Below are 112,957 nucleotides of genomic sequence, written 5' to 3'. Positions count from 1 at the left end.
CAGGAGCCCCTTGTGGCTTTGAGAGTCCTCTATAGCGTTCTTCGTTCCCCCACATCTGTCACCAAGGCCAGCCTTCTCTACATCCTGACATTGTCCTCTTCTGCCCATCACCACAGCTTCTCCAGCCAGGCTACCACCATCTCTTCCTGTGGCCTCCTCACTCATCTCCAGGCTCCTGTCTGCCCTGCCTGCCTCACCACCCCATAGCCATAGTGGTGCCCACACACTGCCCGTGTTCCCTGCCCCCCCCCCTCTAAGCCAGCCCCTGCATCTCTCTCTGAAGGCCCATACTGCAGCCTACTCTGTCTGCCCCATTGGAAGATCACGGCTTTGGGGAAGTGCCCATGCCCTGCCCAGCCCAGAACAGTGCTCACTGGCCCATGCAGGTGGTCTATTCGTACCCCAGCTCCCTCCCCTGACGGGGAATAACTCTGAAGGAAGAGTCTGTGCTGGCTCCCAGAGTTCCCAGCAGGATTAAGCTCCAGTACCCACAGAGATGACTTGCTTGGCCACACATGCTCTCTTGGCTGACTCCCTTCCCAGTCTCAATTCCCCACTCCCCTACTGGTATTTCCTGGAATCACCTCCCACATAAACTACCCAGTCCCTGTCTCAGGGTCTGCCTCTGGGGAAACCAGCTGAGAAGCACATCTTACCACATCATTGCCTTGCTTAAAATCCTTCAATGGTTCCTTGTGGCTCTTGGGATGAAACTCAAACCTCTTAATATGACACACATGCCGACCCCACTCTCCACTCTGTTCTCCCCTCGCTAAGCCCCGCCTCCCTGAGCATATTGGTTCCTCTGTGGGCCATGCGCTCTCTGGCCCTTCACACATGCTGCCTCCTCTTTCTGGAACTTGTCTCCTCTGTCCTAAATCATCCACAGCCTTCAGGCTTCAGCTTCAAATGTGGCTTCCTCCAGGAAGCCTTCTCTGACTGCCAGGTCTAGGTCACGGCCCCTACTACTCTGCTCCTATAGTTCCCATTCTTTCCCAAGGGCCAAAGGCCATTTCTATCTTATTCATAGTTGAATCAATTAATCCAGCATCTGGTATAAGTTTGATGCTTGAAAAATATTGATGGATGATTGAATGGGTGAACGAATGAATGAATGAAATCCACCAAGGAGCCTTCTAGTCTCTGCTCAAACTCTCCCAGAGTCAGAGAGCTCAGTGCCTCTGGAGGCAGCTGTTCTGCATGTGGAAGAAATGAGCCATTGTGTTACACTGCCTCCTTGTGACGTCCAGCCCTGGTCGTGGTTAGGGATTCTGTGTACATAAATCTCTGGCCCCACCTCAGACTTGGTTGGGCAGAAGAACCACTGGGCTGATTCCAGTCCAGGCCACCACAGAGGGGACACCCAGAAAGAGTCACAGAGGGGACACACACTGCCCAGGTAGAGGTGGCATGGGGCTGGGCTGGACCACAGAAACGAGAACCTCTCGCAGGGCTGAGGGAAGCCTCTTCGGTGTTACCCACCTGACCTCTCATTTCTCGGTGGACGTGGTTCCAGCTGGGAAGCTGCTTCTCTGGCCACAGCTGGTGCTCACTTGGCCTAGGAAGGTTGTGACCCAGAAGGGCCAGGCCCACCACCTTCACCTGCTCATGGATTCTTCTCCCCCTCACGCCCCTGCTGCCTGATGAGGTCCTTTCCAGCCAAGACCTCCATGGCCCAGGTGGCCACACACCGGCCAGGGCAGACTGTCTGCCTGGCTTTCCACTGCTTGGGATGGGGGTATGTCTGGTGCGGCTGAGACCGGGGCACAGGTGAGATTCTCACAGGTGGTTAGGGTTAGTGTCACCCAGAAAGAGACCCACCCCCTCACAGACAGGACCCTCATGAGCAGCCAAAGACTGAAGCCCAGCCCACAGATAACATGACCCGGTCACACACACACCCCAGACTAGCCATAGAGAGCTTTATGTGAGCCTGGATTTTGATAGGAGACTGAGCCCCAACTCCATCCATTCCTTAGCACATTGTAATCACATAAAACTCCCCCTGAAGACCCCAGCTGTAAAACAAGGGGCTAGAACAGAGACTTCTGCACCGCTGCACTCAGAGGGGCCAGGCCCCGATTCTATACGCATCTAGGCCTGGCCCTTAGCAGCCGTGGCTGAATGGACCAACAGCGTGAATCTGCTCAGCAGGCAGGCACCGCTGTCCTGATGCTTGAAGAAGCCCATTTGCCTTTCTCTTCTCAAAGGCCAGGGTACATGACCCTGGGGCCAGAACCAGCACAGCTGTTGTTTTGCAGGTATAATCAGAATTTGTTTACTGTGGGGCTCCAAGTGCACATCTGGGCTCACAGTCAATCTCCACAACAGCTGGTTCCTGGTTTCATCTTAAAAAGGCAGTGACATCAGTTCCAGGCAGGACAATGGCTTTTCCCCTGGAAACCCGAATTCCCCTCAGCACTCACCCGCTGTGCAGTGAAGTGGCCTCCAGGCAAATGTCTGGGTCTCCCGTTCCTCTCTACTCACAGGCAGCATCACCTTTCGGACTGGTTCCTCCGTCAAGGCCCTCCACCATCGGAAGGTGGTCATTAAGGGAGGACATTGGTACCACCCAGGCCTCTCCCTCTCCGTGGTAATGTGGCACTTCGAGGGTTTTTATTTTGTAAAGCGTTTTCCTAAGTGGGAGTGGTTGAGAGAGACCTCGCTCCCTTGCCTTGCCTCTTCACTTCCATTATTTCTCTCTCACTGACACCACCAACGAAATACTAAGAAATCACGTCTATTTCCCGGCGGTGATGACCAGTGGTTGAGCATTGTCCCATGCACCAAGAGGTCACCAGTTTGATTCCCAGTCAGGGCACATGCCCAGGTCACAGGCTCCATCCCCTGTGGGAGGGGCATGCAAGAGGCAGCCAATCGATGTTTCTATCTCTCTCTCTTCTCCCTCTTCCTTCCTCTCTCTCTAAAAATCAATAAAAACATTTTTACAAAAGAAGAAAAAAAAGAAATAACATTTCTTGAACGGTTAATGTAGTGCTTTAAGGACTGTTCGTGTATCCGGTCATTTAATCCTCCCAACGAGTCTACGCGTGGAGGGACTCGGGCCGCTGTGGACATGAGAGATACAGAAAACTGAGCATCTTCCCCTCCCCTTTGTCTGCACCTTCTCCACCAGACCGCACTGACTCCTGAATGTGGGGAGTGTACTGCGCCCTGTCTCTCCTCCATCGTCCTCACCACCACCTTCAACACAAGGCCTTCACCTGGCTGACAGGGACCCGTTTTAGGGGATGCTCTCAAGAGGAGCCGTCTTCCCATGCCACCCTGCCACTCACTTTTTAAAAACGTGATAAAATATACAGAGTGCAGTATTTATCATTGTAACCATTTGTAAGTGTGAGTTCATTAAATACATTCACAGTACTGTGTAAGTATCACTCCTGTATACTCCTGACACGTTTTCATCATCTCCAGCCGTTAAACAAGTACTAACACACACCCCCACCAGCCTCCGGTAAGCTCTATTCTGTTTTTCATCCTTAAGAATTTGCCTATTACAGGCACCTCCTATATGTGGAATCAGACCACACAAGGGTGGGCAAAAATAGGGTACGGTTATGAGTATGCTAAACAGAGTTCATTCTTGTATTGCTGTTTATTAATTGTTGTATCGTTTTCCATACAATTTAGAACAACTGTAAAGCTACTTTTGCCCCACCCTGCATTTGTCTTCCGGGCCTGGCTTCTTTCACTTAGCATAATGTTTCCAAGTCCATCCGTACTGGAGCATGTGTCGGCCTTCGTTGCTTTTCATGGGTGTGTAATAGTCTGTTGTGTGGCAATATCATTTTGCTTATCCACTCATCTATTGACGGACACTTAGGTGGTTTCCAAATTTGGGCTATGGCAAATAATGTTGCTATGAACACTGAGGCACCAGGAAACATTTGAGTCCCTGCTTTCACTCCCTTCAGACATACTCCTAGGACTGGGAGTGCTGGGTCATATGGCAGTTCTGTTTAACCTTTTGAGAAACCACCTGTTTCCACAGCCTACTCTTACCTTCTTAGATACCCTCTCTGCCTTGGCCTTCCTGTCCCTACCTTTCCACCTGTCAAATCAGGACTTGATCATGGATCCATGGTCACCAGCCAGTGAGGTTAGGGAGCAAGAAGAAAGCTGAATGGGTGGGCACCTGTTATTGGGCCTTGGGGTCCTCTTGCCTGGTGGACTATCTCATTTTGTCTTATTCATCACTGTCCCCATCGGCCCTAACAGGGGCCAGGCCTGGCACAGAGTAAGTGCTCAATAAACATTGTTGAATAAATGAATGAATGAATGAATGAATGAATGAATGTTTACATGTATACACTGCCCCCCCCCCCCCACACACACACACACATACACAGAGGACTATGAGCCCATTCACGGTAGGAGCCATGGCCTTTTTATCTCAGAATTCCCACCAAGCCTGATCTGAAAAGAGAAATCACAAACAGGAAAACATTTGTGGGACCAAAGCTAATTAACAGGACTGAGAACTGATTGTTTGGCCTGGGGTGGGGGTGGAGGGACAATGGGACTGGAGAGGAAAGGAGGAGGGAGATGCGGGGTGGCGGTATGTGGGCACTGGAGTCCTGCTCCTGAGAAGAGGCTGGGCTGGAAGGAAAGCTCCTGGCTCCTCCCCTCCTCACCTACCCCTTCCCCGGGAGCAGCCCCCCACCACTACCTGTCCCCCATACAGAAAAGCCAACTGCACCCCAACTATTGCCCCTTTGACCTCAAAACAGTTTAGGACCCACAGCATGAAGAGCCCCTGTGTCTGAAGGAAGGGACTTCGGATCAGAGCCGGCCCAGGTGCCCCGCCCTCAGACTTGTGCCAAAGAGGCACAAACTCATACGTGTCAAAGTGAGAATGGGACTTGAGGGCTTCTTGTTGGTTCTCACCTTTATCTGCCGTTTCTTCAGTGCCCACCGTGGGACAGGCCCTGGAAAAATGCATTATTTCATTTAATTGTCCTAAGAGCCCCATTTTACAGATAAGGAAACTGAAGCAAAGAAAGGTTTGATAGCTTACTTACCAAGTTGCCCAGTTGCTTAGTGCTGGGAAGGTGAGATTCACACCAGGGGTTCTGCGGCCAGTGAACCAGCAGAGGGTGGGGAGGCTGGACTGGCAATTGCCAGGAGCTTGCGGGGAAAGTAAGAGCGCGCGCTCACAGAGCAGCACGCGCTGCGGACCCCGAGCTGGCATGCAGACCCTCCTCTCTGCCTCTCTGACACCTCAGCTGGCAGGTGAGGCCCCACAGGCAGGAAGGAGAGGGGCTTTCTCAAGGCATGCAGACCCGCCCAGAAGGCCCCACTCCTTAGCAAGGGCCCCACTCCCTTCCGTTCCCAGGGCCCTCCCTCCCTGGAAGCCCGGGCTGAGGGGGCAGCAGATGCTAGAGGCAGCTCAGGGGAGGGGCCCCTCCTGCCCCTTAAACAGGGAGCTGGGCAGAAGAGAAATAGAAAAGCCTGTGTTTAAGCTGGAGCCACAGTCTAAACATAAACATCTGTTTGTGATTTTAAAAGCAAAACAAAACTCCGGTTGTTGCACAAACCCACAGGGCAAACGAGATGGCAGGGATCCTATACCTCTGTGAAGAACCCAATCTGCCCGCAAGTCCTTTGGAAACCATTGAAACCGTGCAGGTGTGCTTATTAAGCCAACCGTGCAAATTGGCTTATAAACCGTACGTGATCCCTCGTGATTCTTATCTCAGCAGGTGCCGCAGGGACCCCAGCTGGGTGGTACAGTAGTTTGTTCTCGGCTATCATCTGTAGTGTATAGGAAAATACCACTAGGGTTTTCCTTTAGGAGGTTCAATGACTTAGAAGTTCTGGTCATTTCTTCCCTAATTATGTCCCCCAACAAGCATTTGTTTGTTTCTTGTCTTTGTTGCATCAACGACACTGGGCAGGAGCCCTGATTGGTACCATCTGGAGTGCACACACGTCCAAGGCTTTCCCACACCAGATGTGTGCGGTGGGCCACACCCTCACTTGCCAAGTGACCTTCCTTGCTAAGGCTTCCCTTGAGTCCCCCGTTCCTCAGGTATCGCCTAGACGCACTAACAGCTAAGCCAGGGGTTCGGATCACACGTGCGCCCAGGTGTGGGAGAGGATCTAATGTGGAAATGCCACAATCAGGAAGGCACAGCAGCATTGAAAAGGGCCCTGCTCACGGGGTGACACCTGTCCTGCCTCAGATCCCAGAGACAGCTGGGGAGGCCTGCGCATGCTCCAGGGTGTCCAGGGCGGGGGAGCATTGTACACTCCACTTTACAAAGAAACTGAGGCTGGAGGAATGAATCAATCTGTCAGGCACATTCAGGGGTCCTCAAACTACGGCCCACGGGCCACATGCAGCCCGCCAAGGACATTTATCCGGCCCGCCGGGTGCCGCTGCCTGTCCTGCTTAGCAGCCGACTCGTCCCGGGCCCGCAGTGCACATAGGAATTTGTTCATAGTTGTTGTTTTTTTAACTATAGTCCGGCCCTCCAACGGTCTGAGGGACAGTGAACTGGCCCCCTGTTTAAAAAGTTTGAGGACCCCTGTTAGATGCTCAGTAGTATCTGTTCATTCAAGAAACACCCACAGAGACGGTGCTGTGCGTGGAGCCGCGGGGACAGAACAGCCCACCACAGCCCGTGCGCTGGCCTTCCACGTCCCTCTCCCCACCAACGTCCTGCTGGGACCGACTTTCCTCCTCAGCAACCCGTCCCTGGAAAATGTCTGTATGAAGCCATGATCCTGCTATCCTCAGCCAGGGAGAGAGTGGACCCGGCAGAGAGAATGCCAGCCAGTACACTGATGAGGATCCAAGGCAGGTGGGACAAGGGCCAGTCAGAATGGACCAGCCGGGCACAGAAGGGAGAGATGGAGAGACCCAGGCAACCTCGGGGAGTGGGTCATCTCACACGGCCACAGCCCCCTCCACCCAATGCTTTCATAGACCCCCTGGCCCACCCTCCTCTAAGGGCTTCCACAGAAACACACACACACCGCACCCCCCCCAGTGCATCCCTTCCAGGGGAGGAGGGGGCAGCAGGTGGCTTTGACCACTCAGCTTGCATTCTTCAGATTCTCTCCAAAACCCTTGGGAGAAACTTAGCCCAGCTGACAAGGACATAACCTCCCCTCGGGAGACACAAGTCAGATATGGTCCCCGGAATTGAGTGGATGTTGGGCAATGACAACCACATGTCTATTCTACGGACCCATGTGTGCACAGGGATCTAATGATGAGGCTGTAGTTCAAGGAATTCAGTAAATAATGTGGGGCCAACTGGATACCCATTTGGAAAAAAACTGTATTCTCCACCTCATGTCATTCACACATAAAAATGTATCCCAGATGAATTAAAGCACTCACATAAAAGACAACACTGTGCAAGTAGTCAAAGAAAACATAGGAAATGGATATCTAACCTCGGGTGGGGAAGATCTGCTTACACAAGACATAAAATACAAAATGCATTCATTTGATTGCAAAATAACATAACTTCTCTCTGACAAAGTGCACTCTAAAAAAGTTACAAGACAGCCCTAGCTGGTTTGGCTCAGTGGATAGAGCGTTGGCCTGCGGACTGAAGGGCCCCGGGTTCAATTCCGGTCAAGAACATGTACCTTGGTTGCTGGCTTGATCCCGGATCCTGGTTGGGGCACATATGGGAGTCAACCAATTGATGTGTCTCTCTCACATCAATGTTTCTCTCTCTGTGTCTCTCCCTCTCCCTTCCACTCTCTAAAAACCAATGGAAAAATATCCTTGAGTGAGGATTAACAACAACAAAAAAGTTACAAGACAAACTGGTAGAAAGACTTGGCTGTATATCTATATCTATATATGAAACAAATTGTACAAAAATTTATGCCTATTAATTTAAAAAGGCAACCCAGTAGAAAAACAAGCAAGTATATAGAGATTAGATCCAAGTGGCCAATAAAAATATGAAAAGCTGTCCCATTTCATGAGTAATTGAGAAAGTCACATTAAGTTAAAAATAAAAGATGGGTTTTTTTATCAGATTGGCAAAAATTTAGAAGACTGGTGACCTCAAACATCGGGGTGGGAATGGGGAAATGGGTATTTTCATAAACTATTGGTGTTTCGTTCAGCCCAGAAGATGGCCTCGTTTAGTTCAAAGAAAGAATGAAAATTGCTTTTGGGCTGCGTAGACACGCTGTCACGCAGGGTTTGTTGATGGGTGAGGTGGGTGGATGGTAGGAAAAGGAAAGAATAAGCCAAGAAGAAGTACAAAGTGAAACTTAAAAGGCCCACGTCATAGATAATCTATCCGTGTGACTCAGAGGAAACGGCCTTTCTTGTGGGTGTTGAGGGCAACCTCTTGAAAGCACACGGGGGTTTGAACAGCATCGAGTCCGAGAACCACAAGACCTTGAGGGAGGGTTTTCAAAGTAGTCATGCTTTCCCCTCGCGCCCCCCTCCCCAACCCGCCACAGCAAGGACACTCTTCCCGAAGCAGACATTTCTGTCCCCCATCATGGAAACTCAGAGGATTCCAGCACCCAGAGCTGGCTCCGACATCCACCTCTGGAATGAGCTACAGCTTGCAATCAGACACTCGCTGGGCCTCAGTATCCCACCTGCAAATGGGGACCATGATACTCACCTGTGTGTTGTTGGCATGCTGAATGGGTGGATGAGTGTCTGACAAGGCAAGTGCTCTAATAGAGAACGTAGTAAAACAAGCAAAGGTTATTACTGGTCTGGCAGCAGGGCCACTGCGGGGCACACTGGGGCACAGAGGCTCAGAGAGGACAGACTCTGAGGGAGCACACGTGTCTGGTGATATTTTAAAGCTAATGATAATGCAACGTAGATAAGAAATAAAGTGTCCCCATCTTTACAAGTCAATAAAAAAAAAAGTCAGCCAAGGACACAGACAACCTATAAAAGAAAAATATATATGGCCAATAAACACGAAAGAAGTTCAGCCTCACTACTCATTTAAAAGAAATATAAAATTAAGTAAGTATGAGATTCTATTTTGAACCACAAAATTGGCAAGAACTTTTTTAAAAATGTAAGAGGCAGTGCGGGCAGGCGTTGGAAAGCAGTGTGTTCAATAACTGCTATTTGAACAGACATTTCAGGACAAATAAAGGTGCATCTCAAAAACCTCTCAACAGGGCGATCCCTTTACTTAGGAAATAACCAGGTTGGCACCACCATAGGCAGATGTGGGGGTATTGACCCCGCTCCCTACAACACCCTCTGTCCTCTCTTCCCACCCCTCCACCACAGGGTCACAGTACACAGGATCGGTGGCCCCACCCTTGAGATGGGGGACAGGGTGAGAGGGAGAAAGGTGACTTCATCTGGGGAGAATGACAACGTATGAAATTGGAAACAGGGCGGTCACTTTCCCTAAGCAGTGACAGAGGCAGCTGACCTTCATCAGAGAGGGCACAGCAGCCGCCCAGCGAGGTCCAGGCAAGAGTGAGGGTGTGCTGTTCAGGTCCTCAGAGCCGCAGACACCAGGGTGGGATTCGATGTGCAGGAGATGCATTTGGGGAGCCTTCTGGGAAGGGTGAAGGAGGGAACAGACGGTGGCAGGAGGGCTTCAGAAGAGCCCCACACTGCCCGTGGCTCTAGGACCTCGAGGCAGACCGACGGGAGGCTCCACACGAGCTGAGCTGCCGCCTGCAGGAGCACAGGGCTGGGCAGGAATCACTGAGCTCAGTCCTCGTCTGAAGTGGTGACTGAGGAGAGAGCACGCTGGCGGAAAGCACGGTCTGAGATCCCAAGGTGCAGTAGCTGGCGGTTGTGTCAACCATTCTCTGTGGCGGGTTCTCCTGGGGGTCAGAGCGGTGCACACTCGTGGATGTCACCGAGGGCTTCCAGGCCAATTCCCGAGTCCAGCCGTCCCAGCCCTGTTGCCTCCCTCCCAAGGGCTCCCATGAGACCTTCCACTGACCATGTTTACTGTCCCTTCATTTGCTGGGGCCACTTTCAGTAGCACGCAGTCCCAGGAGCGCTAACCACACCTACACAAAGATGTGTGTTTGACGATGTCCTTTGAGGGACTGTTTACAAATCTTAACATGAAACATAACCCACGTCAGGTTGTAGATCTTGAGAGGGGGTTGGGTTACACAGGAATACACATTTGTTAAGAGTTGTGTGGTTTTTAGACAAGACGTGTGGGTGAGCAGTGGGGGACTATGGCTGAGCAAGGGCAGAGACTGACTAGGTGCTCACGGTGGGTCAGGCGCCGTCCTAACGCCACTCGTGTGTCAGAGCTGTGGATGCCATTGGCCAGAGGAGCCCTGCAATGTGAGCCAGCGCTGTCCCTGTCACTGCCACACGCCCTCCACAGGCTGGAGCAGGCAGGGAGCTTGGGGGACACACCCATGAACAAACCACCCACTCCTGTGCATCCCCACGAAGACCCCGATTCCAGGCAGAGAAGTGAGAACTGACACACACACACGCACACACGCACACGCCCTGGTGCTCACACCTCTACACTTGCATTCAGAAACCACACGAAGCATCATCATAGGAAATAACGACGTGCTATGAAATAAGCCCCGAAGACCCCCTCCCAGCCTGGAAAGACGATCAACTCCAGCTCCACGGGGCCTCTGAGTTCCATTCTGACCACCCCCAGCGGACCTCAGAACTGCATCCCACAGAGCCTTGTTCCCCTAATCCTGGAAGAGCCTGGGTGGGAGCCAGGGTCAGTGCTCTCTCTGCCTCACTCCCCCCACTGCCTCTTTACACACCCATTGCCCAGTGCAAATGGTCACGCATCCAGGCCCTGCAGGGCCCAGCAGAACCTGGTAGGGGGAGAAAATGGAGGCTGAGGTCCACCCTCCTTCATAGCCCCTGAAATTCCACCTTGTTTCATTTCCCTGGATATAGCAGTCCTTCACACTTTAGTGTGAATTCGCCTGTGATGATGCTTTCTTCAAGGAAGGGCTCAGCATGACAGCTCTGGGCATCCTGAGTGACGTGGGAAGGCACACTTGGAAATGTGAAAGAAGGAAAGGGATGTCTAGAAAAAAAGCCACCTTTCTGAGATTGGGGACCCCTCGGGGTAGATGCTCTCCACTCACCCACCCACTTGCCCTTACTCTGGAGGAGCAGGGACCCCAACGTGCATCAGTTCTATAACACCCGCTCCACACTAAAGACAAGTCAGCAGCCAGGCGCACTTCACATTTAGCTGTTTTTAATGCTCAAAAGCTCTGTACAAAAAAGTCACAAATGAATCCTCACAACACCCCTGTGAGGTAGGTAGGCAAGTATTATTCTCCCATTTGCAGATGGGAATACTGAGGCAGAGCGGTGACGTGACCGGCAAGTGGTCCCAGCACAGCTGAAAGTCAGGGCCAACCATAAGAACACAAAGGCTCCCTCCCAGTTCAGTCCTGATCTCTGACCCCTCAACTAGACCGTATCTGCAAAGAAACTAAAACTTTTTAATACATGCAAAAATAATAAAAACAAAAACAACAAATCTGGAAAGGTAGTGAACAGACATACAGTAGTTTTGCAAAAAGAAATCAGCCCAGATGGTCAAATATTTTCCAATACTAGGTGGATATGAACCACTTCAGCCTCTTCTCCCCTTTTCAAATACCATGGCCAGGGACACAACCACCTGTTCTTCCAGAGAAGTGCAAGTACGCAACCACAGAGAGGCCCCGCGGGCCACAACAAGCAGGCCAGGTGCACAGCCTCCCCACGGGTCAGCCCCTGGGTATCCACAGGCCCCCGGCCCCAGAGGAAGAGCTGCAAGGCTCAGCTCAACACCCCTGCCTCCCCTGCTTCTTCTGAGCAGCTTCCTGCTGTCTGGACACAGCAGAGCCACTAAGTCAGCAGTGCTTGGCCCCTTCTGCTCCCACTGGAAGGCAGCTCAGTCGTCCTCGGCAAGAACGGTCTGCAATCCAGGGGACCCCTCAGGCCACCCTTAGCCCACGCTCACGCTCCACTGCTCACTCAAGTCGCCGCACCCCTGAGGGTCCCTGCTGCAGCAGGCGGGGCACGGACCACCCTGGGCTGGCGGGCGGGAGGAGGCGCAGAGGGACCAAGGCTGGGTGCTTTGGCTTACTCAGCACCTCCCACCCGGGCTCCCAGGCAAATGGAGCTAGCTCATTCCATGGGGCTGCTCCACCTTCTGGAAGCTCTTTCTTCCCCTGAGAGGGACTCCCTGGTGTTTCCGGCTGCTTAGAAAACTCCACGGTCCTGCCAGCCCCCGGAGGTTGCGGGGGGAGGGGGGGCGGGCAGGAGAGGCCGAGGCCTCTGCAGCACCCACCACACCATGGGGTTGTACTTCTTGAAGTCTCCAGGTTGGAGACGGGCACGAGAGGCAAGAAAACTAAGTAAAGCTGCCTTTAAAGTCACAAAGTCACCCAGAGCGCTGTCCACTCCCCAGGGAGCCAGGGGCCCCAAGGGCAGTGTCAAGCAGCTGAAGGGGGGAAGCCAAGAGGGAGAGCAATGAAGGAATGAAAGGAAACCAACACTGGCCGCTGCTCTGCTGCTCTGTGCAGGGGCCGCCAGACCTGCTCTGGGAGGGGAGGGGAGGGGAGGGCAGTGGGCGTGGCAAGTGGCTTTGTTTGGCAACTTGGGGAGTGAGCTGCTAGGAGGGCTGCAAGGGTCCACACTGGGCCCTCCTGAGGCTGTTCTCACGCCTGTCATTCACGCCTATGACTGCGTGCTACCGGTCCTATAAAAAGCCCTTTCACAAAACGGGGTCCCAACCCAGCCCCATCTCTCTGGGAAGCTGGGGAACTGTCAGCTCAGGGCCACTTCAGTGAAGGGCACCCCCAGCCTTCATGGGGCCCTGCGGGAGGGGACGGGGCAGGGGAATCAGTCCTACAGGAAGTCCCCGGCGGCGAAGGGCTCCAAGCTGTGGCTCTGCTCCTGCCACCGGCAGCGCAGCCTTGAGAAGGGCTGGTCCTCCGTGCCCTGGAGCTCGGGGAAGCCCAGCTGATTGAGGATCTCATAGACGCCAGCCTTCGAAGCCACCTGGAGAGGACAGAAGAGATGGGGCTGCATTCCAGGGTAGGGAGGGTGTCATTCGGGTCCCCTACCCCCTTCTTGGCTTCCTTCCCTCTCTGGAGGCAGAGTTGCCACCTCGTTACAAAACACAAACTTGTGCAGTTCGCTGGGACCCCAGCCAGAGTGCTGAGCTGGTAGGAGGCAGCCCTGGGCCCCAGACTCGGCTGTGTGCTCCTCGCAGAGGGGAGAGCAACAGTCGCCATGTGAGTCACCTGCTAGCACAGCGCCTGGCAGAGGGAGCCCTCACCACCCCCTTCTGAGGTGGCGCCAACAGTAGCAACGTGTGTCCATTTTAATGTTGAGGCAGCAGATTAACGGGGTTAACTAACTTGCCCAGGGTCGTACTGCAAGGTGGCAGGGGCTGGGCCACCATGCATCTTGCCCTTTGCAGAGTGGGTGAGGGCGGAGCACATAATGGGCATGAAGAGGCCAGGCAAGGCTGGCCTTGGGGACACACAGAGCAGGGGCCCGCCTGACCCACACACCTGGTCTCCTCCCGCCTCCTCATGCATTCAGCCATCCATTCGTTCACTCGTCAAACTTACTGACTGCCTGCCAAGCGCAGACACCATGCTGCAACCCCAGGTCAAAGAGACAAAATCTCAGCCAAATAGAAGAAAGAGAGATAAGAAGGCTTTCCGCCCACAGGGGCCTCTCGAGGCAGCCTCACCTCCTGCCTCTCTCACCTCCCGTCTCTCTTGCCTCCCACCTCTCTCACCTCCCGCATCCAGGTGCTGAAAGGCCTCGTCCAGGAGTCCGCCTTCTCCAGGTGGAGGTAAGCGTTGAAGAGCACCAGGTAGACATAGCGCTCCAGGTACTGCAGGCTCCGCAGCTGCAGCCTCCGGGCCTCCTGCTCCGATTTGGCTGCCTTCACCTGCAGAGGGCACCAGGCAGGAGTCAGCAGGGGTCCTCCCCACCCAACACACGTGCACCCACACACACTCACACCACACTCATACCACACACACACCACACACTCATACCACACACTCACACCACACACTCACACACCACACACTCATACCACACACTCACACCACACACACCACACACACACCACACACTCATACCACACACTCACACCACACACTCACACACACCACACACACACCAGTCACTCACACCACACACACACCACACACACATACCACACACACCACACACTTACACCACTCACTCACACCAGTCACTCACACCACACACTCACTCACCACACACTCACACCACACACACCACACACTCACACCACACACACACCACACACTCACTCACACCACACTCACACACTCACACCACACACACCAGTCACTCACACCACACACACACCACACACATACCACACACACCACACACTTACACCACTCACTCACACCAGTCACTCACACCACACACTCACTCACCACACACTCACACCACACACACCAGTCACTCACACCACACACACACCACACACATACCACACACACCACACACTTACACCACTCACTCACACCAGTCACTCACACCACACACTCACTCACCACACACTCACACCACACACACCACACACTCACACCACACACACACCACACACTCACTCACACCACACTCACACACTCACACCACACACACCAGTCACTCACACCACACACACACCACACACATACCACACACACCACACACTCATACCACACACTCACAGCACACTCACACCACACACTCACACATACCACACACACCACATACTCACACCCCACACCCCACACTTACTCACCACACACTCACACCACACACACCACACACTCACATCACACATACCCCACACACTCACCACACATACACACACCACACACACCACACATACACACCACACATATACACACTCACACCACACATACACACACTCACACCACACACTCACACCATACACACCATACTCACACCACACATAAACTTCACTCACACCACATACACCGCTCACACCACACACACCACTCATTCACACCACACACTCACACCACACACACTACATACTCACACCACACATATATACCCCACACACACCACACACATATACACACCCCACACATATCATATCACATACACACCTCACACATTCACACCACACACATACACACCCCACACACACCAACACACTCACACCCCACACATATCATACTACACACACCATGCAGATACACATACACACATACCACATACACCCCCACACAGCCACTCATACCCTCTCACACACACCATGTACACTCACACCATACAGACAGATACTCACATACACGCACACACACACACATTCACATCCTCAACTGCCCTCAGCACCCGGGTGGAGATGGGAGGGAGGGATTCAGACAGCAAGGCCAAGGGCGTCTGAAACCCACTTCCTCCCTGGGAGGTGTGGACAGGTCACCTGGCCTCGCTCCACCCACACTTCCTCACTGAAGTTATGACCACTGTCCTGTACTGAGGGCGACCAGACAAGGATAGGCTGCCATGGGGATGCTCCGTTCAGGCCCCCTCCCTCACCAGGTCTCTGATCAGTGGCCCGGACAGTGGTCAGCAAGGCTAAACTCTCGGGGCCCTGACTGCAGACACAGCCTGGACCCCTCCCCTCCCTCGGGGGCTCAGAGAGAGCACCATGGCTGTGGCTCTGGGCGCATGAAGGTTTCGGGGTGGGACCTGTTAACAGAAGACGCCTGGGGATGAATGCAGGAGGCAGGGGGCCTCTCAAGGTTCTTCTCCGTGCAGGGGTCAGCAGCAGGCCTGGGCCAGGCCCAGCTCTCGTTCAGGGTCTCTCTGCCCACTCCTGCTGTGTCCTCCCCCACCACAGGTGTGCTGCCCACCCTGAAGACACCACCATGCCTCTCTGCACCCGGCCCCCCGTCTCACCCAGGGCCCACAGCAGCTGTCTCCACTCCAGGGGCCGTTCCCTCGGGCTCCTGGGACACGGGCAGGAGGGCACAGCCAGCCCAGGCCTCCGGGACCAGGAAAGACGGTCCCAGCCACTGGGCCACAGCCGGAAGCCTTTCCTAGCTCACGTGCGCGCGCGCGCACAAACACACACACACCAGACAGTCATTGGGAAGAGGAGGAAAAGGGAGGTTACAGCTTCTTCAGGGATAGAATGGGATTGTTGGTGGGAGGTTCTGACCCAACTTGGTGGTTCCATCTCATCTGCACAATGGAATCATCTAGGGCAGTGGTCGGCAAACTCATTAGTCTACAGAGCCAAATATCAACAGTACAACGATTGAAATTTCTTTTGAGAGCCAAATTTTTTAAACTTAAACTTCTTCTAATGCCACTTCTTCAAAATAGACTCGCCCAGGCCGTGGTATTTTGTGGAAGAGCCACACTCAAGGGGCCAAAGAGCCGCATGTGGCTCGCGAGCCGCAGTTTGCCGACCACGGTCCTAGGAGACATGAGCTGGGTTCCGGGCCTGGTTCTGCCATTTAAACTCTCATCGCCCCAGAAGCTGGGGTTGCTCAGTCACGTAAGGTACGAGGAAGCACCTGGAAACCATGGAGAGCCCCACAGGTCCATTCGTTCGTGGAACAGGAGGCAGGGCAATGGCACACGCCCAGGCCCTGCCCACAGAGACGCGGGTGGTGGTGTTTGGGGGGAGGGGGAGGGGGGACAGGAGACAGATACAAAGCACCCAGAGGGGCCAGGTCATGGGATGAAGGCAGGGCAGGCAGCTAGACTCGGGAGGGCATCCAAGAGGAGGTGATGCTTGAGGTGGGTTAGGAGAAAGGGGGCAGGAAGGTGCCCTGTGAGGGGGAGAAAAGGTGTTAAAGAGCAAGGTATCTCCAGGCAGACAGAGGAGGAGCTCAAAGCAGTGGGGGAGGGGGAGGATGGAGGCAGCACCCAGGGCCAGGCCGACCCTCAGACGAAGGGGCAGGGAAGGCTTCTGGCGGATCTGAGGTTGGGAATGGCCCCGGGTTGCTGCTGGGGTGGGGCTGGGAGGCAGATCAGGGTACCTATTGCTTTAAACAATCAACCAACTTTGTTTAGAACTAGGCCGTGGACAAAAAAACAAAAGGATTTGACCTAAATACAAGCTGTGGCCAGCACAGTGCAGCTCTGGCTCCGCCACGGACGGGTACCACCGGCTGCGCGCACAGGGCTTCACCCCGTCCCTGATGCTGCTTCCCAAACTCCATCCAGAGGCCGGGGGCCCATGTAAAACCATTTCCTTAGAAGGAAAGGAAGTCACCAGTGGTCCCACCAGGCAAAAGCCACTGTAAACTCCTTCCAATGAAACAGCGAGAAGAAATGTCCCAGCTCGGCGTGGCTCCCGGACAGGCCACACCAGCCGTCCTCTCGGCGCCCCCGCTCCCATGGCGACGCGGCCTGTGGCCAAGACCCCACCGAGGGTCGGGTCTGCACAGTAGTCATGGTGGAGAGGCCGAGCGATTCCTTCTGAGCCCCCTGGCAAGGCAGGGTAGAATTATCTCTAAATTCAGACCACTGGCTATAGGTGACGCCTGACACTCCCCGGAAGGTTCCGTGGGCACATCCTGCCCCAACGAAGTCTGTGATTTGAGGAATGACCCGTCTTCCTATCAAGGTCCTGGTTTCCTTAAAATCACCAGTGTTGGCACTGCCTGGGGAGGAGGCCAGGCCAGCCACCTCCTGCCGATAAAAATAGTGGAGCTGTTTTTAAATGGCCTGGCAGGCCAGGCTGTCATTAGGTGTGGTGCAGTGGGCAAGACCTCCTTGTCCACTGGGACTGAACCCTGAAATAGAAGGGGCCCGGGAATGGTGGCCAGGGCACTGGCATTTCCGGCCTCTCCAACCTACAGTCTGCCGGCACCCACGTGGGCCGACCTGTCCAGGGCCCACTACATATTACACGCTGGGTGAGCATGTTCCATCCAGATCTGATCATCAGATTCTAACCCGCTCTCTGGGGAGGCAGTGTGGCAGGTGAAGAGGGCCTCTCTGGGGGTCGGGGTCTGGCGGCTCACTCTCCTCCTGCCACCCACTAGCTGTGTGGTCTTGGGCAAGCACAAGGGTCTCCCTTCCTCAAATGCAAAAATGGAGGGCACAGGCCTGGCCAGTGTGGCTCAGTGGTTGAGCATCAACCCATGAACACAGAGATCACGGGTTTGATTCCCGGGTTTCGGGCTCCATCCCCAGTGGCAAGTGTGCAGGAGGCAGCCAATCAATGGTTCTCTCTCATTGATGTTGCTATCTCTCCCTCTCCCTTCCTCTCTGAAATCAATAAGAATATATTTTAAAACATAAAGGAAGAGATCCCAGAGAGCCCCACCCTCATCCACACGCGCGCCTAGGAAAGGCCACGTGAGGGCATAGCGAGAAGGCAGCGGCCCTCGAGCCAGGAGGGGTCCTCACTAGAAACTGAATCAGCCGGGACCTCAGTCTTGGACTTTTCAGCCTCCTGAACCGTGAGAAAATAGAATTCTGTTGTTTCGGCCACGCAGCCTGTGGTACTTCGTTATGCCAGCCCAAGCTAACTACATGCTTATGATGACCTCACATCCTCTCTATGCTTCAGTCCCCGACCTGGGAAAGTGAGAGAGTAACATGCTATGGGGCCAGTACCGTCCTAACACCAACCAAACAAAGACATCGTAAGAAAAAACAACAACAAAACTACAGGTCAATATCTCTCATGAGTCCAATGCAAAAACTCCGCAACAAACCAAATGCAGAAAATATATAAAGATCACTTACCATGACCAAGTAGGATTTATCCCAGGAATGCTAGGTTTGTTTAAAATCCAAAAATCAACTAACATAATACACTATAGCAATAGAATAAAGGGCAAAAACCATATAATTATCTCAAGAGACAGAGAAAAGTATTTTTAAAATATTTTACATCTACTCATGAAAAAAAGCACACTCACGCCCTGGCCAGGTGGTTCAGTTGGAGTACCATCCACGCACCAAAAGGTCGTGGGTTCAATTCCTGGTCAGGGAGCATAAGAGAGGCAGTCAACTGATGTTTCTCTCACATCGATGTTTCCCTCTCTCCCTCTCTCGCTAAAAATCAATAAAACATATCCTCCGGTGAGGACTAAAAAGACAAAAACACTCAAACTAAGAATGGGTGTCTAAGAGAAACCCACAGTTAGCATCATACTTAAGAATGAAAGACTAAAAGCTTTCTCCCGAAGATCAGGAACAAAAAGAGGATGTCTGCTCTCACTACTTCTGCTCAACATTGTACTGGAAGGCCTTGCCAGGGCAGTGAGACAAGAAAATTAAGTAAAAAGGCACCCAGCCCTGGCCAATGTGGCTCAGTTAAGTGAGCATCAACCCATGTACTAAAAGGTCACCGCTGGATTCCCAGTCAGGGCACATGCCCGGGTTGTGGGCTTGACCCCCAGTAGGGGTTGTGTAGGAGGCAGTCAACAGATGTTTTTCTCTCACATTGATGTTTTGTTCTCTCTCTCTCCCTCTCCCTTCCTCTCTCTCTAAAATCAAGAAAAACATATTTTAAAAATAAATAAATAAATGGCACCCATATTGGAAAGAAAGTAGTAAAACCACATTTGTAGATGACATGATCTTGTATATAGAAAATTCTAAGGAACTCACTAAAACAAACAAGAATTAGAACTAATAAACAAGTTTAGCAAGGTTGCAAGATAGATCAATATACAGATACTAACACATGAAATAAGGAAGTCAATTCTATTTGCAATAGCATAAGTACAATAAAGTAAGAATAAATTTAACAAAAGAAGTGTAAAACTTACACTCTGGGAGCTATAAAACATGTCGGCAATTAAAGGAGACCTAAATAAATGGGGGAAATCTCATGTTCATGAATCAGAAAAGTGACTGTTGTTCAGATGGCAACACTCCCCAAACTGATTTACACATTCAACCCAGTAACAATCCCAGCTGCTTCCCTGCAGAGGTGGACAAGGACCGTGCCTGACCAGGAGCACCAGCATCATCTAGGACAGTGGTCAGCAAACTCATTAGTCAACAGAGCCAAATATTAACAGTACAACGATTGAAATTTCTTTTGAGAGCCAAATTTTTTAAACTTAAACTTCTTCTAACACCACTTCTTCAAAATAGACTCGCCCAGGCCGTGGTATTTTGTGGAAGAGCCACACTCAAGGGGCCAAAGAGCCGCATGTGGCTCGCGAGCTGCAGTTTGCCGACCACTGTCCTAGATGGTGATTCTAGGAGCCTGCTGGACACCCAGCCCTGCAGAACCAAAGACCCAGGTGGGGTACAGCAACATGCTTTTTAACACGCCTCCAGGAGACCCTGGCGTTCACTGAAGCAGGGGACCCCTGCTTAGAGGATCTGGTGTCCTCGACCTTGCCCATACACTGGAATACACAAGGGAAATTTTTTGTAAAAGATCCATCCTCTGGCCCCCAAGCAGACCAACTAAATCAGACTGGGGATGGAGTTCAGTGATGGGTATTTTTTAAAGCTCCCAGGTGAATCTATTACGCAGCCAGGTGAGAAGGACTGCATTAGGTGTCTGCGGTGCTTCAGCCCCTTGAGTTTGGCGCAAATTCAGCTCGCTGGGGCCACCTGGTGGCTGCACTGAGAAATAACGCTACATCTTGCTTCTGCACCACCACCCACAGCCACTACCACCACCATCCTCCCATTGCAAAGGTCAGCACCATCCTGGCCTTTGGAATAGGGGGCTGGTGGGCGTGGTGGGGAGGGGGAGGGCCCTCCACTGGCTCTTCTTCCTGCCTCCTCCCTGAAACACTCCACAATCCAAAGGCAGCAGGGGCGTCCACTGCTAAACATAGCCCCAACCACACCACCCTTCCCTCTCTATTGCCAGAGTTAGAGCCACCTTACCCATCCAACATCATCTCTGAGAGCTTCCAACACAACGGTGTTCACAGGCTCCAAAGCACCTCCACTGCCTCCACATTTACTTTGCGCCGTTCAGCCTCCTGGCTTCTGCCCATGAGCCCCTCCTGCCAGAAGGGCCTTCCCCAGCTCTCCTGACGCTGGGATTGTTCCAGGTCAACTCTGTGGGACCTCTCCTCTCTCCCCTTAGTGCTCCTGCTCCACCTTCTGTGCCTCCCAATGGACATCCATGGCTGCAGAGCTCAGAGGAAGGGAGGGTGATCCCCTTTGGAGGTGGGGTGGGGTGAGATACCTAGAATGCCTAAGGAAGAGGTGTAGGGAGGGGACCTCTGATGCTTTGAAGCAAGGCTAGGCTTCCCTTTCAACTCGTTGAGCTTCCAGCTACAGAGAGAACTGGAGGCTCCGGTGCTCTGCCCTCTCTGTGTCCTTTGAAAGCCAGAGGAGCTCAGTCTCTTAGCGCATGGCTGCCACCCAGTGGCCGCATCCATTCCACTATCTGGCTGGGGCCTTGGGGAAAACTAGTCCACCTTCCAAAGGTCAGGAAAGTCCATTTTCTGAAACTCCTTAGCCACATTCTCCACCCACATCTGGCAGCTCTTCCAACTGACTTCTGACCTTGAGCATCGCCTGCCCCAGCCAAGCACCCACCCATGACCCTGAGCAAAGGTTGGCATGGATCAGCCATTTCACCAAGGTGTGCCCGGTGCAGGCAGAGCATGACGCTGGCTTGGAGCAGCCCCCTTCCCACAGGGGCCACAGGCAGACGCTGTCCTTGGGGACTGCTGGCCAGCAGCAGACAGCACAAGGCTGGCACCCAAGGAGATGCCCACTCACTTCAGGCACAGTCTTCTTGAAGCCCCCGGTGCCCCCACAGCTGCCCCTTCCTGACCCAGCACCCTCCTCTGCCCCAGCAGCCAACCAAACTGATGGGACCGGAGGAGCACAGAATTAGGCCACTCCGTGTGCTCCACACAGAGTCCAGAGGCCACGAAGTCCAATGCCCAGGGCTGCCCGGGGCGTCACATGACTGGGCCGGGAAGGCCATGTGTGACAGCGCACGGGGGACCATGGCCACCAAGGGGACACAATTTTTCTAAATAGGCTGAAAATCTGAATTTTTATAAGATATCTGGACCTTTATAGAAACCTTCTGATTAATGCCCAGTCCCTCCACAGTGTCAGCTGTTAACTGCTGCCCTGCCGGTTATCAAACAGCCACCCCCAGGACCACAGAATGGCCCCGTCTGCCCCCGGGGCCCCAAGACAGAAGCGGAAGGGCTGATGTCTGGCACCACAGGGAACCTGGACAGGGTTCCGTTCTGGTTGGCCACATACCTGCCGGGCCCAGGGCTGCAGCAGCTGTTGAACCCCTGACCTGCTCCCCTGCACACACTCCACCAGGTGCTCCAGAATCAAACGGGGGGCTGTTGGGGCCGGGCGTGTTTCCATTTCAGGGGTCACCTCCGTTTCCAGCAGGTGGTGGTGTGACCCAGAGCCCACGAGGGTCCCCAGGGACGCCTAGCCGCCTCACGCCCACAGCGGCCACATCCTGGGCCGCACGGGGTTAAGGTGGGCTCACCTGGCGGTAGGTGCAGATGATGATTTCCCGCAGGTGGTAGTGCATGGGCGTCATGGTCTCGCTGACTATGTCCAGCGCTGCGTCCACCTCCTTCTTCACACGGTGCCCGTCGGGCAGCAGCTGCACCACCTTCATCACCACCTGCGCCAGAGGAGGGGGCTGAGCAGAGAGAAGATCAAGGGGCCGGGGGGGCCTCACCCTCAACAACAGGCTCACCCCACACCAGGGCCACCTGGCCTCCAGGCCCAGGCCCGGACCCCAGTTCTCAGGTGGGACTGGGGACAAGGGCTCCTGATACCTCTGAGGCCAGGGCTCCCAAGGTGCTTGCTTTCCTAAGTGGTAGAAACCTTGCTTCAAAAAAACCTTCTCCAGACTCTTATCTACAAACAGAAAGCTGTGTGCACAGGCTGGTGGGGTGAGTAGAGCAGGCAATGCAGGCGATGAGCCTAGGTTGGGGCCCAGCTGGCTCTGGTCACCACCATCAGAAGAGGCCACAGGCATTTCAGGGACACCCAACTATGGGGAACCCAGCATGAATACCACTCATCTGATGGAAGCCCCCCTTTACTCCTAGGGAAACTGAGGCCTCTGAAGGCCCCTCTGTAGGGCAGGGCTCTTCCCCCTAGTCATCCCCCCTGCAACTCTGTCGATCAGGCACCCCCACAGCCAGCACCAATCCAGGTCTCCATCACCTCTCATCCCACGGTGGCAGCCCCGCCTCCTCTCTGGGAGCCAGAGAGGGCCTGTGAGAATGTAAGTGGGAGAAAGCTACAGTTTTTTCAAACTCAATGAAGGGAACTCCTAGCCTCTCCCCTAAATTGTTCCTTCCCAGGAACTCTTCATCTCCTTGGCTGTCACCACTACCAGCCAGAAACCCACGCTCATCCTGGGTGCCTTCCTTGCCCCAAGACCTACCAATGAGAACTGAGCTTCTCCTGCTGGTCCCACAGCCCCTCCTCTCCTCACTCAGGCCCCGCCTCTCCTCTCCACTCCCTCCTCAACACAATTAAGCCCCCCCCCCGCCCCCTCCCTATGATCATGACCTCCTCTGCCTCCCTGCTAGCCTCAAGGTCAAGGTCAAGGTCAAGCACTTAGTGTAGCCCTTCAGAGTCTTCACAATCTAGGTCCTCCCTCAGCCCCAGTTCCTTCATTCTTGCCAATCGCAGCCTTACACAGCCCTTGTCCTTTCCAGACTCCCTCTTTTGCACACTTGATCTCCTCTGCACACTAATCCTCCTCACCCACAAACTCACTCATCTTTCTAAAATGTACTGTCACCTCCTCCACGAAGCCCTCCTGGGCTCCCCCAGTTGCACCCTCAGCCTCAGAACCAATGCCTATTCCAGCCCTCTTCACATTATATGTGATGCTCCCTACCAGACTGTGGGCTCAATAAGCCCAAACTAATTGCAAAGAAAGCTGGTCTACACAGGGGAATGTCTTGGGATGGGTGAGGACAGGGGGCTAGGGGCATTTTCAGGTCAAATAACTTTGGAACACAGGCTCTGAGGTCCACTCCCTGGCTTGTGCCCCAGCCCTATCACCTCTCTGATATGGCCTAGGGCAGTGGTCAACAAACTCATTAGTCAACAGAGCCAAATATCAACAGTACAACGATTGAAATTTCTTTTGAGAGCCGAAAACCGACTTCTGCACATGGGCCACGAAGTTTCAATCGCACTTTACGTCCACACCCGCACGTGGTATTTTGTGGAAGAGCCACACTCAAGGGGCCAAAGAGCCACATGTGGCTCGCGAGCCGCAGTTTGCCGACCACTGGCCTAGGGTGATGAGCTTAGCTCCCTGTGCCTCAGTTTTCTCACCTGTCAATTGAGAGTAGCAAGGGCACTAACTCTTGGGGGCTGTAAGGGGGGAATAAGAAAGTGACACAGCTCCTAGCAAAATGCTGGGGGTGAGTAAAAAAAGGTTTAAGTATCACATCTGACTGACATGAAGACTAAGGATTCGACTTGGAAATAAACTCTCACAGATATGATCAAGAGATTTTTGACCAGGATGCAAGACCATTCGGTGGGGAAAGGACATTCTTTTCAACAAATGGTGCTGGGAAAACTGAATGTCCACATTCCAAGGAATGAACTTGAACCCCCACCTTCACCATATGCAAACATTAACTCGGAATGGATCAAAGACCCAAATATAAGAGCTAAAACTATAAAACTCTCAGAAGAAAACAGAGGAAAATCTTTATGACACTGCATTTGACAATGACTTCCTGAATATGACAACATAAGCATGAGGCAACAAAAGAAAAGACAGACAAACTGAACATTAAATTTTAAAACATTTGCAAAAAGGGACACTATCAGCAGTGTAAAAGGCAATCCACAGAATGGAAGAAAACACTTACAAATCACATAGCTGATAAGGGATTGATATCGAGAACATAAAAAGAATTCCTACATCTCAACAGCAAAACAACTCAAATCAAAAACAGGCAAAGAACTTGACAGACATTACCCCACAAAGATATACAAATAGCCAAATAGCACATGAAAGATGCTCAACATCAGTAATTATTAGAGAAATGCTAATCAAAATGACAATGCAATGCCACTTCAGACTCGCTAGGATGGATATAATTAAAAAAAAAAAAAAACACACAGAAAATGAAGTGTTAGCAAGGGTGTGGAGAAACTGGAACCCTTGCGTCCTGCAGGTGGAAATGTAGAATGGTGTAGCCACTGTGGAAAACAGTATGGCAGTTCCTCAAAAGTTAAACGTACAGTTACCATATGGCCCAGCAATTCCACTTATGGAACTGACAGCAGACTCAGATATCGGTGCACCCATGCTCATGGAAGCATTATCCACAGCAGCCAAAAGGTGGGTGGGTAAACAAAATACGGTATATGCATCCAACGGAATATCTGTCAGCCTTTAAAAGGAAGGAAATTCTAATACATGCTCAACATTATGAACCTTGAAGACATTATCCTAAGTGGAATACACAGACACAAAATGACAAGTACTTACTATTAAGTGCTGTATTATAAATGATTCTACTCATATGCAGCACGTTGACCAGTCAAATTCAGAGATAGAAAATACAACAGTGGTTACCAGGGACTAGGGGGAGGGAGGAATGGGGAGTGACTGTTGAATGGTTAGTCAGTGTGGAATGATGAAAAAGCTCTGGATGGTGGTGATAGCTGTGCAACAAGGAGAACATACTTAATGCCACAGAATTGTGCACTTAAAAGTGGTTAAAATGGTAAATTTTATGCTGTGTATATTTTACCACAATAAAAAAATAAAAAGAAGAGTATCAGTGAAAATAAAGAGAGAAGAGGGCCAGGGTGAGGGAACAGCATATGCAAAGGCCCGGAAGCTGAAAGAGCTTGGCGAGTTTGAGGACCCGTGAGGAAGCCAGGGTGGCAGGGCAGCAGGGAGGCCGGCCTGTGCGTGACTAGGCTGGCCAGGTAGGCAGGAGCCAACCACAATGCAGACACCAGGCAGCCATGTGCCAACTCTGAACGCCACATTCCCCACCTGTAAGAGGGAGACACTGCCACCTACTTGCCAGGTGTCTAGGAAGACGGCACGCTTGTGGTAGGTGTACAATACATGGGAAATGTCAGTGGCTGTCCACCCAGTGTCTTGAACTGAAATGGGGTTGGGGTTGGGCAGGCCAGAGCCCCGCACCAAGGTCGCCAACCACAGCCGTGTCCCAGATGCCTATGAGGGGGTTGTCAACGCTACCCAGACAAGAAGGTGGCCAGTGGACTCCCTCAGGGCATACAGTCGCCCAGCAATAGGGTTAGGCAGGATGAGGGGGGTCCAGGCCCCTTATCCCCAGTGGTCATTTGCCAGGGCCCCAGAGCCAAGCTGCCCCATACCTTGGTCTGCTTATCTGTGACATGGGAACAGAGAAGCACTGACGTGATGAAGTGGACGAGGAAACAGCATAAAGAGCTCTGAAAATTCCTCCTGACCTGCCAGCAAAACGTGCCCTCTCCCTCCCCCAGGTGTCCCCTGGGGACCGTACAGGGCGTGCTCACCTCAAACTCCCCCTTGGTGAACTTGGCATCGGGCACACTCACGAGTTCCTCCTCTGCCACCTCGGGGAAGCCCTGAGGGAGGACAGCTGCTGGGATGGGATTACTCCTTCCCAGGCTGCACTTCTCCCTCAGGCCACGAGCCCCTTGCCAGGGGTCTGCCCGCCCCACTGCCCTCTTCCCAGGATGCGTGGACACGCCAGGCGTCAACTCTACCCCCACACCCTGCTGGCATAGCCAGTGTCCCCAGGCACCCAGTGCCCATGCTGCCTGGGCGGACCGCTGCCCTCACGCGAGGCCTCACATACGCGGATGTGCCAGAAGGCGAGCACAGCCACCACCATGGCCGTCGTGGTCCGGCCCTGGCCGCTGAGGCAGCTGAACACGAAGCCGGTGCCCAAGTCCTTGGTGAGGGCGCCCCGCAGGACCTCAAACAGCCGGTCAAAATCCTGCATGGGGAGACCCAGGTCTGAGTCAGTGGGTGTTTCTGGCTGCACAAACTCCCGGGGTGCCACCCCCCTCAAAAAGGGAGTGCTCACCCTATGCCAGGCTCTGGGTCAGGCTCACAACCTGTATACACACACTCGACTCACTGCAGTACACACAAGACCACATGCATGTCAACAGCACCGTGTACAGCATAATCCCCCCCCAGGATCGGGACGGACATTTGAGCCGACAGACACATGCACAGATCTGGGTTTCTGTTGCCCACCGTCCACCAGGCAGAATACGCACATGTGCACACAGTCCGATGTGCTGCGCCCCAGGCCACGCATGGACCCCCTGTTCTGCTGCCCACCGGAGATGCACCCAACAACCCAGGACCCAACCTCAGCGGATCATTGCAGAGCACGGCCACCAGGGGGCGATAAACTACAGGCAACCAGACCCACAGAGCAAAGGGAGACAGGAAACCCAAGCCCCATCACCTCCTATCAGGCTCCCCTACGCACACTGCAAAGACCCACACGGACCCGGCACCCAAACAAGGTATCACAGGCACACAGAGACCCTCACACAACACACGCTGGACACATACACCACAAAGATGTATCCACCTACCTTAAAGACACATTCTATACAGACATCCACAAAGACACATACGTCACAAACCTACAGAAGCCACATGCACACAGACCCCTTCAGTGACACACAGCATCCCACAACACCCTCCTCCACAAATCCCAGACACACACCACACCACATATTTCCCCAAAGACACACTGTCCACTTGCCCCAGTAAAGGTAAGATATCCATCACAGACACCATTAAGATACACACACCACACACATATACCCACTCTACATGACACCCACTCCAGTCCCCCAACACACATATACCACAAACACCACGGACATGCTCACCCTCATACACACCTACAACATATAATAAACACACATGTACACACACGTGCATGCAAATGCCAAGCTTGAAAGGGACGTGAATAAATCACCTGAGCCAAATCTAAAACCTTGTGGCACAAGCTGCCAGTCCCTCAGCAGAGCCGTGGCCATAGCCAAGACCCAGGCCAGAGGGGAAGCGGCCTTGCCTGCCTGGCCCCTCACCTGCTCGCGAGGGGCACAGAAGTCTGGCACGGGGATGCGGTGGTAGGTGAGGCCGGGGCAGGCCCCGCGGTGCTGGCTGAAGACCTCCTGCATGGTGAGGCACGTCTGGAACCTGTGGGTCCGTGGGCCCTCCGCGCCTGCGGGAGGCCCACTCAGGTGGGCCTTCAGCTGGGTCTCCAGGTTCTAGGGAGGGTGGGACAGAGGGCACACAGGCCACTGAGGCAGCCTCCAGGCCAGACCTGAAAGACCAGAGTCTGCTATGGCCAGGACAGTCCTGGCTTCCGGACCCATGGCTGCCCGGACCCAGGCCTGCCCTGACCCAGGCCTGCCCTGACCCAGGCCTGCCCTTCCTGAGCCTCAGGGATCATAAACCAGACCCGGAGCCAGGCAGGTGGCCATGGCAGGAATCCTGAATCATCCACTCCCTGACACTTGGGGGCCTCAGTTTCTCCATCTGTACAATAGGCGGATGGGACCTTCTAAGGACCCACCCAGGCCAATTCCCCAGAAAGCCTCCAAGCTAGAGGTGTGCAGAAGGCAGAAGGGCCTCACCTCCAATTGCTCAGTGGTCATGGGGGGCCCAGGCCACCGCAGGCTGTGGGTGTGCCCGTCACACTCCAGCACAGCCTCCTCCCTCAGGTTGACCCAAACGACCTGCTGCAGCTTCCTCTTGGCATCAGTCAGGTAGGCCAGGATACTCCCCAAGGCCTGCAGGGACAGGAGGGAGGTCAGCAGAAGGGCTCACCCTCCCCTCCCACCACCCCACAAATGGACCCAGGCCAGCTGGGGTGGTCACCTTGGCACTGGGCTGGGCTGTGCCATAGATGGGCATTCGGGACACCCGCCGGAAGTTGGCCACGTCCATCTCTTTGATGGTGCTGAGTGCGTCTGGGGAGACGAGATCGTCCGCCCTCTGTAGGGAGAGCAGCAAGCCTGGTACTCACAGCAGCCACTGAGAGGATCGGAACCAGCCCCAGGGGGCAACGGAAGGGGGGACAGCACTTCACACTCAGAGCTTCATCGCTGCTCTGGCAAGGAGACCGGCAGTGCCCACTCTCCAGATGAGGACGCTGAGGCTGGTGGCAAAGACTCTAGAACTAGGTCTCCCAACCCCCTGCCCAGACCACTCGGTGTGAGACGGAGAGGGGCCAGAACATGGAGAATGACCCCATCACATTCACAAGAAGATTCCACTCCCACAGGCTGTCAACCCCTTGCCTCTATGAGGGTGATGCTTCCCTGAACCCTGCAGGAATCACAGGCCAGCCCCCACACGTTCCCACTTCCCCAGGCAGACAGCCACACTCACCAGCGAGCCCTTGGCGATGAGGTCCCCAGGGGCCACGGGCCCCGCTGAGCTCAGTGTCACAGGCAGGCGGTACAGCTCAGGGTGGGCACACAGCCAGCGGCTGAAACTGAGGGCGAAGGCCAGCAGGTACTGCAGCCCAAGGCAAAGAGAGACGGGAGTTCAGGGGCACAGGGCCACCCTGAGCTCTCCCTGCCTGCCCCAGGGTGGGGGAGTCCCAGGAAACACCCATGATGGCCCAGGGCATGGATGAGAGGGTGGGGAGCAAGGACCAGGACGTCCAAAGCAAGATCTTTCTGGGCCCCAAAGCCCTGACTAAGGGTACCAAGACAGGGCCCAGGGGTGAGAGGCGGGTCCTCCCTTTTCTCAGGTCTCCCCTTGCATCCCCCACATCTGCCTTCCTCTGGAACCAACATATGTGTCCCCAACTCTCCTCCCTAATTCCACAGGGGTCCTCGTTGACCCCATGCCTGTCACTGGTGGGAGGCTGGAGGGGCCTGGAGAAGGGCAGGGTCCTCTCATCCCGGGCCCCACCTGCTCATGCAGATAGTAGTTAAACAGGATCAGGTAGAAGTATCGCTCCAGGCTCTGCAGGGCCCTCTGCCGGACACCCTGCTGGCTGCTGCTTCCCTGAGAGGAGGGGATAGGAGGAAGGTTGGGGAGGTAAAGATGGGGCTGCTCTGGCCCACAGCCCCACCCAGGAAGGGCAGGAGTTAAGCCTCAGAAATCCCAAGCAAGTGTATAGCATCTCCCCTGATCCAGAAGCCCTCACCTCCCTGCGCTTGGGACCCTCCCTACAAGAAAGCGAAAAGGCCCACATGACAGTGCTCCAAGGGGCCACAATCACTACCCCTACGTAGAGAGGGGAAACTGAGGCTCAGAGAAATGAAGGGTCTTGGTCAGCATCACAGAGCTGGGTCCCCAAGCCAGTGTCCTAACCCCAGCCCAGCACTCTGGGTGGGGGCTGTCAGTGGGCATGACTCCCTAGGGTCCTTCACTCGCCTTCAGCTATCAGGTTCTACTGGGTCAGCACCGGCCTCGGAGGGCAAGGGAGACGGGGACAGGCCCGAAAGAAAGGCCAGGCCCTTGGATGAAGTTTAATTCCATCTTTGGGAATCCAGGATAGAGGTCAACGAACGATTACGTCTATAAAAGGCCAAGCAGTAAGGATTCTAGGTTTGCAGGCTGACGGTCTCTGTTCGGCGCCACCGCTGTAGCTGAAGAGCCAGAGACAGCGCAGAACGAGTGGGCGAGACCAGCCCCAGAAAAAACGCCTTTACCCAAGCAGGTGGTGGGCTGGGTCTGGCACCTACTCCAGACTAAGGGAGAAAAATCCTACATGCATGAAAGCTCATTGTCACAAAGCTGCTTGACACAGCAGTGTTGACAAGGATAAGGAATGAGAAGTGACTCAACTGTGCAACGAGAAGGGGCCTGGGATAAATCATGGCCGGTGACTGCCGGGAACACCTGTCTGTGTCAGGTCCCCTGCTAAGTGCTTTATGGGTCCTATCTGACCTGCTCTTCACAACAGCCCTGTGGGTCATCATCAGTGGCCCCTAACCCACATCCACACGCCTGTGTGTGGCAGAGCCAGGACCGGACCCTGGGCCATCATGCTCTTAACCTGTCGGCCCCATGATGCTGAACATGCAAAGAGCTTAAGCTACACAGCCCAAAAAATTCTCAGTGACAACGAGCAGGTATGAGCAGGGGAAAGACAAAACACGCAGGATGCAAACCGCGTGCTGGGGCAACCTACACAAGAACATGATCAATGTGAAAGAGGAAAGAATCTGGCCCTAAGTGCTCACAGCAGCTCTGCTGGGATTATTAGAGTTTCCTTCTCTAATTTCTCAATTTTCCATAATATAATGCTGCTTTTTAAAGATGTCTTTAAAGTGTTAAAGAAGAAAAAAGCTCTGCAGCTTCAGATTCGTTCCATGCACTGTTTGCAAACACTGCCCAACGCCCTCTCCCCAGAGAGTGGGGACCGGCCTGCTGAGACAGCGCAGAGCCATCATGCTCCCAGTGGCGGCAGGCTGGACCCAGCCCCGGCCGTCCTGAAGGAAGGCCAAGTTTTTCTTTGGGGGAGAGCCATGAGCATACTGGGAAGTATCTGGATCCAGAGGCCCCAGCACCCCGCCGGCAGCCCCTTCCTCCATCCTGTTTATTCTGCAGCGAGGGGACCTGGTCAGGGAAAGTAAACTTCCCTCTTCCTTCCATCCTTCCTGCACATCCCGCCCCCTAACCCCTTCCTCTGCAAACCGCTCTTCTCCTGGGAGAAGCAACCGGGACACAGGACACGTCCGTGTGAAAGAAGCCAGCCAATAGGCCTAACAAATGAGGCTGCGGGTTCACGAAACGCGGCAGCTCTCCCTTCTCCACGCCTCACCTGGGCCGGGCTCTCGGGCCGGACACGGTCCAGCTTCCTCTGTTGTTTTAAGACGACTTCCTTCAGGTCGTGCAGCTCAGCACAGGCAGTGATGGCTCTGTCCACCTGATGCCAGGGACCAGGGCAGAGGCAAGGGGACAGCAGCAGGGAGGGCGCAGGGCCAAAGGAAGAGGGTGGCAGACAGAAGAGAAGGAGGTAAAGAGGATGATAAGCCATGAATGAGAGCAGGGAGTCCCAGGGGAGGAAGGAACCCCACCCGTGAGGGTGTGAATGCTCCCTGCACTGCCCCTGCCCAGCCCCGTTGCTCACCTCCTCCACCATCTTCCTGCCCTGGGGCACCACGTGGAGGAAGCTCTGGATCACCTGGAGCTGCTCCATGGGCAGAAGCTTGGTCTTCGCAGGGACAGCCCTGACAAGGAAGGGACGGTAGCATCCTCAGGGCCACAGGATGGCCCTGCTGTGACCCTCCCATTTGTATGGCCACTGAGAGGCACCAGGCTCCAGGCTTGAAGTCCTCCTTTCAAGTTGGGGGGCGTGGGAGGGGAAGCAAGGGGCATTTTCCCCACTGGGGAAACTGAGGCCCAGAAAAGTCAAGTGACTTTCTCCAGGTAACCCTGCCAAGTCTACGGCAAACCGGGACACGAACCCCAGCTACCCATTTCCAGCTCTGGCTCTGAGCCCCCGACACGTCCCTGGGGCCCTGCCCACACGACTCACTCAGGCCTGGAGGCAGTCCCACTCTGGTGAAACAGGACGAGGGTCCCCAGGACCATGCCCAGGTTGGTCCTGCCCACACCTGTCTGGCAGCTAAAGAGGAGGGCAGGGGGAGGCCCGTGGGCATCTCGGAGCAACAGCAGGCTGGGGGTCTCCTGGGGAAGGACCGTGGATATCATGTCACAGCACGACCCAGACACCCCTCGGCTGAGGAGCTAGTAGGGGTAAGGGGTCGTGACACAGGCCCATCCCCACCCCAGTCTGCAGCAAGTGGCGGACAGACAGGAAGCTCGGCCCCTTTTGCCAAACCCCAAGGCCCCATCTGCTCCACCTGCCCCGGGAGCACAGGCTCTGCCTCCTTCCCAGACCCAGGGGGAGACCAAGGCACTGGCTCTGGAACTGAGACCCACTCAGGGGGACAGGGCCACACCTAACACCCCTGTGAGATGTGGATTAAGTAAGGGGACCCCTGAAGGGTTGGGAGAGAAACACCACCAGGACTCACGAAGTATCAGAAGAATCTAGAGAGGGTGAGAATGTTTAGCTCCAGTAAAGAAATGAGGAACTTGAGGTCTAGAGAGCTTAGCAGGTTTGTCCAAGGTCACACAGCAAGTTAGCAGCCTCGTCACAGCCAAAGCCAGTCCTCCAGACAGCCATCCGAGCATGTACAAATACACACCCACACAGGCACACAGATGCACACAACTCCCACACACAGACGTGTACACACACAACCCCCATACACATGCACACATACCCATCATACTCGACACCACCCACAACTCAGAGGCCACAACTTCCCTGAGCATCTCCATGGAGACAGGGCCTCTACACAGACCCACTCTCCAGGCCCTTCCTTGCTCCCCAACTCTGTTCTCCCAACACCCCTCCACCCCACTTACCCGGATGACACTGACAAAGGCATCAAACTGGGTTTCCAGGGGAGCCCCTTGCTCTGGCAGGGGCAGGCGGTGGTACCTGCCAGGGGAAGGGGGAGTAGCCCATCAGGCAGGCCACATACCCTGGGCATTCCCCACCCCTGCATTACATTCAGCCCCACCTGCAGCTGGTGAGGCTGAAGCCACAGCTGGAGAGCAGACCCAGATTAGTGTGCCCAGCACCCCAGGGCCCTCTGCAGGGCTGGCCCTCGGTACCTGTAGGTGGGCTGCAGGAATAAGGGCCGCTTGTACACCCCCTCGGTCACGTGCACATCATCCTCACCCCGGATGGCCACAGCATGGGGCTCCCCCCGCAGGTCTTCGACGTTGTGGTACACGTGGTATGTGTTCTCACTCAGCTGGGCAAAGTCATGAATCTGCATGGAGGAGTGGGGGCCAGAGGGCCATGACGATCTTCAGGCCACCCAGAGGGAGCTCCATGCCAGGGTGCTCTCTATGACCTACATGTCCTACGGGCAGCTACCCGTGCCCGGGGTCAGGGGGAGGGCTCTGCCCAGCGGGCAGCAGGAGTTGGCTAAAACATCAGACTGAAGGACAGGGCCAGACTTGGTCAGCTGGGACTTAGAGAGGAGGCCTGAAAGGGAGATGGGAGACCACCAGTGGCCACTCCGCACTAGGCTTCTGCCTGTGGAATTCTTGGGGGGAACTGTGACCCCCATACCTCTGTGGTATGTCAACAGCCTCTGAGGCCTTGACAAACCTTGTAGAGGGTGGATGGCAGAACCTCAGAAACCAACAGGAGAGAAGTGACCCACCCCAGGGCTCAGAGCTCAGGGGGCTGAACTCAGTCTCAGGCTCCTAGCCAAGTGCTTTCGCCCCACCAGATCTTTTTCTAAAAAGGATGCTGCGTGTGGGGAGAGAAGCAGTGTGGGAAGGGGGCAGGGGCGAACAGCGCTGGGAATAGGAGGTCCTTCCTCTGGCTGCTCGTGAGCCGGCCCTGTAGCCAGCCATTGGCCCAAGCAGGGCAGGAAGATGGACAAGTATGAGCCAGTGAGAGCAGTGCTGAGCTGTGGTCTGGGGTCTCATCTCAGCTGCCCAAGGCCTACCAGGGAGGGGCCCCCGCCCACACCAGTGGCTCTCACCTCTTTCCGGATGGCCAGCTCCAAGCTCTCCGCCTGGACCCCAGACCCCAAGCCCTGGAGGTTCTCATGGAGGCTCTTCTTGTCTCGAGGTGTGTAGGGCACAAAGTCCTCCTCCGCTCGCAGGAACAGCACGGGCTCCTCCCGCACACAGAAGACGATGCACTCCTGCCGGAAGCCCGAGGACGGAAGTCACCCCAGTCGGGCAGGGACTTCCGATCCACTGCCCCCCACCAGGCCTTTGAGCAGGCTGTTCCCCTCTTCAAGGGCTCTTCACCCCGCTGAGTCCCTGAGACCTGAATCCTACCCAGGAAGCAAAGCTCAGACCAAATGCCACCTCCTCCCGACCCTCCCTCCTCTCAGGGCCAATAGTCCTCCATCTGAACTTCCTAATGTTAATTCCCCTTTGTAGTAACATTATCAACTAACACATCTTTTCTTTAGTGGGTTACAGGTTCCTCACAGGTAGAATCACATCCTGGCCTCTGCAATTCCCAGCACAGAGCCCTGGATCAATCAAGTGCTTGATGACATCAGTTGAAGAAATGAATGCCCTCACCCGCAATGCAATCATTCATTCATTGTGCATCGTACAGATGGAGGGAGATAGTGGGTAGACCCCATCCTAAAGAACCGGTGGTCAACCTGAGAAGATGGGATCTGACCACAACTAATACCCCATCCCACTCAAAAACTCTCCATCTACACCCCAAGTCAAATCAGACACCCCATGTTGAAGAACCTGAAGTCACTGTGGACCCTCAGCCTCTGTTCTGGAGATAAAACCCCACCTCGACAGCAGGCAGGTGAGAAGAGTCATTAAAAGCAGGCACTTAGAGCCCTGGTCGGTGATTCAGTGGTTAGAGCATCAGCCCACATACCAACGGGTTGCGGGTTTGATTCCTGGTCAAGGGCACATACCTGGGTTACAGGTTCGATTCCTGGCCCTGGTCGGGTGAGTTCAGAAGCAACCAACTGATGTGTCTCTCTCATGGCATGTTTCTCTCTCTCTCTCTCTCCCTCCCTCCTTCCACTCTCTCTGAAAAATCAATGGGATCCTTGGGTGAGGATTAACAAAAAATAAAAAAGTAGGCTCTTAGAATTCCAGATATGTCTGGGTTTGGGTCCTGAGACACCACTCATGAGCTGGGTCACTTATCCTCTCTGGATCTCAGTTTCCCCCTCTATAAAATGGGAAGATAACGTCCCTGCCCTTTTGGGTTGACGTGAGGCTATAAGTGTTAGCTGTGATCATCATCCTGTGACTCTTGTTATGACCTGGCCCCTCTTGTCATCCTGTCATCTCCTCACTTCCTCTGAGGATCTCAGAGTCGGGTGTAGAGGGGCTTCTGACCTCGAGGCTGCAATGTCCACACAGGACGATGCAATAAACATTTCCTCAGAATTTCCAACCATGCTGACCACAAAGACCGTCATGGTGCTCAAAGCCTGGGTAGGGCCTGGTCCAGGTCGCCAGCGGCCTCCCCATCATGTGGCCAGGACCCTCCAAAGCCTCTGAAGTTGCCTCTCCCAGGAGCCCCATTCCCCAGATTTGGGGGGCTAGCCCCTGCCTGAAAATGGACCATGCTTACCTTGTGTCCATCCTTCTGGAGTTTCTGGAGGACCTGCCTGAAACCCGAGAGGCTGGGCTGTCCCATTCCAAACACGGTGAGTCCGCCCCGCACTTGCCGGAAGTTGGGGGCCCCACAGCTCCTCAGGGTGCCCAGCAGGTCCATCTTCTCAGCAACATCCCGCACCAGGAAGTAGCGTCCCTGGCAGTGGAAGAGCCAGAAGGGGACACTGAGATGACTCAGGGGCATCTTCTACATGCAGGGCTCTGTCCCAGGCCCCAGGAGGTGGGGATCAGGGAGATAGGGAGGGGACACGGTCCTCAAGTTGTCTGCAGGCTCACAGAAAAAACAGACGAAATACATGACCATCTGTGAACCCAGGAAGGGGGTCACGGAGTAAGAGGAAAGCTCCTCTTGAGTGGGAATCTGAAAAGGTTTCATGCAGGTGTTGGCATCGAAGCCAGCCTTGAAGAAGGAGAGCATGAAGAGGCACTACAAGAGCAGGAAACTAGAGCTGGCTCTAGGGTGGACCCACAATTCCCTGGGAGGCAGAGGAAGGGTCTGGAGAAGAGGCCAGAGTAGAAAGTCACACACAGCAGGGCCACAGGAATCCACTAGAGGAAGGCTGTCCTGGCCCTATCCTAGGGCCCTGTAGTTCTGAGGAAGGGCAGGTCTCTCCCCTCCCCAACTGGAGTGAATGAATGCCATGACTATAGAGAAAAGAGGGAAAGGGTACTGGACATCAAGGGAGAACAGGGGGAACTAGAAGAGCTCATTCCTGAGATCACCACATCTACCTCCTTGCCCCACACCTGCACTGCTGACTGATAGGTAGGACCAGTTCTTCCAGATGCCAGAAATCCTCAGCTACTCTTTCAGCCAATCATTGTCATGATTTTTCATTCTGTTCCTTCATTCGTTGACCCTTTACTGAGGACCTACATTTTTCTGAGGCTGGGGCTACAGCAGTAAACAAGGTAGATGAAAAGCCATCTGTCCTTGTGACTTTACTTTCTAGGGGATATTTCAGGCAAAAAAAAAACAAAAAACAACAAAAAAAAAAAACAACAGCTAAGCCAGAGAAGTTCAGAAACTTCGAAAGAGAAGGGGAGGGATATGCCCACCCTAGGGGAAGCAGTCCTGGGCTTAGGGACCTTTTGTCCTCATCTACAGTCTCCCTGGTGCTCCAACAGAGGGGGTGTGGGCATGCTGGGGCCAGGCAGGGGATGGATGGAGAGAGAAGAGCAGGGGCTCCACAGGGCGGGATGAATGGGCCCTAGAAAAAAAATGGGTCAGAGGAAGTGGGATTGGGACCCTGGAAGGTGGAATGAGGCAATGAAACAGAGAAGGGGACAGTGGGGAGGCAGAAGAGATTAAGGAGAGAAGCTGGAAGAGGGAGGAAAGGGTAGGACCTGACCTCACCTGCACCAGGTAGTGCTCAGGGGTAGCATCCGAGAGCCGTCCCAGTGTGTAATGGGCCTTGAGCAACTCATCATGGATCTGGAACTCCTCCTTGCAGTTGTACCTGCCAGGGTTACAGATGGAGACCAAGTCAGGCAACCTCCGCAGCCAGAGTCCACTCCATCCTCACCTGACCCCACAGCAGGACCACCCCACTCCCACTGAAGTGGTTACCCATTTGTGGCAGAGACAGCCCATTGTACCACAATATCCACTCTCCCTTTTGTGAGCAATTACAACCCTGGAATGGGAACTGGGTCATCCATGTGAAGACTACATTTCCCAGCCTCCCTTGCAGCTAGTATGGTCATGTGATTATGTCCTGTCCAATGGGATGTGAGAAGTGATTTGTGCCACTTCTGGGTCATTCCCTTTAAGGGAAGGTGTGAGCCTTCTACATTTCTCTCCTCCTCCCTGGCTAGCATCCAGAAGTGGTAGCAGGAAGCAGATATTGATGATGGCAGGGCAACAAGAGAGGAGGAGCCTGGCTGATCATGCAACCTGGGGCATCTCCTGGACTTTTGAGTGAGGGAAGCTTCTGTCTTGAGTAGGCCTTCTACTTTGGAGTTACTTTGGTCCTGGATGGTCCCCTCCATCAAATTGTCTCTGGGAACAACCTCCACACTGGTGATCCCACAGCACAGTAAGGTGGTTCAGGACACAGGCTTGGGCCATGAATCCACCTCCATTGCTTTGTAACTCGGTGACTTTGGAGTCACCCACTCTCTGTAGCTACATTTCCAGTGATTCCCACCTCCTGGGGCTGCTGTGAGAAATCAATGCATTAAACAATGTAAGTGCTTAACCCAGTGCCTTGGGCACAGTAAGCGCTTATTAATAAAATTATTATTACTAGTGGTAGTTCTACTTCCACACAGGGCCATTTCAAACAAAACCCAAGACGCAAAAAGCTGGTGATCTGGTGTCTGATCCTCTTTACAAAAGAAATGCCTCTAGGAAAGGCAGGGTGGTGGAATGTGTGGGAGGGAGCACCAGAGGACGACGCAAGAGACGTGGTTCCTGCTACTCGCTCTGCCTCCATCTCACCGCAGGGCCCGTGCTGGGCAAATCTCTCTACCTCCTCGACACTCAGTTTGTGTATCTAAGTCCGTTTTCACATCTGATCTAAAGGGTGTTATTAGATCAGGAGTCAGCAAACCTTTTATGTCAAGGACCAGATAGTAAATATTGTAGACTTTGTGGGCCACACAAAATCTCTGTTACAGCTACTCACCTCTGCAGTTGATGTGTCAAGCATCCACAGATAATATGTAAATGAATGAGAATGGCAGCGCTTCAATAAAACTTTATTGACAACTACAGGTGCTGGGCTAGATTTAGCCCGAAAGATAGAGTTTGCTGACCCCTGTGTTGGATGACCTCTAAGGTCCCTTCCACCTCAAACACTGTCAATCTGAGGAGTACTGGACTCATGGCTGCATCAGAAGGCACACACAGATTTTTATAGCAGGCAGGTGACTGTTCTGAGCCACACCCTGGGTTAAATATTATGTCATCCCCACATATCCTGATAAGGAAACAGAGGCCCAAGGTCACGGAGCAAGACTGGACAAGTCTCCAACACTGCCCTCAGGGCCCAGACCTAGTTTTGTCATCTCCAGTAGTGAGGCTATATATCAAGTCCCTCTTATATAACAACTCCTTTCCTCCCCTCATCATGGACACAGTAATTTATTATGATTACAATTTTTCTGTCAGGCCCCAAAGCCAGCAGGCCAAATGTATCATTCCCACCCTCAGGTTTCCTTACACGGAAGGCCCATCTGCTAGGCCCCTGACAAACTACTCTGTGTGGAATATATTTCATTCCTAGATCATCCTGTCCTACTTCCTGCGTCCTGGAGGGGCCCAGAGGCCGGGGAGCACCGTGGGCAGAGTCAATGCAAGACAAGGCTTTCTGACTCCCCAGGAAAGAGATCCGATGCCCCTTCGGTCTACCTGGTCTCGGGGGTCCCAGCACCCGCTCCTTCATTGTGCCCATGGGGCAGGTAGGGTTTCAGGGCCCCTTCCTGATTCTCTTCCCCTGGATACCCAAGTCTCTCTCAAAATATGGCAACAGAACAAGCCCTCAGCCTCTTCCAGGAATGTCCCTGAAGGACCTAATGAGGACAGTGGACCAACAGCTTCCAGCTTTTCCAGCCCAAGGCCCTTTAATGGCCTGGTGTTAACCTCAGTTTCCAACCATAATTACTGGTTGTGGCGGGGAGAAAAATCTAAGTTTTATGCATCTAAGGATATAAACTTCTTTTGAAAATGTTCAGCCAAAAATTATTTTCAAGAGTGTCCCCCAGCCAGTCCTCCCTCTCCACATTCCCTAGCCCTGTGGGTACTATAAGTCACATAAGCTAGAGACCCACGACAGAGACTCTGCCTCCTGCTTACTGTGTGACTTCAGATAAACTGCCTAACTGCTCTGGGCCTCAGTGTCTTCATCTAGATATTAAGTACGATATGCCACCACCCCTCCAGCAGCTTCCAGAGCCATGTCTTCCAGGGACATGATGACATTCCCCTGCCACTCACGTGATCACGACGGGGGCCACCTTGTTGGGGATGATGGACTTGGCCTTACTGTTGTGCAAGCCTGTGGTCTGGAAGGAGTGGGTGCTAAGCGAGTGCCGCCCGTCCATCGCACTGCTGCCCTGGAGGCCCTCGAAGTGGGCACTGGCTGAGACCGTCTGCTGGGCTGTGCTGGCCGTTGTACCCATAGTCAGCCGGCAATCTCAGACCCAAGACCTGTGGGGGGAGAGGGTATGTGGTCAAGGAGGAGTGGGGAAAGCCAGGGCAGGAAGAGACCTAGCCCACCCTCACCTCCACCATAAGTACAGATCATACTCTGAGACCCAGAGAGGGCCAGCTCACCCTGTAGCTGGAGATGGAGGGCAGGTGTGCTGCCTACCACATGCCACTGAGTGTCCACCATGTGCCCAGCCCACTGCTGGGGCAGGTTGTGGACATAGAGAGATATAAAGATGAAGCCCCTAACCCATTAGACTGTACACTCCTCTGGCGAAAATAGGAGAGGAAGGGGTTCATCTTCCACACCAGGTGGGGACTGAGGGCTCTAGGTGGCTGGACCAGGCCACATGGAGGCCAGGCCTTCCAGAGTAGGGGAAGTAGGAGACCCGAGGGAGAAGCAGGGGCACATGCTGAGGGACGTCAGGCTTGGATGTAAAGGATCTGGATGGGAGCAAGGTTCAGAAAGGCATTCTAGTCATGAATGTCACAAAACAAGACCAGGGAAGTCCAGACGAGGTGAGCTCTCAGTAGATCAAGGGTCCAATGAAGGTACCACACCCCTCAACTCGACGTCAACATCATCCACATCAACATCATCAACCCCATCATCAACATCATCAAACCCAACCTCAATATCACCAACATCACCAACCTCAACCTCAGTATCACCAACCTCAACACCATCAACCCCAACCTCAACATCAACAGACAGAGCTTCTGACCCACATGAGGCATCTGCGTGGAGAGCTCTCTCCCAGGGAAGCCCTAGGATGCATGCAACACAAGATGGATGCATGCTACAAGGGTGGTGTTGCTTATATAACAAAACACTGGAAACAACCTCCAGCCAACAACAGGGGATTTGTTGAATAAATTATGGGACATCTCTAAGGTTGAATGTTTAATGGCTATTTCATATTGCCTGATATGGAAAGACATCTCCCAAACAGGAATGGAAGGAGCAGGTTGCAAGTTCAAGCTGCGATCCTAATTTAAACCATGGAAGTGTATCAGGAGGAAAGTCTGGAAGGACACACACCAAGATGCTGGTGTGAGTTATCACCAAGTGATGAGATTATAGGTGATTTTTTACTTCCTTTTTTTTGCTTTTCATTTTTTACTTCCTTTTTTTTTTTTTTTTTTTTTTTTTTTTTGCTTTTCTGCATTTTCCTGACTGTTCTCCTCTAAACTGGGTAATAAAGTTAAAGCTTATTTAACAAATAAGAGAATGGCTGGGAATCGGCTGGGAGACCTGTTAAGAGCTGCAAGAAGGTGTGGGGAGGATTTATTCCAGGGTCCAGACATGGGAGGCAGAACTTTATGAGAGCCCAGCAGCTGCTGGCCCCTCGTAGCATTAATGGCCCAGGATCAGGAGAAGAAGGGACCTACCTGCCCTGCCCACCCCAACCCCACCTGCACCCTAACATGGGTCCACCCTGCAGAAGCACAGGGACAAGACAGTTCTTAGAACATGACACCTCTCTGCCTTCAGCTGGGCATGAGCTGCTCCAAGTCAGTGGGGACAATCTGCTCCAGCCACCCACACTCCCCAGCCCGCCCCAGCCACAGCCCCAGCCCTCAACACCAGCACAGCACCCCAGGAAGCAGATGGAGCACCTCAGCAGCTCAGTCTGAAGGCTGCACTCACTGTGCCCTCTCTCCCAGACCCTGTGTCAAAGTTCCTGGTCCCGAGGCGGTGCTCCCCAAGCCTCCCCCAGGGCTGTACTCATGCTCCCCTCCCCAGAGCCACCTAGACAGAATGACCAGCCTCATGCTGTCCCTCCCAGAACCTTCCCAAACCACCACCTGGTTCTCTCCCTCTGCAGCTTGGAAAGGGGTCCCTGCCCAGCCTGTCACACCTGAAAACTCCCAGCAGCTGTCTGACAGCTTTGTTAACACACACACCTGGTGTTTATACGAGCCCATCATAACTCTCCACACCCAGTCCAATTTCAATCTCTCTCTCTCCCTCCCTCCCTCTTCCTCTCTCCCTCTCTCTCTCCCTCCCTCATCAAACATGGAAGGAATGAGTCTCTGTTTCTAAACAGAAACACAGGCAGCTCAGAGAGAGTGAAGAGCTCCACAGGGGACCCCCAGGAGGCCGACAGCAGAGCCTGAAACCTCTCCATTTCTCCCCACTTTGCCTGCAGTTCACCAAACTTTCCCAGACCCCTCTCAGCAGTCTGGGCCAAGGAGGCACGGATGGGAACAGCCTCCTCCAAGAACACGGGTGGCTGTCCCCAAGGAGGGCATGACAAACAGCAGCAACAGCTGGCTACGGCTGCCAGGCCAAGGCAGGCCCTGCTCCCATCCCTCCTCCCCCTCTCCTCCTGCCAACTCCAGCGCCAGCCACCCTCCTCTCTCACCAGCTCCACAGGCAATGACAGGCCCCAGCCAGCGTCTATGAAGGCAGCCAGGAGACGATACAGATGTGCACAGCTGCAGTCAGCAGGGGTGGGGGAAGAACACTATCCTTTGAAAGCTGACCTGCCTCCAAAATGTCCAGAAGAGGGTGAAACCCTGGGATCTCCAGCCTTCTCGCTCTGCAACTCTCCCTTGAAACCTCACTCGACCCTGCCCCGAGTTAGCCTGGCCAGCACAGGGGCCTCCACCCGCTGGCCAAAGGCTGTAGGGCCTTGGGCAACTTCCTTCCAAGCTCTGGGCCTTCGTGACCCCAGCCATAAAGAGACAATGAGGGGTGGGATGGTCTGAAAGTCCTTGCCAGTTTCAAATGGGTCTGGCTCCTAAGATGGATAGTCCTAGTGGTCCCAGCACTACTGTCCACTCCCAGGGCAGTGGTCAGCAAGGGGGGTGTTGGGGTCCCTCATGCTCAAACCTCCCTGGGGGGAGAATGGGGAAGGTGGATTTGGATGAGACCAGACTAATGAGTTGCATGAGTCTGGATAGTTTGCAAACAAGTATGCCTTTATTCTCCCAACTTCTAACTAAAAGCAAACATTTCCTTCAAGCACAGGAAAGCGGCCCATCGCACCTCAGATCCGGGACGTGATCACCATAGAGCTCACAGGCAGTTCACATCCCACCTCTGTGTGCAGGTGTCCGGAACATGGCTTGCACTCATTCCTTTCAAACCTCAGTAATTATCAGACCCGGGTCCCCTGCCCACAGACCAAGTTGGGGTAATTGCACCTAATAATCTTGGGCCCCCCACAGTGGGATCCCAGGTTCCCACAGCTGACATTAACCCAAAAAGCGTGGAGAATTCTGATGACCCTGGAGAGAAGCCTACTCACCTTACGAAGCCAGCCATAAAGAAGCTGCTGTTCCATTTGCAAAGAGGGGTTCTCAGCACTTGGGGACCATCAAAACAATCACAATCGCCTGGGGTCCTTCATGCTGGGCATGTGCCCGTCAAAGCCATGCCCCAGCTTAAAGTCCACCTTGAAGCTGAGCAATCAGAGCCTTGTCACTGATGTGTCTTCAAAAAACAAAACTAAAACCTTAATTCACCTAATGAATTATCTTATTAATGCAGTAATAACCAAGGACGTCTTACTAGCTCACCAATTTGTTTTGTAATATTTTGGTAGCTCTCTCTCAATAAAATGTACTTCCTCCTTTATATTCCCATGTATTTTATTTTGTGCATTTCAAAATATGCTGAGAAGCCCAGCTGGCATGGCTCAGTGGTTGAGCATCAACCAATGAACCAAGAAGTCTTGGTTCAATTCCCGGCCAGAGCACATGTCAGGGCTGTGGGCTTGATCCCCAGTGTGGGGCGTGCAGGAGGCAGCCGATCAATGATTCTCTCTCATCATTGATGTTTCTATATCTCTCTCCCTCTCCCTTCCTCTCTGAAATCAATGAAAATGTATTTAAAAATAATAAAATCAATAAATGCAAATATTCTGAGAAGAGGTCCATGAACTTCTACCAGATTGTTAGGCTCTTGGCAAAAACAAAAACAAAAACAGGAGCTCCTACTTTAAGGAAAGAATATTACCCACCAAACAGGCCCTCCTCCACCTTTTCCTTGGCTTCTACTTATTAACATTTCAAAGCGCCTACTAAGCACCAGGAACCACACAGGGAGCTTTCCATCCTAAGGTCCCCCAACAGCCCTCTGAGGTTGAGGCCTTATTGTGTCCATTTGCAGATGATAACCACTCCTCATCAGTTTGCCTTCTTGCCTCTTCACGCTGATCCTGGCAGCAAGAGCACCCCCACACTCTCCCTTCCCCCTGGGATCGGTACAGCCCCCACTCAGGGTCCGTAGGGACCCTCACCACTCCACCCTCTGCCGGAACACCCCAGACCTAGCAAAGCAGAGAGACCCAAGGTTCCCGTGGAGGGATCAGGAACTCCAGACTCCATTTCACCCTTGTTGACCAGCAAAGAAGCCACAGACTCCTCAGGGCTGTAGCTACAATGGCATTTAAGCAAGTCCCACCCACATCCACACTATCCTCCTGCCTCTGGGAAAACGCAGAGCAGTCAGTCCCGCAAGAAAGAAACCGCCAGAGGGAATCCATGGCAGGCAGGTGACTTGTTTCCTCAAGAAGAATCACTCTCATTTAATCCTGACCAAAAAAGGAGGTGCCAACTCTTACAACTCAATAGCAAGTTAAGAGAGAAAAGTAATTTTAAAATGGGCAAAAGATGTGAAGGTAACATCTGAATGCCAAATAAGCATATTTAAAGATGTTCAGCCCTAGCCGGTGTGGCTCGGTGAATAGAGCTTTGGCCTACGGACTGAAGGGTCCCAGGTTCGATTCCCATCAAGGGCACATGCCTGGGTTGCAGGCTCCATCCCCAGTAGGGGATGTGCAGGAGGCAGCCGTTCAATGATTTTCTCTCATCATTCATATCTATCTCTCCCTTTCCCTTCCCCTCTGAAATCAATAAAAATATATTTTAAAAAATAAATAAAATGACACCTATGGCTCACATTACAGTTCTACTATACAGTATTGCTGAGTCTCAAGTCCTCCACGGTCCCCGAGGACACCCTTCGGTCAGCTTGTGGTCCTCAGCATTAAGCCCCCCACCTGCTGCGGGTAAGAACTTAACTATCGGGAGGATCCAAGATGGCGGCGTAGGTAAACACCTAAACTGCTGCCTCGCACAACAATTTCAAAACTACAACTAAAAGACAAAACGTCTATCACCCAGAACCACGGGAAAGCTGGCTGAGTGGAAGTTCTACAACTAGAAGGAAAGAGCAAACAGCATTGAGGGGTGCACAAGCACTGAAAAGCTGAGGTACGGAGACGCGCGAATTGGGCTGGCGACGGTCGGAGACACAGAGCCAGCTTACTGGCAGCCATCGCTGTTTGCCACACCCTAGCCTGGTCACGCCCTGAGACCCCGCCCTTCACAATCTACGAACCCACCCAAGCTCCAAGCAGCGGCTTTAGCATATGAATGGCCTGCCCTATCGCAGCTTAACCTAGCAAACTTGCAGCCCGGGTCAGACAGCTCCAAAACCTCCAAACCCCAAGCAAAGAGGAGAAAACTGTAGTTCTCGCTGTAGCTCCTGCTGGGTGGCCTCAGACAGTAGCTAACCTGCACCCCATTGGAGATCCAGAAGCCAGTGTACCTAGTGGTCAGTGTGAGACACCAGATTTCAACTCCTCACATCCATAAGTGACACATTCAAGAGGCAGACTCAGTGAGCACCAAAGCCCCACTGAAACAAGTCCTGCACCATAAGCATGTCTCCAGCGCAGCAGCTCTTCCATTATAGACACAGCGGGTCCTCACAGACAATTGGCCTGGAGGTCAATTCCTCCCAGTGTACCAACAGCAATCAAGGCTTAACTACACCAAGACTTTACACTCAGCCCACAAAGGGGTGTACCAAAGGCGTCCACCTCAGGTGATTGAGGAGGCTGAGCTACTGGCCCCTATAGGTCACCTACCACACAAAGCCACTCCATCAACACAAGGAAGCAGCAAAATGCGGAGACAAAGAAACATGTCACGAATGACAGAAATGGAGGAAAGCAAACTAATGGACGACATAGAGTTCAGAACCACATTTATAAGGTTACTCAAGAATCTTCTAAAAACCGCTGAGGAACTTAGTGAGACCTTTAAGGATCTTAATGAGAATGCCAAAAAAATGGAAAAGGACCAGTCAGAAATTAAGCATACACTGTCTGAAATAAAGAATATACAGAAACTCAACTGTAGATCAAAGGACCCCAAGAATCAAACCAAAGATTTGAAACATGAGGAAACAAAAAACACCCAACCAGAAAAACAAAAAGAAAAAAGAATCCAAAAATATGAAGATAGTGTAATGAGCCTCTGGGACAACTTTAAGCGTACCAACATCCAAATTTTTGGGGTGCCAGAAGAAGAGAGAGAGCAAGATACTGAAAACCTATTTGAAGAAATAATGATAGAAAACTTCCCCCACCTGGTGAAAGAAATAGACTTACAAGTTCAGGAAGCACACAGAACCCCATACAAGAGGAATCCAAAGAGGACCACACCAAGACACATCATAATTAAAATGCCAAGGGCAAAAGACAAAGAGAGAATCTTGAAAGCAGCAAGAGAAAAACGGTTAGTTACCTACAAGGGAGCACCCATACGACTGTCAGCTGATTTCTCGGCAGAAACTATGCAGGCCAGATGGGAGTGGCAAGAAATATTCAAAGTGATGAACAGCAAGAACCTACAACCAAGATTACTCTACCCAGCAAAGCTATCATTCAGAGTTGAAGGTCAGATAAAGAGCTTCACAGACAAGAAAAAGCTAAAGGAGTTCATCACCACCAAACCAGGATTACATGAAATGCTGAAGGGTGTTCTTTAAGAAGAGAAAGAAGAAGAAAAAGGTAAAGATAAAAATTATGAACAACAAAATGACATCAAATACATACCTACCAACAAGTGAATCTAAAAATCAAGTGAATAAAAAAAATCTGAAGAACAGAATGGACTGGTGAATATAATAGAATCAGGGACATAGAAAGGGAGTGGACTGACAATTCTCTGAGGGGTGCGGGAAGAGACTGGACAAAAAGCTTACACCTATGGATGAAGACAGTGGTGGGGGCTAAGGGCATGGGGTGGGGAATCAGGTGGAAAGGAGCTATGGGGGAAAAAAAGAGGAACACCTGTAATAATCTGAACAATAAAGATTTATTTAAAAAAAAAAAAAAAAGAACTATCTTGCCCGGGGGGCGTGGCTCAGTGGTTGAGTGTCAACCTTTGAACCAGAAAGTCACAGTTCTATTCCCAGTCAGGGCACATGCCCGGGTTGCAGGCTCAATTTCCAGTAGGGGGCGTGTAGGAAGCAGGAGGCCGTCAGTGATTCTCTCTCATCATTGATGTTCCTATCTCTCCCTCTCCTTTCCTCTCTAAAATGAATAGAAATACATTTAGGAGCCAAGATGGCGGCGCCCATGGATCTGGAGTTGAAGAAGGCCTTCACAGAGCTTCAAGCTAAAGTTATTGACACTCAACAGAAGGTGAAGCTTGCAGACATACAGATTGAACAGCTAAACAGAACGAAAAAGCATGCCCATCTTACAGATACAGAGATTATGACTTTGGTAGACGAGACTAACATGTATGAAGGTGTAGGAAGAATGTTTATTCTTCAGTCCAAGCAGGTAATTCACAATCAGCTGTTAGAGAAACAGAAAATAGCAGAGGAAAAAATTAAAGAATTGGAACAGAAAAAACCCTACCTGGAGCGCAGCGTGAAGGAAGCTGAGGACAACATCCGGGAGATGCTGATGGCACGAAGGGCACAGGAGGAAGCCTCTAGGGAAGCTTTTCCTCCTAACCCCTCCCATTCCTGGCAAGGACAAGGGGCTCGCATAGGGAAATAGCCTCTGCTGTACCCTGATGGACGTTTTATCTGGATGGCCTGGTAACCCTATGTTTTCTACATCACCCTGAACCTCTTTCAAACCCCAAGCCCATATTTTTTATCCTGGCTCTGCCTGCCATCTCTGCCTAAGATACTTACTCTTCTCCCCTGGGGGTGAGTTCTGAACTCCCAGGAGAGGGGAGAGGGGAGCCAGGACAGGTAGGGGAGCTGTGCCCATGCCCGCCCCCTACTAGTCATGCTGGTCAGACCAATAAAAGGCATCTGTGCCACTCTGCTAACTTTGCTTTTCTTGAGCTGATGGATGAGAACAGAGAGGCAGAGGCTATCTCTACCTGAGCTCCTCCCTGTCCCTCTCTGGGGCTGGGGCCCTGCTCCTTCTGCATCGAAGTCGTCCCCACTTATTTTTTCCTCTCTGATCCTTCAAGTAAACCCCTCAAGCTCACAGCCTCCATGGAATGTGCAAGTAGGAAAGAAAGGAGACCAGGGCACAGCTGAATTTAAGTTGAGGACAGCAGTCTTCGGTGGCAGTATGCCTAAAGATTCCTTTCCTGCTTTTTCCCAAACATCCCAAAAGAAAATTTACTAATAAGCCAGCAGCACCTCCAAGACTGTCTCCCTTTGGTCATAAGGTGGACACTACATCCTGAGGCCTCTAGAGGCTTGGGGGTGGTGGTGTGTTGGAGCTGGCTTATACTGGCTCAGGAGAGCCAGTTATTCAATTTTTAGGAATTTTATTGCAAGCCAGTTGTTAAACACAGCCATTATTAAAAATTAAATTATGTAACTTTACAATTAAATTATTAAAGAACAAGGGTAATTAATATTCAAAACATCAAAAAAAGAGAAATAGCCGAAACCGGTTTGGCTCAGTGGCTAGAGCGTCGGCCTGCAGACTGAAGGGTCCCGGGTTCGATTCCGGTCAAGGGCATGTACCTTGGTTGCGGGCACATCCCCAGTGGGAGGTGTGCAGGAGGCAGCTGATCGATGTTTCTCTCTCATGGATGTTTCTAGCTCTCTATCCCTCTCCCTTCCTCTCTATAAAAAACCAATAAAATATATTTTTTAAAAAAAGCAATATATTTAAACACAAAATACTGAACTATCTGTTCAAGGCATGAGGAAACCGTGAGGGCAAGGCTAGCATCCCCATCTAACAGGCAGAAAAGTGGGCACTCACAGAAGCCAGGAGTGTGAGTGGCTCCCCAACGCCCTTGCACCTGACTGGAAGCACTGTCACTTCGACTCTTTGGGGCAAGGACCTGGGCTGGGCACTGGCTGGTTCCCATTTCCACCATATGTCAGTGGGGTGACTTTGGGCACATGGCTTAACCTCTCTGAGCCTCAGTGTCCCCAACTATTAACTGGGGACCATGAGTGTACCTCCCTAACAGGACTGTATGAGAATGAAATAAGGGAATGTGTGTGTAAAGCAACACCCACCCAGCCCGACACACAGCGAGGGCCAGACTCATCACTGCCCTTCAGATCAGTCCTGGCTGAAGCCTTCCTTCACTTCTCTCCTGCCCCTGCCCACAGCCCCTTCCTGCAACGGTGGGCTGGTACCAGATCTGAACCTCCATGGCCAGGCCAGGGCCTCGCCCAGGCACCGCCTACAAAAGGAATGGTCTCCGGAGGGATCAGTGGGCTGTCCCTTGGCTGCCATCCCAGGCAAATGGCAGGGCAGAGTGGGGCTGAGCCACAGCAGCTGCCCTGCTCTGTTAACACACAATTAGGACTCTCCCTGCTTTGCTCTGTCCAGTGAGCACTTTGGGAGGTTTCCATCTGCTCCTGGCCTTCATCAAGAGTCAGGAATGGGCAAGTCCTCTGTCCACAACCCAACATAGAAGAATGAGTCTGCACCCCTATCGGTCCAACGCTCTGCCCACCAGCCACTGGCCCCTGACTGGACAGACTGCACCAGCCTCCAGGGTCTCTCTCCTTCCTTCCTGTGCCCCCACAACCCGCCTCCATGTTGCAGCCAGAAGGATCTTTTAAAACCCTAAACACACCATTGGCCCTGCTTTGCTGGTTCCTCTTCTGTAAAGTGGGGGGTCATAGCCCTGCCTCACCCTCCTTGAGGGCTGCTGTCAGTAGCAAAGACAGAAAAACCACAAAGACACCAAAAAATCTACCCACTGTACAAATGGAATGATTGCCATGGGAACACGGGCAACAGGCGGCAGAGGGTACTCGGGCAGAGGGCATGCCATCTCCCTCTCACACTGGCACACAGGCCCCCACGCTCTGCCCCATGCCCTCCCCTTGCCATGATGCTCCAGCCACTGTTGTCCTCCTCCTCCTTCCAAAACCTAGGCCACTCCTCACGAAGGTTTCACACCACCACCCTCTTGTTCACATGGCTGCCCCTGCCTGTCACCTTTGCTCAAATGTCTCTCTTCAGAGCGGCCTCTTTGAGACACTGGCAATGTGGTCTGCCCACCCCACCCCCACAGTCCTCCATAAATAAGTGGTGTTGGGAAAATTGGGCAGGTACATGCACAAAAATGAAACTAGACCACCAACTTACACCATACACATGAATAAACTCAAAATGGATAAAAGACTTAAATGTAAGTCCCGAAACCATCAAAATCTTAGAAGAAAACATAGGCAGTACAATGTCAGACATCTCACATAGCAGTATTCTCACCAGTACCTCTCCTAGGGCCAGGGAAACAAAAGAAAAAATAAACAAATGGGACTACATCAAAATAAAAAGCTTCCGCACAGCAAAAGAAATCACCAACAAAATGAAAAGGGAACCTACTGTATGGGAGAACATATTCATCAATGATTCATCCAATAAAGGGTTAATTTCCAAAACATACGAAGAACTCATACACCTCAACACCAGGAAGACAAACAATCCAATTAAAAAATGGGCTAAGTACCTAAATAGACACTTCTCCAAAGTGGGCATATGAAAAGATGCTCAACGTCACTAATCATCAGAGAGATGCAAATTAAAACGACCATGAGGCATCACCTTATACCTGCCAGAATGGCTACCATCAACAAATGAACAAATGACAAGTGCTGGCGAGGATGTGGAGAAAAGGGAACCCTCGTGCACTGCTGGTGAGAATGCAGACTGGTGCAGCCACTGTGGAAAACAGTATGGAGTTTCCTCAAAAAAACTAAAAATGGAACTCCTATTTGACCCAGTGATCCCACTTCTGGGAATATATCCTAAAAACCCCAAAACACCAATCAAAAAGAATATATGCACCCCTATGTTCATAGCAGCATTATTTATAATAGCTAAGATCTGGAAACAACCCAAGTGCCCACCAGTAGAAGAGTGGATTAAAAAGCTGTGGTATTTACACTAATAAAAGAGAAACATGCAAATTGACCGTACCTCTGCTACACCCACAAGCCATGCCCACCAGCCAATCAGGAGTGAGTATGCAAATTAACCCAACCAAGATGGCGGCGGCCACGGAGCTGGAGCAAGCAGTAGGCTTGGGTTGCCCCCGGCAATGGAGGAAACCAAGCTTCCCCGACTCTGGCCTGCCCTGGCCTCCTCTCCAGGCTACAAAGTTTCAATTGTAGAAGATAAATAAATCCCAGATACCAGGGCCTCCGCTTAGGTCGCCAGGGGGTGTGGCCAGCCTGCAAACCACCACAGGCTCCTCGCCCAGGCTGCCCCATGCCCCAAAAGAACCCCCACCCTGATCCAGGACACCCTTCAGGGCAAACCAGCCGGCCCCCACCTGTGCACCAGGCCTCTATCCTATATAATAAAAGAGTAATATGCAGATTGACCATCACTCCAACACACAAGATGGCTGCCCCCATGTGGTCAAAGATAGCTGCCCTCATGTGGACACAAGATGGCTGCCACAAGATGGCCAGCAGGGAAGTGCAGTTGGGAGGGACCAGGCCTGCAAGGGAGGGCAGTTGGGGGCAATTAAGCCTGCAGGGGAGAGCAGTTAGGGGTGACCATGCCGGCAGAGGAGGGAAGTTGGGGGCAACTGGGCCTGCAGGGAAGGGCAGTTGGGGGGGACCCAGGCCTGCAGGGGAGGGCAGTTGGGGGGGGACCAGGCCTGCAGGGGAGGGCAGTTTGGGGGGACCAGGCCTGCAGGGGAGAGCAGTGGGGGGGACCAGGCCTGCAGGGGAGGGCAGTTTGGGGGGACCAGGCCTGCAGGGGAGGGCAGTTTGGGGGGACCCAGGCCTACAGGGGAGGGCAGTTTGGGGGGACCCAGGCCTGCAGGGGAAGGCAGTTGCGGGGGGGGGCCAGACCAGCAGGGGAGAGCAGTTAAGGGCGAGGAGGCTGGCAGGGGAGGGCAGTTGAGGGGGACCAGACCTGCAGGGGAGGGCAATTAAGGGTGACCAGTCTGGCAGGGGAGGGCAGTTAGGGGTGACAAGGCAGGAGAAGTTAGGCATCAATCAGGCTGGCCGGGGAATGGTTAAGGGGTGATTAGGCTGGCAGGCAGAAGCAGTTAGGGGCAATCAGGAAGGCAGGCAGGCGAGCAGTTGGGAGCCAGCAGTCCTGGATTGTGAGAGGGAGGGCCGACTGCCCGTTTAGGCCCGATCCTAGGATCGGGCCTAAACGGGCAGTCGGACATCCCTCGAGGGGTCCCAGATTGGAGAGGGTGCAGGCTGGGCTGAGGGACACCCCCACCCCCGTGCATGAATTTCATGCACCGGGCCTCTAGTATTTACATAATGGAATACTATGTGGCTGTGAAAAAGAAGGAACTCTTACCCTTTGAGACAGCATGGATGGACCTGGAGACTATTATGCTAAGCAAATAAGCCAGTCAGAGAAAGACAAATATCCCATGATCTCACATATGGAATCTAATGAGCAATTAAACTGACAAACAAAACAGCTCCAGAGGCGTGGATGCATAAAAGGAATAACAGATCTCAGTGGGGAGGGGGTTGAAGGGGACAGGAAGAGATTAACCAAAGAACATATATCCATATACGCATAACCCATGGACACAGACAATAGTGTGGAGAAGGCCTAGGGTGGGGCAGTGCTTGGGTGGAGGGTGGGAAAAGGGAGGAAAATGAGGGACATCTGTAATACTGTCAACAATAATAAAATAAAATACATTTTAAAAAATAATAAATAAATATGTAAGAAATAAAGTAAAGCCATCTGGGGTCTGGGATTGCAGAAGCCCTTCACCTACTAAAATTAAATGTTTGTGAAATGTTTTATTTTTTCTAAACTAAAAGTCTACGAGTTAAAAACAGAAGGTGGAGGAATGTTTGTAAATACTTCCAAGTGTTCAGCATGGGGGCTGCCATGATGAGGGATGGGGTGGCCTTGAGCTTGGGCCTCGGCATTTGAAGGTCCGAGTTCTGGCAGGGATGTGTCATCATTGTCACACATTGAAATGACACCTCAAGGTGGGCTTGGAGCCCGGAATGGATGAAGATGAGCAGAGTGGCTGACAGCCAGCTGAGGAGCCACAGCAATTGGGAGCAGGTACAGGGCAACAGTGGGGGAGGGCATAGGGCAGATAGACCCCTGAGCTGGAAGGAGCTGCAGGAGAGGCCAGCCCTGCCCTTGGTCAGGGTGAACAAGCCTCCCTCTTAGCTCCCTGACAGGTGGAGGCAGAGAAGGGGCTCCTGCCTGCTCTAAGGCCAGCAAAGACCCGTCACACATGGGCCTGGAGGCTGTGGAGTTTGGGACCCTCAGGAAAAACAAAGGGCCATTTCTAGCACCTTGTTGCCTGCCTCCTGGCCTGGGAAGCCCCCTACCTCTGGAGCTCCCCATGGGGGTAGCCTGTCTGGCAGAAAGCTCTGTCTATATGGGGTCTTGGATTGGGGAGGGGGGCTATAGTGAACATTTTGAGGACAAGTGGTAGTATATCTGAATATGAACTGTGCGTTGGATAAACAAGTTGACTTCCTTGGGTGTGATGATAACTGTGGACACGAGGAGAATGTTCTTGTTGGTAGGAGACAAAAGCTGAAGTGTTTAGAGGTGAAACATCTTGACGTCTGTAATCTTCAGATGGTTGAGAGAGAGAAACACAAACGGAGTAAATTTAGCAATTGGTGAGGACGGACATGTGTTCACTGTGCTCTGCTTTCAACTTCTCTGTAGGCCTGAAAGTTTTCTAAATAAAATGCTGGGGCCAAAAATAGTTTTTAACAAAAAAATTATCTTAATCTAAGCTGTTTTAGGAGCAGCTAGTTTTCCACACATCCCCGGCTCTCCCCCTTGGAGACGGAGAACGCATCTCATCTGGAGGGAAGAAGTCTGTAAGCCACGGCCAAAAGAGTCACGTGTGCAAGTGGCTTGAGCCTTGCAGTTTTGTTCTTTTCCACCCTGATTAGCCGCCAGTACTTAAGATCAAGTGTCCGCGTTCCTGGAGGGCCCCCTATAGTCCTCCTGGGCCCTCCCCCAGCCTCTGGGGGTCCAACCCTTGTCCCGAAGCATCCTGTCCTTTCGTGTCACAGCACCTACCGTTCTTCATTCAACAAGCCTTCAAGTCCCCCAGCCTCCTGGCCACTGTCCTGTGAGTGAGCTTGTTTTCTCCCTGGGGGGTCACGGAATACAGACCCCAGCAGCCCAGACACAGGCCACCTGCTCTGAACCCGCCTCCCTGAATCTGACCACGGCCACTGGGCTGATTCCTAACCCCTCAGAAGCCCTTCTGCTCCCGTTGCTGGCCTGGGGCATGTGGCTTTCTGGTCCCAAGGCAAGACTGACCTCCCACCTGGGCAGCCTTCCTGGATGAGGCCCTGCAGCCCCTGAAGGGCTGGCCCTGCTGCTCAGGTTTGATCAAAAAGCCTGCGAACCTTAAATGTCCATCAAAAGAAGAATGACTAAAGTAAACTGGTATATATTTAAGCGATAGAATACTATACAGCAATGAAAAGGAACGGATTAGATCAGTACATAATGATACAGATTTAAAAAAAAAAAAAAATCTCATGATGCCTTCATCCCCCTCCCTTCCTATGACCCACAGGTTGAGAACCACTAGCAGGGTCGCCTAAGACCATCAGAAAACACAGATATTTACATTACAATTCATCACAGTAGCAAAATTACAGCTATGAAGTAGCAACGAAAATAATTTTATGGTTGGGGGTCACCACAACATGAGGAACTTTATTAAAGGGTCGCGGCATTAGAAAGGTTGAGAACCACTGAGCTAATGGGACATACGGGGCATGTCACAAGGCAAGTTCCAGAATCCTTCCCTCCCTTCCTCCATCCTGCTGCCTGGAGCCCAGATGTGGTGCCTGAGCACGTGAGGCCATACCCTAGGAATGGCGAAGATCAAGTTCCCTGAGGCATCCAGGGACCACAGAGCTCTGGGCTTGGAAATGACACAGAAATAAACTTCCATCTTGTGTAAACCACTGTCATCTGGATTTTCCTATTCCTCGAGGCCAAATCTAATCCTGACTAATGCACTCGTTATTTTTAGATCTGACCCTCGGTGACCACACACCACATGCAACATGAGGGGACCTGCTTCTTTCCCTGCCTGCAGGAGAAGGTCACGCTTCCCCGCGGCGAAGGTCAGGCTGCACCGGGGGCTGGCGGTTCCATGCTGGGACAGAGCAAGGCCAGGGTGCTGGGCGCCCAGCCCATGCCGGGGCCTGGGGGGGTCACAGAATACAGAAGAGAGCGTCCCCAGCCACCAGGGCCCATGGCAATGCACACAGGTGAGCGACCATTGATGGCTAGACCATGGCTCCGAGTCACATGCAGAAACTTAGAAAGTTCTAAGCAGCTAAACGTTTGCTGCACGCTATAGACTAGAGGCTTGGCCTCCATTGCTCCAAAAAGGCAGGCAGAGACTACGAGAGTCCCCCGACTCTCCCTGTCCCTCTCAGAGCCTTTCTGAGCAGGGGAACTCCCTGGAAAACCAGAAAATATCATTGGATGGGAGGGACCCTGCCTGCTGGGCTCTTTCTCGGAGGAGCACGGGGAGGGGAGTGAAAAATCCTCAGGGAAGGGCAGCCATTCTGCTCCTGAGAAAGCCTGAAGCTCCTGCCCATCAACAGGTTCCAGGCAGGTTGGGGTTGGGGTGGGGGAGGGCGGAATGCTGCGGGGAGGACCCTGGGGAAGACAGGGGTAAGAGTACCTGACATGCTCACCTGCTCCGCTCCAGGAAGTTGTGCCTCCGGACACTTCAAGGTCAGGAGAAACCTAGAGTCTCCTGAGACCCCCACTTAGGGTTCTGGCCCCACCCACACTCTCCTGGCTGCTTCCAGGGACTGTACCCCAAAGGGCCGGTGGGAACTTATGCTTGAACCCCACTTCCTACCTCCAGCAATGTCACAGGGCCCTGAAACATCATTTCAAGGAGCTGAGAAGAACTATGATGGCCGTCTGTTCCCATCCCCTCCACCCCAGTGGCCTCCAGTCTAGACTCCCTTACCTGGCATTCAAGACCCCCCTTTCCCACCCGCATACCCCTCCATCTTTTATGAAAGTTCCATGTGTCAAAGAGCCAGGAGCAGAGCTGCTGTGCTGACTCCTGGGTCAGAAAAAGGGGGTTGCAGAGCCTCCTGCCCCAAACCCACCCTGAGGCCTCGCTTAGGGAGGAACGGCTCCATCCAGGGACACTGGCCAGAATGTTCAAGGCCTTTCCTGCTTGGAGGTCCCAGGGCACATCCAGCCCTTCCCTGCCTCCATGCCTCTGCCCACCCTGGTCCCACAACCAGGGATGCCATTCCCACTCTCCCTTTCACCCCATCCATCAACAGCCAGTGGAAATGCCCCCTCCCCTTCCAAGCGGTCCAGCACACAGCCTGTACCCCACACACCCTGGCCTTGAGTCCACGGCCTGGTGTTGGTAAGTACACGCCTCATCTCCCGACTGAATCCGATGCTCCTCCGGGGGCCCCAAAGGCTGAACCCACAAGAGCTGTAGGTTCCTTTTGTGAAATGAATTCCACCTTCACTATCTCATTTCAGCTTCAGAACCCTATGAGAAGGGCAAAAGCACAGGCTACTGTGCCATTTAGCAGGTGAAAAAAACAGGCTCGGCGCGGCTGTGTGGTTCAGTGGGCTGAGTGTCATCCCATGCACCAAAAGTTGCAGGTTCGATTCCCGGTCAGGGTACATCGGGGGTTGGGTCCCCAGTCAGGGTGCATACGGGAGGCAACCAATCAATGTTTTTCTCTCTCCTTTCTTCTTTCTCTAAAAAAATTAATAAAAACATATTAAAATAATAATAACAACAAAAACAAAACCCTGAGGCTCAGAGAGTTCACTACAGGACACAGCAAGAGAACCAGGCCTCTGGTTTCACCACCTGGGCTCCTTCTACTGCATCATCTGGCCATCCCTCTCCCATTTCTCCTGAAGACATCCTCACTTTCCGAAAAGACATTGGGAAGCTCAAAGCAGGGGCCTGGTAGCAGGAACAGAACAAGCTGGACCCAGAGAAGAGTGCCCCTCCCAGGACCACAGCCTCACACACCCCTGGCAGCCAGATGCCCAGGGTGGGTAACAATGGAGCTAAAAATAGGACAGGAGGCTGAGTGACCAGCTGCAGGAAACATCTGCCTCAGCTGCAGAACAAACACGCAGGAAGTCACTGCGCTGCAGGGCTCCCCTACTGTGGGGCAGCAGAGAGCTGGAGGGTGAGGAGACGATAACACTTTCAGGTCTGTATCCAGGGCCGGGGCTCGGACCAGCCCACCACCTGCCCTGGGCCTTGTCCCCCAACTCCCAGCGCGCACGCACACGCACACACACACACAGACAGACAGACACACACACATACACTACAGAGTCTAAATCCCCCTTGGGCTGGCCAGAATGTTCAAGGCCCTTCCTGAACCAATGTGTATCTTAGAATCAGTGGCCCCTTCGAGACCCTAGTCTGTTCCTCTCGTTTTACAGATGAGGAAACAGAGACCTGCCCACCGTCACCGAGACATGGACAGCAGGGGAGGACAGGGGTCTCCTCCCCTTTCCCCCTGCACTGCCCCACTGATCTGCTTCGCTGGCATGTCCACCCAGGGCCAGGGAAGACCCTGACCAAGAAGAGCTCTCCTGCTCCAGAGAATGAAGCACATTGAACAGAGGAGACAGATTTCATAAGAGACTTCAGTTAGACTCAAAGAGGAACCACATGGCGACCCATGACCTTCAGGCCCAGCCTCCCTCTCTGGCCTATTGCTCCCCAACTCCCACCTTTGTGCTCTGAGCTCCAGCCAAAGTGAACTTCCTACCAACCCTGCAGCAGACAACATCTCCACACGCTTTTGCAAATAACTAACAGTAACAAAAATGATAATAAAGCAGAGGTGCATCTTACCAGGCCGGGGGTCTGGGGGTGGGTATTCCACCGTCTATGTAAGGCAGAAATTACGCCTTTGGAAATCCTTTAATAGCCCATAAAGGACAAGGCTGGGCTACCGCTCTGTTGGTCCAACCTAGTCAGTCCTTCTCCAGCGACGGGACAGATTCCACTGCCTCTTCTGCCGAGCAGCAGACACAGTTTGAGGCCCATACACCAGCCAAACGTGCCTTCATTCCACACCTTCCTGCCTCACTCCCTCGGCCTAGCTCACTCCCATCCCTGCACCAGGAAGCCTTCCTTAACCTTACCCCAGCCACATCCCACCATGGAGGTGGCTCCATGAGGCCCCCCAGGCCGGGGCTGAGGCTGGCCTTCAATGGCATCCCAGTGCTTGGCACAAAGGAGCCACTTGACTGAACAAAACTGGAAAGATTTTTAAAGAACAAAAAAAAAGAATCAACTCTACGGGTGTCTGTGTTCTGAGCATAAATGAGACAATGCAGACAGGATTGTAGCCCAGAATGCAACCGGCACCCCATAAACGCAGCCCGTTCAATTGCTTATGAAAAATGACGGAGGGGAGGTGGGGGATGATGACCTCTGGGTCCCACACAGCAGAGGTTAATAAAGAAGGGATAGGGATGTCCCTTTTGGGCCAGGAAGGGGGGAGGGTGACTCTGAGGGGTCCCTGTCTGGGAAGCAGTCCCCACCCATTCAGGAGAGTTGCCTGGCTGAGACCCCTCTCTCCAGGGGAGGCAAGAAAAATGGGGCGGCCCTGACCGGTTTGGCTCAGTGGATAGAGCGTCGGCCTGCGGACTGAAGGGTCTCAGGTTCGATTCCGGTCAAGGGCATGTACCTTGGTTGCGGGCACATCCCTGGTGGAGGGTGTGCAGGAGGCAGCTGATCGATGTTTCTCTCTCATCGATGTTTCTAATTGTCTGTCTCTCTCCCTTCCTCTCTGTAAAAAATCAATAAAATATATTTTTAAAAAAAGAAAAAGAAAAATGGGGCGCCTATGAAGTTCCCTGGGCGCTTCACTTACTCCTGAGGACCAAACACATTCGCCTTGAGTAGGATTTGCAATCACAAATGATGAGTGTTTAACCCCAAATGGCTTACCTCTCCACTCCCCACGCTGTCTCTCAGGTTAGGGGGAGAGGAAAAGAATGGCAGCAGGCACACTGCCCTGGACCCAGAGAGCAGCCCAGCACTGCACAAAGTCCATCTACCTGTCATCCAACCCAAAGTTCCGACAGCACGCTCCTCGGGGTCCCGGGGTCCCCAATACCTTCCAGGGCTCTGCAGGTCAAAACTATCCTCAGGTCAGTCATAAACCACCTGCCTCCCTCACCGTGAGAGCAGCTGATGGACCAAAAGCCACGAGGGTGAACTGCTAGAGGCTCAGCAGGCACGGACCCTGAACGGGGCTGGCCATCGCTCACAGCGACGGAGTGTGGCAGCGTCACTCAGGATGTCCCTGAGGAAGCAGTAAAACTGATTAATTTCACCAAATCGCAGCCCTGAGTGCATGTCTTTTTAACATTCTGTGTGATGACATGGAAGTGCACTTGGGCTGGTTGCTGGAGTACGACAGGTGTCTGAGTGGAGGCCAAGCCTCTCTGTCCACGGAGCACCACGGAACACCACTGTACTGGGAAGAACGCCGACAGACAAAGGTGGTTGTTCAGAACTGGGGATCGGGAGCATGGCCTCAAAGCTGAGCAAGGTGAGCCTGCCTCTTCACAGAGAACAGCTGGCAGCGTTGGTTGCCAATGGTAAAGTGTGAGCATTCAAGGGGAAAATCAGAATTTTGGAAAACTTGCACCAGCCACTGGGAGTTTGATGGCGTCCCAACACATAAAGATTTTGCCGTGCGAGTGATGTTAACATACAGGGTGGGGCAAAGTAGGTTTACAGCTGTGAACACAGAGTTTATTCTTGTATTATTATTTATTAATTATTGTATTATTTTCCATAAGAAGAATTGTAAACCTTTTGCCCCTCCTTGTACGTAATTTTCGGATATGATGAAATGAAATGTGCCCACATTTGGAACATCTGTATAACTCAGTGAGGCAATATTTCCCCAATGACCAAATATTTGATGTTTCAAAATCATGCCTGGGTCAAAGATCCATTCATAGCGCAAGACAGTCCAATGGATTTCAATGTAACAAAATATGCAAAGTTCATCAACATGTTTTTCAGATTCTATATTTCAACTAAACTTTAAGAAATTATCACCTGCCAAAACCGGTTTGGCTCAGTGGATAGAGCGTCGGCCTGCGGACTGAAGGGTCCCGGGTTCGATTCCGGTCGAGGGCATGTACCTTGGTTGCAGGCACATCCCCAGTGGGGGGTGTGCAGGAGGCAGCTGATCGATGTTTCTCTCTCATCGATGTTTCTAGCTCTCTATCCCTCTCCCTTCCTCTCTGTAAAAAATCAATAAAATATATTTAAAAAAAAAAAAAAAAAGAAAAAGAAATTATCACCTGCCAAGTGTGTAAGTAGTATCACAGGAAATATCCATAGGCTAATAAACTACTCCCTTTTGCTTTTTTTTAACTATATTTTTGTTGATTTCAGAAAGGAAGGAAGAGGGAGAGATAGGAACATCAATGATGAGAGTCATTGATTGGCTGCCTCCCGCACGCCCTCACACTGGGGATTGAACCCACAACCCAGGCATGTGCCCTGACTGGGAATTGAACCGTGACCTCCTGATTCCTAGGTCGACACTCAACCACTGAGCCACGCCAGCAGAGCTACTTCTCTCTTTTTCACTTATCTGTGTGAAGCTGGATTTTCTTCATAGACTTTTTTTTTTTTTTTTTAGTATATTTTTATTGATTTCAGAGAGGAAGGGAGAGGGGAAGAGAGAGAGAAACATCAATGATGAGAGAGAACCATTGATTGGCTGCCTTCTGCATGCCCCCTTCTGGGGATTGAGCCGCAACCCAGGCATGTGCCCTTGACCGGAATCCAACCTGGGACCCTTCAGTCCGCAGGCTGACGCTTTATCCATTGAGCAAACCAGCTAGGGCTCTTCATATATTTTAATCAAAAATAACATATCAGAGCAGATTGAAAGCAGGACCAGATGTGAGTATCTGTCTTCTATTAAACAAGATATCAAGGAGATTGGCAAAACTGCAAAACAATGCCACTCTTCCCACTATGTTTTGTGTTTTGGAAAAATAGTTATTTTTTCAGAAAAAAAATTATTTATGTTAACATATAATGAGTTTGCTATTGTCATTTTTAAAAGGAAAGTATAAATATATGTTTTTAAATATACTCAGCTTTAATTTTTAATATGGTAAATATCAGTTTATGTGTATAACCCACACAAACAAAAGCTCTTTAGGGTCTCCAATGTTTAAGAGTGTAAAGGAAGGAGCCCTGAGACTAAAAGTTGGCACATAGCTGTGATTTAATCCCCACAGTAACCCTTTGGTTTTGTGTGCCAACATTATTCCCATTTTACAGGTACAAACACTGAGTCAGCACAGAGCGTCTGGGTAACTCACCCAGGCGGCCGGGAGCTTCTGCGTACATGCTCAGATCCTACAAGCTATCCATCATATTAGGGTCCTAAAGGAAGTGCAGAAAGATGAACGATAACATGTTACAAAGGAAACCATGCAAGTGAAAGAAGAGAATGCAAGTAAATATTGGCATAATCTTGGGGTATAAAAGGAATTTCTATGCAAAATACTAAAGATACACAGTTAACTATCAATAGATCAGACTGCACAAAATGGTCGGCTTCTAACCAACACAGAAAAACCACAAAGGCAAATGGCAAACGGGATAAAAATATAGTCAACATATTTTTATTTATCATATTCAATATAGTCTTTTGTTCAAACAAATGAGAAAGTAAGTACATCTTGAGAGTAAAATGGACCCACCCCCCCCCAAAAAAAAACAGAGAAGAAATACAAATGGCCAATAAACATGAGAAAAAATGGTCCCCCTGATTTGTAAGTTAAACACTGGGAACGATGGGACGCCGAGCATTGCCTAGCATGGTGTCACACGAACAGCAGGACAAAAACCCATGTTGATGTGGGTGCCAGGGGTTGGCTCCTTCCCAAGCACCTATTGCCATGTAAACCGGCACAGCTCCCTGGAGACCGATCTGGCAATAATTTTTAAATACCTTAAAATTCTCCGATCAATTGATTTCAAAGGAAATAATCAAAGATATGGCCAAAAAGCGTTGGTTCAGCTTTGTTTATATTAGTGACAGACTGGAAACATCTTTCACATCAACAGTGGTCGAGCCGAATGTACCATGGCTGTCACCATGTGGTCATTAAAGCGCACGGACCGTCAGATGAGCATCACTAATAGAAAGTGGAAGGAAAGAAGTCAACATAAGCAAACGTTGTGAGTCCATTGGTCTAAAACTGAAAAACAGGCCAAATAGTTTATGGTGTTAAAAGTCAGACGAGAAGTCACATCTGGAGCAGGGGGACGGGGGGGGCGGGACGGGGCGGGGTGGGGGCGGGGAAGGCACAGGAGTGCGGGTTCTGGGAGAACGCTGTTCCTTGGCCTGGGAGGCTGTAAAGACTGTGCTCGCTCTGTAAAGTCATTAAGTGGTATACTTGTGAGGGGTATCCCTTTCTGTGCATGTGGAACCTCAACTCAAAAGTTTCAAAAGAAAGAAGTAGCAGTGCATTTACTGACAGAAAAATACGTACTGTGTGCAGTTTTCTTTATTATTATTTCTTTTAGATAGAGGAAAGAACAGAAGGAAAAAGAGAAAGATCGATATAAGAGAAACATTGATTAGTTGCCTCCCAAATGTACCCTGACTGGGAATCAAACCCATGACCTCTCCGTGCATGGCACGATGCTCAACCAACTGAGCGACGCAGGCCAGGGCCTGTATGTAGTTTTTTTTTTGTTTGTTTGTTTGTTTGTTTTTTAAAGACACCAAACAGTATTTCAGAGTTTTGTCCCATTAAGAAGGAGTGAGGGATCTCTCTCTCTCTCTCTCTCTCTCTCTCTCTTTCTCTCTCTCTCTGTCACACACACACACACACACACACACACACACACACACACACACACGGGGAAAATGTCTGGAAGGCTAAATCTCTAAACATTAATGGTGAACTTTGGTTATTGCTGGGAAGTGGGAACATATGATTTTTCTAATCTTCCTGCATTTCTTTCTTTTCTCTGATTTTTCTAAAATGAAGCTATACTACGTACAGAAAAAAAGAAGAAGAAAGACCTACACAGTGTGGCCTCTGATTTCTGTAAGGTTCTGAATCAACCTTACAGCCACAAGGCACCCCTGGCCCACAGGAAACGGTCAGAAGACTGAGGACGTTCCCGAGGTGCCACTGATGGGGAGCTAACTCCTTCCCATGGAAGGAACCCGGACACTGGAGCCAGAAAGACCTGGGCAGACCACAGTGCTGCCCCCATCAGAGGCCCAGGCTGGTCCTGACCTCTCTAAATCTCAGTTTCCCTAAGTGCAGTGAGGGTCAAATCAGAACATGGAAGCCCCGGTCTGACAGTGCTCAGGGAAGTTCTCACACACAGGCTCCCCCAGGTTCCACAGAAGAAATGGGGGCCCAGGAAGGCTGGGCAATATCCCCAAACCACCAGCCTGCGACTCCGGGGCCCCCACAGAACCCCCACAACTGAGTGTGGTCCAGAGGTCTGCCTGCTGGTCCTGACCTCAGGAAGTGCGCTGCCCTCGCTGGGCCTCAGTACCCCAGGGTAAAGAGCAGGGTAGGCATTGAACTTGACCTCTGGTAGCCTCCCTCAAGCCCCACACCCATCATTCCCATGAAACGGCCATGTGGAAGGCTGTAGCAGGAAAGGTGGATGGCTGATCCAGACAGGAAGTGACCTCACAGGATGAATGACAGGCCAGCATTCCATCAGGAGCCCCACCTGCTGGTGACCTTCGGGGTCATGGGAGCCAGGAGTAGGTAGGCATGCAGAGGCCAAGCAGGAAACCGGATTTACTGAGGAAGGCCAGGCACATGGCAGACCCGCAGGCGGGGAAGTGACTTCATTTCACACTCTGTCCTCCTCGCTTCCGTCCCTGGCATGGAAGGGAGTTAACCCTGAGAGGGCCATGCTTCCCTCCTCCCTGGCCAACTCCAAACAGGCCAGGGCACGAGAATCAGGCTCGCTCCTCTCCCCACTCCTATATTCCTGATCACAGATATGGAAACGGAGGCTCGGAGAGGCTGACAACGGGGAAGACACCCAGGACTTTTCCCACTACACCAAGGTGCACAGAGGAAGACGTGAACTCAGGAAAGGCTTCCTGGAAGAAGAGGCCAATTCGCTGTGCCTAAGGATGAGCAACCTTGACAGACAAGAAAGGCATTCTGGCAAAGAAAGAGCAGAACCAAGATTCAAACTCGGGCCTACCTGGCCCCAATGTCCAGGCTTATCCCAGCCCATCAGGCAAAACAAAACCTAAAACCTAACACCTAAAACCCGGCCGGAGAGCTCTCAGGCCTCCGGTGGCTTCTGGCGAGGGAAGAACTCTGCCACCTCAAACCTCCAGGGGCAGAGGGACGGGCAGCAAGAAAACACCAGGGCCCAGGAGGGGAAGAAAAATATTTTTATGTTTTTCCCTCTTCCTGTTTATCTATGCTCTCGATCCCAAGCTCCTGTTTGTTCAGGGAGAGTTCTGCCAAGAGTGACATCCTGCCATTGGCCATCCTGGGCCAGGCAGCCCCTACCAGCTTTGTGCCAGGGGCACTGGGGCCCACATCCCCCACAGACCCCTGCCTGGCCCGGGGAAGCTGCTTCATAAAGGAGCTTTCAACAGAAGCCGGGGCCCAGGAAGGAGGACCCGAGCCAGGGAGGTGGGGCTGCTGCCAGCGTCTCCTCAGTGCCAGGTGGCACCGATCAGCTCCACTCTCAGCGCCGATCAGCTGCAGAGGTAAGAAAAAGACTCTGAGCCTGGCCAGGGCACTGTGCTGGGCGTGGGAACGCAGAGCACGGGCTGTGCCGTGAGGCAGACGTGGCATCCAATCCTGGCTGACTGATGACTTGCTGTGTGACCTTGACCAAGTTACTGAAATTCTCTGCGCCTAGTTCCCTTATCTGTAAAATGAGGATAACAGTGGAACTTACTCATAAGGATGGGGTGAGGAGCACCAGAGACAACATAGGGGACGGGCTGGCACCTACTACGTGTAAATAAACATTCTTTATTCCCACTCCCACCATCAAGCTGACCCCCTTACTCAGTCCTGAAGATCTGAGGTGCCTTTAAAATGTGCTCCAAAGCAGTGGTCGCCAACCTTTCAGACCCGCGGACCACCAGTTGGCGACCACTGCTCCAAAGAACAATTACCGCCTTAAAAAGGAATGAAATCTGAGACATGCCACAACATGGATGAGCCTTGAAGACATTATGCTAAGTGTTTAAAGAAGCCAGACACAAAAGGTCAAACACTGTATGATTCCACTTCTAGGAGGTACGGTATCAACTTCAGAGACACACGTAGCAGGGTGGCTGCCAGGGGCAGGGGGTGGGGGCAGGGAGGGAGATGGGGAGTTAGTGTTTAATGGGCACAGAGTTTCCGTTTCAGAAGATTAAAAAGTTCGGGAGTGGGGGGTGACAGTTGCACAGCCATGGGAATGTACTTAATGACACTGAACTGTACAATTAAAAATGGTTAAATTGGTAAATTTTATGGTATGTATATTTACCTCAATAAAAAAAAAATTAAGGGCTGATTCACAAAAGCTTCTTTAGATGCCCGTATTCATTGCTTTTCCTGCTCTTGGAGAGGTCAGAGTCGAGAGGTGAGGCTGGCATGGGAAGAGCTCAAGGCTCCACCTCCCGGGGAGCTGGTACCATCAGAGAACCCAGTGGTGGGAGCTGAGGAAAGAGACACCTGCTGCCTCCGGGGCCTGGGAGGGCTGCAAGAGGAGGTGGCCCCGAGCCAGGCTGCACCAGCCCCAGCCTGAGCCGCTCTGCAGGCTCCTTCCAGTACCAGGCGGGGCTGAGCCAGACAGCGCCACGCTCCTGCACGCCTGCATGCTCCACGGGAAGAGTGCGTGATGTGCAGGGCCCCACTCACACCTCGCACACCCCCACACACTGTCCCAGGCCAAAGATGCCGGTATAGCCCCCACGTGCCAATCCTGACCCCTGCCTGGCCAGCCCAGGAGCCAACATCCAACAAATAACAATGCCTCCTCATCTCTCCCAGTACCCACAACCAAGGAAGGAAACTGTGACTGGCCCACCTTCTCTGGGGCCAGGGATGGGGAAGACGGAGGATGGCCAAGCTCAGAGGATACTCCCAGTGCAAGGAGACAGGAAAAAAAGCCATCCAGAGGCCCCCTGACCCCAGCCCGACCACCTCCCTACAGGCTGGGGTGGGAAGCAGCGGAGGAAGCTTGGGGGTGGGAGGTGGGTAAAATCAGAGGTGAGAATGCCTGGGGGGGATGGCATAGATTCCACCAGGCGTCACGGTATGAACTTGGGCGAGTCACCTCCCTTTCTGGATCTCCTTCCTTAGTTTCCTTCTTGGTCAAATGAGGATTCTGTCCCCTCACCCACCAAGCACCCCTGGGTATACAGCCTAGAGAAGGAAGTGAGCTCGCCAAAGGACAAGCAAGAGTGTTCAGCAGCTTTTCCATAATAACTGGTAACAAGGCAAAAGCTCATCTACGGTGGGGGGGGAGGCACATTGTGGTATGCCCACACAGTGGAATACTACACAGCAATGAAAAGGGGAAACTGCTGATGAATCTTACAGAGTGTATGTTGAGAGATAGAAGCCCGAAGAAGCCAGGCCTGGATTAAAAACAGCTTATATGTATGGTTCCATTTATATAAAGTTCAAAAATAAGCAAGACTAATCCTCGGGAAGTCACTCGGTAGCACGGCCACTTAAGAGTGTGGAAAGGTCAGGTAACTGGCAGGGAAGGGGCCGCAGGGAACACTTCAGGCCACTGGAATGTCCTGTATCTTTATCTGGGTTGGGGTCACACAGGTAATTCATCTGTAACAATATTCATCCAACTATGTTCTGACTTACTGTGTAAATTATTTCTCAATTTGCAGAACAAAATACTAACAGCTAACTAATAACACTGCCTTCCTCTGAGGAATGCAGCGAGGTGATACTGACAGGTGTGTGCAGAAAAGCCACAAAAAGGGTCTGGTACGTGTGCTGGGAGTCAGAAGGACCAGGATTCAAATACTGATGCTCCCTCTGACTGGACACAGTTTTTTTCAGTTTTGACTTTTTGTGGCTGTTGATTACGATTTTTTATTACAAAAGTAATTAGTACTAACTGTCACAAGTCACAGATGAATAAAGAAAAAGTTTATGTCCTACCCTCCAAACCCCCTCCCAGTTGATACATATAACTCCAACCCTGTCTGTTTAATGGAGGCATGCCATTTCATTGTATCGCTACTCATTCAACAAATAAATACCAAGTATCCATCGTGTAAACCAGACAGGCACCGTCCTAGCCTTTCATGGAAGGAAAAGACATTCCAACAAGGCAGGGGGGTGGGGAATTCAACAAGAAATACAACAGAGACACATTTTCTACATTGTGATGTGGGCTACAAGAGGCTGAGATGCTGAGATAAAACATGAGCAAGGTAGTTGAAAGGACATATTTTAGGTCTGACAGTCACAGACGCCCTGTGCTGATATCGAAGGATAGGAAGGTTTCGGCCATGTGAAAAAGCACGCCAGGCAGAGGGAGCGACACGTGCACATGCCGAGATGGGAAGAACGCGGAACTGAAAGGAGACAGTGTGGCCTCCATTGCACAACCCTAAAATCCTTGCGCGCACAGCCTGACATCCTAAGTTTTACTTTTGTAGGATGGACCACCAACATGTGGACTGCTTGGATAAGAAGGCATGTGCCTTTTTAAAAACTCTAGTAGATATTGCCACATTACTTTTCCAAAAGGTTTTAGCATTTCACACAGAAAACAGAATTGCTTAAGAGGGCCAGTTTCCCAATAGCCTCATGGGATCAGGAAGTTATCAATCTTTTTCATCTTGCCCATGTGAAATCTCTCCTCTGCCCTATCTGTAGAGTGGAGCAAATGGCAGGTCCTCCTCCTCAGGACACTGTGAGGTTCACCTAAGTACTAAATCCATCCAACCTGCTGAGCCCTGCGCCGAGCACACAGTGAAGGCTCAACAAATGGGAGTAGGCTCTTCCCGTCATTTTTGAACATGTGCCAGGAGGTAACTGTCCATGCCATCATTACTAGGCTAACCAGGGGAGCTCCCCAAGGGGAGTGTTAAATGCTCAACCTCCCAGGTGCTGCATGGCTGCCCATGGACCGGATAACAGGGAGGAGGGGTGGAAAACATTGGCTCGGCATGAGAGCACTTTGGAATCAAGAGCTCAGATTCAAGTCAAACTTTCTGAGATTCGGTTTCCTCGTCTATAACATGGGTTAATTCGTTCCCTCTTCGAGCAGCCATTCTACAAACACTTCTGGGGCACCTACTATGTGCGAGGCCTTGTTTTAGGAGCTGACAAACAGAACAAGAATTCCTGCCTCATACATGCTAGCTGGAGAAACAGAAATAAACTACATAAATGAGTCAAGTATGTCAGGAGGTGATATGTGATAAGAAAGAAGAGGGTTATGGAGACAAGGCATGAAATGCTAGGATTCCCAGGGAGGCTTCACATTTGAGTAAAGACTTGAAGGAAGTGACATGACAAGCTACGTGGCTCTCTGGAGGAAAAGCATCCAGCTTGAGGGAACAGCCTGTGCAAAGGCCCTGGGGTGGGGTGTTCCCAGTGTGTCCTAAGGGGGTGGGCGGGGAAGGCACCCGGCCAACTGGAACCATGAGGTAGCCAGTTTGGGTGGAGCAAGGAATGTGCGGGGGTCGGTATTAGATGGGGGTGTCCTGGGGGCCACAGGGATGTCACCGTGAGTTAATGGGGAGGCAGAGAAGTACCTGGATCTGGCTTTTACATTCTAACAAGGTCACCCTAGGCTGCTGCGAAGAAGAGGCTGTGCGGGAACAGGGAGGACGCTGACAGACCTGCAGGTGCTGCGAGGCCTGGGCCGGCGGGGCGGCGAAGACAAGGAAGAAGGGCTCGTCTGGATCCATCCGCTGTGAAGGTGAAGCCAACAGGACGTGCTGTCCTGTCATTTCTGAAGATTGAGAGACACAGAGGAACCAGGGACGTCTTGGGTATTGGGCCTGAGCAACTAACTGGAGGAATGAGGTTGCCACTAACTGAGATAGGACAGACTGCGCGGAAGTGTGAAGAGAGGACTGGACAGACAGACAGACGGCCACGGCCTCACCCTGGCTGCAATCGTGGAAGGAAGCAGCAGGCCCTAGAGACCTACAACAAACGAGGAACTGCTCCTGAGGCCCGTGGGGCCACTGTGGAAGACAATACGGAACACAGAAAGGGAAGAGGGATCAGAAGGGAAGTCAGCGTGGTACACTGGACTTGCTACAAGCTTTGCTCTCCACAGAGCCCAGGTCACGGTCAAGGCTGCTGCTCACAGGCCTGCATCACAGGTGGGGAAACTGAGTCCTACAGTGAGTACCATTTAGAAGCCAGAAAGGGCCAGAATGAGCTAAGGGGGTGGGCGGGGAAGGCACCAAGCCAGCCCAATTAGTTCCTGCAGCTCCCACCTACCACCCCAAACAAGGACCATGAAGCTGGGGCCCAGTGTCCCCCACACCCAGGAAGTCTGCAGGACCCCAAGAGACGATGCAGGGTCCTGGGTTTTCCGGAGCCAAGAACATGACTCAGTCCAGACTCCATGGATGTCTGCTTTGGCATCTGTGAGATTCTTTTTTTAAATTGGGATTTAATTCACATATCATAAAATTACACTTTAAAGTATACAACTCAGTGGTATTTTGTACATCCACAATGCTGTGCGACCATCACCTCTAATTCCAGAATATCAAACCCAAAAAGTTAAACACAGAATTACCATATGGCCCAGCAATTCTGCTTCTAGGTATTTACCCAAAAGAATGAAAAGCAGATATCCAAACAAACACTTGCACACCCAAGTTCACAGCAGTACCAGTCACAATCACCACAGACAAACAATCCAAATGTCCATCAACTGATAAATGAATAAACAAAATTTGGTGTGTGCATACAATGGAATACATACATATATATACATATACATATACATATACATATACATATACATATACACACACACACATATATATACACACATTTATATACTGGTACACACACACACATACATATATTCACTCTTCAGCTATAAAAAGGAACGAAACACAGCTACATGCTACAATGTAGATGAACCTTGATAACATTATTCTAAGTGAAAGAAGCCAGATACAAAAGGTCACATATTGTGTAACTTCATTCATATGAAATGTCCAGAACAGTTAAATCCATGGAGACCAGAATAGAGATTAGTGGTTACCAGAGCTGGGAAGCGGGGTGGGGGTGAGGGTGGGGGTGGGGGTCTGGAGTGACCACTTAATAGACACAGTTTCCTTTTGAGGTGATGAGAATGTTTTGGATGTTCAACATCACTAATCAAGGAAATGCACATCAAAACTACAAAGTGATATTACCTCATGCCTGTCACGGCTATTATTAAAAAAAGATAAGTGTTGGCAAGGATGTAGAGAGACTGGAACAGTTATACACTGTTGGCAAGAATGTAAAATGGTGCAGCCACTATGGAAAGTAGTATGAAGGATCCTCAAAAATTTAAAGTAGAGCTACCCTATGATCCAGCAATCATTCCACTTCTGGGTATTCACCCCACGTTGAAATCAGGATCTCAAAGAGATATTAGTTACCCATGCAGCACTGCTCACAATGGCCAAGAGATGGAGGCAACCCTAATGTATGAGTGTATGTATGTGTATATACATGTGTTATATATAGGTGTGTGTATTTATATATACACACATATATGTATATGTATGCAAATGTAGGTTCACAGTTGTATTATTTATTTGTATTACAACTGCAAACCTACTTTTGACCATCCCATGTATATATACACACCACATTTTCTTTATACACACACACACACACTGGAATATTACTCAGTCTTAAGAAAGGAGATTCTGCAGTATGATTCAGCATGAATGAACCTTAAGCACATTATACTAAGTGAAATAAGCCACCAGTCACAGAACGACAAATACTGCAAGATTCCACATATATGAGGAATCTAAAGTAGTCAAATCCATATAGATGCCAAGAATGGAGTGGTGGTTGCCAGGGGCTGGGAGATGGGGAGTTGCTAATCACCAGACATGAAGTTCCAGTTAAACAAGAAGAGTAAGTTCTGAGATCCGCTGAGCAACACTGTCCATGTAGGCAGCAGTCCCGGATTGCACACTTTAAAAATGTGTTAGGGGAGTGGGGGGGAAGAGATCAACCGAAGGATTTGTATGCATGCATATAAGCACAACCAATGGACACAAGACACTGTGGGGGTGGGATGAGGGCATGCAACAGAGGGTAGGGGAGGCTGGGGGAAGGTCAATGGGGAAAAAAAAAGGAGATATATGTTCTACTATATGTAACACTTTAAACAATAAAAAAAAATTACATTTAAAAAAATGTGTTAGGGAGGAAGATCTCAATAAAATAAAAAATTTTAAATGTTTGGGAATTAGGTAGAGGTGATGGTTGGTTTCCCAGTATTGTGAATGTACTAATTACCACTGAATTGCACATTTTAAAATAGTTACCTTTTACGTTATGTGACCTCACCTCAATTTTAAGAAAAAAGTAACGAGAACAGAGAAACCAAGATGGCGGCATAGGTAAACACCTAAACTGCTGCCTCGCACAACAATTTCAAAACTACAACTAAAAGACAAAACGGACATCGTCCAGAACCACAGGAAGGCTGGCTGAGTGGAAATTCTACAACTAGAAGGAAAGAGAAAAGCACACTGAGACTCAGAGGAGCTGCAGGAGGCAGAGGTACTGAGACGCGCGCGTGGAGAGGACTGGCAACTGAGTGTGCGGCTGGCTTTCTCAGGAGGGAGACAAAAGTTCCCGACTGAGCTGACCTCCAGTTCCAGGTGAGACTCTGGGGACCCAAACTCATACTGTCAGGAAAGAGAAAAGCACACTGAGACTCAGAGGAACTGTGGAAGGCAGAGGTACCAAGGCATATGCAGGCAACTGAGTACGCACTGGCTTTCTCAAGTGGGAGGGAGACAAAAGCTCCCGACTGCTCTGAACTCCAGTTCCAGGCAAGACTCTGCGGACCCAGACTCATTCGGGGAGAAACTGGACTGTCTGGCAGTGGGCAGAACTGGAGGGCGGCTTTCTCTCAGAGGTGCTTGCAGCGATTACCACAGGACACTGAGACACAAGGGCCTATTAGGGCAGGGCTGATGGGAAACCAATGCTGTCTGCTCCGCCCTGAGACTCCGCCCCATTCAAGCTGAGCACAGAGGCTTTTGCAAGTCTTCTCCCATAAGGGTGTCTCCAGCACAGAAGTTCTTCCAGCGTAGACACAGCTGATCCTCACAGCCAATTGGCCTGGAGGTCAATTCCTCCCAGTGATACCAACAACAATCAAGGCTTAACTACAACAAGACTGTGCACACAGCCCACAAAGGGGTGCACCAAGAGTGTCCACCTCAGGTAACTGGGGAGGCTGAGCCACTGGGCCCTATAGGACACCTAGCACACAAAGCCACTCTATCAACTCAGGGAAGCAGCCAAAATGCGGAGACAAAGAAACAGATCACAAATGAAAGAAATGGAGGAAAGCAAATGACTGGATATAGAGTTCAAAACCACAGTTATAAGGTTTTTCAAGAATTTTCTAGAAAAGGCCGATAAATTTAGCAAGACCCTCGAGGATATGAAAAAGGACCAACTAGAAATTAAACATACACTGACTGAAATAAAAAATATTATACAGAGATCTAATAGCAGACTAGAGGATCCCAAGAATCAAATCAAAGATTTGAAATACAAAGAAGCAAAAAACACTCAACCGGAAAAGCAAAAAGAATCCAAAAATATGAAGATAGTGTAAGAAGCCTCTGGGACAACTTCAAGCGTACCAACATCAGAATTATGGGGGTGCCAGAAGAAGAGAGAGAGCAAGATACTGAAAACCTATTTGAAGAAATAATGATAGAAAACTTCCCCCACCTGGTGAAAGAAATAGACTTACAAGTCCAGGAAGCGCACAGAACCCCAAACAAAAGGAATCCAAAGAGGACCACACCAAGACACATCAAAATTAAAATGCCAAGAGCAAAAGACAAAGAGAGAATATTAAAAGCAAGAGAAAAACAGTTAGTTACCTACAAGGGAGCACCCATATGACTGTCAGCTGATTTCTCAACAGAAACTATGCAGGCCAGATGGGAGTGGCAAGAAATATTCAAAGTGATGAATAGCAAGAACCTATAACCAAGATTACTCTACCCAGCAAAGCTATCATTCAGAATTGAAGGTCAGATAAAGAGCTTCACAGATAAGAAAAAGCTAAAGGAGTTCATCACCGCCAAACCAGTATTATATGAAATGCTGAAAGGTATTCTTAAAGAAGAGGAAGAAGAAGAAAAAGGTAAAGATAAAAATTATGAACAACAAATACATATCTATCAACAAGTGAATATAAAAATCAAGTGAATAAAAATATCTGATGAACAGAATAAACTGGTGAATACAATAGAATCAGGGGCATAGAGAGGGAGTGGACTGACAATTCTCGGGGGGAAAGGGGTGTGGGGGGTGCAGGAAGAGACTGGACAAAAATCGTACACCTATGGATGAGGACAGTGGTGGGGAGGTAAGGACAGAAGGTGGGGTGGGAACTGGGTGGAGGGGAGCTATGGGGGGAAAAAGAGGAACAATTATAATAATCTGAACAATAAAGATTTATTAAATTAAAAAAAATTCTCTGTTAACAAGGAAAAAAAAAAAAGAAAGAAAAAGGTAACGAGAGCAGACCCTAGGTCATCTGAATACCGCCCTGCCATGCAACTTGGGCTCCAGTCCTGTTTACAATCCAGTTCCCTCTCCTGAAGGCCAAATGACATCATCGCGCACAGCACAAACAAAGGTTGTGGTTCAAACAGAAGAGGGGGTGGTTGGGGAACTGAGCCACCCATAGCCCCTGCAGCCTGGATGTCCCAAATCAAAGGCCCAGCCTCTTAGCAGTCGGGACCATGTTCACGTTGAGACTATCTGTGTGAACTGAGAAAGCCCATCTCTGTGCCAAATTCCTGATTCCCACAAGAAGTGGGTTTAAGGTCGACTATATACAGATTCAGTAATGCCTCTATTCCGCCCGCATCTTCAATCAAGCAAGTCAGCTTTCCAGGGGCCCAGTGATGCACTATGAAAACAGACACTTGGGCTCAAATGCAGATAATCAGAATTACCCCAAACTGTCCAACCAGCACAACACTATTAATGCCACTCTGTCTGGCAGGCTCAGGTGACAGGAACAGGGAGACAGAAGCCTGGAGCACAGCTCCCTACTATCAACCCAACACTGGCAGTGGAGTGCTATTTACATCTTCCATTTGAAATGCGTTGGCTTTCTGGTTTTATTAGTATTTCATGTTTATTTTATAGTTATGTAAAAATGATGTAAATATAAGGCACTTTATCTAGTTTTATATTTGTGCACATTTAACTTATCCTATATAATAAAAAGCTAATATGCAAATCGACCGAACTGCGGAACGACTGGTCACCATGATGTGCACTGGGGGCAGATGCTCAATGCAGGAGCTGCTCCCTGGTGGTCAGTGCACTCCCACAGGGGGAGCACCGCTCAGCCAGAAGCTAGCACAGCGGCAGTGGCAGGAGCCTCTCCCACCTCCATGGCAGCCCTGAGGGCTCCCGGACTGCAAGAGGATGCAGGCCGGGCTGAGGGACATCCCGCCCCCCAGCGCACAAATTGCATGCACCAGGCCTCTAGTATTCCAATAAGAAAAGTTAATAAGTAAGGCTTTTTTTTTTCCTTTAAAAGGGAGTCCACACACACACACGCACACACACACACACGCCATACTGTATGATTCCATTTATGTGAAATGTCCAGAAGAAGCACATCTATGGAAATAGAAAGTGAATTATGGGCTGGGGGTGGGGAGTGACAACTAAAGGTACAGGGTGTCTTTTGAGTTGGTGACAACGCTGTAAAGTTAGACCGCAGTGTCAGATGCTCAACTCCGAATACACTAAAAGCCACTGAATTGTATGCTTTAAATGGGTGGATTGTATGGCATGTGAATTAGATCTCAATAAAGCTATTTTTGAAAGGGGGAAGGTCGACATACTCCCCAGGAATGAGCAGCACTAAGCTGGAGAAATCACAGAAAACAAGCCCACCTACTGATAGCTTCTCTCCCAGGCCCACCCATCTCTCCCTCCCCGTAGACCATCCTCAAGGGCCCAGGGAAGGAGGTGAAGGTGAAACCCTGAGTCACCAGCCAAGGCCATCCTGGGTGAGCAGGGGGCTGCCCTGCACACCACACAGGATTCCTGCCTCCTGGAACTCACTTCACACAACAGTGGAAGACACGACTTTGAATTATTAAACTAGGAAAACCTTAAAAATGATGAAAACCACTGGTGTTAGGAAGTATGCAGGAATGTGAGTCATATTCACACGATGGCAGTGTCAAGGAAAGGAGCATGACAATATAGATGCAGAGCCTCCGAGACCCAGCGGGCTGGGGCCAGAGTTGACGGAGCATGCAAATCTGAGCACAGGCATCCCCTTCCTCAGGAGGCTGGAGACATCCCCACCCTCCACGCACACACACAGAGGGCAAAGCCTGCCACTCAAGAGCATCGCATCAGTGGGACCCCAAGCAGTTTCCTAGAAGAGTCTGCCTCCCCAAGGGGCAGCCCCACTGCAGCAAGAAGGGAGGCCTCAGGGGTCTGTCCTCTGTCCACTCAACAGATCGCTCTCTCCTTGGGCCTACACCTTCCAGAGACACTTGACAGAGACCGCTGGGTGGGAGGCAGAGTGGAATGCACGTAACCCCAGACACCAACTTGTCTGCCCCCACAACAGAATGGCCCCTTTTATTCCAACACCTCCCTCCTCCAGAAACCTGCTCTGAATGAGCACCCAGGAAGCTTTCATTCTGTCTCACTGAGCCCCAGCTCAGAGCCAGGGGGAGGTGGACACCCCCACCTCCCAGCCCTCAGCTCAGGTGGAAGGTTCCCAGGAAATGTGCTCAGGTTCCGGGGACTGACGGCTACGCGAAAAGGTGGGTCCAGGGCCATGGACCAAGTGTGATCCCATTCATATCCCCTCATCAAAAACTATACACAGTCACATAGAGGCACAGGAAAAAGATCGAGGGGTCGTCAGCAAGTGCTGACAGCGTTAACCTCTGGCGAAGAGAGAAGGGAGGGGGAAAGGGGACTTTTTACATTGTACTCTCCATGAAGCTACTCTTGAATCTTTCATAAAGATCACTGCTTAATATTATTTTTTAATTGAAAACATTTAAGAGCAGGGTGGGTGTCCATCAACTGGAAACTTGATAAGCAAGCTCCCTCCATCCACAGGAACACTGCTCAGCAGCGAAAAAGGAACTCACTGCAAAAACATGCAGCACAGTGAACACATCTCAAGAAATCATGTCTAGTAAAGAGGCCAGACATGCCCTAGCTGGTTTGGCTCAGTGGATAGAGCCTCAGCCTGCGGACTGAAGGGTCCCAAGTTCGATTCCAGTCAAGGGCACATGCCAGGGTTATGGGCTTGGTCCCTAGTGTAGGGCGTGCAGAAGGCAGCTGATCAATGATTCTCTCTCATTGTTGATGTTTCTATCTCTCTCTCCCCTTTCCCTTCCTCTCTGAAATCAATAAAAATTAAAAGAAAGAAGCCAGACATAAAAGACTACCTATTATATGAGTCCATTGATGTGAAAATCTAGAAAAAAACAAAGCCATAGTGACAGAAAGGAGATAATTGGGCCTGAGACCAGGGGTGGTAGTGGTGACTGACTGCAACGGACCACAAGGAACCTTCTGGGTGATGGAAGTGTCCTCAGACCTGACTGAGGTGGTGGCTACACGCCCATGACATTCACCAACACTCACCCAGCTGGGTACTTAGAATGGGCAAATGTTATGGTATATATACCTCAATAAAAAATGTTAGTAAGGTAGAGGAGGGAATGGGGAGTAACTGCTTAATAGGTATGGGTTTTCCTTCAGAGTGAGGAAGATGTTTTAGAAATTGATAGAGCGACAGTCACATAGCATTGTAAAAGGTACTCAATGCCACTGGATTGTACACTGGAAAGTGGTTACTTTTATAGCATGTGAATGTCACTTCAATTTAAAACATTTTTAAAGGTAAACAAGTAAAAACTTATTACACCCATTTTGCAGATGAGAACATTGGGCTCAAAGGAAGCAGTCCACTGCCAGCCCAGGGCTTAGCTACCTGCGCCTCACAGGTTTAGAGCTCAGCAGAGACCTGCCCAGCACCGCCCCCAAGGGCTCTGCAACTCCAGGGCCCATCTCCAGGGAGGGCCCTTCTCTGGGGCATTCCCCACAGGTCTTGAGAGGGAACCAACAGAGCAGCATCTGCAGGAGGCTCCCACATTCATGAGCTCCATCAACGGACGAAGCTGCATGAGGGCAGGGAGAGAACACCCCCTAAGAAGGTGGTCAAACTAAGGCTAAAGCACCACAGGGCAAGGACAAGTGTGTGGAGAGTCCCCATCAGATCCAGGGAGTGAGGTCTTCTAGGCCCTGCCAACAGGGCCCTGGGGTGCTAACAGAGCTGCTCCCGGAGAGTGAAGGGTCAGTACAACCTCAGGACCCCAGGAGGAAGGCCTCAGTAACCACCGGGGAAGCAAGCGTGGAAGGGGACACATCCACCAGCCCCTTTGTGACCAGCAGGAGAGGGGTTAACTCTTTCATGGGGTCTACAATTCCAGGAAGAGGAAAAGGGGAGGAGAAATTCCCTCTGTGCTTTCTAAACAGAATCTTCAAAACCACCTGCAGATAGGCAGGCCCTGGGCTCAGAGGCTACAAAGGCTGCAGAGGCTGGCACGGTCCAAGGTCATCTGAGGGCACCCACCTCTCTCCCCTCATGTTGGCCCAGCCTCATGGGCTTCTCATGGGCGAGGGCAGGAAGCCCAGCAGTGGGCCCACAGCCCTCCCAGCACCACACCCTCCCTCCTCCCGGAATTTCCGAAAGCCCTTGCTCCCTGGGAACCCACAGGGTCATCAGCGACACACCCAATTCCCAGATGCTCCCCACTGCCTGCCATGCGCATGTAGGTAACCCCAGATGACCCATGTCTCTCTCACAGAGCTCCCCAGACCAAAGAGGGGTAGCCTCTCATGGCTATAAGGTTACAGGAGATATATACAAACAATTTCTGAAGTCCAGAAATTCCACTATTAGACATTCACTCCTTAGGAAAGGCTAAGGAGTTTTCAAAGGCTTCAGTTTATTGAAAGGAAGGGGAGGAGGATTTATTAACCCATAGGTGTCTGGACTAAGAGCAAAAATAGACATGTTGATCTTGGGGCAGGAGCAGTCTGAAGCCCCAGCTCAAAAATGAGGGGCCCCAGGGTGGGCTGACAGCATTTATAAGAAGTTAGGGGAGTCTCTGGAGAAGGGGAAACAGAACGTGATTCCTAAAAGGAAAGGGAGAAGAATTCTGATGGACCTCCAGCCCGTGTCCTAACAGGAAAACCAGGACTGCCTCAGAGCCCAGAGTGGGAGGGACAGAAGGCCCCAACCTGCAGGGTCTTTCCTCATAGGCCAGGGGTGCTGGGGTGGAACCCTCCCCAGAGTCACGGATCTGTCCATGTCCCCTATACACACCAAGCTCGTCACACCTTTGCAGGGGCTGCTCTTTCTGCTTAGGAAGCCTTCCCTCACACTTGCAGACTTCTGGCCATCCTTCAAACCCCCCCTGAAGCGTCACCCTGCCCCCACGCAAGCTATTCCCTGCCTCCAGCTCCACGCATAGCCACCACAGACCCTGTGAAGGTACCCGGCGGGTTCAGCATCATGTACATACGCGCCTCTCTTACCGGGCAGAGGCTGACTCTCACTCACCTCACCTCATACTGAACCCCCAGCCAGAAACCCAAATCAAGAGGCATCCCGGTGCCTTCCCACCATGAGGCTTGACCAGCAAGCACCCTGGCCTCTGGCCTCACAGTTCTCTCTCTGCTCAGTGATAACAGAAGCACCTAAAGTTTACTGAGCATTTACTATGAGCCACATGCTACCACCAGGTACTACCTCCTTTCATCCTTTAGTCCTTTGTAACAGTTATTATCATTAATCCTGTTACACAAAAGAATCAGACACAGAGAGGTTAAGTGAGTTGCCGAGGGGCACACAGCTAGTGAGGGAAAGCAGAAATCTGGTGTGGTTCCAGACCCACGGGGGAGACAGCAAGATGCTCAGCGGGGGCAGTTGTCAGGACAAGTTCTGAGTGGAAGAGGAACCTCATCTCCTCAGGTTCCAGCCAAAGACCTGGGAGGAGCAGCAGTGCCACCCCCTCCCTCCGAACCGAGCCTGCCGCTTCCAGGCCCATCCCCATTCTGAGTGCCAGTTACAGGAAACATAAAGGCCCATCTGCAAGTTCCTTGGCCCCGGACCAGGGAGGTGCGCGGCTGCCCACTGGGAGGCAGAGCCATGATTTGGGGCTATTCTTAGCAAACCACTGGCTCCCCTCCCAGAGGCCCAGAAGGCAGCAGGCCCTGTGTGGAGGTCCCACAGAGCTAAGGAGTGGCTGGCGGGCCGGGGTGAGGACAAAGCCCTCCAGCTTTCAAACAGTGGTGCCTGCATGCCCAGCCTTCCCAGGGCCAGCACCTGGCTGCTGGAGCAGCTCTGCAGTCCTGGCCCAGGCTCACCATCAAAGCTCCACTGACCGAGACTTGGTGCCAGACCCTGGACCACATGTGTTCCACGGACTGTCTGCCATTTAACCCTCACAACACCCCCAAGGGCTGGGGTCACTGGCCCCATCTTTTAAATGAGGAGTTTCATTTTAAGTGAGCTATTTAAGACATTAACTAATTTGCCCAGGGTCATACAGCAAGTTAATGTCAAGCTATAGACTCTGGGCTGGCTCCCAGTCTCCAGGGTGGGCAAAGAGAGGTGCCTGTAGCCAGAAGGTAGGAGGCCCCCTTCCCTGCCCAAGCCCAGGGAGGTGCAGTCCACATGGGAGAACAATGGTTTCATCGAGGACCCCACAGCATGGCTAATTCTCTCCCTACCAGGGATGGTCCCTTCCATGCCAGATACCCTCAGGCTTGGGCTCAGAAGGAGAGTCCCCAGTCAGATCTCCCCCCTTCCCCCCCCCCCTCCACCGCCCTGACCCAGGACACAGCCTCTCTTCTGGAGACTGGGGAAAGGTGAGACTCAAAGGTTCAGGGAACCCCTGCTCATGCTTAAGGTTTGCACCCAGCCCTGTTACTAGGGCATGAGGGGGTCAAATGATTCTCAGAGCCAAACAGAGAATACTGAGCCCTCTGGGATCTTCAAACCCGAGTGGCGGGGGCGGGGCTAGAAATGAAGCCACCCCACAAAGCACCTGCACCATCACCCCAAGCAGGACCAGTTCCAAGCACTGCTGCCACATGGGGTCACAGGATAACTGAGTGGTACCCACCTCAGACTGCATCTCAGTACCCAACTCTGTGGTGTCTTGGCCTCTACTGTCAGGTGACTCAGCAGGTACAGGTGTCTGTCTCCCCGGGGAGCCCACACAGCAGGTACAGGTGTCTGTCTCCATGTCTGCCCAGGTACTCAAGCCACTTCTATGTGGCTTCACCCATGTCTTGTGCCTATGAATGTCAGCTCACATGCATGTTGGTAGCCCAAATGTCTGCGCACTTATACATCTGCCTCCCGTGGAGGGTGTGTGTGTGTGGGGGGGGGGGGTTGCAAATCCCCATACAGAAGGAGCAGATCTGTCTATGTAGCATCTGTGGCCCATGTTTCTGTGTTCACATTGTCTGCCCCTATACACGTCTTGCCCACCTCCATTGTCTTCCTGTCTGTCTTCATGTCTCTATCCAGTGTCTGTCTGCCCACGCACGACAAACCTGAGTACACATACATCTCTGCTCACACAGCATTCCCCACCTGTGCCCGGGTGACCCTGCGTGTGCCACCTGTTCGGAGTGGGTGGGCATGTCACCCCAGTGCCCACAGTGCTGGCCAGTGCTCACAGTGAGCTCAGCAACTCCCACTCCTACAATAGCGCCCAAGGCTGTGGGTACAAGCACACTGCCACCTCCGCAAAGTCTTCCAGAAAAGCAGAAACGTGCCAGGGATGTTGGGGGAGGGCAGAGCCTCAGACACAACAGAACCTCAGACGTGAGGTCAGCGCTGCCCCGGGTACCTCCCACCTCAAACCAGCCCTGCCCAACCCACCCACCTCCAACACCCCAACCCCAACACCCATGGCCAGTGAATGGAGAGTGCCTGTCTGCACTCATAGGAAACAGTGTCTGGTTCAGGGCCTCCTCCAGCCTCCCAGCCTCATCCCCAGCCCCCAGCAATAGAGGCTCTTAAGAAAGGAAGTGAGGACTTCCTCCCGGCTGGCCTCTGAACCGCCAATAAGGCTGGATCTAGACCCCAAACCTCAAAGGTCCCAGGGCAGCTGGGAGAGTCCAGTGCTCAGCCTGACCCCAGAAGTCCAAAGAGTTTCTTCAGAAATCTACCAGCAGGAAAAAAAACACTTGGGAGGGGGATGGAGGAACTTATGTATATGAAGGAGAATTCCTGAGCCCTCCTGCTGCCCCCTGTCCCTGGGGTGGTGAGAGGGCCTCATTACTAGCAGGTAAGTAGGAAGGATGGGTATGGAGCCTGAATGTTTTAAGCATGCTTGCATGGTTGCAAGAGAACTGGATCCCAGCCCCCATCTCCCCCCCAAAGCAGCCTATGTCACTCGTTTAGCAATGAATCGTGTGTAGCCTCTTGGCATTTACACTATTATTATTAGTCCAGGACTGGTATGGAAGCCCCATATCAGCAAACTGTGGTTTATGTCTTATCTTCCCCAATGGGGCCGAGCCACCAGAGGACACAACCCTCCAACTCCTCCCACACTGCCGTCCTCCCAGGCAGAGCCGGGTGCCTGGCGTTTAAGAGGCACCTGGTCGCTGGGTCAGGTTGCTCTGTATAAAAGCCAGTTCGTCGTTGGGACGCTGCTTGGGAAGGTAAAGAATCCCAGAAGCTTGAGGAAAGCAGGAAGCTTTCTTCCACCTCTGACTCCCCGTGAGGTAGACCATGTCCCAGTCGTCCCGGCCACTTTAAATGAGGCAGCAGGTCTCCCCCACACCATCCTCTGCTTCCTGACAGGTCGCTGCCTCTTCAGGAAAAGTCTCCCAAGATGAAAGGGTGGCTCTCCTGGGAGACCCTGGCTGGCAGAGGGCGAGGGCCAGAGTGGCTCAGAATCAAAGCTTGTGCCCACTGGTACCTCTGGGCTCTCCCCCTTCCACAGGCCTCAAGCCCCCAACAGATGAGCCCCGGGGACCCCAAGTGTGGATCATGAGACAGCTTCCCTCCCCGCCACTCCACTCAGCGGGAAGCCCAGCTCAGGGGCCACCCCCAGCTCTAGCGGTGAGGGTGGAGGTGCCAGAACACGTCTAACCGGGAGCAAGGAAAACCTCGGGAGAGAGGATAGCCCAGAGCACGACAAACAAACGACCCGGTATCTACTCACAGTTTAGTACGTGACGTCCCGCTTCCCTCCCAGGCACCAATCCCGTGCGAGTTTGGGTGGGGGCCCATCTGCTCTCCGCTCCTCTCCCGGAGCCCAGAGAGGCCGAGCTCCCGGGGATGGAGCGTGGGTGGTCGGAGCAGCCTGGGGGCGCGAACGGGGGAAGGGGATCCCGGATCTGCCCTACCCTCGCCCGCGTCGGTACCTGCCAGCCTGCGGTTGGCGCGCTGCGCCGGGACTGCGGGCGCTGAGTCGGGCAGCGGCGGGGCGAGCCCGGCGCGGGCTCCGGCTCGCTCCTCCCAACTTCCCCAGCCCATCCGTGGGCAGCGGCGGCTCCGGAGGCGGGCAGGCCGGGCGCGTTGAGGGGAAGTCACCAGAGCTGGAGCCCGCGCTCGCCGCGGTGGGAGCAACGCGACCCAACCCCAGCGCTTCGCCGTGGTCCCCGCGCCCCGCGCCACAACGCAGAGGGGCGGCCAGACTAGGCCGCCAATCACCGCTCCCCCCACCCCCCGACCAGCCTGAGCCCCGGCCCCAGCCGACAAGGGGGCGGGGGGCTCGGATTTAAAGACACACTCACCCGAGCCACGTCCGGATCGGCGTCCAGAGCGCGGCTCCTGGCCGGGAGGGGACGGCTGGCCCCACCTTCCCGGCCCCGCTTCCTCCTTCCGCCCTCCCACCCAGCACGGGAGGAAAGTTTGGGGCGGGGGAGACTGCCTGGGAAGCCAGTTCCTCTTCCCTTGTCATTAATTCGGTTGGTTCTGGAAGATACCCAAACCCGACATCCAGCCTCCGGGCTGGAGAAAGAAACAAGTGCTGCGGCCGCCACACCCCCTCCCGGACTCCGGCTCCCCGGCCGGGCTTCCCTCGCCCCTCTCAGCCTTTCAAAGCCCGGAGGGCTTACTGTGCTGTGCAACGCGATCGAGGCGGTTGCCTTCTGTGGGCCTCGGCCACTCCATGTATCTGTGGGCGAGCCCTTACAGAGCAGACTGTCCGCTCCATAGTGGGTTTCTCCCTAGCCCTGGAAACCCAGTGAAACGCACCCCTCAGCCCCCGGAGGCGAAAAGGGAAGATCTGACAAGAAACTTGGAAGGGAAGGGGGTCCCTCTCTCCCCACCCCTGGGCTCCGGTCGGTGGCACGCACAATCCCCGCTCCCCAAGGGAGCTTGCGCCCGCCTTCCGCGCCGCGGGATTGTCACTGCGTCGCAGCCCAGCCAGGCCCGCCCCGGGCCCAGCAGCTGCGCTCGCCCGCCCCTCGCACCCTCCCGTGGGCATCCACGTGCGCTCACTCTCCACCGCGGCTTCCTCTCCGGAGTCGGGCTTTGTTGTGGTTGGTGAGTCACTTCCTCTTTCCGCTCAGTGCTCGGGAAATCCTTATTCCTCACCTGTCACTACCTGCCTCGCCCCCAATCTGGACTAGAGCAGGAGTGGATGGAGCCCAGGTTCCCCATAATGAAGGCAGCTCAGGCCTCACCTCTGTCCAAAGTCAGGCCAGAAAGCGCCCGGCTGGGAGAGGGGCACTCAGGCCCCACCGTCGCCCTGAGCCCTAAGAATAAATAGAGGAGAGAAGTGGCTGTCATTTGTGGTGCTACCAGGTCCCCAGCACCTGGGTCTCACGTGCTCCACCGGATGATTTTACGAGGTAAGTGCTTTTACTGCCCCTGTTTTTTGTTTTTTGTTTTTTTTAATATATTTTATTGATTTTTTTACAGAGAGGAAGGGAGAGGGATAGAGAGTTAGAAACATCGATGAGAGAGAAACATCGACCAGCTGCCTCCTGCACACTCCCCACTGGGGATGTGCCCACAACCAAGGTACATGCCCTTGACCGGAATCGAACCCAGGACCCTTCAGTCCGCAGGCCAACGCTCTATCCACTGAGCCAAACCGGTCAGGGCTACTGCCCCTGTTTTAGTGGGTGAGGAAACAGCCCAGGAAGACTTGCCCTGGGCTCCAGGCCTCTTCCCTACCTAAGGTGTGCCGGAGGAGAAGAACCGAGAACGCCCAGGATTGCGTGGGGAAGCAGATCTGACCTTCAGATCCAGGCTCAAACTGGCTCATGGTTTACCGGCCATGTGGTCTGGAAAAAGTGACATAAGCTCTTTGATCTCCAAGTTCCTCATCCAAAAGATGGCCTGTCCTCCCTCAAAGAGAGGTTGAGGAGCCAGGGAGCAGGGGGTGATGCCCTGGCCTACTGTGTGTCACATTGTAGGCTCCATCCTTGGACACCGTTCCCCCCTTCTTCCTCAGGCCACAACCCCATAACCCACCCCTCATGTCATCCAACTCCCCAGCTGATGACCCGCCATCATGAGGATGCTGTGTTCTGCATAGCTCAGCCAGGACTGAGATAGGGCTGCACATATGCACTAGCATGTGCATGCACACATACATGAGTGCACATGCACACATATACCTACACACACATAAATATACACACACTCACAGCTCCTCCTACCCCATTGGCTAGCAGATGCTGGAGTACATGGCTGTCTGTCTCTCTAGACTGAGCTCCTGGAGGACAAAACTCCATCTCTGGTCCCCATAACAGTGCCTAGCACATCATCATTCACTCATTTGTATCCACCATGCAACAGCAGGTGTTCTTGTTGAATCAAGCAGAAAAGCCCAGGGCAGAGATGTCCCCAGGAGAGCCAATAATCACAGCCCTTCTGGCTCCAAACGACAACCTTCGGGCTCAGCTGGTAGGCCCCAGAAGTAGAGGGCTGGGCCACGGTGAAGCAAAGAAATCTACTCTGTGCCTGTGTGCAGAACCCTAGGTGATAAGCCGGACCCCAGCAGCAGTTCACGAGCCATACTCTCCATTAGTGTGTGCTCTCGTGATGTATCAAGCTCCCTCCCTCTCTCCTTTCCCTCCACCTTGTTTTTAGTAAAACTCTTTTTTTTAATCAGGAGGAAGAGGAGGAGGAGGAGGAGGAGGAAGGAAGGAAGGAAGGAAGGAAGGAAGGAAGGAAGGAAGGAAGGAAGGAAGGGAGGGAGGAAGGAAGGGAGGGAGGACAGGAGGGAGGGAGGAAGGGAGGGAAGGGAGAAATAGAAGCCTGGGGTCTTAGAGGTGTCTCAGAGATAAACCACAGACTGCATCCAGACCACAGTGTCCAGCCTCTGCCAAGTCCTGTGTCTCTGGCTGCCTGCTGGCCATGGGGCTGGGGGTACCCCCAACAACAAGAAAGCCTTCAGACCCGATTTGTCCCACCATGGCCTGGGAGGGGGAGAGAGCTGCATATTGAGTGAGAGAAGAAAGAAGGGACACAGAGCAGCCCTAGGTATACCCAAGAGAAGGCACTCTCCCCAGCCCCAGGCAGAGGGAAGAACAGCTGGGCCAATTCTCTGCCCAGACTGTCACAGAAACTCCCTGAGGCCCGGAAGCTCAGAGCAGAAGCCCAAAAGTCCCTGAGAAAGGAGCCATGGTCCCAGAACAAGACCTCCATCCACTCAGCCAGCACCTTCCAGCTTAAACACCCCCCCCCCCACATCCCACATGCACAAGCACCCAAGATACCACCTTATTGTCTAAAGAATGCCAGGGTCCTATGTATAAAAGCGTGCTTGTGTGTGCACACATATGTGCTTGCATTGCTCATGTGTGAACTCACGTTTACAAAGATGTGAATAAGAGAGTGCATGTTTGTGCAAGTGTCCAATGGGTGTGAATGTGGATGTACAAATGAGCATGTGTGTATATGTGATGATGTGCCTCACACACACAAACCAACCTACTACAGTCCAAAGCCAGGCTGCTGTGCAAAGGGTAGTGAATAACCCCATTACTCATGCTTCCAGAAGAATTGCTGTGGCCGTCCATAGCCCCCTCTGCCCAAGCAAACAAGGTGCTGGTGCTCCTGGGAGAGAGCTCCCAAATTTGGGCCCTACACAGAAAAATAAGCTGTAGGGACCCCCCAGTTCCCTCGTGGCAATGCTCAAGCCAAGAATTATTTCCTGACAAGCACAAATGACTCGCTGGAAGGCAGAGGAGCTGGATTCAAACCAGCACAGATGAGACTTGACAAAAGATGAGAAACAGACCCTACTGCTCTCTTCCGCCCCTTGTTCCCCACCAAGCCCGCCCCAGCTCAGGACACTAGGTCCAAGAAATGGACAGTGTCAGGGCAGGGAGCCAACCTGGCCTTTCTGCCCAAAGCCACAGTATTGCCAAGAACTGTGGCCTACATAGGCCCTCCAGGGTGGGTGTCTTGGAACCTGCAGGCTTCCCCTGAGGCAGATGATCTCTGAGCCTCAGATTTGCAAGCCTGCTGCCCAAGTCCCCACACAGACCCATGTCCATCTGCCCTGGCTGCCTCGGGTCCTGCTGTGGCTGTCCTTCCAGGGGTCCTTCCAGGCCCGCTGCCCAGTCCCCAGGATCCAGCACCCCTCGTTTATTCAGGCCCCTTCTGTGTGCAGTCAGCTGCTTAAAGACATGGGCTTGGAGGAGGGCAGGGCTGCCCTTGATCTAGCCTCAGCAACTTAACCACTATGTGACCCCCTACCCCAAAAACATTACATTTCTCCAAGTCTCATTATCTTCATTTGTAAAATTATGTGAAGAGCAGATCCTGCCTCCTGGGAATGTCTGGAGGATTAAAGGGGCCCTGGCACTCAGCCAGAGCTCACTGGCACAGCAGCTCTTGTTATTGTTACTGTTGTTGCCACCTGAACTCACACTCTGACCCAGCCCTCAACCTGCCAGGGCAGAGGGGTTCTTTGAGGCGGAGTTCAGGTTCCACCTCCTCCGGGTAGTTTTCCTGGCTCACAGGATCTGTCTGCGCTTGGACTCCTTCCCCCATTACCTCTGTGCAGGGGTCTTGGACCTGAGCACCCCTGCCCGGCACAGAATGTCTGTTCAATAATTGGCATTATAATTAAAAGCAAGAAGATCCTTTTATTGGTTGTGTCTTCAGGCCCAAGGATGACATCTGCCACCTCCCAAAGTCACACATTGCTTTCAAACATTTTTTAACAAGAGTCAAAGTAAACAATACATTTTACATTGGACCACCAGGTCCACAGAGCAATAAATATGTGTGTGTTTTACACACACACACACACACACACACACACACACACATGCTTAGCCTTACTGTGTGTGATGCATCCTGATTCTGTCCTATTTCTTTTTGTTTTTGCTGATTGCTTTGCACAAAACTGATTTCACCTATGACCTGCAGTTTGAAAATGCTCCACGAATTATGAGATTCCCGAAAGCAGGGGGACCGCCCCTCCCACCCCCAGCACCTCTCAGTCCCTCACTCAGGAGTACCCAGGAGATGTGGGAGGAGGGTGGTTCTATCTCCAGAATATCCCTCAAGTTCTAAAGGGTGAGTGCTCCATCAGAAGAAGGGACAAAAGGGAGAAGGGCCCAGCTGGCATGGCTCAGTGGTTGAGCATCACCCTATGAACCAGGAGGTCACAGTTCAATTGCTGGTCGGGACACATACCCAAGTTTCAGAGTCGATCCCCAGTGTGAGGCGTGCAGGAGGCAGCAAATCAATGATTCTCTCTCATCATTGATGTGTCTATCTCTCTCTCCCTCTCCCTTCCTCTCTGGAATCAATAAAAATAAAAAAGATTTTTTTTTTTAAAGGAGAAGGAATCCTGACACATTCTTCATTCAACACATAGTTCATTCATTCATCAGTCAGCCAGTCAACAAACATTAACAGAGCCCCTTCCATATTTCAAGCCCTGTTCTAGGCCCTGAGTGATGAACAGGCAGATGAGGTCCGGCTTTCATAGAGCTGACATTTAATTGGGTGTGGGTGAGGGATATAATAAACAAGTAAACAAAAACAGATCATTTCTGAGTGAGTCATGCTATGAAGAAGATAATACAACCAGATGATGTAGAATAGTGTACTGGTAGGGCTACTTTAGAAATGATGGAGGTCGCTGAGCCTCAGCTACCCCATCTATAAAAGGGCAACAAAGACATTTACCGGAACATGTGGCTATGGGGCTTACGTGGGGCAATGAATTCAAAATGCAGCACCATCCTTTATTGTCATCGTTATTAGATAAATAACTGCGATTGAAGATAGGCCGTGATAAGTCCCACAAAGCATAAGATTGCATTGGGGCTCGGAAGAGGGTGAGGGGACAACGCTGACGACAGCACGAACCCAGGACCCACGCACACACGTATTGACTTGTCCCTGTGTGCAGTTCTGCTGGCTTGTCCCTCCCAGTCCAGCCCCAGCTCCCTACTCCCACTCCACCCCACAGTTCTCCCAGCCCAGTTTGAGTTGTCCTTTCTTTAAAAGCTAGGGCACTGAAGAGTTGTACTCCTTCTAGTGGGGTGTCCTAGACCACCCAGGGACAGATGCCCCCACCCCCAGCAACCTTCACCACCCCAGCCCAGGCCACAGTGAACTCCCCTCCCCCCACATTGATGAGGCCATGCCTGCCCAGGAACATGGGCGCTGAATTCTGGCCAGACAGCAAGAGGCTAGAGTTCTGAAGCCCAGCCCTAGGGAAAGGCTGAGAGGTCTGGGTCTGTCCAGCTGGAGCCCAGAAGCCTCCAGGGCAGGACACTGTCCTCTGGTCCCACAGGGCTGTCAGGGAGAGAGTGAGTACCCCTGTTTCAGCAAGAGCTGCTTAAGTGTCCGAGCTCCAAGGGACATTCTTTAAGCACCTACTATGTGCCTGACCCTGGGCTGAGGGCCAAGATGAGCAAGAACCCACCTGCCCTAGGTGCTCACAGTCCTGTAGGAGAGGCAGATAAGTAAACTGTTTTAGAGTGATGTGTTTCCTGGGGGAGGGAGGGGCAGCAGGAAGTGAGACCAGGGTACTAGGGGCGTTGTGGGGGGGTGGCACTCAGCCTGACCTTCCAGGTGGGCTCAGGGTGCAAGTAGATGTCCTGTGGGGGACCCGCCGACTCTAGCAATGCACAGTGACACGTTCCAGCTTTGGCACCAGACGGACCTGAGTTTTAATTCAGTTCTGCCACTTCTATCTGTGTGACCTCAGGCAAGTCTCTGAGCCTGTTTCCACATCTATAAAATGGGGATAGTCATACCTACCTTGACAGACTTTAGAGATTAAATGAACCCTTAACAAATAGCTGTTGGACAGTTAGCTCAATACATAATAGTAGTTGTGGCTACTGTCGGTCGTCATGGGAAGAGCCCTCTGAGGCTTTGTCCCCTGCCTTCCCCTCCTCTCTCCCTTCCCACCCCTTGCCAGCACTTGCACGGTGCCTCCTTAGAACGGGCAGAGAATCCCCTGCCCCCACTGCTATCAGAAAGGAGCTCCAAGTGGCCTTCCGCTGGGTCTCTGCAGAATCCCAGGCCCTGGACATTGGGAATAATGAGGCGGAGGGAGGGAGGAATTGAGAGGGGGTCTGCCAAACCCTGCAGCAGGGAGACCATCCATCCCTGAATAAACAGGCTGCCACCTCTCTCCCTCCCACCCTGTCTCCTTTAAATAACCTAGATCTGTTGCCCCGTTGTCTCCAAGCAACACCACTCAGGCTCCCAAGGATGTCTCACTCTGACAGAGCCTTTTATGCAGATGCTGCAGGGGAGGTGGGGGCGGGGCAGGGGTCAAGGGAGCTGCAGAGGCCTTCATGTGGCAAGCTCCCTGGTCCCCGGGGAGCGGTGGGCAGGGGGGCAGTACTTTATTACCAGAAACATTCCAAGAGAGGTGGCGGGGGGGGGGGGGGGGGGGAGGTGGAGCTAGGCTTACAGGGAAGGTCCCAGACTTCCTTGGAACACACAGGAGCCAGCCAAGTGACTTGGAAAGATTGCTGGCCCAGGCTCAGCCAGACTCACTGGCCCACTGGTCGTTCTATCCCAGCCACGTCATCCACCCTCTCTGAACTTCAAAGAACCTCGGTGCTAGCAGATGGCCTCAGTGAGGAAAGGGACACTCAGACGCTCTGACAGTTTCCATCCAAATGACAAGCACACAGACGGTTGGCCTCAGCGATTCCATTTCTAGGAAATAAGCCTAGACACATACTTGCACAGGCACAACTTGACAAATGCACACGACGATTCCTGGTTTCCAGTGGTGAAAGATGGGTTCGATGGTGTGATTTATCAGATCCACAGTTCCAGGCGCAGGGCTCCCAAACCCCTAGGAATTTCCAAGGTGCTGAGAGCAACAGTGGTGCCTTTTGCTATGTTAATGAAGTGACTTTTGAGTGGGGATCCTTGCTGAGAGGAGCCAACCCAGTGGTTAGAGGATTGGAATGTTCAGTCCCACCCCGATTTCCAGGGAGGGGAGCGGGGCTGGAGATTGAATCAATAGCCAATGATTGACTTAGTTAATCATGAGTAGGTAATGAAGCTTCCACAAACCCAAAAACAACAGCTCACCCAGAGCTTCCATGTTGGGAAAGCAGAAAGCTTCCCCCAAGCCGGCCCCAAGCTCCAGGAAGACGAGCTCCTGCATGCTGGACCGCGCCCTGCGTGTCTCTCCATCTGGCTGTGGGTTCCTGTTTAAGCGGTAATCTAGAGCAAATGGGTTTTCCTGACTTCTGTGAGCAGTTCTAGCAAAGTCATCGAACCTCTGATTTGTAGCTGGCAGGCCAGTCAGAAGCACAGGCAACAACCTGGGCTAGCGACTGGCATGTAAAGTGGGGGATGGTCTTGAGGGACTGAGCCTGTGGAATCTGACTTTGTCTCTGGGAGGTGGTAGTGGTGTGTCTACAAGGAGTTGAGTTTTCAGACACACTCCTGGTATTGAGACTTGTTCATTGTGTGAGGAAGTCTCTACACACAGGTTGGAATTGGGGCTGGGAACTCGTTTTCTTTTTCATTTTTTTTCAATTACAGTTTACATTCAATATTATTTTGTATTGGTTTCAGATGTACAGAATCGTGGTTAGACAATCATATACTTTAAAAAGTGTTCCGGATATTTCCAGTACCCACCTGCTGCCACACATAGTTACTACAATATTATTGACTATATCCCCTATGCTGTACTGTACATCCCCATGACTATTGTGTAACTGCCAATCTGTACTTCTTAATCCCTTCCCCCCTTTTACCCAACCCCCAATCTCCCTTCCCTCTGGCAACCACCAGTCGGATCTCTGTGTCTATGAGTCTGTTTCAGTTTTGTTTGTTCATTTATTTTGTTCTTTAGATTCCACATATAAGTGAAATCATATGGTATTTGTCTTTCTCTGACTAACTTATTTCATGGAGCTTAATACCCTCTAGGTCCATCCATGCTGTCCCAAATGGTAAGATTTCATTCTTTTTATGGCTACACACACACACACACACATATGACAGCTTTTTTTATCCATTTCTCTATTGATGGGCAGTTGGGTTGCTTCCATATCATGGCTATTGTAAATAATGCTGCAATGGACATAGGGGTGCATATAGTCTTTTGAATTAGTGTTTTGGGTTTCTTTGGGTAAATACCCAGAAGTGGCATCACTGGGTCATAAGGCAGTTCCATTTTTTGTTTTTTGAGGAACCTCCATACTGTTTTCCTTAGTAGCTGCACCAATCTGCATTCCCACCAGCAGTGCATGAGGGGGTTTTCAATTGGCAACAACTGAAAGATCTGTCAGTGGAGAGATGGTTGGCCAGATAAGCTATGAAACACCCAGAAACTAGAAATACCATGCGGCTACTTTACAACACGAGGCAGAGGTAAGTGGGCTGATGGAAAATGAACTGGAGAGCAGGACAGGGACAAGGACTGTCAGGGCAGCGCCATCCACTGGTCTCTAGGGAAATGGATTAGCGATGGACTCTTGTCCAGTGACACCCAACAATTGAGGGGTGCACAGAGAACCAGGGAGGGAGCATGAAAACACAGTGTCCTGGGGTAAAAGTCATCAGTAGAGCTAGATTAGCCATATAATAGCACCGATGTCCAGCAGCAACACTATATGCAAAAAAGTATCATCTTTTTTTTTAAATGAGGATATGTACAATACGTGCAAGTGTTTCTCAAACACACGCCATGGTGTCTATAAGAAAAATGAGATGAAGGCAAAATAAAACAAAGAGAAAAACACTAGAGAAAGGCCTCTCATATATTGATGATGAGGAGGAGGAGGATGTGCTATGGATTTAAAAAAATGATCTACTCAGCTCTGCAGCTGAGGAAAGAAGGGAGGGAGGGAGGAGAGGAGATTGCAGGACAGAGTCTCTAAACTTCTCCCCCGTTAGGAGCTGTGAAAGGGAGTATCTATGTAGTTTACACACACACTACAGTGACTATCTCTGAAGAAACCAGGAGCGTTAGTTGTCTCCAGGGAGCGGGGTGGCTGGGGCTTAGGCAGAGGGAAACTTTTCACTGTGTCCCTTCTTGTGCATTTGAATTTGTTCCTGGTGGATGTGTTATCTGCTTTTTAGTAATTAACTTGTGTACACATGGCCAGTCTCTAGAAGGCCACGGAAGACACTGGGAAGAGGACCGGGGAGGGAAGCCGGCTTGCTTCCTATTCACGATCCTTCTGCACAGTGGGATTTGTTACCCTGGGCATCTATGGCACATTCCATCCACCCAGGGTCAGGAGCTCACTCCCAAGGGAGACTTCCCTGCAGAATTGCTGGTTGTTAGGATGTCCTTACTCCTCGTAACGTGGACCTGACATCCACTTCCCATCACTCTCCTCAGTCCCCAGCTGACCCTGTTCCCCCAACCATGGGACCACCAGGGTACATGTATGTATGTACCGCTCCCTTTCAAATATTTGAGAAGTGCCATCTCATACCCCACCCCCAGGCCTCTCCAACTCAATATCCCCAGGGCTTTCAAAGGCCTGTGGGAACCTCCAGGACCAACAGAGGCCTTCACTATTATTCTGCCAGCAGACACCCCGGGGGTCCTTTTCCCAAGGGGGTCAAGAAAAGAATGAAGGCCTTTTTTCTCTCCTCACTCAGCACCCCGCCTACTCCCCAGGAAGCTGGTCCCTTCCTCTGACTTCACATCTAGCTGACATTTGACCATTAGAAAGCTATAGACAAGTTTCCTAGGACCTGGCCCCCACCCCCACTCACCTCCAAGCCTGTCACCTCCTCTACTTCAAATCTCTAAAGGGGGTTTAGCAAGCTGGTGCTGACAGGAGACAGTGAAGCCTTGAAAATGCCCACTGTTTTGTAGGGAGACAGGGAGAGGCCAGGGTGGGGGTGTCAGGAAGGAAGCATACCCCTGTGCAGGAGATCAGAAAGGCCCAAAGGGTCTTGGAGGTGAGCATGCTAATTCTCCTGCTCAGGGGCCCTGATTTTGAGACAGGCCAGGACAAGTAGAACAGGGAAACTGAGGCAGGCAGCTGACCAAACTGACAGAGCAATTTACAGCAGATGCAGAAGGTCATCTCCCTAGAGAACATCTAGGCCTCAGTTGTATTTCAGCTCCAGGCCCAGAAAGAACAGCAGCAAAACCAGGTGGGCGACGCCAGGACCAGCTGCAGTGACTACGGAAGCCCGGCCCTGGCACCAGCCAATTGGTGGAGACCACAGCCCTGGAGGAGCACACCTGGAAAAGGATGAATATTCTGCTGAAACCCTCCCCTAAGATTCCCGCCTGTGAGAAAGAGATAAAGCCTCAAGACAAAGGGCCAGCGAGTGCTTTCTCTCTGGGGAGCAGCCCTTGCCATTCCCTTTCCTCTCTTCTTCCCCCACAGACAGGCCTGCATCTCTTAAACCAGGGGTCCTCAAACTATGGCCCGCAGGCCACATGCGGCCCGCTGAGGACATTTATCCGGCCCGGGTGCCGCTGCCTGTCCTGCTTAGCAGCCGACTCGTCCCGGGCCCGCAGTGCGCATTGGAATTTGTTCATAGTTTTTTTTTAAAACTATAGTCAGGCCCTCCAACGGTCTGAGGGACAGTGAACTGGCCCCCCCTGTTTAAAAAGTTTGAGGACCCCTGTCTTAAACCCTAAAGGACCTCACAAGACTTGCAACCAGGGGAGCAATGGGCAGCGGCAGGTTGTCGCAGGCTAGTCCCCTGAACCTGTCTCAAGGCCCCCTTTTCTCTGCCTTCCCAGAGAGCTGGGGCAGCCCAGCCGAGGCTCTCCTGTGGCTTCTTCTACGCTAAGCCCCTTTTTGTTCACTGTCCCCAGCTTTCATAAACGTTCCCTCATAGTCACCTGGACCTGTCTTGTGGAAGTTTTCCTGCATGAAGTCAAGAACCCACACACAGCCGGCTGGCCCAAGGCCAGGTCCCCTCACCGGGAGCAGTTTCTCCTTTTCTCACCGCTGTTCCACATTCTCTCACCTCCTCCCACAGGTCCCTCAGGGAGGCTGTCTCACATGCCCTCCCCACACCACTATTCAAAAAGCCTCCACAGTTAGTGTTTTCTGAGTTTCACCTGGGAAAGATGAAGAATTGGAGATGGATGGTGGTGAGGGTTGCACAACAATGTGAATGTGCTCAATGCCACTGACTGTAAATTGAAAAGTGGTTAAAATGGTCAGTTTTATGTTATGTATAGTTTACATAACATTAAAAAAATAAGACAGCCCTGACCGGTTTGGCTCAGTGGATAGAGCGTCGGCCTGCGGACTGAAGGGTCCCGGGTTCGATTCCGGTCAAGGGCATGTACCTTGGTTGCGGGCACATCCCCAGTAGGAGGTGTGCAGGAGGCAGCTGATCAATGTTTCTCTCTCATCGATGTTTCTGACTCTCTATCCCTCTCCCTTCCTCTCTGTAAGAAATCAATAAAATATATTTTTAAAACAAACAAACAAAAAAAAATAAGACAACCCACAGAATGGAGAAAATAATTGCCCCTTCACACACACACACACACACACACACACACACTACAAGCCACCCCAAGAAGCCCCAGGTGGGCCAAGGTCCAGTTCTGAGTACAAGACCAGTGTGTGGGAGGCAGAGATCCCACACAGCCCCTGGGTATTACTGGCAGCAGCCCTGGAGCAAGAGGTACCTATCAGGCCAACGGAGGCCAAGAGACCCCCAGTTCCAACCCCAACTGAGAAGGTCAGAGCTAGAAGGTACCAGAGGCACAGAAAGGCAGCGTCTGGCCCAAGGTCACAGAGTCAGTTAACCACAAAGCTGGGGCTTCAGGCGCAGGGAACTGACCCAACCCTGAACTGCCCCTAGAAGAGAAACAGGCCAGTTGGGGGGCTGGCAGGGGTTCAAAACAACTGTTCCTCCCTGCTGCATCCTATCCTGCTGGGGACCCCTCAAGTGTTTCATTCCCCACAGGTTCTGCCCTTTGCAGCCCTGGCATGTGGAGCCTTCACCCGTCCCCAGGGCAGCATGTCATGGTGGGGTCGGGCTTTAGAATCAGACAGGCCTATCTGAGTCCTGACTCGGCCTCCGTAAATGTGTTTCTTAGATGAGGCCCCTCGTCTGTAAAAGGGCCATAATAATAACTAATTTGTGGGATTCTTTTGAGGATTATAGCAAATGACATAGTACCCAGGAGGGCCTGAAATGCAATAGGTGCTCAAAAGTATTCTCTCTTCTTTTCCTTCTGCCTCGCACAGTGTCCCCCCTCAATCCCTGATGGTCTGGGTAACCAGCGGGTAAGTCCATTCCCTTCTCTGGGCCTGTTTCCCCACTGGATAAATGAAAGGTTAGAGCTAACTGACCCTCCACCAGCATACATGACATAGAAGTGCATATGTACTTCATGAGGCAGGATATAGGCCATGGACAAGGGTGTTCTTAGCTGCATGATTCAGAACAGCCAAAAACTTGGAGATAACTCAAATGTCCACCAAGAGAAGAGTGGACAAAGAAATTGTGGTATGGTGCCACAATGGAACACATCCCAGCAACTAAAATGCATGAACTACTGATATAGGCAAGCCCATCGATAAATATCACAGACTGATCAGTGGAAAAAGCCAGATACAAATCAGAACATAGGATAAGATTCCATCATTTGGATGAAGTCCTAGGACAGGACAAACTAGCCTGTGATGATCAAGGTCACAGGAGTGGTTACCCCTGGGTGAGGGAACCTGCTAGGGTGCTGGGGATGGTCTATATCTTAATTTGGGTAGAGTTACTCGGACATATACACTGAGTGGCCAGATTATTATGATCTCTGAACACATAATAATCTGGCTACTCAGTATCTGTGTGTGTGTGTGTGTGTGTGTGTGTGTGTGTGTGTGTGTGTACTAGAGGCCTGGTGCATGAAATTTGTGCATGGGGGGGGCGTGTCCCTCAGCCCAGCCTGCACCCTCTCCAATCTGGGACCTCTAGAGGGATGTCCAACTGCCTGTTTAGACCTGATCCCGGTGGGATTGGGCCTAAACGGGCAGTCAGACAGCCCTCTCACAATCCAGGACTGCTGGCTCCCAACTGCTCGCCTGCCTGCCTTCCTGATTGCCCCTAACTGCTTCTGCCTGCCAGCCTGATCATCCCCTAACCACTCCCCTGCCAGCCTGATTGATGTCTAACTGCTCCCCTGCCAGCCTGTTTGCCCCCAACTTCCCTCCTCTGCTGGCCTGGTCACCCCAACTGCCCTCCCCTGCAGGCTTGATTGCCCCCAACTGCCCTCCCTTACAGGCCTGGTCCCTCCCAACTGCCCTCCCCTACTGGCCTGATCGCCCACAACTGCCCTCCCTTGCAGGCTTGGTCCCTCCCAACTGCCCTTCCCTGCTGGCCATCTTGTTGCAGCCATCTTGTGTCCACATGGGGGCAGGATCTTTAACCACATGGGGGCAGCCATCTTGTGTGTTGGAGTGATGGTCAATTTGCATACTACTCTTTTATTAGATAGGATAGAGGCCTGGTGCATGGGTGGGGGCCAGCTGGTTTGCCCTGAAGGGTGTCCCGGATCAGGGTGGGGGTTCCCTTCGGGTGTGGGGTGGCCTGTGCAAGGGACCTGTGGTGGTTTGCAGACCGGCCATGCCCCCCAGCGACCCAAGAGGAGGCCCTGCTATCTGGAATTTATTTATCTTCTATAATTGAAACTTTGTAGCCTGGAGCGGAGCCAAGCCTTCTGCTCGCTCCATGGCGGTAGCCATTTCTGTTGGGATTTATTTATCTTCTATAATTGAAACTTTGTAGCCTTAAGTGGAGGCCAAAGCAGGCCAGGGCTGCAGAAGCTTGGCTTCCTCCATCACCGGGGGTGACCCTAGCCTCCTGCTCTCTCCAGCTCCATGGCTGCCGCCATTTTTGTTGGGATTTATTTATCTTCTATAATTGAAACTTTGTAGCCTTAAGCGGAGGCCTGGGCCGGCCAGGGTGTGTGGAAAGCTTGGCTTCCTCCATCGCTGGGGAAACCCAAGCCTCCCTCCTGCTCTCTCCATGGCCACAGCCATCTTGGTTGGGTTAATTTGCATACTCACTCCTGATTGGCTTTGTGGGCGTGGCTTGTGGGTGTAGCAGAGTGGTGGTTAATTTGCATATTACTCTTTTATTAGATAGGATATATTGGCCACTCAGTGTGTGTGTGTGTGTGTGTGTGTGTGTGTGTGTGTGTGTGTGTATTAGTGGCCCGGTGCATGAATTTGTGCATGGGTGGGGTCCGGCCAGCCTGTCCAGAAGGAGGGGACATGGGTGGTTGGCCAGCCTGCCTGCTGGTCAAACTCCTGGTCGAGGGGACAGTTTGCATATTAGCCTTTTATTATATAGGATATACACTGAGTGGCCAGATTATTATGCATTCAGAGATCATAATAATCTGGCCACTCAGTGTATATATCTGTGAGAATTCATCAATTTGTGACCTTAAGATTCGTGCACTTTACTGTATGTATCAGCATCCCCTTTACCCACTGTGTTCCAGCCTAACTCCTTTCATTTCTTCCAACTGGCCAACTGGGGTCCCTCCTCAGCATCCTTGCTCTTGCTGTCCCTCTTCCTAGAACGCTCTTCCTCCACATCTTCCTTCCTTTGAGGTTTTTGTTCAAATGTCACCTCTTTGGAGAGGCCTTCCTGGCCACCCCCATATGACACAGCCACCCCTTCTCGCTATTGCGTCACCCTGTTATAATTCTCAGCACAGCACTCATCATTATCTGATGTTGTCCTTGCTTGGTTTGCTTGTCCGTTTATTGTCTTTCTCCCCTACTAGGATGTCAGCTCGTGAAAGCAGGAACATGTCTATCTGGGTTGAAATCTCGGCTGCACCTAGAGCTATGACTGACATACAGTAGGTAGCAAAAATAATATATTTGTGGATTAATAAGCCATCTCTAGAGCAGATGAGATTATGTCTCGAAACTTTACTCTCTTGAAGGTGGTGAGAGGGAACTCCCTTTTATTTATTCATTCACCCCATAAACAGGCAAGGCCTACTATGTGCTGAGCACAACCTTGAGAGGTTCACCGTGGGCAGAGGAGAAAGGTGCATGCCAGATTTTTCTAGTAGAGTGTGAGGAATAGGCAAAAGGGGCATGTGCCAAGGCTAGGGGAACACCCAGAAGTGAGTGGCTGGCTCAGCCTCCCAGTTCCTAGGGCAGGGAGATTGCATTTGGCTCTGGGTGTGGCCACAACCCCAAGCCAGCTGAATGTCTGGGCAGCAGAAGGCCCTGGGCCTTGGCAGGAAGCCACCCCCTTCTAAAAAGCCAGAAAGCTCAGCCAAGAGCAACCACTGTTCCTGCCTGCAGGCCTGGTCACCTGCTGCCATGGAAACCTGTCCTGCCAAGCCAGTGGCACTGAGTGCAGGAAAAGCAGCGCCAGGAAGGTGGCAGGGCCTGTGCCAGACTCCCCTGTCCTGGTGAGGGAGGCACCTTGCCTGCCTGAGCTGCAGCTGAGAGAGTGTGTGTTGTTCCTGCAGTTTTTCTCTGTGTGTGCATGTGCACACCACGCTCAAGCCAGGCAACAGTGGGTGTCTCTCCCACATCTGGGGTTGAGGGTTCCAGAGGGTTAAGAATTGTTCAATAATAGAAGCTGTCATTCACTGACCATTTACTACACGCCAGGTACGATTCTAAATACTTTTCATGTATTTCCTCATTCCAGTCTCATAACAACCCTAGTAGGCAGGCACTGCTCTCGCCTTTACAGAGGAGAAAAATGAGGCACAGTTGGTTAAGTCACTTGCCCAAAGCCTCACAACTAGTAAGCAATAGCGCCAGGATTAGAACCTGAGCAATTGGGCTCCAAAGCCTCAACGCTAACCAGGAGAAGGGCAGCCTCTCCCCAGAACGGAGTCATTTCATTTTCCCACTAGTTATTCAGTTCTGAACTCTGAACAGGCACCAAGGAAAAAGAAATGGATTAGATCCGGTCTCTGGTTTCAAGTGGCCACTAACCCCTGCAGGCAATGCTGGTAAAAATAACCATGATGCGGAACCACACGTTTCAACCAAGAGAAGTACAGTCGGCCCTGTGGGACAGGGAGGCAAAGAGGCCAGCCTGGCTCCGCCCTGCCCTTTGGTTCTCCAACTGGGGCTCTGGGATGGAGGTGGGAGCTGTCCTGGTCTCTGAGGATTGATGAAGTTCTGCCCTGGGGGTCCACCTGCTGGACAGATGTAGGAAGACAGCTCTTCCTACAGCAGGTATTTCCTGGGTGACCCCTCGGTGCTAAGTAAGGGAAGGGATGCAGAGCAACACAGGAGGTAAATGCTAACCCCGGCAGCCCCATGGCACTTACAGTCTGGTGGAGGAGGCAGACATGAACCAATAGCTCACAAGTAAAGATGTAACCATGGCTGAGGATACGGGCTCTGAAGGAAAAATACAGGGTGCTCTGAGGGTGTGTGAGGACAGGTCATCTTTAGACGGGGTGGTGCGGGAAACTCCTCTCCAAGGAGGTCAGACTTAAGTGAAGATTAAAGGCTGAACAGGGGTTTGCCAGGCAGAGTGGGAGAAAGGGCATTCCAGACAGAGGGGATGGTGAGGACAAAGGCTGTGAGTGGAAACAAGCTCACCGAGTCTCAGGAACGGAAAGAAGGCTGCTGTACCTGGACGGCACTGAGGCCAGGCCAGGGCTTCCGGAGCCTGTACTCAACCCTAAAGGCAATGGAGGCTCTGGGACCTTTATTGGGGAAAGTGCTGCAGGCCCATCTAGGGCAGCAGCTCCTGTGGGAGCAGACATAGCGGGGGAGCAAGGTGGAGGCAGGAAGACCAGCAGGGAGACCACTGTAGTTGTCCAGGTGAGACAATGGTGGCTGGGAACCCAGGAAATGGAGAGGAGCAGATGCGTTCCAGAGAACAACTTTGGAAGCAGAATCAACAGGGCAAGTACTGGATTGGATGTTGGGGTGTTGGGGGGAAGAAGAAATCAGGATGTCAGGTTGGTGTAACTGAACAGAGGGAGGAGCTTGCATGAAGTGGGAGCACTGAGCGAGGAACACATAAAGAGCTCAGTCTGGGGGCGGAAGGAGCTCAAGATGCCCAAGAGGGAGCACAAGGAGATGCACAGGGGGCAGTTGATGAGGGGCCCCAGGATCCGAGGAATGGTCTTGGATAGAGAAAGGCAGGCACCCTTTTGAAGCCTCCGGGTGGTGAGACCTTCCTGGAGAAGCACTCAGTGGGAGGGGGAAGGGAGAGAAAGTTGACAGAGCAGGAGTGGGGCACAGGGGAGAGGGGAGGAGGCTGAGAGCACAGAGCAGGAGCTGCCAGGGAGGTTGGGGGGAAGCTTGGTGGCTCAGAAGCCAAGAGGTAGGGGAGCGTTTAAACTGTGTCAAAGGCTGCTGTGAGGTCAATTAGGGCTAGAACCAACTTGGCAACTTGGAGTGTCCCACAGCCCAAGCTGGGGCAGGTCCACGGTGAGCTGGGGCGGGAGGACTGTTGGCGGCGAAGAGTGACTGGGAGTCAGGGAGTGTGGGGAGGCATCGCCATGGCAATTTGGCTTCGAGAAGATGCTGCAGCTAGAAGGGGGTGGGGGGATATAGACAGGTATCAGGGCACAGTGGTGTGCCTTTATGGGGACAGGGGACATGGGGAGGGATGGGAAACACGGGCAGGGCTATAGGATCTGTCAGCTTTCCAGAGACTCTTTCTTCTGTTCCTTCCACTTTCACCCTGGTTTCTGCAGTCAACCCTGTAATAACATAACACTCTCAAGAGGGAAACTGAGCCCCAGAGAGGGGCGGAGGTCACACAAGAGCTCTGCCCAAGCTGTCTCCTTCCATGGCAGGCAAAGGGCAGGGGCGTGTGCCAGGCTGTTTGGAGTCTCCAGAAGCCAAGAATCCCGCTGAGGTCATGTGGGCCCCTTGACCTGGTCTGGATGCCCTTCTCTCCCTGTCAGGCCCCCTGCGTTCCCCCACCTGCACCCACCCTAGGCTGTGGTGGGGCATGGCAGGCAGGCCAGGTCCTCAGGACCTGAGCCTCATTGGGGGACAGGGCTTTTATTTTTTTAAAATACATTTTTATTGATTTTATTGATTTCAGAAAGGAAGGAAGAGTGAGAGAGAGATAGAAACATCAATGATGAGAGAGAATCATTGATCGGCTGCCTCCTGCATGCCTCCCACTGGGGATTAAGCCTGCAACCCGGGCATGTGCCCTTGACCAGAATCGAACCTGGGACCCTTCAGTCCACAGGCCAATGCTCTATCCAACGAGCCAAACTGGCTAGGGCGGGACAGGGCTTTTAAAGGAAAGAATACAAAAATACAAATACTAGTAAGAATTCGGGCTGGGGCCTTGGAAGTGTCTGAACCGAACCCCATGCTTCATTAGCCTCAGGTAACTCCGGCTGTGGTTGTCATGGCATCACCCCTCAGTACCCACCTGTAGAGCTGCCAGCAGTGTGTGAGATAACTGTGGAAAGTGTATATGGCCCCTCTGTCTCTGGGTGAGCTCTGACACACTGGCAGGCCATTGTAGACTGGGCTCCCCTGGGGTGGGGAGAAAGGAACTCTGCTCTCCCTGAGCCCAGGGGCCCTGGGTATACAAAGCACCTTTGAGGACAAAAAGGCGGCAGTGGGTGTGTGACCCACCCCAGAGCCAGCCAGGCACCAAGGGAGGGGGGTGAGGGGGGGTTTCCTGCATATGGCCCTGAACTATAACTTCATCTCCATCCCCCACAGTCCACACAGTCCGCACTTGCCACCCCTCCCTACCAACAGCAGGAGAATTAGGTTATTGGGCAGAGTCCCAGAGAGGACAGGATAGAAAGGAGGGGGACACATCCAGCTGACCCCAGAGCCCTGACCACCCGACCCAGGAGGGGGCTCACCCTTGTTGTGCCCGGGTTCGCGTCAGGGACCAGTGGCGGGACCGCTGGGCCAGGGAGCTGCCCGCGGGGCTGCGCCCAGGGGTGTGCGCGGCAGACACGCCGGACACCCCCACAGTGCGCTCAGGCGGGCCTGGGAGGAGGCGATCTGCGGCGCTGGGATCTGGGACCACGCCCCCGCGGCGCCGGCCCGGGGACACTCACCGCCTCTCCCAGCCCTGTCCTCTCCGCCCTGGTCCTCCCCGCCGCAGTCTGCTCTGCCGGCTGGCGGAGTCGCCTAGTCGCGGTCCGCGCTTTCCCACGGGGGCGGGCTCCTGGGCCTGGCCAGGGCCCTGCGCAACAGCCAGGCGAGCTCACCTCCCAGCAGACGTCCTCCTTCCATTCTGCAAGCCTCCCCATCGTCCGGCTGTGCGCCGGCGAAGTGCCGGGAGTGGCAGGCGGGACTGGGCACCTTCCCCCCGTCCCCCCCATCCATTTAAGATCCTTCTCCACAGACGAGAAAGCAAAGCCAAGGGCAGGCTGAAGGGCACGACTTTGACTCCAAGTCCAGTGCTCCTTTCCTTTGCCTCGGCCACCTGCAAGATGACAACCAACCTTCCTGAGGCAAGCAAGCTCTGTGATCAGAAAAGTACCCTTTCGCCTCATTGTTAACACCTGTTGTACCAGGGCCCTGAACGCAGGGTCAAGAGGAGACTTCTGCCCCCAGAAGCTCATAGTCTAGGAGGAGGTGGGTGATGGGGCATGATGCAAGAGCCCTGAGAGAGGGGCCGATTGGGCTGATTATGCTGGAGAAATCCAGGCTGGCTTCCTGCCCCCCCCCCTCCCCCCAGTCACAAGCCTAACTGGTACTAACTTAAACCAACACCCTCCCCCCTCTCTGCCCTGGGGGAGTTTCCTCAGCGGGGCTCCCAGCGGAACTCCCCCTCTAAATCTGTCGTGAGTCCCTTCAGTCCTTCTCAAGGGCAGCTCACGACCTGAGGCAGGTACAGGCAGAAAAAGGGTCATGTGATCTTAGATCTTACCTGTGGGACAGGAACAGGGTTCTGAGGGATGCAGTCCACAGGGAGGACAGAAAAGGGGAGCTGAGGGAGGGGGTGGGAATGGGGAGGACAAGGGTGCTGGCAGCCAGGAGTAGGTTGGGAAGGGGGTGGGGCTGAGGTGTCCCCTGAGAGGGAAGTTAACGTGGTCAAGACTGAAGCTGGGTGTGCATAGCCTCCTTCAGACCTCATAGCCCTTGTCCTCTGGCTCTAAAACAGCAGAGGAGGTTGTCAGAGGGGTGTCAGTTGTCAGGGGGAGGTGACTGGGGCAAGAGATGGGGGAAGGATGATTGACTGATGTGTGCCCTGGCCGGTGTGGCTCAGTTGGTTGAGCGTAATCCTATGCATAGAGAGGTCTCGGGTTTAATTCCTGGTCAGGCACATATCCCGGCTGTCTGCGGGCTTGATGACTTGCTGGCTTGATCCCCAGTGGGGAGTATGTGGACAGCCAATCCATATATCTCTCTCATCCATGTTTCTCTCTCTCTCTCTCTCTCTCTCTCTCTCTCTCTCTCTTTCTCTCTCTATCTCTCTCTCTCTCTGTCTGCCATTCTCTCTCTCTAAAATCAATAAAAACAGCTCTAGCCGATTTTGCTCAGTGGATAGAGCATCAGCCTGCAGACCAAAGGGTCCCGGGTTCGATTCCAGTCAAGGGCATGTACCTTGGTTGCAGGCTTCTTTCTGGCACAGGCCCTGGTCAGGGCTCGTGCAGGAGGCAACCAATTGATGTATTTCCCTCACATCGATGTTTCTCTCTGTCTTTCCCTCTCTCTTCCACTCTCCCTAAAAAAATCAATGGAAAAATATCCTTGGGTGAGGATTAACGCTCCCCCCGCCAATCAATAAAAACATATTTTCCAAAATAAAATACTTTCAAAAAGAGTGATTGGTATATGGGGGATGGATGTGAAAGCCATAGGATATGGGAGCAGTGCGGGGGGAGGGGGGATGACTTGTGATTTTATAACATCTCAAATCACGAGGACATTATCTCAGCATTGGATTACCCAGTCCCTGTTCCCCAAAGATGTGAGCATGATAAGTGGGAAAACAGGTACAGTGCTACTTTCTGAACCTGGAGGTTGCCCTCATACCAGATTCTGAAGAGAAGACCAGATTACCCTGGGGTCTTCTTAGCTATTTGTCCCTCCCTGAATGATAGGGTGGAGAAGGAGGGTTAGAGTCAAAAGAGACCTAGGCTCCAATTCTAGCTCAGCTGCTTAATACCAGCTTGACCCTGGGCATAGTATTTATGCAGTTCAAGCCTCAGTTTTCTCATCAGTAAAATGGGAACAATTATACCTATAGAATACAACGTGAAAGGAGCTCCTTGGAGTGGTGCATGAGGCATGTGTCCAAAGCACTCAGCATTATGCCTGGCGTAAAATTGGTATCAGCTGGCCTCCAACATGTTTTTCCACCTCTATGAAATGGACACACATTTGGCACAGCCCCCACCTCACCCCTAATTCCCATGTGTCCATAGGTTTTCTTAGTAGCCATAGAATGAAAGGCTCTGAGGGTAGGTGTTGGGTGGGAATGTATTCAAGCAGCTCCCATTGAATTATCTGCTCCCTGAAGACTCTTCCTGCCCCATTGGGTCTCTGGTTAATCATATTAACTCTGCAGGGCTTCCTGCATACCCACCAGGTATGTGCATCTCCCCCACCCCCCAGCTGCCTTTGAAGTCTGGGGCCCTTTGATGTGAGTGGAGGGGTGAACCAGCCTGGGCTCCTGCCAACCCTACCAGTCAGTGGCTAACAGGGCACAGGGCTTGAGGAGTTTGGAGATAAAAGCCCCACCCACCCTGCCTGAGTCAGACTCCCTGGGCCCAAATCTCAGTATTGCTGTTAACTGACTGTATGACCCTGAGCAAGTCACCAGCCTCTCTGTGACATCTCACCAAAAGCCAACAGAAGCACCTACCTCATGGGTTTGTGGAAAGCCAGAGAGAGAGAGAAAAAAGAGAAAAGACGCCCTGGAAGGGCAAGGACTTTGGGGTCCCCCTCCAGGCCCACCGGATCTATAGACCTCTAAGACTTTGGTGTCCCAGAGATCTTAGTGCACTTTTAAGTAGAAGTATATTCTGTTAATTTTGCTTCTGTTTCACAAGAATAAATGCTACAAACTTACAAAGAACATCAAAGTTTAATTATCTATATTTCTTGAATGCTTATTAGTTTTATGAATTTTGAATAATTTTTATATCTTGATAAGTTTATTCTATTTACATTCATTTTTACAACTTGACACATAACAACTGTCCCAGGCTCAGTTGGGTCATCAAACTCCAGCTCAATTTCAGCATTGGTGACTCTCAGTGGAGAAAGATGGGAGGCAAGAGGTGGGGGGTAGGGGTGGCTGGCTGGGCTGTGGGAATCTCTGAGAAGCTTCTGGGGTGGGAAGAGAGGGCATCCTCCTGGTGGTCTCTTTGTTTGTTTCCCAGGCCAGGCTGAGCTGTCACCTCCTGACCCTGTGGGAAGCACAAGTCAGGTCTGGGCTCCACCCAGGAGGGGCCCACAGGAGCTGGAGAGGGCATGAGATTCGGTCAGACAGGGCCCTACCAGCTGTACCATCTCAGGCCAGTCACTCTCTCCAAGGTGATACCAACCCTGCTCAGGTCACACAGCCCCTGCAAGGATCAGGAGAGAGAAGGGAGGTGACAGGGTGGCATAAGCAAAGTGCACAGAAGGCTCAATAACATGAATCGTGTTCATAAGTAGCCAGGAGCACTTGGAAAACATTCTCTGTTGATGTCACAATACCAGCATGCCAAAACAGGTGTACTGAGCACTTATTAAGCACCTACTATGTACCCATGTGCTCAGAAGAGTGAAGTGGAGAACTTGAAAATGCAGGAAGCTGGTGACTTGCAGGGTCTATCTACATCCTTTTGGTGGCCACCGGATCAAGAAGCTTGCCCTTGCCTTCTTACCTCTGTGGCTCCCCGCCCCTCCCCCCAGGACCCCTTAGTCCAGGGACAGGGTTAAATGTATTTATTCATTCAATAAATATGTACTGCATACATGTATCAGAAACTGTGCTAACCCCCCGGGGTTCAGGATAAACGAGCAGACAGAGAATCTGGCTTATAGCCCAGTGCTGGGGAAGGGGAACAGACAAAAAATAAACAAATATACTAAACAAAACAAGTTAACATCCGACTGTAGAAGTGCCATGGGTGATGTGACAGAGTGCAGGCATCAGTGTAGCTGGGGAAGTGGGGAAAGGCTTCTCTGTGCAGGGAGGCGATAAATGACTGTGTTGGGACATGGGAGTATCAGTCTGGGTTCCAAAGGCAGAATGACTTAGGGTCCATCACATTTTTGCCACTTGCTAAGTGCTCCATCTTGGGCAAGCTGATTAACCCCTCGAGCCTCAGTTTCCTCACCTGTAAAATGGGAACAAATATACAATCTGCTTCATTGGATTGATAGGAGGAGTACATTAGATAAAGCAAGCACATTATGGTAAGCACTTACTAAGTAATAGATTACTTCTATTTCATCCAGCCTGGGCCAGGTACCCACAATCCATGGGGCTAGTCCCCGTGGAGAAGGACAACAGGGTGGACCCAACCCAAACACTCCCCAGACTGGGTTTCCAAATAGTCCAGAGTATCTTTCTCTCACATGTAGCAGGGCCTCAAACTCATTTGTCTTTAGGGCCAGGCAAAGGGGCACAATAAGTTAAGGAGTGGTGGGGACACTTTAGAGAACAGACCCTGCCTAAAGGAACAGCTACTACTCAGCAATAGGGACCGTTTGCCATGTTGAAATGAGGGCCTAGACCTCTCCATTTCTCCAATGATAAGGGGGGAACTATTTTATGCAAAATCTTAAGCATTTTCAGTATTGGCAACTTAACTAAAAACTTTTCAAAGTACTGCTGGGAGCATGGTTTTGCAACCTCCATTTACCAAGGCCAGCACTCAGAGCCCAGCAGCAGGCCTGCTGGTGGAAAACTCCTAGGGGCTCAAGGACCTCCACCTATCAACAAAGAATGGCTGGGACCAGAGCCTGAATGGGGAGGGGAGAAGGGGGAGGGAGATCACATGAGGAAGCTTCATGGAAGAGGAGACCCTTGAGCTGGATTGTGTGAATGAAGAGGGGGCAAAATCATTCTGGGCAAAGGAAGACAGCTTTGATCTTTGGGGAAGGGTAGGTGTTTCCATGGGGCTAGAATGCACTTGGGGTACAAGGGGATTGTGAGGAGGGGTTGTAGATCACAGAGAGCATGTGCCCAGCCTAGCCAGTACCTCTCAGCTCTGGGTGTCGGCTTCCCTGACTCACAGCAAGCGATGGTCAGTAATGAACCAGGGGCTTGGGGGTTGGAGAGGAACAAGTCAGGAGTACTCCCTGCCTCTGGGGAGCTATAGTCTGATGGTGGCCACTGAAGACACTTTGGGCAAATACTCTACCAAGCTTTATTTAAAAGAGGGCTCTACCAAATCGCTAGGGAGCTAGTGATAGGTGTGTAGAAGAGACAACGTTTAAGCTGTGTCTTGATAGGTGAGTAGGGGTTTTCTTGAGGGATAAAGTGGAACCGGCAGGAGGCTGCATGCAGAAGAAGAGGTGTGTGAAATGCGCAGGTGTGTTGGGAACCTGCTTCAGCAATATGGAGTTCATTCAATCACTTGACAAACACTTGAGTTCCTGCATGCCAGGGGCTGTGCTAGGCACTGGAGGGCGAAATAAAGCAGATGCTCTCTGCCCTCACAGTGTATGCTATTTAATTTCTCCGTACCTCAGTTTCCCCATCTCTGAAATGCTTTACAAAGTGCCTCACAGAGCTTTATTGAGGGGTGAATAGAATCACATGGCTAACATATTTGTGAAGACAGCCAGTGTCACACTGGTACATAGGAAATGCTCATTAAATATTTGCAGGACTGCCCTAGCTGGTTTCGCTGGGTGGATAGAGGGTCAGCCTGCAGACTGAAAGGTCCCAGTTCAATTCCAGTCAAGGGCACATGCCTGGATTGCAGGCTTAATCCCCAGTAGGGGATATGCAGGAGGCAGCTGATCAATGATTCTCTCTCATCATTGGTGTTTCTGTCTCTCTCTCCCTCTCTCTTCTTCTCTGAAATCAATAAAAATATATTTTTTTTTAAAAAAAGAAAAAATCCCCTATGTGTTTAAAATATAAATAAATAAATAAATATTTGTAGGACTGAAATGGCTTCTTGCCTTTACTCCCTGATAATCTAGCTCTTGGAGTTAACCTGTCATAGATGCAATAGACAAGCAGGTTCATTCAATGAATGAATACACACACTTATTACCTACAGCATGCCTGTCAAGTAGATACTATTCTTTATCTCTGCTTCACAGTGGGGGAAGCAGAGGCTTCAAGATGCTAAAAGGCTGGTCTAATATGCCCAGGTAGCAATAGAGAAGGCTCCAGGTTCTGCTTCCTGGTGACCTGACCTCAGAGCCCCAGCACTTAAACATGCTGCATATTGTTGCTCATGTCAAGAGAGGGTCTGGATGGCCTGATGGAATGCATTTGAGAACTCTGAGGGACTTTGCCCTCCTCCCTTCAGCCAGCTGGGATGGCCCTCAGGGTTATCTCCCAGGTCAGGGAATCTGTGGGTCAGTCTGTCTGGGGCAGGGGAAGTGAGAAGGCGTCATTCCCTTCCTGGGAGGAAGGCACTTCTGGTCCTTCTTGTAGGAAACACATCCTGGATGAGTAAATGCGTTAAAAAAATTAGAAGGATGATTGTTAGCCTCTGTCCTGAGGAGGTGACAGAGACTCGGGTTCTTCCAGGAGAGAGTTCAGAGATGGATGAGCTTCGACAGACTTACTCTTGCTGGTCAAAGAGTAATTCCAGGCCTTAACATGGCTCTGGGCCAATACACATCAGAATGAGCTATGTCTGCAGCTCCTGGACCCTGGGAAAGGCAAGACTGTTATTTGAGAGTTGTTGTTTCTTTAAGTCCTAGTACAAGTCACATGTCTTCCTACCATCTGAGGGGAAGGTATAGAGCTAAAAGCACAGGTTTGGTTAACAAGCGGTCCTTCCCTTCTCATACTGGCTGTTTCTGTTGTAAATTTGTGACCTTGAACAAGTAATCCTGGTTCCCTCTGAACCTCTATTTACTCATCTCTGAAGTGGGGACAATAATAAAATCAATGCAACGATTAGTAAAGTGTCTATTGCATTATGGGCTCAATAAATATTAACTCTTGTTCTCTGATGGGTCAAAAAAATTGTTGATTGTCAGATTGTCCAGCTTTTTCTGGTGAGGATAAGAGTGATAATTTACAAGCTCTTTCAGAGTTGAAAATGGAAGTCCAATGTGTGTTTAGGGATTCTATATATATTCTAATATGTTTGCTTTATTTATTTGTATATTAAAATATTTTCTCTCAATAAGGTAGTAACTATTGTGATTAGCATTTATTTTAACTGAAACATTTATTGAGCATCTACTATATGCTACATAGTGCAAAGGACACAGGATGAATAAAGCTTTATCCTTAATTTCAAGAATCTTCTGGTCCAGTATGGGAAGTAGATATATCATCCTTTTCCTTCCTTCCCCAATCTTGGTGGTAAACTGCTCTGTGTTGATGTCCCTGTTTAAACAGGTACCACCTGGATTCTAGAACATGAGGGGATTTGGGAGATCTGGGTTTTGGGGAGGCTGACTCCTATACCTCTGTCTTGCTATGTGCCCCTCCCCTGTGTTGTCATTGTTGGTTTCCATATCCTTGTCAGGGGCTCCCACAGCACTAACCACAATCCATCATCGTTTTTTATTAATATATTCATAACCTGGGTTAGGTTGCCTTCTGCCTCTGAGGAAGGGTCTGATGCAGAGGGCTGGGGCTGACAGCACCCAGCCAGCAAGCCTCCAGGCTGGAGAAGTTGGGTGACAACCCCACTAATATCCAAATGCACAAAGCTTTACAAATACACCAGGTTTTGGTGCTTGCAAAGCATTTTAGGATTTGTTTCATTTACTCTCCATGAAAGGAGGTATCCCCAGACATGCTTTACACACGAGGAGACTGAACAGGGAGAGGTGGTTCTCAAACCACAACTAGAACCCCAGCCCATCAAAGTTGTCTGATAGGAATTACCAGGGTGCCTGGCCAGTGTGGCTCAATAATTGACGTTGAGCTTTGAAACAGGAGGTTCGATTCCCCGTGAGGGCACATGCCTTGGGGGGGGGGGGGGGGCATGCAGGAGGCAGCTGATCCATGATTCTCTCTCATAATTGATATTTCTATCTCTATATCCCTCCCTCTTCCTCTCTAAAATCAATAAAAATGTATTTTAGCCCTAGCCGGTTTGGCTCAGTGGATAGAGCGTTGACCTTCGGACTAAAGGGTTCCAGGTTCGATTCCAGTCAAGGGCACATGCCCAGGTTGCGGGCGATTCTCTCTCATCATTGATGTTTCTATCTCTCCCTTTTCCTTCCTCTCTGAAATTAATAAAAATATATTTTTAAAAAATGCATTTTAAAAAATTATTTTGGGAGTGCTTGTTAAAACGTAGAAAAAGCCCTCTCTTCAAATAATAATTCTGAAGGCCTGGACTGGGCCTCAGGAATCAATAGTTTGACAGACACTCCTGGTGATACTTTTCTTCAGGCCAGTCCGTTCATTGACTTCTTCACTTAGCTAAGGTTTAGTGGGGTCCAGCTGTGATCCGCACTGTGGGGAGAGCACCATGAACATGCCAGTCCCCAGCCTTAAGGAACTAGCTGTCGGCTGGCTGAGCAGATTGTCCAGGTCCATGGTCTGCACAGGTCTGCAACCCAGGTCTGCCCTAGACCAGGTCCCTTCCTGCTGGGTGGGACCACACAGGGCTGGAGCCTGCTGGGCCTCCTTCCACTGTCTAACACTTGCGCAAGGCTGAGCCTGTGGTCCTTGGGAACTGGAGGCAACCTGTGAACGAAACCAAGGTGTGTGTGGCACATAGTGTTTCAGTAAATGCTAACCAACTGCTAATGTGCTTGTTGGCTAGAAAAGGACATGGGGGAGGGAGGGCCCTCCTGAGTGGAGGAAAGCAGTTCAAACCTGACATGGGGCAGGGATTTACATTTCTTTAAAGGTAATTCCAGCCCTAACCGGTTTGGCTCAGTGGATAGAGCATCGGCCTGCGGACTCAAGGGTCCCAGGTTCCATTCCGGTCAAGGGCATGTACCTTGGTTGCCAGCACATCCCCAGTGGGGGGTGTGCAGGAGGCAGCTGATTGAAGTTTCTAACTCTCTATACCTCTCCCTTCCTCTCTGTAAAAAATCAATAAAATACATTTTTAAAAAAATAAAGAAAATTCCAGCCGGGGTCTGACTTAGCACCTGGAAGGGAGGCCAAGGATCTTGCTTGAGCTGATGAGGAAAGCCAGGGCCCCGAGAGCCAGAAGTGAGAGGTGCCGAGCGAAAACCCAGGTCTCCGGAGGGACCTGCCGGGGCAGACAGCGACTGCAGGCCTGGACTTCGCCTTTCTCCTAAGGTCACCCGGCGATGTGTGCCTGTGAAGGGGAGAGCCTGATGCCACCACAGGCACTGAGGGCTCAGTTCCAGCTTCAGTTGAACACGTTCCTTTCTCCGATGGAGAAGACTGGTCTTCATGCTGGTGGCTCCTGCCCTCTGTCTTTCCCAGGAGAGCACTATGTAGCATATAGCATATATTTGAAGCAGAACCCCGTGGGCCTTGGTCTGGAGTTCACCTTCTTTGTTCCAGCAACTCTGAGGACCCAGCAGTTCACCCCAGGCTGACCCTCCACATGGGCCCCGCCAGATAAGGTCAGGGGTGCTCCCAGAGTCCATCTGGACAGCTTCCGGGAAGGTTGCATGGGCCAGGCTGGGCTGAACATCACAGGCCCCTGTGGGTCCACACCCTCTGGTGG

The 112,957-nt window shown here is 51.9% G+C and overlaps 2 protein-coding genes across 6 annotated transcripts; one reads left to right on the top strand and one right to left on the bottom strand.

Annotated features, from left to right (window-relative positions):
• Positions 1-11,184: 11,184 nt before the first annotated feature.
• On the bottom strand, positions 11,185-83,718 carry PALD1 (phosphatase domain containing paladin 1). Of its 5 annotated transcripts, none has more exons than XM_080688464.1 (20): positions 83,592-83,718; positions 40,054-40,266; positions 37,471-37,573; positions 36,070-36,249; positions 34,481-34,645; positions 33,594-33,754; positions 33,342-33,417; positions 32,443-32,594; positions 32,035-32,134; positions 31,726-31,830; positions 29,865-29,960; positions 29,334-29,462; positions 28,821-28,937; positions 28,577-28,732; positions 28,025-28,207; positions 26,764-26,904; positions 26,459-26,530; positions 22,437-22,577; positions 13,752-13,907; positions 11,185-13,000 (listed from the first exon to the last, which is right to left on the bottom strand). In XM_080688464.1, the coding sequence occupies exons 2-20, from the start codon at positions 40,236-40,238 to the stop codon at positions 12,848-12,850; spliced, it is 2,571 nt and encodes an 856-aa protein (XP_080544590.1). In that variant the 5' UTR covers positions 40,239-40,266; positions 83,592-83,718; the 3' UTR covers positions 11,185-12,847. The 5 variants fall into 5 exon arrangements, with proteins under 5 accessions (XP_080544590.1, XP_080544594.1, XP_080544591.1 ...); XM_080688468.1 differs by having other exon boundaries at positions 36,070-36,213; XM_080688465.1 differs by lacking the exon at positions 83,592-83,718 and adding an exon at positions 83,220-83,327.
• On the top strand, positions 47,637-48,197 carry LOC308258166 (prefoldin subunit 1-like; the record flags this gene model as incomplete). The annotated part of the gene is made up of 1 exon (XM_080688439.1): positions 47,637-48,197. One exon carries the CDS (start codon positions 47,637-47,639, stop codon positions 48,078-48,080), a length of 444 nt encoding a protein of 147 aa, XP_080544565.1. The 3' UTR covers positions 48,081-48,197.
• Positions 83,719-112,957: the final 29,239 nt, after the last annotated feature.

Source organism: Plecotus auritus (genome assembly GCF_963455305.1).
Source record: "Plecotus auritus genome assembly, chromosome: 9".
Taxonomy (NCBI): domain Eukaryota; kingdom Metazoa; phylum Chordata; class Mammalia; order Chiroptera; family Vespertilionidae; genus Plecotus; species Plecotus auritus.
This window is presented reverse-complemented; position numbering and strand designations above follow the sequence as displayed.

Coding starts and splice junctions, on each gene's coding strand:
- PALD1 (XM_080688464.1), bottom strand. CDS start 40,238: ATGGGTACAACGGCCAGCACAGCCCAGCAGACGGTCTCAGCCAGTGCC. Junction 33,755..34,480: donor AGCTGGCCATCCGGAAAGAG/GTGAGAGCCACT, acceptor TCCTCCATGCAG/ATTCATGACTTTGCCCAGCT. Junction 31,831..32,034: donor GCAGGAAGATGGTGGAGGAG/GTGAGCAACGGG, acceptor CCCTGGCATCAG/GTGGACAGAGCCATCACTGC.